At 38.3% G+C, this 144179-nt stretch overlaps 2 protein-coding genes across 7 annotated transcripts in view; one reads left to right on the top strand and one right to left on the bottom strand.

Annotated features, from left to right (window-relative positions):
- Positions 1–36562, top strand: part of LRBA (LPS responsive beige-like anchor protein) — a 368385-nt gene extending 331823 nt beyond the window's left edge. For both annotated transcript variants that reach the window (XM_058024236.1, XM_058024237.1), the window contains 7 exons: positions 959–1021; positions 4147–4302; positions 7725–7892; positions 23789–23890; positions 25097–25311; positions 32503–32654; positions 35019–36562. In XM_058024236.1, the coding sequence (XP_057880219.1) occupies positions 959–1021; positions 4147–4302; positions 7725–7892; positions 23789–23890; positions 25097–25311; positions 32503–32654; positions 35019–35109 (947 nt within the window). In that variant the 3' untranslated portion in view covers positions 35110–36562. The remainder of the gene's footprint in view (positions 1–958; positions 1022–4146; positions 4303–7724; positions 7893–23788; positions 23891–25096; positions 25312–32502; positions 32655–35018) is intronic.
- Positions 36563–41878: 5316 nt separating this feature from the next.
- DCLK2 (doublecortin like kinase 2) lies at positions 41879–121403 on the bottom strand. Of its 5 annotated transcripts, none has more exons than XM_058024148.1 (18): positions 120852–121402; positions 108071–108405; positions 77537–77639; positions 75132–75230; positions 73830–73877; positions 70251–70345; positions 63809–63881; positions 62741–62849; positions 59164–59221; positions 55904–56023; positions 54075–54221; positions 51768–51901; positions 50425–50502; positions 49189–49285; positions 47651–47731; positions 46772–46888; positions 45066–45078; positions 43170–43273 (listed from the first exon to the last, which is right to left on the bottom strand). In XM_058024148.1, the coding sequence occupies exons 1-18, from the start codon at positions 121264–121266 to the stop codon at positions 43257–43259; spliced, it is 2139 nt and encodes a 712-aa protein (XP_057880131.1). In that variant the 5' UTR covers positions 121267–121402; the 3' UTR covers positions 43170–43256. The 5 variants fall into 5 exon arrangements, 3 of the variants coding, with proteins under 3 accessions (XP_057880129.1, XP_057880130.1, XP_057880131.1); XR_009114445.1 differs by lacking the exon at positions 45066–45078 and adding an exon at positions 45899–45981 and having other exon boundaries at positions 43195–43273; positions 120852–121401; XM_058024146.1 differs by lacking the exon at positions 45066–45078 and having other exon boundaries at positions 41879–43273; positions 120852–121401.
- Between the last annotated feature and the right edge of the window lie 22776 nt (positions 121404–144179).

The raw sequence follows: 144179 nt of genomic DNA, 5'->3' as shown, positions 1-144179 counted from the left end.
ATTTGGTGGCTTTGCTGACATCTAATGGCACTGGTAGCCAGCAGGATGCTCTTTTTTGTCACATAGATTTCCTGTTTTCTTCTGTGTTGGTGTTTCATTGCAGTAGAACTTTGCATTTATTTATGAATCAGTTATTTAAGAAATCCTTGTATCGACACTGATTTTTATATTAAGCTGTGGATGGTAGGTAGAAAAATCATAAGTGTAAGTATTTAGCCATTATTTCTTGTTTCTCTTCCAAACAGACTGCTGGTTGGGGAGGTGGGGGGGAGGGTCAGGGGGATGGAGAGCAGTTGGTTTGTTTCTTTGTAGTGAAGCTGTGGAAAAAAAAAAGGTTTCTTTTTAGCCCTGCAGGAGAATTCAGTACATAAACATTTTACTGGTATGTCAGGTGCCCAGATGAAATGTGGGTTGGCAGAATTAATATATTAACTTCTATGCAAACTAGCAAATAGATGGGTTTTGGTGAAGGATGAGTCCTTAAATACTGGCTGACGATGAGATGACTATGAGATTTCCCTCTCTTTATCATAAACTGACTTTTTTAAAAAAAATGTCCTTTGTGCTTCAGTTGTCCAAAGCAGTCCTTTAAAAAGTGAAGAGGAAAATAGTATTTGCTACAGTCAGCAGATGGTTGTCACATTTTGTTTTCAGTCCTCTTTACCACTTAATTTTGTTTTGTTGCGACAGGAGAGGTTGCCAGTAAAGCATCTGCTAGAGCTTATGGCTCAGGACCAGAGCTGCTGCTGATGGCATACATTCAGAATAGCCCTAATCTAAAATAAATGTTTAATAAGCAGCCTGCAAAAGCACCTGGATTTTTTTGTTTTTCATTCAATTGATGCAGAGGAATCTTGAATGGTTAAAAAAAAGGGCGTAGCTTTGATTTATAAAATATATGTGGCTTCATGTATTAAAAAAAATGCAAAGTTTTAAAATCTTCTTTCCTGAATTCCAGCTCATCAAGGTGCTGTACAAGACCAGCCTTACCAGCTGCCAGTGGAAATCGATCCTCTCATAGGTCTGTCACTTCCTTCTCTCTTTGCGATTCATTAAGCTCTGTATGGTGGCCCTGAAGTGTAGATTACGGTTGTTTTTCACTTGCTGGTTGCTGGGAATGGAATTTTCCTGATAAACCATTTGCATGCAAATTGGAATGCAATGAGCTGTGGCTATGCTGGTATTTCATCAACTCCCCCTTGTTGGTTTGCCTAATTTGAACAGGCCTAGGACGCGTGTCAGTGAAAATTAATATGGATGCTGTAATAATGTGTGATTGAGAATGTGCATGAAGTACTGTCAGGATAATATTGGATCTTTTCATCACTCAGACTTGTTGATGAGCAGGAGCGAGGCATGTTATGATGAATTGGTGCTCTGGTAATGTGATGGAGCTCCTTTGCTGAGGAAATTTTCATAATAACAGTGGGGTTCTTAACTGCACCGTGTTGTGAAAATAAAACCATAGTGCTAGGGTTCCATCATTAAAGGAGATCAATCCTTTCTTCATAGACCTGCTGTTCAGGCTGAGGGGATTAATGTGTAATTGCAAAGCAATTTCAAAGTTGAAATATATTGCCCACTCTGGTTTAGTGTTGAGATATTAGTATTCATTTTTCAAGGGTATTGCATCTTTTGATCAGCTTCACCAGTTAAATTTGTGTGTGTTTTTCTTTTATTAAAAAGGGGTGGACGAATGTCTCTCCTTTATTTAATGTCTCAGTGTAGTAGATGAAATTCATGACTTTTTATTATAGAGGTTTATCAGTTTGTATAGAGCTGATTTTTCAATTAGCAGGGTTAGAGTTTGGTCAGCTCTTTCATTACAGGCCCAACTTTGGGGAGTGCGTATTTGGAGTCTGTAGCATGGCAAATGGAACCTTAAAAATGATGAGAAAATAAAAACTCAAGGACCTAACACCAAAACACAAACTAGCTGTAGGATAGGAGCATAGGAGACAGGATTCTGTGCCCTCCCCCGATTTTGTTGGACTTTGAGCTTAGTTTAAAAACCAGCTGTTTCAGTGTGGTTTAATTGTAAAAGTGGTGTGGCCAATTAGAGCAGCATGGAAAAATCAGAGCAAAGATGAGCTTGCCTGGGTAGGTTAGAATGACAGGTCTGTCAGACAGAGAGAATTCACTTCAAAACCAATGTGCACATCCCAGTAGGAAGTGGGATATTTTTGTCTATAGATCCAGACTCTTCCTGTGCAGCCATTTTGTTGGGTAAGCTCTAGGATTAGGAACAGTGGGAGTGGGGACATATGAAACCATTTTATAGATCTGATAAAATTAAAGTGTTTTTCCCGAGTTTCTGAAATCAATCCTTATCTGAATAATGCAGTAGTTATTATGAGGCAGACATGTGCTGTAACTCTCCTTTCCTTCCTGAAACAGATTTTATCCAAAAAATGTTTGGAGCAGGAAATTTGGGCTCTGCTTTAAAATCTACTATCAAGTAGATCTTAGAAGTGCAAATAAATATTACAGCAAAAAACCCCAAATCACATTGTTACAGAGACCTTTAAAGTCAATGTTCACATTCTGAAGAATGGTTTAATATTGTCTTCTTACAATTGATCTCAAATCAGCCTTGTGATTACACTGGACATAGTTTAAAAGGTTTAAGGCTTTCTTTGTCATTGCTAAGTAGCATCATTGGGTGCAAGCAAGTAATTATGTAGGTAATATTAGAGGTTTTTAATTGTGGCTAGACACATTTACCTAGAAATGGCACCTAAGAGGACCACAAAATTACACTGTTATGGTTATAGCAGGAATCTTGTTGCTTAGTCGTAAGGAGGGATTCCTGCCCTCCTCATTTTTCTGGTGTACAGGAAGACATAAACCAGCAATGTCTGATATGACACAGACCCTAGACCTCTTTTTGAGGTGAAGTGTTTTGCAGGCATTATCCTCACTGAATTAGTTGATCTGCATGTCTTTTGAGGTTCCTTTGCTGCTATTTTGTCATACAGAACAGTTCACTGTGCTTTTGTAACGTGAGGCTGTTACTCTTTAAGTGGCCCCAAGATCAGTGAAGGCCACATTTGTGTTACCTGCAGAGAGCAAGTGGCAACACGTTGCTAAATTATTTGCTACCCATATGGACAAGGCATTATCAACATTTTAAATATAGCAAAAGCACAAATAAATGAAAGATTTGACACAGAGTAAATGGAATAATCCCAAGGCTTGGAAGGTAGCTGGTCTGTGAAAATGGAAAGGAGTCAAAGAACAAAGAGTGAAGAAGAGCACTGGACCAGGACAGAGGTAGGTCTGGAAGACCACCTGTATGGAAGTAATAGCGCTCCAAGCAGTTGGCAGACAAACCCAGGAGAAATTACTTGCCTGGGATGGAAATCAGGTTCCCTCAGGAGCAAAGCACACTGAAAGTTCTTCCTACAGTGTAGGATTTTCATGATACATGTGTGTGGGACCTATGTGTACCTATCTATCTTCACACCTTATTAATCCAAGGACAAGATATAATATGAATGTGTTCACTAATTGATTCCTGTCCATTTTATGCGTTCCTAATGCAAGAGTATCTCAGGAAATAAAACATTAAGTGATCAAAATAGGGCAAATATTTCTCCCAACCCTAAAGTTAATTGTGGAGATAAGCTGGTTAATTTTTCTGCCATGCTTAAAAAAATTTCAGCAATAGTGATGTTTACTGAATTTTTTTTTCCACAAATGGCACTGCTTGCAATGAAATGCAACTGATGTAAAATTTAAAATCATGATCCTTTGTGTGTTGCATTTGAACCACTATGTGGTTTGTATATTGTCTTATAATTACATTCCTTTGCTTTGTTTGTAATTTTTAATTTCTTATACTTCAAGAAGGAGGGAAGGAATCTTATTAACCATTGCCTGTGTTCAATCTTTCATTTATTTCTCAGCTGCATGTCTCTTAAAATGGGGATTTCTTCTATTTTAGAATATATACTCCAAGGAATTAGCATTGTTCCTAGAAGTGTGATGAGAATTTAAAGTAGAATTAGAAAGAAAATGTCCTTGCCACAAAAAAAAGTAACAGAAGTGAGGAATGTATTTGGTGTCAATGTAAGTTTCTAAATTGTACTTTTGTTCTGTGAAGGTGGATGTTAAAATGTCTTGGTCTGTATGTTTTCTGTTCAGCCAGCAATACAGGAATGCACAGGAGGCAGATCACTGACCTTTTAGACCAAAGCATTCAGGTGCATTCCCAGTGTTTTGTCATCACCTCTGACAATCGTTACATCTTGGTCTGTGGCTTCTGGGACAAGAGTTTCCGTGTTTACTCCACTGACTCAGGTAATGTATTTTTAAAATAGGGAAACAGACTAAAAGATTTTTTTGTGTTCATCATCAGCCTACTGTTTCAAATAAAGGAGGAGGGGTGGAGTGTGTATTTATTCCCCTAGTAATAATGCTTGTCTAATCTTTCCTTCCCTACTGCTGCCACGTATCGTGTGCTATCATTTTTGGGGAATGATAGCACATGTGAGAGAAGCTCTGGTTTAGAATGAGCTTTACACTTCAAGGTTACAGGGCAGGGATGCCTGCTTTTGCACTGTAGTTTTCACAGGTGAGAGTTTGTATGAAGCCTGGCATATCAGGAGAGTTAATTATTCCTGAAGTATTTACATGAATTTAGCTCTGGTTGGTTTTCAGCACCAGAAAACTGGGATTTTTTAGGAAATACAGGCAAGTACCATAGAATAAGAAGAGAAATTTTGAAATCTAGTGAAAGAATACTGTGAAAGCCTTTGAAAGCCATGCCATACTAGAATTGATTTGGAGCCACTGAATTCTTTTATATAGCATAAACTGATCGATATAATGGGCAGCAGTTAAATTAGTCTGTCAGCTGGAGTGTGTCCAAAGCATTGAAGTCCTGCATGTGTCGTGCTAAATAGAATCTTTCCATGTAAGAGTTACAGGAATTTAAAAGCCTTGGAACCCCAGGAAAAACTAGGTATGGTTTTTTTTCGTTTCATTATCTTACAATGGAAATAGCGACCTCACTGCAAGGTACTTCTTTGGGATTAATGACCCTGTGTGGTTAATGGGTGTGTGCCATCAAGCTTTCCAGTTGGTTATTAATCCCTAGGGAATATCCTGCATGTTTGTCATGGTTTCTTAAATATATTAGTTAACAGTGTTTTTCACACTTGGCAAACCAAAATGTGTGACAAAATAGACTGGTCTTTAATGAAAATCTTTTAAGACTTTAGATCTCATGGCATAGCTCTGTATTTCTGTCATTTTTACCATTTTAAAGCCTTACGTATAAAGGGGAAGTTCCATTTATGTAATATCCACTGCCCACAATTCATTATACAGACATCTTGTTAGACCCTTCTTAGGTTAATTTTCTCATTGATGAAAATAAATTTACATAGAACTGTGAATTTAAAGTGGATCTTCAGAAAGGATAGCTAGCAGTAATAAATATTCAGTGTATATGGTAGATTTATATGAATTGAGAAATAATTCTATTTTATCAAAGGATGTACTTTACACATATGGAAGGAACTTGCATGGTTTTGGTAGCCTTGCCCTGTATCAACCTGAACTACAAATAACTCTTTAAATTATTTCCTCTGTGTATGGCAGATTCACCAGGCACCTTGTTACTACCATAACTAATCAGGGTATTACCATTGTCAGAAAAGTTTCAGATTTATTTCTTCTATTTGTCAATATAGCAACTCTTGCTTAAATGAAGTGAATTCAGATGTAGTTTACTTTGCTTCAAATTGAAATGAGAATAAAGTAGGGAAATATTTTGGAATAAACAGAACATCAAGGGGAAAAGATGATGTGATCAGTAATGCATGAAGGCAAGTGATCACAAGTGTTGAATTCAATTACACTTTAGCACTTGCACAAAAAAAAGGAATAATTTTCCTATCAGATCTTTGGTTGGTTTGTTTGTTTGTTATTAATAGGAAATACTTTCAGCTTAAATCATGGGTTATCAGCAGAGCCAATATAGCAGGAGCACAATAAAACCTTCCTTCAGCAGTGGGAATGACTTCTAGACAGTGTTTTAGCTTCAGTACTGCAGACTTGAGTCTTATTTTTCTTTTAATTATTTGTAGCACAGCTGTCAAGTAAAACATTAACTAGAAAATTTGTTCTGTCAAAAAGGGATATCTGAGTGCAAATGAAAAAGTTTGAAATCACTGTGTAGAGGACAACTCATGTTAAAGGAAACAGGAAAGTTTGAGGAACTCTTATGAAATGAGTAATTTTTTTTTAGCAACATAAAATAGCAAAATCTTATTTTTCGTTTTGATGAAATTCATTGGATCTTAGGCTGTACAAAACAAAATAAAAATAACCAGGCAGAAATAACCTTGTAAAATGCTTGTTTTCTAGAACAGAACCTATAAAATTATAAATAATTGAAAAGGAGATCTCTATAACTCAGTGATGTTTATAGCATAAACTTGTGTTCTAGAAGTTTAAATTATCCCAGGTAATGTCAATACAACTGGAAAATATATCACATAATTATTTGGTCCCTGAGTTACTCATCCTTGCACTACAGGGTGGGTATGCACAGTAAGAGTGCAGCCAGGAGTTTGGCCTGTCCACTCAGAAATGGCTCATGTGGTTGCTCTTCATCTCACAATTGCCCTTGGAAGGTTAGAGCAGGCTTATTAGTTTTTTCAGTATTTGATTTTGAATCTGTTGTGCAGGTTTCCTTTAAATTGCATCTTCTTATTTTATTTTTTTCTTCATGTAGTAAAGTACATGTACTAAAGTACGTGAAGTACTTTTTTTGTAGAAATTCATATATATGTCATGGGTTTTTTCTGGTTTTTTTTCACTTTAATGAAATTATCTTTTTGATCTTGTTGTAAATTGAGCTGTAAAGTGTATTTTTGTTCTTTCCTGAGAACCACTCCCTTAAGTCTTTTATTGCCATTAATTGTTATTTAGTGGCTGGATACAAATGCTGGATACAAATTGTTATTTAGTGGCTGGATACAAATGATTTTGTACTGTTTAAAAAGAGGCTGTGAAGTGTTCCCTATTACCCATATTTAGGGATAGTTTTTAGTTCATGCAACAAACTATTTTATAAAAATGTGCTTAAGTCCCAACACTGATCAGTGTTACTTATTATTTTTAAATGCTTTTCAGAATATTTAATTTAATTTTTTAAAATTTATATTTAGAAATGCAGTAGTCTGTATTTCCTGTTTCTTTTTTGGCCTGTCTTGTCAATCCTTCCAAAGCCCATCTGTTTCTTCTTGTTCTTTAGTCAGCCCAAAGAACAAATGGTCATTTGGGTTGAGAAAGCCAGAGTCACACGTTGGAGGCATCACACTTCACAAAAGTGTGATTGGATGCAGGATTTCTCCTGGCCCCAGCTACTTGAAGGGGCTGAGTAGGTGCATGAGAAAAGTGTGTGTGTGTTCTTATCCTGCTTCTTCAAGAACTGCAATTGCTGAGCTTCAGCAAATCCAGTCAGACTTTTGAATAAAGTATAATATTGAGCAACTGAAAGTATTTTTTTGTATGGATTGTAAGGACTGCTGCACTTTTAATTAAGTTCCCACCAAATAAATAAAGAGAAAATAGTACTCCCCAGTACAGTTCTATTTTGAGCTTTTTTATTTTTTTGGACAAAGAAAATACTTCTAAAATACTTTATAACGTATTTAATTTGTATTAGAATAAGAGGGTAGTTTTTAAAGAATCAATTTGCTGTGTTCCAGGTAAACTGATGCAAGTAGTGTTTGGCCACTGGGATGTTGTGACCTGTCTGGCTCGTTCAGAGTCCTACATTGGAGGGAATTGTTACATCCTCTCAGGATCCCGGGATGCAACCTTGCTGCTCTGGTACTGGAATGGCAAAACCAACATCATCGGTGATAACCCAAGAGGTAAGAAAAAACAACAAAAAAAATGGTTTATAGGGAAGTTGTCTCAAAATGCCTTGAGCAAACACTTTACAGAGCAGAATTGTAGGTAGGGTGCTATGTGCCCAATCCTCACAATCACATAGGAGGCATTCTGATTGGTTGCAGTGCAAGAATATAACCAAACGAATAAGGCAGAATTTTTATTCAGTTTTAATCCTTCCCCACTCAAACTCACCTTGCACTTGCCAAAGTATTTATTCTCTTCCATCTTGCACCATTTCCCAGGAATTCCTGAATCCTGTCTTTCATTCATGACAATGCTCTCTTTTAACTCTATGAAAAACACTGAACCACTATGACTGTTCAACTCTGCATTATAAAGCAGGAAAGGTAGAAAGTGATCTTTACTGGTTTATGCCAGTCTCACTCCACACACACACACAAAAATAATTTCTGATCCCCAAAGCAAAGAAAAAGGGAGATATACAGTGGAAAAAAAGACTGGAGTAAGCCATTTTACAGGAGTGAGGAGCTTTCAGGACCTCTTGTGAGAGTTTATATATATAAATTTAGGGGCACTTCATAGCCAAACAGAAGTCCTGTTCAACAAAAAATAAAATGCGCTGAAGGGAAGGGGTAAGAAAAGGTTATTCTATCATATGAAGAGTATTTCTTAGGTATTCTTCCATTCATTTCAGGTCTTCTCTGACCCTGTTTAAATACTGGTAAAAACTGCTCTGAAGAGGGCAAAATGGACATCTGGAAAGCAAGAAATGGTATTAGATCTGTCATCTATTGCAGTTATAGTTGGCACACAGTTTTATATAATCAAAACAATACCTGACATCTTCCAAATCAGTCAGTTTGGTAAAGCTGTGTGTTCCATATTCAGTCTGTTACTCATCTGGAGTTATTTGAATTTGAAACACAGAGGTGGCTTGACTGAAAATTGCATCCTGTGAGTGACTTTGAAGAAGCACAACTAATTATTATCAGAACGAATATTTGAATTTAACTTGCAAATTATTTGATGTTGATTGTGAAAGCTATTCGAAAGTTGAAGGAGATTCACCTCAGTTCACACAGTTGCAGAATCTTGAGGCAGAGGATGTGTGAAAGCTATCCCTATTGTCCTTCCAAGCAGCCCTGTTCAAGAGATGGGAGGTTTTCTGAGAAGTGGCTAGCAGAGTTTTATGAGCATCTTTAAATAAATATGGCTTTGCTTGAGAGGGAGTGAATACTTCATACATATTTTGCAGTCTATCAATTTAAAGAAAATGCAAACTGTGTGTTATTTTTGCAGACCTTGAAAATTTAGAAACTCCAAAGAGTTTCTAGATTCCTAAGTTACCTTGAGAAGTTGTACTTGTCTCACACTTGCCAGGCTTGCCTGCTGTGTGAACGAGACCTTGAGGCTATAGGCTCCTTGATCACCCTAACAGATCATTTGCTGAGGTTCTGTACCTACTATTTGAATATCAAATATGTACATTTTGTTGCAATCCATTGACTGTCTTCTCTAATGCAGATTTCCAAGGTATTAGAATTTTGCACTTTTCAAAGGCAATGCCAGGCAATTCTAGCTGCTCTTTAAAATCACACTGTAGCTACCTGGTAAATCTCTGTGCTTGTACTTCTATTAGACTTGGACTTCTAGGGACTTGCAATGGCTCCTGTGTTTACCAACTGCCTTTATGTGAGGTTTTTTGTGATACAGCATGCCTGGAAACCTCTGCTGTCGATTGAGATCTTATGTCACTATACGTAGTCCTAGACATGGGTATAGACAGTTCCTGCTTCAAAGAGATGGTAATCTGGGGTGTTTAATTTTTCCCAGAAATAGCTGTCTGTAGGCTTCTCTGTTCAGTGAAATTTTTTTTTGAAAAGACAAATGAAAGGAGCTGTTTCTGCTTAGTTCTGATCGTGTCAGAAATGGAAAGTACCCGCAGATTTGTTGGGTTCTGAGCCCTGTTACTGCAGCTGTAACTTCCATCCATTTGCAGCATGTTGATATTTAACTGGTTTAATATCTTTCTGTATTTGAAGCTAATGATTCTTTTACTTCAAAATATAGTTTATTCATGCTTTCAATGAACACTATTCACTGAAATTTTGCATACTCTCAAAGTTGATATTTCTTCTCCATTTTTCCTCTATTTAATTATTTCTAATGTCCATCTTAAGATGACTTCACAACAGTGTGCATCTAATGGTATTTAACCAAATCATGTTGCCAGAGTAATTTCAAGAAAAAGTGATTTAAACCAGGGAGTGTTTCTTTCCTCTTCTCATAGTACCTATTGCTTTAATGTACATCAGCCAGCAGGCTGATATGATCCATCTCCTCTAAATTATATCCCATTAGGCACCCATTATTCCACCAGTTACATTTTATTTAGGTTTACTTGTCTGATTTCTTTACTTTCAGAGAACTGAGCTCTGGTTCCTTGGCTCTGTATATTCATGTTTTAGAATGATACTTAAGTTGGCAAGCCAGGTGGGCTATGACACACATGATAAATAAGTGGCTTGATATTCTTTAGCAAGGACAATTCTCGAGCTAACTTGACTTTGAAAAAGTCAAGTTTGAAAATATTTTTGAAAAAGATTTCTGGTTTTGGTTTAACAAAAGAAAAAGGTTAACAAAATACTAATTATTTATGTAATTTAGCTTTTAACTTTGAGGCTGACTTTTAAAAGAAATTACAGCTATGGAGTCTCACTATCTTATTTAGTTTCTCTCCAATACCTCTCAAATGCACTGATGAATGTAAACCAAATCTGACAAATTGAGGTTTCAGAGATATGAAATTTCTATACATGGGACACATCTGCTGGAAACTATTTTATTCTTCACAAAACAGCTTGATTACATTTAGGTTAAATCTTTTTTTTCATTCTCAAATTAAAACCTGAAATGCAAAAAATATTTCATTATGCTCTTTGATCAAATGTAAAGTTTTTCTCTTTCTAAATTAATTGGTTTTGAAAACGTAAACGTATGGCACTACTTCACTTTGGAGCACAGGCCTTTTTCTGATGCAAAAATGTTTCTGGGGACAATTTCTGACCAAGCCTTGGAATAATTCAGAGCAGGGCTGAGGACCGGAAGCAGTTGTATCCTTTGGAATAGCCTTGAGCTGTTTTGCTTTCACATTAACCAGCATAATTTACTGTGGAGATGTAAAGTCACTTTGCATAGTGCAAAAGGGGGTTGCCCTTTCCTCTCCTTGGCGTGTGGCTGCCTTGGGGGAGGTAGGAGGGAGAGGATATGGCCTTCCCCTCGGTACTCCTTGGAGCCCATGTGTGATCTGTGGCACACTAAGTTGGCTCCTGCATATTTAGAGGCTCCGAGGCACCACTTGGGGATGTGACATTATGCACAAGGACTTGTGTGCTAGAATGTGTGTAGATTCCTGGGAGAGGGCTGTGGAAAGATGCTGTGTTTTGTCCTTGGCCAGCCTAAGGAGGTGGAGGGGAGGGAAGAAGTGGGGGGTGGGAGGAGGGATTGTGTGATGGCTGGAGAAAAGAGATGAGAGAATTCATTTGCATACAAATGGTGAGCATCACTTTCAGATCCCACTTTCTCTTTGAAGCTCAAGTGGCAACTCCTGATGTTTGGACATTTCCTAGGTTGGGGGATTGAATTTTCCTTTGTAATCACAGAACCATAGGAAACAGGGCGGGCAGGAGCTTTGGTCACCTGATCTGTTCTCTTTTCCAGATGAAGGCTTAACTATACCAAAATCAATCTCCACTGATTTGTCCAATCTTCCCTTAGAAACTACAGCAAATACATTCTGGGGCCTTAGAAGCCCTGTCCTCAGAAGTCTTTTCCCAGTGTTCAGCCTAGTATCCAGTTCTTTTTGCAGCAGTTGCATTCTATCATCTTTTATCTATTTTTCCTTTGTGTAGAGAACAATTATTTCCTTCTTGCAGCTACTTCCAGTTATTTGGATTGCCATGACCTACAATTCTTTGCCTCCAACTTGAATAACTCAATTCTTTGTTTTTTGCCTTAAGTCATGTTTTTCCAGACCTCTACTTTTTTTTGTGTGTTCCTCTCTTCAGTTGACTGTCTTCCTCAAAGTAGACCCAGGAATGCAGCTGAAGCCTTTCCAGTAATAAGTAGAAAACAACCTGTTTTACAGACCAGGACTTTTCACATCCCCAGGGAATATCTGTTTCTTTCAAAACACCATGACATTGTCAGTTCTTTTATGGGCATGAGCTAGTATGAATTTCAGTGCTTTCTGAAGAATCTATTCACTTGTGTCTCCTTCTCTTTGTAATTTAGCTGTAGAATCTCATTTTTAAACTTTCTGAAGTGTATTCTTTTTCAGACTGTGTCTCCAATTTGTCAAGCTTACTTTGAATTCTCATCCTGTCCTGCAGCAGCCTTGCAGCAACTCGTATCTGCAAATATACTTTGCAGTCTTATTCTATTAAATTGGTCATTAAAGCAAATGTTAGCTAGTACACAGTTCAGGAATGCCCATCAATACGTTTACCATTTTGACAATGAATAGCTTTCAGAATATAGCTTTCCAATATATAATGGTATCTTCTGAATGTGTGCTTCCCTGTTTTCCTTAAGAAATTGCTGACATGGAACAGCACTGGAGTTCTTACTGAAGTAAAAATATGTGATGTCTCCCTGAACACGTCCTGTTACTTTGCCATTGCAAGGAAAAAATAGCTTTGACATGATTTGTTTAGAACAAATCCAAATCAGCTGTTACACATCTCCTTGTTTTCTTGTAGGAAATTGTGTGTGTATATATAAAAATGTAAATGTTCTGCCAGTGTTTTTCTCTTTGTTAGGATTAAGCAGACTACTCTCTAGTTTTTCTTTTTCCTGCTTCTTAAACAAAACAATACTTTTTTTAGTCTTGCAGAACCCCACCCAATATCCCTGAAACAATTGTTATAACTCTGGGATTATTCATTGTCACAGTATTCTCATCTCACTATTATCAGGCCAATTGAGTACCAAACACTTATCTCATTCTCTAGTTGGGACAACAGTTTTCACTGCTGGTTTTACTTGGGTTTGCTGTCTGACTGCAGCCGACGTTTTCTTGAAGTACTTTGTGCGGCATCATCTACTAGTATTGCCTGCCCTAATAACAAACCAACTTCTTAGAAAACTTGGCATATTTTCATGGTTTTAGAATGTTATTTTTGATGTCCTTGTTAGTTACATCTCATCTATGTGTGGCTCTCTGGGGTTTGTCTCTTTGCTCATACCTTGTTGCTTACACTGTTTCAGAAATAACCTCATTTATTTTGATCTTTCTGCCTGACTTTCCTGTGTCAAAGTCACTGGAGAACTCTGAGTTGTGCCAGCTGGGATCTTGCCTGTCTTATCCCTGTACTGCATTCGCTTCTTATCTTTTCCTTTGTTTTCTGTGGGCTTAACTGCCCATGAGATCGTACATAAGGATATTCTGTACTTATTGAAACCTGTTTTCCCAAAATACTTCTGGAATTATCTTGTCCTTGATCTCTTCCTTATAAAGTGTATTGAACATTCTCATATCTTTGCCACTTCCCTGTAAATTCCTTTCAGCAAGGTGGTTTTGTTATTTGTTTTTCTGTATTGGTTATAATAATATCTAGGAGGCCATCTCTAGCTGTTATATATTAAAAATTGTCACCAAATCTTTTTCTACACACATACTTGTGTTTTTCCTATACCAACACATGATTTTGTAGTTGGAATATCCTATTTTCTCCAGTTTTCTTTAATAATCCTTCACCTACATGGAGGTAGAGTCAGTCATGAATGTCAGTGGGTGCAAATCTGTGTCTTCAAGGTTTTGGGTTTTTCAGTGTAGCTATTTTGTTTGGGTTTACTTTCTTGAAGGGGAGGTTTATGGTGGTGAATTTGTCTTAGTATTGTTTATGCTTCTAAAATGGTTTGTACTTAAAAATTGGTAGGCATTTCTATAGCCCAGTTAAAGTGTTTTTCTGATATTTTTGACTTTATTAATGGAATATGAAAATATGGTTCCATTGCTTTCAAGTATCTAGGAATGTGTTCACAATTAGGTTTTAGTTTTCATATTTTGAAAAAAACAAAATATTTTTAATTAGAAATTTTATTTGCTAAAGAAATTAAGGCTCAACGGATAAAAATCTTCAGTGCTATGAAATGTACAGTCCGTGTGTAACAGTATCACTACTGCTAATAGTAATGGGCTCTCTTCTGAGTTATTGCATTGATCTTCCACACATATGTGAATAAAACAAATTATATTACCTCTTTTATGTTAGCCCATAAAACTAGAAAATGTTACTCTCTGTATGTATCACATTTGCATCACGAGGACTATGGGGGTGCTTTCGTTGCATAGCTTCATATTTTTTAGAGGGTACTATATTCAGGTATTCTGAAGGGTGGGAAATAAATGGGTTTAGTGGTGGAGCTGCTTAGCAGGACTCACGTGAATGTAAGTGCCTGATTTCATATTTAAAAATACAATTACTTCATTTAACTAAGGTTTAATTGGGAAGATTCACTGAACAGTTTTGCTATTGAAAATGTGTAGAATGTCTCCCTTAGATGCAAATTTTTTAAATGGATAATTTTTTCAATTTATAAAATACAAAATCTCCCAAAGGATTCAAAATTGATCACATTGCTTGTCTTGCTGAAAAACAGTCTTGTTCCTATCCAAGCTAATTTTAAAAGAAACTGCATTTTTGTTTGGCTTTTATTTAGCTAGAATTCCTAAATAAATATTTGAATACCTGCAAGACTTTTATCAATTTACATTATTATTATTAAATATATATAATATATATAAAATATATAATATATAATAAAGATATATAAATACATAAAAATATATAATATAATAATTATATATAATATATTAAATATATACTATAACATATAATATAATATATAATATTAAATATAGTATATGAATTATATATATTATTAAATATATATAGTATATATAATAGTGTATGTATGATAAAATAATTATTAACATTAAAGCTATGATCTTGAAACTAAAGAAATCATTATTTTTAATTGTATTGGTAATTATATTATAAGTTGAAATATCTGTATTTCATCAACTGCTGCAGACATTTTTCAGTTGGAAAATTAAAACTTTTTTTTATGAGTGCTTCATAATTAATTATTAAAGTGGACAATGCAAGCAATTGAAATTTTGAAATTATACCTGAGGAGCATCTTTGTGTTGGTTGATGAAAGAATAATGTTATGGGTTATAATTTCTTTGGACTCAGACACTGTAATCCTGTAAAGTTGAATTCTGTGAGGATTTGCATAGATGCTTCTCTCCGCATGCAGTGAACATTCACACTGATTTCAAGCAGGTCCTGTGTCTGCTGTTAACTCAGTAGCCAAAGAACTCGTCTTTGCCTTCTTCCCTCTTCCTCATCTTGAATTAACCAATGTCTTGGTTGCTAGCTCTGCATGATCTGGACTTCTATTTTCAAAATTTGTTCCAAAACCAATGGTAGTAGAGAAGATGAGGGTCCACATTTCCATAGATTGTTTGTAGTATAAATATTAATTTAGAATTCTAATCATTATTTTTAAAAAATTGAAAGTAATATCCTTAATAGCAGCTTCTCTTAAAAAAATGAATTGGGAAGTAGCTGTAAAAAGCTTACCTGTTAGTGTTTCCTTTTTCATTTATCGTGCTAAGTAGCAGGAGTATCAAAATGTCCATAAATTGTTAATCAGGCTAGTTAATAATGGAAATTCTCCTATTAACTGTTACTTTCTGTCTACCAGAATAGCTAAAAATTTTCAGAGACTCAAAATACTAAAATATGTTTGAAATTTCTGCAGCTACAAATGCGATACTGAAGTCAGCCTGGTAGGAAAATAGTGTTGCTCCAGCATCGAGTTTTAGGACAGTCTGCACATGCTCCTTTAGGTGCTCAATAGCACTTTTATTTTTTTACCCATGCACACATTTTATACATTATTGTGTGACCCTTTCTTAAAAAAAAATAACCAGTAAATAATTCAGTGTTAGTATAACATTGTTTTGCTACAGATGTAACAAATATTCTTTGTTTCTCAAAAATGGCAGGACACGACAATGTTGTGTGTATAGCTAGAGTCCTTGAGCACCATCTGCTGGCATTCAGTTGAAGCTGATCTCAGGAATGGATTCCAAACACCATATAGTAAAAAATTAAAAATACCTATTCACATTTTTGAAGGCAAAAAAAATTCATTTGTAGTATAATTTCTTAGCCTTTTTGTTGAGATTATAATGAGAAAATACAATGTGAATTTAAGTTCAACATACGAACTGAAATAGAAATAGGTCCAGGAGTATTTTGTTAAGTGGGACCATAAAAAGAAATTGATTACATTTTTCTTTTTATTTTAAAGGGCTTTAAGAAGCATAGTGTTACATTTTTCTGTGTGTGTTACAAGTACAATTCAGTACAAAGTATATCATAGAGAAGATAGATGAAGCTTGGAAAAAGTATCCGTAGCATGTTTTTGAAAGGTGTAGCAACGACTAAATATTCTTTTACCTAACATTTATTGCATTAGTCAACGCTAGCCTTGAAAGCCTCATGAAAGCTTAGTGGACAGAACCCCTGATGCTGTAAATGGTCCCACAGTTCCCTGTAGCTTCACAAGTTACAAGGACTGGTGCAATCTGCATGAATCTAGAACAGAGCCTTAAATTCTGCAGCCGCAAAAGGTCACTGTCCTTTCTTCTTTCAGCTGTAACACATTGATACCTCAAAGAGTTTGAGGCCTCATTGAACCTCATTGTATGGAGGCCTCCAGGTACCCTGTAAATCACATAGAAATGATGGTTCTACCTTCCACATATTTAACTGGAAAAGAGATGAGGAATAACAGGTGGATGAATTCTGGTATATCTGGAAATCTGCAATGCTGGCACACAAGCCAGATAATTTTGTATTTATATAATAATAAAAGTTGTGTCACAGATACCTATGGGGACAAGGTCTTCATTGAGAAGAGCTTCAACAGACAGTTTGGAAAGCAGTTAAAAAGCCATAGTGGCTTGGTACTGATAAGCATGTAAATTTGTGTGCCATAAAGATTTGTTTTGGCTAAAAGTATATCCTACAGTATTAGGTGTAACATTTCTATCATCCTTGTTTTCAGTTAGCTAAGAGATTGCGTGTCAGGACTTGTCAATCAGTAATTCAAAGAAGCATTGTAGAGCAGGTTTTGAGGCAACCAAGGATGTGTGTATTTTGAGACTGGAAACACAGAAGGAGTTTGGATGCTGCTCTTTTGTCAGTATCCAGCTTCAGGTGTTATTAAAATGGGATGCATGGAATTTCCAGCAGGATAAAGATGTTTAGTACTGCTTGATGCAACACAGACCTTTGAGTTCCAGGAAGAACAATGCTCTATTTATGACTTGTAACTAATAGTTGATGTGGTAAAAGGAATTACATTCAGATGGTAAATGAATACAACCTTAATGTGCACCATATACAGAGTTGTGGGATGATGTACTAATGCATCGCATTTATTTACCTTGGTTGGTTGCTGAGAAAAATCACCATTCAGTTTAAAGTCTATACCATGTAAGACAGAACAGAGTAGTGCAGAAGATATAATTTATAGTCTAGAATTAAATCACAGCATAAATGTTATAAAAAACTATTTGATCAATACAAGAATCCTGACTTTGGTGAGAAATTATTTTAAAGTGTTTCTGGATCAAAATTCTAGTAGTAGCACTAGTACCATGGGGATACTGGAGTTATGGCCTGCTTCATTGAAAAAGTATGTGGTTTAAAGAGTTACTTGTAAAAAGACAGCTAACTTATGTATTCTCTGAACTTGGTGTATGCCACCAGCACTCCCAGTTAGATTGGTAAGTAAAGGTGGTAAACATCTCTGTAGTACAATATCCTGCTGGTGGTAGTATTGGTTTGAAATTACCTTTATAAAAGTAATCTAATAGCTCAAGCGCAGACTTTAGAATAAATTATTTTGATGTATTTTAATAGGGGGAAGTAAAAAGAACATAAAAATGTGCCAAACTAAGTGAAAGTATCGTGGGAAACCTCTCATCTCAGATTATATTTTGCCCAGGTTATGAAATACTGTATAGGTTTTAACTAGATGTAGTTATCTTGGTTTATCTTAAAACAATTTCTCAGTAGCTGCTGTTTCTGACTGAAGTAGTTGTTTGCTTGGGTTTTTTTCCTGTTTAGGTTTATTGTGTTTTTTTCTTGAACTCACTAGGTAATGGTACTATAAACCAAAAGACAGAAATATGAAGAAAATAATTTTTTTTTTTAGTATAAACAAAAAAAGTCCCTTCATAAGTCTGTTTTAGAACATTATTAGATAAAAATGACAGTGTTCTAAAACTTCAAAGCTGCCACTTAAGTAACAGTTTATGAAGTCAGGATGGTGCAAATATTAAAATATCAGTGTACTCTGACCCCAAGTATTCACCTGCAGATACTTTCCAGGGGCTTCAAAAAGGCCTGGGTTCAGTGGGAGGGATCCTGCTGAATGACTTCCAGGACTTGCTGCAGATCAATCCCCACTTATGGAGAACTTGTTCCAGAAAGTTTTGTGTTGCACATGGTGTAGGAATTAAGAGACTGGGGATTATTGACTTTTGAAGTCTGAATTGTAATACCCAGTTTATGAAGGCCTGTTAGATCTTCTTTCTTATTCTGTTTGTTTTGGAAGCATAGTTTTTGTGACACAGCATGTATGAAAAATCTCTCATTAATACTGATTAAATGTTGGTCACTTGTTGCACTGAGTGACACTGAGCTAAGTATAGTAAGCCCTCCTGGGTTATATTTACTGAAGCAAATCCTACAAGATAAATCTAATGTATTTTTTCCTTACTGAACAAAATATAGCATCTCCTGTGCTTTGCATGATTAGATTTGCTTCAGGATAGAATGATACATTGTTCAAAGATGTTGTTCCTTTTTCAGAAAATACAGGGTTGAAGTGTTTTTTTTATAAAACCAAAAGTTGCATCTTGGCATAAGGTTGTACTTTTTGTGGTAAAATAAGTCTGAACAGATGGGAAATAGTTCGAAGGAATTAAGAGGAAATGCTGATGGAGTGTCACATGAAGAATCAGACAACAATGAAGTTTCTATATAATATGAAAATATTATATTGTTATATAAAAATTCTTATTTACAAAGAAAAGATCATTCAAACTGAAACTTTAGGAATATTTCAACGATTTTGTGTGGTATCACTTGAGTAAGATCTCTCATCCATCAGGTAATTTTCTGTGCCAGTGAAATGGGGTTCTAATCATTTTGCCAATTATGTGATCTATAAATAATGTTAATGCACAGACTTTATATAATATTTGACAGTTATCACTTCAATGCAATAAAGTCTGAAACCTGCTATATAACCAACATAGGACTTTAGCAGCAAATTAGTTTTCTTTATTTACCTATATTTTGCTGAGAGCATTTTTGTCCAGACATCCTACATTCTGTACATACCTCTGTACTTCCCATGTTTATTTCAAACCTTTTATTGTTTTCTTTATTTTTTAAATCATAAAAAGCATCTCCCAAATTGGGAAAATTTAAAAAATTATTTTAGAAGGTCTTTCTTACACGTATAGTTTGGTTTGGTTGATGTATCATTCTAAGAAGGCACTCAATCACTTTTGCAAGAAATAGGTAAAAAGACAGATTAACTGGTGCTTCATTTGATTTGGATTTTGTATTGGCATAAAATTGCATAATTAATTTGCCATTTAAAAGTGCTCCACAACCTCTGAAATTAGAGAATAATTTAGAAATGGCCGTGACATAATAATTAACTGTCTTCTCAGTATAAAACATAAAAAGGAGCACAGTCAAGTATTTTATATTTTAATGTGTTGCATAACATTATCTCACCCATACATAATAGGAAGAGTATCTTGTATTTAATAGTGCAGATTTTTAGCTTATCTCTCTTTTGGTTTCTTTTTAGGAAGGTATTTTTCTTCAAATGAGTTTTTGTGTTTGGCTCAGCTTTTACATCTTAGTGATGAAAATAAAGAAAGCAGCCATTTCAGGAATTTGCTGATGGATTTAAAATGTCAGGATCCTGCTTTGTATTGTAACATCACCAAAGCTAAAAAAAAAAAATAGCAGAGAGAGACCCAGTAACACAAACCAATTTCTTGTTCTCTCCACTAAGGCTTTTCTTCTTCTGGATGTCATTAAACTGGAAGAAAGTTTTGACTTTGCCATAATCCCACTGTTCCTTTTTAAACATAGTTTCCAAAAGCCTAACATTTTTTCACTGATATATCACTACAGGCTGACATGATATCACATGCTCTTCTTTTATCTTCTGAAGCTTGAATTTCATGATTTAAAATGTACTTTAGTAACTTAAGTAAGAGTGATATTTTATGTTATTTTCTATGGGAAAACAGCTTTGCAGAAATTATTTATTGGAATGTAGGTGAGTTCTTTTGAAATAATTTGAATGGTTGCTGCAAAGGTAAAGTATTCTGTCCATTACTGGAAAGTAACTTTATGTGTGCCTCCTGTTACTTAAATAAATCATTGATGGCATTTGTAGCAATGTGAATGTGGCATTAAGAATGTTACAGAATTCAGCTCCAAGCAGCGATCCAGGGATGGGATAGTCTGAGGATATCACTATATCCTACACTGAAAAAGCACATCTGTAAAACTATTGTGTTCTGGTTATTAGTGCTAGGATTTGAACTATCTTTAATTTCATTTGACTTGTTCATCTTCCTTAAGGATCTCCATAAAGATTCTCTGAGTGTTCTTTTCAGCCCTTACTTAGGGTTTGCATCAGTGGTCGTAAACCTGCTTAGCGGACAAAGACTCTCTTCCCTTTGAAGTCACTTCCCTAGCTTTTCAAAAGGGTCTGTGAGTCTGTTCTCCTAAAACAATTTAGAGAAGTTTGAAGTGGTGCCCCTTAAACCAGCAACAAAATAAAATTTTCTCTTTGCATTATTGAAAACCATGACAATCTTTTGAACCAATAACAGTTTAAAAGCTTTTAAAGAAATCTGTTCTGCTCTATGACCAGCTTTTAAGTTGACCCCATTATTTGGGAAATCAGGCTTGGAAACCCCTAAAGACTTGACATTCTTATCAAAGGAGTCAGCCTGACTTTTCACAGGACTCTTCTTTTACAGTATCTATTCAAATCTTGAGTTCTTTAAAGATAATACTTAGTTTTCTTCTTTTTTTTTTTTTTTTTGTTCATTTGTGTTGGGTGTATTTTTGTGGGGTTTTTTGTTTATTTTGTTTTAGTGTAATTTAGTATAATAAATATAATTTAGGAAACAATTTCATACAATCTATGAAACACTGATCCTTCCACTTGTAGATTTATACTCTGTTATGTTTGAAGTCAAGTCCAAATTCTGAAAAGACTGTGAGTGTTACTTAGGCAATTTTATTTTTTGTGAACTGTGATAAATATATATGCTCAGTTTCTACTTCTTGATTTAAGAGTCTTATCTCCTACATTTAATGGATGTAGTTGCTGACAGCCTTATGCAGATAAAACCCAAAATAATGTAGTTGCTGTATGCAAGAAGTTTACTCTCATGATTTTGTGTATCTGCAAGTCCTAATAATTCATCCAGGCATTGCTTCTCATAAGTGCTTCTAACTCCAGCATCTTACATTCATTACCTCCTGCAATGTTATGTATTTAAAACTTCTCTGATTTCAAAAGTTTCATTAATGTGAACTGTATAATTAAAATAATTCCTTGCTGATCTATGTGAGTGTGTGTTAATTCAATTTCTGAAAGCAGAAGAAAGCAATAAAACCAGAATTCTAAAATTTTGCTAGTATAGGCAGCTCATTAAAAGAAAACAAACTAACAACACCTTTAAACGCACGAAGTTGGCACATTTTAGGGCTTGGTAGTGACAAGGAGAAAGAATTGGGTCAGCAACATTAAATTGTTACTGGATAGTATGATTGTTATAGCTGCTGTTACATTTTCCCCTAAAACTGCAGGTTTGTGGCTTGGCTATATAGAGCTCATTTCTGAATCTTCTGAGGTGCCCAGCCCATGTTTGGTGGGGCAAGGTTCAATAGAGCAGTTTGCTCTGAAAGGTTTGTGAGCAAAATTCACAGGATCAGCCACCTGAGAAGTACCTAGAGGTCATTAAATCCACCCTTATGCTTCTAATTTGTTGAGAGTTTTTTTTTTTTTTTTCCTTTGCTCCTGAACTGTCTGCCATACTTCCTGGGCTTGGGTCTGTTTTTTCAAACATTATATGAAACAAAAGTGACAGCTTCTAATGACTGTTACTTAAGAGATTAGAACGATTCAGCAAATTGCTCTAAAGCATGTTCACATTGAAAGTGCTGGCAACATACCTGCCTGCGTGTGTACATGCATGCACACACATATATAGTGTCTGTGGCCATATCTAAGAAGAAATAGATTTATTTACTTTTCAAGATTTTGTATTGCTGATACAAATTGTAATAGCAACGGCAGAATAAATCAAATTTTGAAAGGTCAAAATTCTTGATTTGAGGTGTTGTCAGAGATTATGACCTTTACTTAAAAACCACTGGAATGTGGCAGCTGCACAGATGTTTTGGGAGATTTTTTGGTTTTAGTAAAAATATTTATGCAAGCCCCGATCTTACATCTCTTTTGCAGAGAAGTCTCTCATGGAGAGTCTGAGAAACTATCCCTTTAAATACAGCTCCATGATCTCTAATAACACTCAGTACCAGTATTGCTGGTGCTGCTCTACATGGACAGATTAATGACATTATGCTGGGTTTATCTTTTTGAATTTACAACCCCAAATGTAATTTGATTGATGCTAACTGAGTAACTAATGGAATCAATTGGTCCCACTATTACTCTGTGTCTTTGTAAAACCATCTCCTCTTTTTCAAGTGAAAAAAGAGGTTGATTTTACCACTGCTTTACTGCTTTGTTGGTGTCTCACATATCATCATTCATTGTGAAGCGAAATTATTCCCTGCTGCTTAAAAACTCATCTAAACCTTCTGAAAACTACATGACAGCATTGCCCAAGAAACATCCTTTGGAGTTTAAATGCTTTGTAGAATGCTATGAACGAGCTAATTGTATGGTAATACAAAAATAACTTTGTGATTTTTTTAAATGCCAGCACTTTTGAAGAGGACAGTGAATAACCTATGAGCAAAGATATAAAACTATTTAAAGAGCTTTATAGCATTTGCTTACCCTTTCTCTGCCTTGACCTGGAGAATAATGTTTTTTCCTTTAAATGTGCCAGTCGTACAATTCTTCTTTTTTATTGTATCCATGTATGTTTGATTACAAAGAGAAGTACAAAACCCCCACAGTTCCTGTAGTAGGGAAATGTCTAATAGGAGCACTAATGTTGGCTTTGAGTGGGACTTCTTTACAAATTCATCAGAAATTCATCCTGCCTGTCATCCAAAGAACTGCCTGCCTATCAAAGACCTAGGCTTCATACTGTGGTTTCAGCACTGTTATTAGGTTAAAATAAAATCAGTCACTGGAAGTTTTCCTTCATCTTTGGGCACTTTAGGTGTCTTCTCTTGATAGCTACTCTAGTGATACTTGCATTTACTAATGCCTGTTGTAGGAAAGGGTAGTAATTGACTTAAGTCTCTCCCCCCAGAAAATATAAATTAGAGGGGGAGAGAGAGGGAGGGAAAACCAACTTTGGTTGGTTTTACTGCACACCTGACTTTCAGTAAATATGCAGGTAGAGTGCTGCTGCTGTACTACACAGGTAGGGGTAGAACACTCGCATATGCAAACAGGAGCGTTGATGTGATTTGTAAGCAACATAAACATAAAGAGAGCAAGGAAACAGAAGGTTCTTCAGTGATTTTATGAATAGATTGTAACCAAGATTGCTTTTATTGTTTTTTCACTGAAGGTGATTTTGCAACTCCTCGAGCTGTTCTGACAGGACACGACTATGAGATCACCTGTGCTGCCATTTGTGCTGAGCTTGGTCTTGTAATAAGTGGTTCAAAAGGTAAGGTAGCTCTTATCATTTATTTCTGTTTGTGAAGCTATAGTCCTAATGCCAAGAGGAATATAGTTTCAGGTGATAGAATTTATAAAGTTTATGGTGATTTTATTTCTAAATTTTGTTTAGTTGCTGTGGAATTTGAAACCTCTTTTTAAACACGTTGAAACTGAGGATTGTTCAGATGTTTATAAGAAGAGAAAACCACATCAGTTTTCCTCCTGATTGCTATTTCTGTTTGTTTATCCAGTGTGCAATTGCATATAGCATAGCTGGATACAGCCTTTGAAGGCCAGGATGGTGAAGAGTGGCTGTAATGGATAACTTCTCAAAAAGGGGAAGCAAAAATTAATTTTGAGAGAAAGAGAATGTATTGGTCTGTTTGTTTGATGAAGGGTGTGTATAAACTACTGGTAATTCTGTTCAGGCTCTTTCAGCTTGTCTGCAGAACCTCTAATATGCTCCATTTGTATTCTCAAAGACCTGCTTTTAGCAGGCAAATTATAAAGAGTGATGTTGATTCTGTGGATATTCTGTATCATTTTCTTTTTTGCTTAATGATATGATTTTTAAATTAAATTCACAATTAGTTTTAAACTGTAAATTTCTTGGAATTAGTATCTTTCTACTTTAGTGTTTCTAAAATAGCTACCCAGAGACACTTCTTCAGAGTTAGGTATATTCATGGTCTGTACCTGTGGGCCTTTCTGCATTATGCATGTGAACTCTTGTGTGCAAAGCAGGTATTTGTCAGAATGTGTTGAAAAAGCAAATATTTAGTGGGTTGTGTACGGCTTACAATCTTAATATGAAAACATACACTTTAGAATACCTACATATGTAAATTCATTACTCTTACTCTGTGTGTCTGTGTTTTGATAATCTCCTTTCAATGTTTAGTATGTTTAATTGTTCAAAATTAAATAATCTCAAAATTAACTCTCAAAATTAACTACTACCTGCTTTAAAAGAAAATCCACAGAAGGCAATCTAGGTACTTATACCTTAATGTAAAGCTTTCAAGGGATAAGCTGTTTATCTTAGTGTCTGGTACCCTTAAAGTCACAGGCAATTCACCTAAACATGGTAACAACCATTATAAAGTAATATAATAGTGATTATTTAATTAGAATTCGTTACTTGATTTTTGAAAATGATGTCTTTAATTGAGCATATGAATCAGTAACCTGAGATCCTATTCTGTCTCACCAGAAGGACCATGTCTCATACATTCTATGAATGGAGATCTACTGAGGACATTAGAAGGTCCTGAAAAATTACAGGCTCCCGAAAGCTGCCTGAGACCAAAACTCATTCAAGCTTCCAGAGAAGGCCACTGTGTCATATATTATGAAAATGGTCTCTTCTGTGTGTTCAGTGTGAATGGGAGGCTGCAGGCCACGATGGAAACGGATGACAAGATAAGGGTGAGTGTCCTCAAGTGTGTGCTACCTGCCAGCTGCATGGGGAAAAGCTGTCAATGCTGGAGTTGGGTGGATACATGGCCAGACCATGAATATCTGGTACCAGACCATAGCATAGCAGCATTCTGAAAAAAATTAAGGGAACCATGTACTCTTAATAACATTAGGAAGTGTATTTTACAGTTTTAGCTGTAAAATAACTCTGTTCGTAAAGTAAGGAAAAGAATACTGTGTAAGCATTTCCTTGAGCTGGAGAATACAAATATTACAAATTGCTGACCAAGAGAGGCTGTGCTGCATCTTTGCATTTCAGTCTGAAGGCAGGAGGTTGGTGACATGCTATTTTGGATGTTAGTTTTCCCTTTCTTTTGGCATCTCTGACTGCATTCCAGCATGTGTTGTCCTGAGCTCCAGGAAGTTTATAGGGATATGTCTATGCTTCAGCTCTTTTAGCCCTTTGGCATTTGTGAAGTGGGCAGCAGAGTTCCACATCTTTAGCTGCAGGAGACCTGGAGCAAGTCCAAAACTATGCAGGAGGCATTTTAAGCCTATGGCTTTATAAAAATTATTTTATAATACAAAATGGAGGTCTCTTGACAGTTCCTGTGTAATAGTACCTATGAAACAGAGCAGAAGCTGCCAGCTGTACTAGAGTACCACACCTCCAAGCTGATTTTTGTAATCTGATGGAAGATCCTGGAAACTCAGCTGCTGGGATTTCCAATGTTCTCTTGAGTTGAAAACTCTAAAAATTTTTCCTTTATTTGGATTACACATGTCAGGAAGAAAATCCCTCTCTGCCATCATGTTTGTTTCACAGAATTATTGGCATTCTTTCAGCTGTTGTGCAAAGTTGTGAGCACTTCTTTCCATGCTAAAGATAGAAGAATGTGTTAATGTATTTTAAAGAGTTTTGATCTTCCTTATTTTTACTTAATAGTTTGTATGGAACTGCTTCATTAGCACTGAAGGTTGTGGTACAGTTCAGTAAATTTCACTTAAAAATCTTTAAAAACTCCTATAATGTACTATGCTCTGCTAATCCAGTATCCCTATGTCATCCATTCAGAAGGTCAGCTATGCTGGTGGTGGAATATACAGAAATAACTCTCTGTGTAGGTCCCTTTTCCATAGTGAGAGTGCAGTCTAGTGGGATTAGGGGCATTTGACTTCTGTGTTTTGTGGCAGCCACAGGTGCAGGTTTGAGGCTGGGGAAGTGAAGTAAAAATGTATATATTTCTGTTCCCAGACATTTTTTCCAAATTAATGTAGATTTTTGCATCAATTCCCTGAAATTGTACCTTTGGCCATCCTTGTACAAACACTTCTGAGATTTTCAGCCTGCCCTTCATCCCAGAGTTCTTTCCATAAAGCAAGACCATATCCCAGTGTTTTCTCTTTTTACATGAATAATGTTGATAATCTGTCACTTTCAGTTGAGATTATGTTGTCAGCTAGGCCAGCAAATCTGTAAAATATCTCGAAATCCCTTGTCGGCTAAAACAATTTCTGTAGTGTTTCAGTCAGTACCCACAGCTTTAGGAATGTTGCTGGAAGCAATTGAAGTTCTGCTCTCTGTAGGCCAGAATTATGTTTGTAGAGGGGTTTGGGGTTTATTTTGTTTTGTTTTGTTTTCTTTCCGTCCCAGTGGTCCGAGCTGAGCTTTACGCTTAAACAACCTACAGCGTCTCTGCCAGTGCTCCTGCACTACATCATCGCTGAAGGAGAGTGGCAACTGCATGATTAAAGTGGGGCATTTAAAATGAATAGCACCTACCCATGGGCTGTGCTGACAAACTCTCCTCATTGCCTTTTGCTTGGGGAGGATAGAAAAGGGAATGAAAGAGGTCATAAGTGTGGAATTTGTAATATAACAGCTTCGGTTTTCCTGTGTCATTATGGGCCGGTATTTCAGGATGTTATTGGTAAAACTAGCAGTTTTCAATAGTGATGCTGGGATAAACATTCTCATTTTCTTTCTTGTATTCCTGTGCTAGAAAACTGCCATAAAAAATTCAGAACCTCTGGGGAAATTCAGGGTCTAATCAATGCCTTCCACCTGTTTTTGTTTTAAATACTGTATTGCTCAGTGAAGCTTAGGCATATCACAGTACATCTACCATGTAGTGTTTAGATATCTTAATGAATACCTTTAACTCTAAATAGTCTGCTTGTTCTGAGAGGTAAAGTTATTTTATCCTAAACAAAGACTGTATGCTGTTTCACCCAGAGGAACCAATTTATTTTCCTTTCCTGAGTCTGTTTTGAAATGTGGAAGTACCCACAAGACTCCTGCTGCTGTAAGCCAGGGCTGTCACAGTGTCAGCTCTGCCTTTTTACAAAGCACTGCCTTTCAAAAACCTGAAACGTTAAAAGGGATTTGTGCAAAGTTTTGAGACTTTCCAGGGAAATACAAGTCAGAAATGCAGCTTTTAGAACATTGCTGAAATTGTGCACTTTGGGGATTATTTGAGAGTCTGGATCTCGTGTTGTGAGAAAGATTAGTTGCAGGGTTGTTTCAGTTTCATACCTAGCAGAATTGCAGATAAACTACGCTGGGGAAAAGCAGAACAGTAAGATTGATTCATGTCACCTTCCATACCAGCTGGAGTATTTGGAAGTAAAAGCATCCTTTCGTTTGTTAAATCTTGAAGGGCGTATCATGAAACTGAAATGTTGACAGGGTCACCTTTTTCTTCCATTCATTCCTTCATCCCTTCATTCATTCATTCCTTCATCCCTTCATATATATATAGGCAAGTGACTGAGAAATTTATTTATAAAAAATAAAAATTAAATAAATCAACATCTTGTCTTCATGACAAGCCAATGACGTAGTAAATTTGCATAGGTATTAGTAAGGGTTCAGAGCTTGTACTTTATTTAATCAAAAGATCACAAAACCTACTGCATGTTGCAGGTAGTGGAAGAGTTAAAGATTAATGGCTTTAATTTGCCTTTTAATATAGCATTTCTTCAGTAAAAGCTTCAAGTATAAAATTCAAGTGAACCATGACCATAAGGTTAATGGATTTTCATCAGCTGAATTTTATAAGTGTAGCAAATAATTATTTGTCACGGTCTTCACTGCAATTTGGAAATACCCTTAGGAGGCTGCTATTGTTATAGAGAAGAAAACTACCCCATATTGATTTTTGCTTCTAATGAATAATCTGTTTAATACTTTTGTGGTTAGTTAGATCTTGTGATCATCCACTCAGTGCATGCATGTTCTGGATTATTTTCAGTCTTACCAGTTTATTTTCTGCCCCTTTCTTACTCTACTCCTGTAAGACAGTCGCTAAATTAGAGTTTTCAAGCTCCTTGTGCCTGTGCTTTCAAGGTGCTTAGCACATTTCTGATATCAACAGTCACAGAAGCAATTAATGGTTGGAACATTTATTTTTGGGGGGGAGAGGAAGAAGCTTCAACTCCAAATACTCAATTCCAATCTTTGTTAGTGTTCTGTTTTCCATACTTAGCTGTGATTAGAAAAACTCTACAAGTTCTGCTTTATTGTGTCTAAATCTACATGTATGTCTTCTCATATTAGTTCAAAACACGGCTGGAGTAGGTTTATCATCTTTTCTTTTTGGCTCAGAGTTACATTTTGTTTAGAGTATATGTTTGTGTTTCAATTACACTCCTTTTAAAGTTATTGTATGAAATAAAATTCCAGCAATGTGATCCATTCTGACTCCTTGGGAGTTGTTGCAGTAAACACTCAAAATTTATAACATAATATAGGAGCTCTATCTTAATCTAAGTGTCGCACGTCGTATAATTCTTACAGGATGTATTTGGCATTGCAGTAATAGAGTGCAGCAATACAAAAAATACAGATGTGCAGTATGTCTGACTTCAGTTACTGCTGCTCACAAAGCAATATCTTACACACACTGTATATTTTGGCTTCTAGGCCTGTCAGCAGTCTGTATAAACACTTCAGTGTTGCATGAATGCAACATCTTTGTGTTTTAGTTTCTCTGAAGTTTTTGTGGTGCGTGTGCTGTAAATTCTGTGTGTTAAGAAAAGTCCCAAACTGCTTTTCCCTGAGCTATGTAAAAAGTTTTGCATATTTGCAAACCTGTATAAGCAGAGACTGCAAATGCCAAAATAATTACAGATTTCAGTAGAGAGATGTTTGCAAAATCCTGGCTTCAGTTCTTTCTACTGTTTCCTAAATTTAAATCTCTGAGCTGGAATTTTGCTTGTAGACTATTATCTTGAGGCAATGTCCTTGCCTTGACAACGTTTTAATAAAAAAGAATAATTTTGTTTGTGGAGAGTGTGTTTATGGAATTTATAAGCCACTACTGTGAACATCCTCCATTCTTACATCATTCTCTTGAGAAGCTGGGCCAGCTGAAATTTATCACAAATTAATCCTGATGTGAAGGGTGTGTAGTGCATTGAAAGGCTGCCCAAATTTAGCTGATTCACAAACCTTAGGTTAAATACATTTGTAGATAATGCTTGGTATCTGTATTCTGTACTGAACATATGTAGACCATGGATGCAGTTTTTCCCTGCAACCAATCCTCCCTCACAATGAGGTGCAAAAAGATCCATGGCAAGAAATGTGATGGTTGTGATCCTGGGCAAATAAAAGAAAGAACTGATAAGGAAGCAGAGGAGAAGGAGGAGGAGAATGGAGCGCAGGCTGTTTCTGTGCTGAGTATTGTGGACAAATCTAAAAGCAGAGAGCAGAGAAGGAAAAACAGAAGTCAAGCTGGGGAGCAAAAATCAGAAAGAGAGTGGACAAGAGGCATCTGAAAACAGGAAAAGAGCATAGGAAAACACTTGGGCTTACTTGGCATTATGATAATAATGGTCCAATATGTAGTTTCAAGGGTCTTGATCTTGCTGATGACTCATGCTGATGTCATTCCACATGACAGAATCTGTTCAACTTTCTGGTTTTGTTTCTTTGGAAAATGGTGCAGACCTTTCAGTTTTTCCTGGACAGTTGGAGGATGAGGCTATGAAATCAGGGCCTGGTATCCTCTACTGCTTACATTTCTTTTCTGCACAACAGCAGGGCAGGAGCCTCCTTTCAGATGAAGTTTTTATCCTCAAGGTTTCTGTAGTAGTAATTACTGAGACCCATATGGAAAAATGCTCACATGCTGTGAGAAAAGTCAGTCATGGAGTCTTCCAAGGGTTGGTGTTGGGAACCAGCTTCATTCAATGCTTTTTGAGGTGGGGAATGCTGAAAGTTTACAGAGTGATGAAGGCAATGCCTGAGATGAATGGAGAACTCTTATTCAGGAAACTCCACAATATGAGAATGTGGTGTATTCACTGAAACTGGTAGGATCATCTCCAAACATGGAATAAACATGTAATACTGTAATTACCTGCAATTACTTCTGCCAATTTCTTTCTCCCCTCAGAAGGCATCAGCAGGTGTAAGAGCCATAGTGAGGGATGTGGGACTCCAGGGGCTCTCCAAAATGCAGTTTATTGCATCTGAGATGTTACAGCAGTCCAGGGTTGTGGGTGACAGAGCTGTGCCTACAGCTGTCAGCTCTAGCTGCAGGCAGGTCTGGAGACCATTTAATTTTGCTTACAATGCATTATATACTTTTCTTTGCTGAGCATCTTAATACAGTAGAACCAGTCTATACCTTAACTATTACCTATAGCCTATCATAAATGCTATAATTACCATATTCATGTTACTATTCTCCAATCACTAAAAGTTAGTACATTACAGTTTAAACTAGAACAGTTTTCTTGCAGTGGAAAATTCTGAGACTTTTTTTCTACTTGCAACATTGGCAGACTTGTTTGCCTGTGCTATCTTTCTGCTTGGTAAAACCATTTTCTTGTTTGGGGTGGGTTTATCCTTTCCTCAAAGTCATGAAAACCCCTTCTAACTAACATACCCTTTGCCTTCTTAGTTATCCAGTAAGACTGGCTCAGCAATTCTTTTCTGTATCAAAACTTGCTTCCATCTCTATTTCATTCTCAGGTTTTGCATTCAAAAATCTTCCTGCCAAGCATACCTATCTGTGAGACTTCCTTATCAAACTTTAATCCTTCCCAACAAGCAGGCTCAAAAAAGATTAAGAAAATTCATGGGCAGCATTTCCATAAATAGACACTAGAGGGAACAGGAACTTTCTGATATTCCTAATCCAGTGATTTTGGATGCTGTGGTGCATGGGGGGCAAGGGCTGCATGCTGACCAGGCTGACAGCATTTCCTGCTGCCATTTTTGGAGATAGACCTTTGGGCTAGATGGGTCATGATCTCTCACCCCATAAATTAGCACTTGCTCTAATAAAATTTCAAGTTCAATTCTCTTAAGACCCATTTTGGCCTATTTACACTGGGAAAATCTTTCTTTTAAGAAAGATTTCTCCTGAGTCCTCTCCATTTAATATCTGGTAGTATCATCTGGTATAGTCTTCAGGTAAAGAAGGAAAATTATTCTTCTGGGTATTCAGTATGTGTCTTGATTTTTTTCCCCCAATAGCACACAAGAAATACTAAAATAATTGAAGAATGCTGTTTGAAGAAGTCTTGACTCTGAAAACCAATGATATCCCATCTTCATGATCTGGTTCCCAAATAAAGATTTCATATACAGATTTGCCATCAGTCCCCATGATGCATACAAAACAGGGTATATGCCATTGAATTTTTCACAGGCAGTTTCAGGATGGATGATAAAAGGGAGTCTATCTTAAGAGAGATGGACCATTATTTTATTAATCCAGTGCAGGAATCTAAAAGTGCAGGTTTCAATTAATTTTAGTGATTTGTATAACAGTTCAGTTCCTGTCAACATTCAGCTTCTGCTAGGCTGGTATTAAAGACCCTTGGGGGGATATCAGGTGCTATATTTTAATGCCAGTGCTGCTGCATCTTGTAAATCTAGCTACTTAGAAGAGTAAATTTCTTTAGCTGACCTCATATTGGATCTTTGGAACATGGAATAAATCACAGGTCAGGTGAGACTTAACTAGTGACGTCTAATGTGTAGGAGATTTGTGTATAAGAGCATTAATTCTCTTGCTGGGTAAAATAACATAACAATAATGTTGCTTTCCAAAAGCTTGTGTTGACATCAAAGTCTCCCTGGACATTCAGCTATCAATATGAAACCTTTTATTGAAAGGAAAAGTGGGGAAGTGAGAGCCACACATACATTTATGTGACAAATGTCCCTGTGCTTTCCCCCAGGCCATTCAGCTGAGTCGGGATGGACAGTATCTGCTCACAGGTGGGGACAACGGCGTTGTCATGGTCTGGCAGGTGTGGGACCTCAAGCGGCTCTTTGCTTACCCAGGCTGCGATGCTGGGATCCGATCCATGGCCCTGTCCTATGACCAAAGGTGAGACCAACTCTGGGCTGGACTGGAGTGTTGGGGAGTACATATTTACAATTCAATTGCATTTTTGTTGTTTTTCTAATTGGGATTTTCTGTGGGTTATAGATCCTTGAGAATTCTGTGCTGGCAAAAGTTTTTTTTTTAACATGTTATATTTAGGGCAGATAATCTTTTTCAGGATTTCAGCTCTTTGGGTAGTGAAGAGAGATAGATCCAAGAAATCTTTCTTTTGGCAGACTTCAAGACAGGCTGAGTTATTGGTTTGCACCAATGTACAGTGTGGATCACAGGGAGGTGGAAGGTTACATGTGTGCTTTCATCTCTCTTCTTTCCCTTACAACACAAATCACATTCCCAATTCCAGACTTTCGTGTTAAAAATAGAACAGTTGGAATAGGTGCACAAGAAGGTTCCCTCCACACATCCATATATTTGCCAAAGCAAAGTGTCATTCTCAGTTCTAGAACAGTTATTTTATCCACATGCAGCATGACCCTTTTTAAACAATCCTCCTGCTGAAGGTGACCAGTCAGAATTTTTTCTGCAGTTTCACATTGCACTTTCCAATGCAGCTGTACTTGACAATGCTTCAGTGCTTTTATCACAAAAATATTGTTTGTTTATAAGATGGATATTTCCCATTTCATCTGTACATTTCATCTGTACACCTTAAGCTTTCAGGCTATGATTTTATGTGCTGTGCTGTATTTACTAAATGGTGTTTCTGTGTACTTTTCAAGCATATTTGTCTCCTAAATCCCTTACGGATGTCTACATTATGCAGTAAAGCATGTGGCTGAGGCTCTTAGCCTTCCACTTACTGAAATCCACATTGAATGTTTTAAAAATTTTTATCTGTGTTTCTAAAACTTACACAAAATGAACTTTAAAAAATCCAAACCAGTAAAATGTGTGAATTTCAATGAAACACTGAACAGCTTCTTGAGAAGCATAATTAGAGAATATTGACATTTTGGATAAAGTGGTTTTCCATTAAAAAGAAGCCCTTGCTGTTCAATGTATTACATTGTTAAATGTAATCAAAAACTGTTGAATTTTAGACCTTGTAAATTTTGCATTTAGAGAATCTTTAATTAATGGCATGTTAATGAACTGAAATTTAATATGGACATAGAGAAATTTATCCCTGGCCTCAAGTTAAGAAATTATGCACTGTGGGTTGGAAGACAAGGAAGAGATTTACTCAGAGTATTTTACTGAGTAATTACTGATTAATTACAGGTAATTGCTCAGAGTTATTTAGAAGACATTTTAATGTAATAGAAAAACAATCAAAATTGTACTGTTGACATGAAATAGGTGATCTTACCGAAATGCAATGTTTGGATGATCTCACACTTAATCTTTGTTTTGAAGAAAAGATTTGCAGCCTTTTACTCTGAATTTTTTAATTCTAAGGCTTTATTCCCCCCAAATGCCAGGATTTTATACATCCTTATAGTTCTGATTTTTGTCATACTTTAATGAGACTGTAGAGAAAATGATTCAGAGACTGATTGTGTGCTGTGTCAGGGTCATGGCTTTTCAAACACATCTCAGTGATCTCCAGTCGCAGGCCAAGGGTAAGGAATTCAGAAAGAGTGTCTCAGTGGGAAAGCCCAGGGATTGCTTTCAGGGATTGCTTTCAAAACAATCAAAGACTTCAGTTTTTGTGATGGTGTTCACAGGGATCTTAGGATGAGGGAAGAGACGAGGATCTCACTCCATGTTTCATAAGGCTTGATTTATTATTTTATGATATATATTATATTAAAGCTATACTGAAAGAATAGAAGAAAGGATTTCATCAGAAGGCTGGCTAAGAATAGCAAAAGAAAGAATGATAGCAAAAGCTTCTGTCTTGGACAGAGAGTCCGGGCCAGCTGACTGTGACTGGCCATTAATCAGAAACAACTGCATGAGACCAATCACAGATCCACCTATTCCATTCCACAGCAGCAGATAATCATTGTTTACATTTTGTTCCTGAGGCCTCTCAGCTTCTCAGGAGAAAAAATCCTAAAGAAAGGATTTTTCATGAAATGTGTCTGTGACAAGGTTTAGTATTTCCAACTGAAGGCTTGTGCCCACACCCATTTCCTTCATGCAGACATGCTTAAACTGGGGGAGTTGAAACTGAAATGGACACTCCTCCTGGCCTTCCTTCCCTTTGCTGCTACACCAAGGCTTCATACCCTCTCCAATACCCCCCCTAAAACCCGCCAAGAGGTAATCCTGGGGAATCCCAAGTGGCCTTGCAGGACAGGAATGCTGGTGAGCAGTTCTGTTGTCCAGCTCTCAGGTGTAGCTCTGGCCTGACCACATGGACATTGTGTGTTTTCTGACCGGTGAATCTGCTTCCCTCAGGTGTATAATGACTGGAATGGCGTCCGGGAGCATCGTGGTTTTTTACAATGATTTCAATCGCTGGCACCACGAGTACCAAACCAGGTACTGACCATCCCAGAGGCCGGGACAAGCACTGACAGGAGCAGCTGTGGCCAGGGGGGCTGCACACAGCACTGCCTCCCTCGGGGTCGAGCCACCGCACGGCTCCTTAGAAATACTTCTCTTACATCTGAATGTAACTTAAATTTGCTGGAAGAAGCAACCTATTTTTTAAAGTTAATTGCTATTTTTGTAGACCTTGCTTGACTTTTTTGGGGGAAGGGCAAAGAAGCAGAAAACCAGCTGCTGGGTTCTGTAGTTTAAAAAAAATCTATATTTTTAGTCACAATGAGAAGTCTATTTTGATCCCTGTATGTAAACAAAACCTAAAGTAAACATGGTTAAAACTCACATTCTAGCTATATTATGAAGAAAAAAATGTTCCATCTGAAGCTTTATCTATAACCTTGAGGAAAATATGATTTTAACATAACAGAAATTCATTATGGTGTTGGGGGAATTTTAATCTGTGCTATCTGTACCACACTTTGTCTTGTACTTTTCCAAATGATTGTACTACATCAGCACTGAAGTTTCTGGGAATCAAGGGGTAATATTTAAATTATGGTTAATGTAATTTTAAACTTTGCAAATCATTTCCATCAATGTTACTCTTCAAGCATGTTTCTAGGCCTAGACAATTAGTTCTTTTTTAGTTGTATGTTTAGTGCAGTTACGAGAGAAATCAGCAACGGAGTTTGTGTTACATCAAGTGTGAATCCTTCTTAGTTTCTACCTGGCATCTCCTTCAAAGCACACCAAAATGTGGATTGTTCCTACAAATCAGAAAGGCTCGTTTGAAGGCTTCAAACCAGAAGCCCACAGAGGCAGGTGTTTTTTAGCAGGGGCAAGTTCCAAAGCACATTGCTGCTGCTTGACTGTGAGAGCAGGGAGGCAGCAGGAGCTTGCTGGTGCACAGCCCCTGTACAGCAGCAGAAGCACAACATTTGCTTTTCTTTCTTCTTTTTTTACTTTTTCTTTCTTTTTTGTCAGAATGTGGCCCTGCAATACTGTAGCACATGTCATATTCCTTTTCTGCCTATAGCAACAATGTCTTTCGTATTTTGCTACCACCAAATCCAGTCTGATCCTGCCTAGTCATATTAAATTACCTCTTTCTTTTAGGAAATGAAAAATAATTTATACTAAGGAACAATAAGTTATTTTGGTGTTGCACAAATCTACTTTTCTACAAGATTGCTGTGCAGAACTCTGTGAAAATATTTGTGAAAAGAACTGTTATTGTTTTGTAAGTCTGTATTGCATAAAATCTCCTTTGTATGTTGTGATCTCTGAGTTGAAATTTACATTCCATATCTGTATTGATACATACATTTCTCTAGCTGCCTACTAGAGCAGTTCTTGGTTTTTCTAAGCATTTAACTACTCTCTCTTTCAGTAAAGATTTGGAATGAGAAAATTCAGTTTGAGTGAATAAATTAAATAAAATTACATTTGTAATTGAGACCTTCAGTGGAGTACTGGGTTATTACTTGTGATTCAGGATATGTTCCTAACAGAGGAAAGGGGTGTATTTAATGTACTTTTGGTGTGTATGAAATGGTGTTTTCTATGTTTTCTGATGTATCAGTAGTTACATTTTCATGTTTTGTGTAGCACAAGGATGATGTGATAAGGCAAAGGCTGTAGGGGGTTGTGTCTGTGGGATGTGCCTAGTCTACTGAGCTCTGTGTACTGAATATTTTTTATGCAAAACTTGTATCTCACATTTCCTGAAGTTCAACAACATTCACAGAGTTTGTATCAGCATAGTTTGAGGGGAAATTGTAATGGTCTTGGACTTAAATTTGAGTTTGTCTTAAGCCAGGGGTGGTTTTTCCTAGGTGGAGGGAAAGCAAACAAGAAAAAGGTGTATTTTGCCAAACGGAAATCCTGAAAGTCTTCTTTTTATGAAGAAACAATTATTGATAGAAATAATAGCTCCTGATCTTGGAGCCAAAATATTTCATGGGGAGTTGATTTGGTAGGTTGCTTGTTTTAGAAAGGGCTCTACTGGATCAGGAAATGCTTTCCCAAACTGGAAGCACAGCTGTACCTGTGTGTGCTGTCCTGGTTGCACCTAACCCTCCTTGGGAAGCAGCAGCAGCTGCTGCAGTGTGGAGTTTTGCCTTTGGAGTGCTGCAGCCTTTCTGTGGGAAAGGACATCTTCACCTTCTCCTCCGTGAGCAGGCCTGCAAAGACACCTCTGTTCTGCACATCTCGGGTGAGTAGGACATCCCCTCCTTCCACAGGTGAACCCACAGGCCTTGGACACCACCCTGGGGCCCAGGTGTGCACTTGGGATCTCAGCTTTGGCTGAAGTAGTCCCCCCTCATGCTGTTTGTGATGAGATGGAAAACGGGGTTAAATTCCCAGCTACTCAGGTACTTGTTACTCTCTTCAGAGCAGCACCTGTGTCACATGGATCACCTGAGAGCTGTCAGCAGGTGCCAGCAGCAGGGCCTCACTTGGCTGGTGTTGGCAGAATGTTCCTCAAGAGAGGGACAGACCTCTCTCCCCCAATGTATTTATGCAGAACATTTTTTATGTGACAGTCTGGCCTTTCTTTTGCCCTGGTGAGTTCAAACAGAGCTGCTGCCAGCTGTGGTTATGGGCAGTGCTCTGCAGCAGTGCTGCTTGGTTGGGATGTGCAGTACTTGGCAAATGTAGCTTGAAATCCCTTGTATTTTCTATCAGTGAATTGCTGATGGAAATGCTGTAGGATTTGGCAAGAGAAGATGGGGTGGTCAGAGTGGGGGTTTCTCGGAAGGAAGTTTGTGTTGTGGTGCTACTGCAGGCAGAGGTAAATGAATGCTCAGACTTGAGAATATTTCTGCAGTTCTTGGCTGTGTTGTGCAGCTGTGTGTGTATCTGTTATTGTTTCTTGCCCTGACATCCTCTTGGTAGTCCCTCACTTCTCTGCAGCACTTTGTTCCTGTTCAACATCCCAAAGAGCTGATCTGATACCAAGGTAATGGGAAGTGAATTTTACTGCAGCTTTAGTCAGGACATGATTGGTTTTAGTTGTATTGAATAAGAATGGCCTAGGTAAGCTGACTATCTAAATTGTAGTTTTTCCACTCTATGTCCTAAATTTCATATTCATAGAGATTTCAGTGTGCTTGTGGTATGGCATACTTCTTTTTTCTTTCTCCCAGGATAATTCCAGGGGAATTACAGATCACTATATTGTTTTTAAGAAATTGGGTTTATCCTCATTAAATAGAACCAGAGATGGGCCATTCTGAGAGTGATGCTCTAAAGCAGTGAGACCTCTTCTATACAGGGTTAAGATGTTTGTGTAACACTTGAAATGAGTTGCTTGCATGGATTTACCATATTTCATCATTAGATTTCATAATTTCATCATTAGATGAAATTTCATCATCATTAGGTGAAATCCAAAATAGTTTACTTTTGCAGAACCAACCTAAGATCTTCAGTAAACTGATGCAGTTAATGATGCATCACAATGTAAAGCTGCTCTTTAAAAGCTCTGGACAAAAAAAAAGGTAAGAAATGGTTTTAAATTTTGCTTATATGTACTGAAATTCAACTATGTTTAACCTAAAGCTCCTCAATTCAGATACAACCATTGTTATGAAGTAAAAATGATTGAAATAATAAATTCTAACTTGTATGTGTACTTTCAGTTGAGATTTATTATCGAGAGGCATATTGTTAGAAAAGGAATGTAAAAAAATTCACAACTATTTATATATTGTAGGAAATACAGCTACATTTGTTTTTTGGAAATTAATTGAGGTAATAGTGGAAAGTGTAGTCTTGAAACCAAAGGGATGCGTGTATGTAGTAAAATCTGAAATTGCACACAACTTTGCCATTGGATCAGACATTGTGGTGTGTGCTTTGCAAATGATGTTGCATTGTGTGGGAATAGACAAAAAAGGGTTCCCAAAAATCTGGTACTTGCTGTTTGCTAAATGGACAAGATTTGAGAAATTTTTTTTTTTTTCCTTCAAGTTATTCTAGTATTTTTCTTGTTGCTGTGTCAGCTCTGAGCTGCAAAATGTTGTAGGCACAGCTCAGTCTGGTTGTGTGGTGACTTTGGTGCTATGAGCAATAGCAATGTCCAATAACAGAAATTACTTTGTACCTTGCTCTCTCCCACTTTGCCTTGCTTATTCTGTGTGCAAGGGATGCTTTTTTCAAGCCTCTGTAGCTACAAAAACCAAAATCTGACCATTTGAAACAAAACAAGTAGTGTAATTCAAACAGTGTGTAAACATTCAACATTTAAATGCTCTAGATGTCAGTATCTCCTGTTAATTGGCAATTATATCACCTATTATACTGGGGAGGAGGGAACAGTTTTTGGTACTTCTTTGAAACCTGCACTTTGCATGGTTCACACTCTTGGCTTCCTGTTTCCAAAGGAAACAAAAGCACTTAAAAGTCAAATTCTCTTTGAAAAAAAAAAACAAAAACCAAAAACAAGAAGAGAAGCAACACCTTCCTAGTGGGTACTTGCATGGCTGCTTGCACCTACCACTTCCTGCCCTGGAATTTTTTTTTTCATAATGCTAATTTAGTTTAAAAAGAGAACAAAAATCCTGCTAGAGTGAATTCCCCTGACAGAAAAGCTCAACTAAATACCTACTTCTGTGCTTTAGACATTGAAGCTGACTGCAAGTAGGAGGGTTTGATTTGCTTGTCTTTTTTGTCATCTTAAAACCATCAGTTTTACTTAACAAGCATTTTGGGTCGGTTGCTAGATTTGTGCTTTTCTGCTGTTTCCAATTGGATGTAACTTGTTTGGATGTAACTTGAAAGAAAGAAGGAATAAATGCAAAATATAGTTTCTCATTTAAAAACTGGCAAAACCAAAGATGATTGATAGATAAATACATATATTTATGTAAAAGTGAAAGAATCAGTATCAGTATAGCTATCAAGCTATAATAATTAGACCAGTGACCACTGGGAAGAAGAAAGGTGTGAAAACCAGGGTTAAATTACTGACCCATAAATATTCTTGACAATTAGCTACTAAGAGTCAATACTTGATAAAACTAACACCATAAAACAGCATCTTCATTAATGTATTTTGAGAATTATTTTAAATTTTTTTTTTATTCCAGAAGGGGGTAATTGTCTGCAAGGGTAAATATTGATGGGAATCAATCAGTGGAAGTAGTGTTGGGCTGATTTATGGCAGGAGAGGATTCAGTCCTGGGACTTTAAATCTAGAAATGCAGGAATGGCTCATTGGACTTTTGTGAACAACTACTCACTTTCAAAGGACCTAGAAAGATTAGGATATTTAAAAATATTTTTTTAATAATTATTTTTTTTAAATGTAGGCATGGTAGCGGTAGAGCTGTCACTATGGAGTGTTTGCAACAGTTCTTTCTAAAAAATGTGTAACTTACTTTCAATTTCTATAATTGTTTCTTTCCCTTTATAACAGGAAAAAAAATTGTGAGCCAGAACTATTTTTGCTTTCTTCCAGCAGCAACTGGTGGTTCTCCAGCAAGAGAAGGACTAAATGAAAGTGCAGCAGGTAAGAAACCAAATGTGATACTTGGGGACCTTCATTAAGTGTTTTAGTGTTAAGCAACACATCTTTATTTTATTTTTATGTTAAAGTGTGGTATCTCCTGCACCTATGCACAGACTGAACTTATGTGGAAGTATTTTAAGGCATGGAGTAGTGCTATATTGTTGCTAAGGTTACGCAAAGAGTTGGGGACTTTCCCAGCTATCCTGTTTTTGTCTGAGTGTTTGCCATATGATTATATTTTCCAGCTGTCATCACTATTTTTAAATAGGCATTTTGGAACCTGCCTCTGCTCTGTGAATCAAAATACTTGTCTAAGACTGTTTAGATGTTGATCAGTCATGAAGTTAAGGACATGAATTCAGGGTATGTCTCTTTACTTTCTTCTTCCATGAGGCAAGGTAGTAATTTAGAACTGGCAGCTGTTGACCAGGCAAGCGATGATCCCTTCTGTTATAGATGCAGAATTATTTGTGCAACACAACTCATTGGAAATCCTTGCCAATCCATGGCAGTCTTTTTTCTTCATAGCTGAATCCATCCTCTTGGGAAAAACAGAACTTAACCCAGCTTTCATTATTTGCTTGTTGCTCCCTCTCTGCTGATCACTCTGTTCTGCTCTTTTGGAGGCTCCCTGTCTTTGCTGGGGGGCTGGTTAGCCTGCTCCACCTGAAATTCCACATCCTTTCTTTGGCTGAGTCTGAGACTTGTTGCAGAAATCACCAACCACACAGGCAGCCAGCTACGGAGTCTCACCAGAATCTGAATCAGGAGTTTCTCTTCTGATTAAGGTTGGAGTGATAGCTTCATCTTTTTGCACTGTACCAAAAACCAAATTATTTTACAGAAAGGCTATTCCCATACTCTTCAAGTATGTTAATTTACTTCAGGGAACCCACAACGAAGTTAATTAGCAAGGATTGGTTGTAGCCCAACCGTTTTATCACAGTTTAAGACATGCCATGCCTTCCTACCTTTAATAGCATTTTCTTACCAGGATGTTGCACATCTTTTAGCTGCCATGGCCTTAAGTTATCACTTGGCACTTTCTGATCTTTAAGTGCTCTTCAAAAGGTAAAACAACCATGTTTAATCATGGCTTTCATAGGAAGCAATGAATTTTAAAATAATGAAGTTTATGGGAATCCCTCAAATTAATTCTATTAAATTGTTTTGGTAGGCATCTAATTGTTCAGTCTCTCCAGGGAGAATAAGACAAGTGTCACTGACAAAATAACTGAGCTCTCAAAGAAAGGAATGACTTTTTGTGTTCTGTTTTTTTTAATGAAGAAAGTTTATTGCAGGTCTTTCTTTTACAATTCTAGTAGAAAGTATAGCTAAGAGAAAAAATGAACTATGACCAATTTATAAGAACGAGCAAAGGAAAAGGATTAAGCTGAATACATACTCTATTGAACTAAGCATTATGGTAAAGAGAAAACCTCACCTATTTTGTGACTGCAGGTTAAAGAGAGCTGCTTCCCAATGCTGCTTTCCAGTGCCTGCACCAGGCGAATAGGGGGATAGCACTGACAAACCTCTGATGGCTATTGATGCCAGCTCCTCTATCAGCATGTCCTAGAATCAGGAGCTGCTCAGCTCATCATAGCTTGGATAACATGCAGCAGGCTTTCCCTTCACAGGCCCAAAGTAATTTTATTTTATTTTATTTTATTTTTATCTAACAGGTAGTCCGACCCTGGAGAAAGGTGTGGATGGGACACTTGTGGTTAGGATAGAAAATGGCAAAGCAAAAAGGCTTCCTTCACTCCAGTCTTTGTAACAAATAAATGTCCACTGCTCATGTTTACATCCCAAGTTACTTTATTTAAATTCATATTATCTAAACACTACCCTGCCTGCAAGTCAGATAACAAACTTGATGGAAAACAACCATCCTTCCCTTTCTATCTTCAAATGTTTGTCTCATGATATTTTACAGTTAGTCCACTAAAAAATTCTTTGTGAAAATTTGCCTCTTCAAGTTTAGTAGAAACTTGGCTAAAAATAGAGGCATTGGAATAGAAGGCAAATAGAAATTTTCTTCCCTTGTCTGCCTCTCCCACTTTTCTGAAAATTCCCATCAGAAGAACAGAACGGGGCCTGCTGGTGGACATGAGGCCAGGTAACTGTTCCCCACCTCACTGCTCATATAAAAATATGGTTAGCTACACCGTAAGTTAGTCTATCTAGAGCCCAAGGCTGTGTGAAATGGAGTTAATTATTGACACAGAGAACTTAAAAAACCACCTAACATTCCTGGAGTCTTTCCCCTACTGCTCTTCCCAAGATGTGGTTCGTTCACCCCCTGCGAGAGAGAGGCTCAGACCTGGCTGGGGCTTGCTATGAGAGGTGCTCACAAACTGAAAACAGTCACGGGAAATGAAGAAAAGTGTGGCCAGAGTGCGGGGAGCTTCGGGTGGGTTTGCTTTCCCCAGTCCTACGCAGCAGGCTGATCCCCAGCGAGCTCGGGAGGAGGCGGCGTGGGGGACCCGGGCGGCTCAGGAGCAGCAGGGAGGAGGGGCTCGGACCCAGCCGCACGAGGAGCAGCAGCTGCAGCAGCAATTGCAGAAATGTTCTCCACTCCAGCTCTGCCAGAGTCCTGACAGCGCTTGCTGCAGAAAATCTGACTCTCTTTATCTAGAGCTGTGTTCTACAAACAAACAAAACAAACCCAAGGCAAAACATGAAACAACACTTAAATACAGCCCTGTCTTAAGGGTTAAAACAATCTACAAGACATGAACTGCATGCAATACAGCCAGGATAAAAAAGGAGAAATAACATTAGAAATCTTTTATATAATGAATTGTGTGTTTTTTGTGATGCTGACTTTAGGAAAGGTAAGGAAAACTTATTTTCCAGATGTATGCTTGCCATGATGTTGCAGGTTTAAAATTTTTGTCTTGCAAGTCTGATGTGGAAAAAAAGATGGCACGAGTGGTTGTGATAGAGAAGGAACCTGTCACAGTAACTATTAGCAAAATTTATGTACCTGTGTTTTTGCAGACACAAGGAATCAGGTGATGCTTACTGAGAACTCAGTGCTACAATTCTGGAACAAACCACACGGTACAGAAGGGGAGCCCTTGGGGAAGGTGACAGAACATTTTTTTCTTTTTTCAAGCAAAGGGACTGCTTTTCTGCTTAGTGGTGAGAGTAGGAAAATTACCTCTCATGGTTGCAAAAATGCATAATTTCTGAATTGTGTACTTAAAAATGAGTTCACAGGAGAAGGGAGCAACAGGTTGGAATGAAAACTGAGAATTCCGTAGTGAATAGGTCAATTATCTGGAGCATGTGGTACATCTGCTGAAGATAACAATTTCCATACCCTCAAAGATATGTGCTAATTGTAAAGGTCAGATGCTTTCCCTTTTCTTCAAAAATTTATTATTTTGATTGGACTTGCTTTACTAATGTGAAAATTTATGTGGTTTTAGTTGGGTTTGACTAATATGCTATTCAATGAAGTATTTAAGACTGAAATAATTTTCTGAGACCAGTCAAATTTAGCAGGGTTCATTTTTTTTCAGATGTGTTTATTGTATCAAAGTCATCAAGGACAGCAGATACAAGGTACTTACCCTCTTCTTTTTTGTTGTTGTTGTTATGTTGGGTTTTTTTAACTCAAGTTACATCACTACATCCCTGCATTGCGAGGTACAAGGAGAAAATTCCATAGTCCACAATTGAGTTTCTGCTACTGACAATCAACACTGCAAAGGGAGCATGCAAGGAAAGGAGCAGCTGAATTGGATCTGAGTTTTGAGATTAGTGATGGTCTAAAGGAATTTTATCATTATCAAGACACCATTGCATTGCCTTTTTTCTTGCTGGAAAAAGTTGTAAATAGGGGTTTCTGCTATTTCAGTGGCAGGCAAAGTTATATAAAAGGGGAAGGACATGCTTTCAGTTCATGCTGACAGTGATTTTCTCCTGTGCTGTCCTCATAGCAGCAATATAGTTCTATGTAATGCAGTTTAGGGTTTTCTTTTCAATTTTACTGTTGCTAAGCAAGAATGTTTTTTATTTATCTAGGACTGATTATCACTTGTCTGTCTCTAAATGAAGTTCAATTTTAAATAGAAACAATGTTTAGTTCTTTGCTTCTGTCTTCAAAAGGGTCTCATCTTTTTCTAGCTGTTTTTAGATACAATATGGATATAGACATGCAGAAAGTGACTGCCAGGAGAATAAACCAAGACATGTCTGAGGAAGTAAAAAAATTGTTGTATTGGTGTTTGCTCAGCCTATTTCAGATATGCATCACTCAAGACAGAACTATTTTTTCCTAAGTGTTTAAAAGATATTCCTTTGCTGGTTTGGTGTGGCTGTACAGCTTTTTCCACTTCAGACTGGCTTAGTTATTTCTCCTTCCTTGTTACCAATGGAGACCATGTACTTTTTGTGCAGCAGAACAAAGCATCGCCGTTAGTACGTACCATTGCCTTGGACCTACTCAGAGGGAAGCAATGCAGGCATTGGGAAAGGAGGAAAAAAGGAAGAAAGCAAGGGACAGAAACTAGACTTACTTTAAGCAGAACTAACACAATTGCAACAAATTTAGATTTACAGAACATTTCTTAATTGACAAAAAAAAAAAAATCAGTAATGAATTAAGAGCAACATGCTTTTGGGGGCAGCAGGAGCCTTCTGTGCAAGGACACTGAACTGGGGATGTGCAGTTTTACTTATCTGCCACAGGATGGGATTATCTGCATGGGCCAGGTGACAGTGTGGGAATGAAGTGATGCTAAAGGGGCTCCAGTGAATGTGCAGGTGGACTGAGAGAGCAATGCACTGCAATACACAGTGAGAGTTACAAAGTGTGCTTGTCTGAAGCTGAATGTTGGTAAGCAATGAGTGCTGGAGCAAGTGAAGAACTTCTGAACACAAAGGTAACTAAATTTCAATGCTCAAGGTAAACCAGGGCAAGAATAACAAATTGGGGGCTTAATCCTCATTAGATCACAGTGTTTTGAGCAAGATTTTACTTTTCCTTTCAGCTTTAACTGGGAGCTGCATTCAGCAATTAATAATTATGCATTTACATCCTTCCATACCTGTTAGAAGGAAATAAAGCAGGAAAAGGTAAAATGAGGTGAACTTTCCTGGCTGAAGGAGTGTCAGTAGCTAACAGAAAAAACTCACACCAATAGGAAGCCAAAGCTAGGCTGTGTCAGAGATCTGAGACAGGCTTAAGTGGCATGCAAGTTGGAGAGGGGCTGAGAGTTAGAATTAAAATTGCTCTTATTACATATAGTGCATTTTATACCAGTTTTCAGCTTCAGGCTTATCCATAGTCTCAACAGTATAAAGAATGAAGCTCTGAAGTCCCTCTCAAACTGTCAAGTCAAACTGTCAAATGAAATGTAGACAAGAACATGAACCTGAAATCCATTTCCTGACTTACTTTTATGTTATCATTTTTCCTATATTTAAATTGTTTGCCTATTTAACTCACATAAATGTATTTGCAAAGACAGAGATGTAGGCAGAAACATTTTATTTAAATTTTACTGGTTCTTAGATGATTAAAAAAATTATTCCTGTTAACATAAGAGGTCTGGCCTTTGAAATAATACTAATGGGAGGGTGAGGGTGGAAGTCCCTGTTATGTTACCATGGATGGTTTTACTTTCTTTAAGTTACTGAAAATACATTTTGTGTGCAGTGTCCATCCTTCCATCAGACAAGGCTGGGCCCTGGTAAGATCATGAAGAAAGGAAGTTTCTGGAATGGAGCCTGGTTTCCTGGCACAGGTAGTGTTGAACAACACTATGCTCAAGATGAAGCAATACTTGGTCAGGCACAGAGGTAGACCCTAGTTAACTAGGTGGGCAGTATGATAAAAAAACTCTTGCTTTTTAAAATGAAATATTTGAAATTGTTAATGAACTTCATTTTAACATACACCTACTTAGTGTTCATTGAAAGCTCATTTTTATCTCTTGGGCAGCACACTGTGATAGACTTGGTTGCTCTCAAGAAATGATGAGACAATCCACATTATACATCAATAAAGACTAGAATTAGAGACTCTTCCAATTTTGGGTTTGCTATTCTTGCACCACATGTGCTCATAGAGCACTGTCAGGAAAATATGCAGAGTATACTATCAATGTATAGAAATGTTCATTTCTCTTACCATGATGACAGAAACCCCAGCAGATGTGTTATTTTGCTTGGGTAGGGTGTTATTAAAGTGCTGCTTCAGTTTACCTGTTACTTCAGCTTGCATATTATTCTCCTGGGAAGCATCATCCTGCATAAGAAAGAACACAATATTCAAGATAGGGAAAAACCAAAAAGTTTTTTATCATCAGGTGCTTTCTGCTTTTTAATGAACAGTGAATATTCAGACAGGCAGTCCAAAAGTGAACACACTCTGCTACATGAGAGACAATTCCAGAGGAAAGGAACAGAGCAATCATTCACTGCTTTATGAATGAACTTCTATTTCTTAAAATGATATGTGACATTTCCAGTGCATTGATTTGTCCCATAATTATAAGCTGCAGGTTTGATTCAAGCAAGTTAAAAATAACATACTTGAAATAATATGGAAAAGCATATTTTTCACTTGGATTTCTTTCAAATCACCACTTTAAATGGCCCATCATGTCCTAAGTCTGGAGGTGTTATCAAGTATTATAAATACACTTGAGAGGAGCTGTTATCCATTGATACACTTGTTAATAGTTGTTTTCTCTTGTGTCAGGGAACTCCACAGATTGTATTCAGTCCCTCTTTTAGAACACGTCTGAAAATAAGCATTGACTGGCTCCATGTAAACCTAGTACTTATTAATAATTAATTGATTTTAAATCAATAAGCAATGCACTCTGGTGTTCCCCTTTGCTGCTGCCTGAGAAGATGAAGGACCTGGCAGGCATCAGCTTGGTGTCTGTGGTAAATTAGGTGTTATATTTGCTAATTGTACTGCTGCTTCTGAACAGTGCAGGTTAATGGTTAGATTTACAGGTTTAATGTCAAATTAGAGACAAGGGAAATGTGATTTACTCACTGACACCCAGGGATGGCTTAGGATCTGTGCTGCTGTGTACCGGGCTTCAGCATTCACATGTAGCATCAGGCTGATTAACTCCTTCATGGAAAAAGAAAAAAAGAGAGTTTGAAGGGCATGGGAAAGGATATTAAAACTGAAAATAATGTTGCACCAAGTTCTTCTCAGTGCAATGTTCTTGATACCTGGATGGGAAAAAACCAACCCCAGCTGATACCAGTGTGACTTAAGTGGAACTTAAATTTGCCCTTTAGGATTAAGAGTCTGCAAGGTGGTGTGTTTGATATCAGCTTCTTAACTGTACTCATGTTTCACTGAGTCTATTGAAAACAAATGAAAAAGAAATGTTAAAAAAAATCAGCTCTAATGTTCCACTTTGTTCTCTGTATATTCATGAACATGATTAGAACAAAAACAAACCTGGGAGACATGAGATGCTCTCTGGGCAGTGCACATGCACTCAGTAATATTACATAAAAAACATTACATAAAAAACCACAAATCAGAGACAAGAATCTGCACCTGAAAGTCAAGAAACTGATGAAATTATTTGAAAACGTTCTCTTCTGTGTTGCTGCAGAAGAATAGAAGATATTGAGCTAAGTCCTTCCCTCAAAAACCCTTTAAAGCCTCCAAATTATCATCTTCATATTTTCATCAAGATTATTTCAAGATTATTTCAAAGGCGCTATCCATTGATTCAGTTTTGGAAATGGTTTGTTCAAGCAGATGATAACACACCTTACTGAGAGCTTTCCCAACCAGCCAAGTTCTTTAGTCTGTGGAAGTTTGAAGTGAGACATCACCTTGAATACCAAGATTGTTTGTTCAGAATGCATGTCTGGAAATCTGTGAGATGACTGGGACTTGGGAAATGTTGGTAAATGGATAAATACCCATAGGGAAATGCAGAAAAAGTCAGAAAAAAAATTAACTTCTCATTGGCCAGATAAAAAACCACCTCCACTTGTTACCGAGTCCTCAAATATTATTTAGAGCACTTCAGTGAGTTAACCTAAGAGAAATGGGGCTTACAACTTGAATCTTTGTCCTACAGACACAATCAATTTAAACAAAACTGCAGTGATCACAGAAGAACTGCTGGCAGTGGCAATTAGCCATGGCTGCGCCTCTTGAAAAGCTCTCATAAATAAATGCCTCAAGTAAAAACAGGAAAAAATGCCTACTGCAACCAATCCACAGAGCAATAATTTCCCTTTTTTAAAGAGTGGCAAGAGGGAAAAATTCAGGGACACATTTATTTTACATCTGAAGCACTGAACCTGCTGTAAAGTGCATCATGAAGTGAGCTGGGCAGTGTGTGACATTCCCTGAATGCAGCTGGCTTTCTGCTACCCTTGCTCAGGCAGCCTGAAGCACCTGAGCTTTCATCAAGCACTGCTCAGCTAAACCCACTGAAAAGGCACAGCTGGGCACTGGGCTGCTCTGCATCTTCCAGGCTGCCTTCCCAGCTGAGCACAGGCTGCTGCACAGGGCTTGTCAGAAATGTTCTTTCAGGTGGGAAAAAATATCAGTACCTTTGCTGAATCGGTGATGTTATCCCAGTAGGGAGAGGGAAATTCCAGCTTCCCCACAAGGATCTGATCAAAGAGGTCTTCCTGAAGGTTGTTTTCACTGTAAAACAGCAGTAACAAAAAACATGAGAGGAAAAGCTAATTTGTCATGGGGATTTTAACTTGATTTGGGGATGGAACAGAAATTATGTTAATAACTACTAGAAATACATAATTTAGAAGTTTATACAGTGATAGCTCTTCTGAGCCAATACATTGAGGTAACTTTTCCACTGGAATAGGGGCTGCATAGTTAACACACATTTATCAATCTCACTCATGACCTGGTTCTACTAGCATGATATGGACATTCTCTGTGCCTTCCCTCAAAACTCTAACCAAAGAATACATTTTCTTGCACAATGTATCTTTCAAAACACATTTTCAGCTTTAAACGTGAAATAACAACATGAAAACCCCAAATACGTGAACTAATATTTTTCCCCATCAACAATATATATATAAAATAAATTTATAAAAAATAAATACATATAATATATATTTTAAAAATATATAAAATATATATGTAAAATGTATTGTTTGCAAGATATTTTCGTTCAGTGAGGTGTTTTAGTTAAACCTCTTTTGTTAAGTATCTTGCTGTAAAAATGAACAAGCAGGCCCTGCATTAGTAATTGATATGTTAAGAGCAGAATTCCCTGTTAAAATGTGCCAATTCCTTCTCATTCTCTGGCAATAAAAAAAAAAAAAAAAAAAAAAAAAAAAAAAAAAAAAAAAAAAAAAGGAAAAGGAAAAGCGCCCATTTGATTTTCAGTAGAAAAACCCCACGGCTGGTTTGACACTTCCCAAAAGGCCGAGCAGGGTTCAAAAGGCGGGATGAACACATTTTCCCCTCTCCTTTCCGACGGCAGAGGGCAGCGCACACCCGCGGATGGAGGAGCCGGGATCCGCATGGAGACAAAAGGAAAAGCGGCTCTGCCCTCGCACACCCCCAGCACTAAAACCACCCCCAGCACTAAAACACCTGCCCCCGGTAGGAAAACATATCTCAAAAATTGATCCCAAACCTAAAATGAAAGACAAGTGAAAACCACTCAAAGAAATGAACAATCCGTGAGGAAAACACATCATTCTGATCCACCTTTTTTCCTCCCACAAGGATGCCTCCTTCAGGGAGAAAGGTCAGACTGGCTCTGAAAGAATTTGATTGCTTTTGCTGTTTTTCCCTTTGGCACTCACCTGCGAAAAGGTGGAAATCCACATAACAGGATGTAAGTGATCACACCTGCAGCCCAAATATCCACCTTTAAGCCATACCTGAGAAAATAAGTCTGTGTTACTTGTGCTGAATTGACAACGGCAACAAAAAAAGTCATTCCAATCAAAAATAAATGATGCTGACAGGATTACGTGAGAATCTGTTCTGAATTACTTGCTGCTGCTAAGGTGATGTATTTTGTGCCTGAGCATCTTTTTCTTCACACCTTTAAGAAACCATGATTCTATGATTTTTTTTTCCACCTCAGGGCTCTCCGGGACCTTCTGAATATACTCAAAGCCAAGCCAGTATCCAGGTTTCCCCATCCAGAGCCACTAATGGTTAAAGACAAGGATGTGCTTTCTCAGTCCCCACAGTGAAGCAACTCTCTCAAAGGTTATCATGTGTTGCTAAGCAACAAGACACACCAATTCTCCAGCCTCTCCAGCGAGCAACATGGGCAAGAAGAGCTGCACTTTTCTTTCAAAGCACAGAAATTAAAACACTGCAGGTCAAAAAGAGGCCTTTTCTCCTATTCAGTGGATTCAGTTTGTCAAACCCTCAGGCACGCAGACGAGGCGCCCTCTGACACTGGAGCTGACTGCAGCTGTGAAATGTTTCTCAGTGCAACAAATGCACTGAACAAGGAGTGAAACAGCACAAACAAAACCTCACTCCATCAGCAAATTCAGAGTGGTCACGGCTATGGCAAAAGCATGGAATGGAGATTTCGTAGGTCTAAAAGGAGAGAGGATTTGTGATAATCTGCCATTGGTGAAAATTTATCATTTTACAAAATTTATTTCTGTATTTATGCAATGACCTGTTAAATACTGAATAATGGAGTTGATCAATTGTTATCAAACAGGATGTGTCACCCAAAAGGGTCACTTGAATCAACATAATCTAATTAGAACTGTCCTGAGAACAGGTTTAGACTAGGTGAGCTCTGCAGCCTCTTCCAGTATAAATGATTCCATTTCTAATGCAAACATTATGCTTTGCCTGTCTGTTCTTCCCCAAACAGCTGCCAGGGGTGGTACAGTGGGCTCTGGATGCTGAGGTGAGGCAGGGAGCACAAACAAATGGACTCCACTGCACCAGAGCTGTCCCTGGGAAGGTGTGAGAGGAGGCAAAGGCAAATTCTGGGAGCAGGCAGAGCAAGGACACTGGTGCCTCTTGGAGGAACTGGGAGTGATGCCCTTGGGTGGTTTCGTTATAAAACAATAGAGGGACAGCCTGTTGGAGCATTTGGATCTTACAAGATCCTACAACCTGCTAAAAGAGTGGTTAGCAGGCCTGTGTGGTAGGCAGCCATGCTCACCCTGTCTCTGCAATGATTTCTGGAGCCACATAGGTGGGTGTCCCACACACCGTGTACAAAGGGCCTTCCACCACCGTCGCCAGTCCAAAGTCTCCAAGCTTCAAAGACTTGGTTCCATCTGAATATTCACACACCTAAAATCAGAGAAATTAACACAGAATGAGGAGGAGAACATCTGCATTTTTATATCCTCTAATTTCTTTGGGAAAACATCATCACCATACCAAGAAGATGGGAAAAAGAGGTAATTTCCACAGCCCTGTAAGGCAAGAAGAGAATAAAAAATTATATTCCCATTGATTGCAGCTGGAGCAAATTTTCAGTGGAGCTGTCTGCCAGCTATGTAGGTCAGACCATGACACAGCCTTGAGCAACTAGAGGTGGAAAAGAAAACTCAGTCCTTGAATGTTAAGAAGTTTTCAATATATTCAGGAGAATATAATACTCTATTTTCATTTGACTGGGACCTAGAGTTTAAAATGGGACTGGCATCTACAATCAGATTTGTTTAACATCTTGTTATCTTAGCATAAACCTAGCCAACATTCTGGGCAATTTCATCAGCAAATGTCTTCCCTGTGCTTGGTCTGGGCAAATTCAGTTTGGGCTTCGGTGCAGACCCAACTGCACCTTACCAAAAGGCCAATGAACAATCTAGCACTGAGTCATTTTATTGATGAAAGAAGCTGAATTTAGTTAAAAAGAAAAGTGCTATACAACAGGCAGGAATAAACCAAACCAGACCAACACAAAGGAAACATCCCCCTAATAAATTCATCTCAGTTTCGCTCCTATAGTTAAATGTTTATATTAACCAAATTTCAAAGGCATCTAGAATGGAGGACCCCAGGATCTCCTGAATGGCTGAATTTATTTGCCTTCCTCAAACATCTGAGCACTGCAATACCTTTCTTCATTCCCCTGTGTAATTCATATCAGTAATGGAAACACTTGTTCTCCTTTATATAACACCTTCATACCAGCTATGACTCTTAGGGTTTGCATTTTTTAAATGCATGACTAGCAAAGGGAATGTAATTCCCATCCAGACGGGCTGGATGACCCTGTGCAAAAAAAACGAACTATGTGCAATTACAGGTAGCAGTTGATGGGAATTATTTGCATTTATATTCAATACCAGGATGTTATCTCAATATTCTCCTGCTGTCAATCACAGTGAGTAAGATTTGCATCTGTTGAGTAATCTCTTTAGGCTTTCTAGGCAGAAAGGGCATTGGTGCCTATTTATAACTGATTCAATCTCTAATGAGAGCTTAAAATTTCTTTGGACTGTCTGTGTTTGGAGATACACTAATAGTATGTGAGACTTCTACCTTCATTTTCTCTCTCAAGTGCCATGTTGCCGTGGCTACATTTTCCAGGAGAAGCTTCCCCCCATGCTTCTTTTTGCTAAACAATCTAATTTATTTGAGGGTTGATTTAAATTGCTAAACACTGTCAGTGGAATTACTGGGGAAAGAATTGACTATTAATTAGGAAATATTTTCAGCTTGTAGCCCTGTCCTTGTTACAGTTCAAAATCCAGTCTGGGATAAGCTCTGACTCCTACTCTCAGTTTGAACTCATTAAACAAGACTGACAAACACCACAAAAGACTTTTAAGAAATGTCTCAAGCAGGGGAGATTATGGCCCTGCTTGTGCAGTGTGTGACACTTAATATCCAATATGTAATGCTCAAGTGTAACCTCTGTGGGTAAGTGAGACAGCACACACTGATCCCATTCTGTGGACAGGGGAATAAAAAAGCAGACTTCATGGTAATTCTTGTCAGCACAGTTATTTTATGTCTCTGCTGAAAACAAAAGTTGCCTAAGGAAAAGAATAAATGAATGTAAAGGGTTAATTCCCAGCCAGAATTCTGGTAAAGCATCAGAAAGATGATCCTACAATGACAATGAAAGGAAAAAACCACTGGCTTCAGCTGGTAGCCATAGGATTGTTGAAGAAATGAAGAAATGCTCTCAGCCCACCTTTCTCCCACTTGCAAACCGATAAATAATTCATTGGCATAGCTTTAAAATTCACTGTTTTGTGAGACAATACTCCTGCTTCTCCAAAAGGCAGCCAATCAAATTGTAAATATAGATAGGTCTAAGGACAGGTTTGAGCACAGCTCTCCTGCATTACAGTGATTGCTATCTCATGGCAAAAGATTTATTTCATACATACTTATTCTAAATTAATAAGCCTGCTGTTCTCTGCTGTGCTCCTTGACATTTCTACACAAGCATTTGCATTAATGAGAACAAAGTAAGAGAAAATACTGGAAAATAACTGGGACATACCAGAAGATTTTCTGGTTTGATGTCTCTGTGCACAATGTTGAGGCCATGCAGGTATTTGAGAGCACTGGCTAAATTGTAGACCATGGCACTCCCATCTCTCTCTGTGTATTTTGTAGATGAAGTGATGGCATCAAATAGGTCTCCTCCCTATGGAGAGGAAAAAGATCATTGTTTAAAATATAATTAGGATGATATTTGGTTAAAAAAACCCCAAACCCTAAACATGTAAAATCTTCCCTCCAAAACACATGCCCAAATTCCTGTTAAACAGCAAAAAAAAAAAAAAAAAGAAAAAAAAGTTTTGCAGAAAAATTATCTTGTCACCAAGATACTAGACTGGGACTTTGGTCATCTGCATTAAATTCTTAACTGTTCTCCAGGCTTCTAGTGTCTGAGCTTGGGTAAATCACAGATTTTTTTTCTATTGATCTTCCTACCTTTGATCACTCATTTATATTACCTACAGGTACAGGCATACAGCATCCCTTTTCTTCATCTTATCAGTATATTCAACATATTGAAAAACAGCCCTGATTTTGAGTAAAGCCTAAAATAAATTAGCCCCATAATAATAATAAAAAAAAAACAAAACTGAGAATAATTCAGCAAATTCAAATTTCTGCAGATATTGCAAGAAATACCACATTAATATAGCTGAAGAGGAAAAAAAAGATAAACACATTTCAACATAAATGCATCCACTGATTGAAATACATCAAAATGCAGAACCTCCAGGTGATTTCTGAATGTGTCAGGCTCTGTTTATGGATGCCCTATTCCTCTGGGAATACACAGCAACGTGTGAGTGAGTTACTGATGGGGCATTTTCAGTCATTACAACAAATGTCATGTGGGTGTCTCCATGATGGTTTCCCTGGATACCTCTGTAGGAGTGATCTGTCTGAGCTGTGGGTGGCATTCCGAGCATTTCAATGCACACCAAAGAGAAGCAGCAATTCAGGGAATATAGGCCAAAATGGTGGGGAATTAAAACATAAAAAAATACTCTCTTGAAACCCCAAAAAGCCTATAGGGTATTAAAATAGCTTCTAGAAAGGAGGAAAGATGAGTGGGCTACAGAAATTATGTATTCAACAACTACACACTTTAAAGGTTTCCCAGTCTGGCAACCATTCTAGAGTCCTGAATGTAACAGTGCCTCAGTCAGAAATAAAAAGTGTTCCTCAAAAAATGAGCAGTGCTCCTACTGCTGTTGCTGTATGTTATTTGTATCTGACATGCCAATCAGGCTGATGTGCAGTGTGGCTGTGCATGCACAGAACTCAGACAAGAGAATGCATGAGCAGAACCTGATGCTATTGGTGTATTTGGCTCACAAGGTGACAGCAAAAAGAATATTTGTGTTTTCTCCATACATGTATGAAAGCAGCATCTCAAGCAAAATGGGTGAGACCTTTTGAGTTTTGATTTTCCAGGATGAAAATTGCTAATCTATTTGTCTTATCTATTAAGATAAATTCATTAGAGAGTTCATTTCTTTAATTCAATTTAGTAACTAATGAGAATAGTGAAATTTGTTAGTAAATCCATACTACTCTCATCCCTGTATATTGTAGGCATGATATAAAGCCCACTATCCACTGCAAAATTACCTCAAATCTGTGTTAATAGTCAAATTACAACTGAAGAGAGAGAAATCCCATTCATATAATTGTGTGACAGGTGCATTTTTATGATTTAAAAATGCAGGTTGCCACTGAAACCTATTTGATTATGTCGCCCAATTTCTTAGCGTTCCCAGATACTGCTCAGATTTCACAGCAACACAGAGAATTCAAAGAAGACAAACAAAGGCCCCTGAGCCTCACCTTGACCAGCTCCATCACCAGGTAGAGCTCTGAGGGGGTGTCCATCTCCTCTATGAGCATGATGATGTTGGGGTGCTTCACTCGGCGCAGAATCGACACTTCATTTTCAATCAGGTGCTCCTGTTCAGAAGAGGATGGAAGTTTATCTGGAACATGGATTTGCCAATTCACTTTTCCTTTCATCAGCCAACCACTTGATCAGTGAGCATCCTTTTTGCTGATTAATTTATATAGCAGATAGTTATTTTCAGTTGCTGGATCTTAACTTGTATTTCATCACTGACCACATTTAATTTAAAATACACTTCAAAACTGGGCATCTCCAAAAATGACCCCAGAACGTGACAGCAATTCAGGAAGTGCAGGTTAAGTTCTTATGTGGGTATTATGAGGTGAAATTAAGTTCAGAACCTTTCTACCCCCCAGCTGGATCACTGGAAGCTGTCACCCCTCATCAACAGTTAACATGGTCTTGATCCTCTCCAGCCTTCACCTCTCATTTGGTGGAGGTTACTCAAGGACAGATTACCTAGGATTTGGATCCAAGGACCTTATTTTTTTTAAAAGTTGTGGAGTATATTAAAGAAAAAAAATATTCTAAGTGCTTTGGTTATGGATTTTGGTTCATTTCATATGCTTGCTCATATTTACAATCTGCAAAATGTGTAGTAGCTCAGTTAAATTGTTGTGACTCCAACAGCTTAACAGCACACAGACTGAGTTCAATTTCCCCTTCCCTGTGCTTCTGAGGAAGTAATGGCTTTTGAGAACAAATTAGTTTCAAATGCCTTGTTCTCTAGAACATTTTAACACTGGAGAGCAAAAAAAAATTAGGTGTCCTTTCCACGTGAAGAATTATTTTAGTTTTCTTTTATAAATGTTGGAATATGGATATTGTATTTAGGTTCTTTGCAAAATAAGAAAAAATGCTTGCACAGACAGGAGTATCCTTCCACCCTGGCAGGGAACAAATCATGTCACTGGACTGGGAATTTATCCATGTTGAATGCACTGATAAGGAGCATGCACTTCATGCATTTGTGAGCAGAGCATCAGGAGGAGATGTGATCCACTGTGCATAGGCAGTGCCTGGAGACCTTACACCACTTCACCTTCTTTTTCTGGGGTTATTTACGGGTGCATTGTGCTTTTGCCAAAGCTCTCTGTGGCTGCACAGCTCAGAAACCACATGCCAGGTGTGCACCTCGATTGGTGAGAGAGCAGTGCGGCACACACGGCTTACACACCACACCTTTGGCATTCACTCTGAAAGAGCAGCAATTGTCACTCTGAGCAAACATATGCCTGCTCCAAGCAAAGTGCTCTGGAGAGAAAACAAAACAGACAAACAGGAAGCAATTCTGTTAAACACAATGCTGAACCTCATCACCAGACACACGTGAACAGCCACGGCACACTAAGCCTCAGGGATGGAAGCCTGGAAGTTCAAAACTAACATTAAGAGTCCAAACAAAAACTAAAATATTATTATAGCTTTCTCAACCTAAAGAACAGGGAACATATTAAATTTATTACACCCATTAATTACTACTAATGGAACAATGGCTTTATCTGTGCTTTCTTGACTAAACTGCTCAGGCATAATTAAAATTTAAAATAAACAGTATTTTTTTTAAAGGCTCCAGAATATTATTTAAAAAACTGTCCTCAAAAAATGTTGACTAATATGTAGCTAGATATTTTCAACCACTCCACTGTTTGCTATGTTTTGCCATGGAAAAAATAGTAATTCCAAAACTCATGATGGTGTTGTCCTGGATAGCGCAATATATGCTTCAGTCTACATTAATATGATTTATTTACAGAGACATTATTGTGCAATGACCATTTAAGCCACTTGTGGAAAACAGTCAATTGGATTCAAATTTCTGAACATCCAAGATCAAAGAACAGTGAGCAACACTTATATCATCCAAATTTGGGCTGGATGGGTGCTTTTAAGGCAGGGCTGTGGAACTGAGTGAGGAAGGAATAAGCTGCAGCAAAACTTAATTATTTCCTTTCTTGGAATTCTTCCAGGATGATTCTGCCACTGGCCTAAGAGGTATAAATACCTTCCAACAGTCTCTAGCTCTACAGATATAGGTCCTTTCAAAATGGGCAGCTGTGCGTCCATAGGGTTGATTTCTCTTTTTATAGATGTTTTAAAGCAAGGAGAATGATAAATAGAAAATTCCTCTCAACTCCACTGTTTAAAATAGAATATCTATCTCCAGACCATTCCAATTTATGATACCTAAGCAGCTGACTCAGACAAGTAATAAAAACCATCTAAAGTTGCAAGCTGTTCACATCATCCAAAAATTTTGTTTGCAGCGGAACGCAGTGGGTCAACCTTTCCACAGCTAAAGAAATTGCAACATTTTAATCTCAGAAAGGCAATCCTAGCACTTTTTCTTCTGGCTGCACATTTTTATGATTCCTTTCTAAATTTTCTAAATAAACCTGGAGAATATGAGGTAAAATGAAACCCTCATCTCCTAGCATCTAAAACATGGTTTAAAATCTGCACAGATAAAATGTTCCTGTTTAAGGACCTCTCCTAATAAAAGTCATCACAGCATCACACAGCTCCTTACCACACAAGGAGGGAAGGCAGTTTTTCTTCCTTTTAAAAAATGGTGTATTTTTTATACTTATATTCAATAAGTATGAAGGGAAAGAAGAGGTCTGACACTCTCAGATATTTGCTTGCATTATATGAGATACTGTTCTCCTGAAGAGACAATTTTTGATTTTTCTGTTTTAAGTTTGAATTAAAAGAAAGTTTTCAGAACACAGGAGATCTTTGTTAAAACAGAAAGGTAGCACTACATAAACAGAAAGAAAAGGTTGTGAAAAATTTTTTCAAATCCATGTTCTGCTTATAAAAGGAACATGTTGAGCTATACAGAGAGAAAAAGAAGAGGCAGAGTGGGATGGGAATTGCATAAATAAACATATAGCTGGGAATTTCCTCTCTCATATTTTACGCATCAAAATAGTCCAATAAATTTTGGGTACATATTAGCTTTTTTTTTTTTGCCAGCCCGATAAAATAGGCAACAATTAGTTTGTTTTTTCTCTATTATGTAGTAGACAAACAGTCACTGCTTTTATTATTTGGTTCCTGGATACATTATCATCTTGTTAAAGAGATACTCTGAAAATAGTCAGCAAACCCAAACACACCCACCATTTATGACTAATGAGCAGCTGCTGGTGCTGCTTCTGTACACATGCAAATGGTTGTACTCTACCTTCCCACAGCACTTGGCCTTGTCTATGATCTTCAGAGCAAACTCCTTCCCTGTGGATCTAAGCAAGAAAAACACGACAGCCAATAATTAGAAAAATTGTGGCATTTTCTGTAAATACACCATCATAAAAACATGCTGGGGCCCATGGAGGCTGCTGGCAGGAAATCCACAGAGCAGACCTGGGTTGGTTTTGTTTCCTCAGCAGCATTTGTGCCTGCTGTTTCCCTGACTACCACAACCCAGCTCCCTTGGTGTGCGAATGCCAGGATTCAGCTGCAATTTCTCCTTTGTGACCTGGCACAACTCTGTCACTCCTTTAAGGCAACATGCAAAATTTGCCTTCAGCCTTCCCCTTAGCTTTGTTCGACTGGTAGGCTTTGAAGGTAAAATCATACATGTGTGAAGATTGATACCCTAATAAAAAAATTCGATAGGATTCAACAGAGCTAAAATGCCATAGTCCATTACAGATAGTCTAAAATCCTGTAGAATTTATTGGGCACTGATTTTGAGCTTTTGTATAGCAAATTTTTTTTAAAAAACTATTTTGTGGAATTCTGCAGCAGTCATCTAAAGTCCCATGACATTTAACAGGGTGGGTCATATACAAAGTAAAAAAGGATTACTGTTTGCAGCAAACACTCTCACAGAAAGGAGCTCTTGTTTGTCTTTCATCCCTTTAAGCAATAAAAATCTCCATTTCTCCAGATGAGGGAAAATGAGTGAAAAAAAAAGCAACACAATTTAATCTTAAAAAAAAAGATGAAATTATTACTTATATTACTGATGAATTAAATATAATAAGAAATTGCTGTAAGACCAAGTTTGCTGCTATTTTGTACTGTGCCAGTGCCTACAGACTCCAGTGTGCTGATGCACACCTCTAGAAAACAGGAGACAGTAACAAAAGCAAAAGGCATCCAGGGTGGTTTTCACTGCATTTGGCATTAGATATAGCTGGTCACAATCAGCACCTTACAGAAAAAGGAGCTGAATTAACACCTAACTTTCCATTTATGCATTATTGAAAAACTGCAGGCGAGAATCCCTGCCCTGGAAGTGCAGCTGTATCTGCGAGGTTGTCATAGTTACAACCTGATCTGGTCTTTAGATAGCAGCCCTTATCTAAATGGAGTCTGTGAAATGCCACCCTCTGATGTTACAGACCCAGAGGAAGATCTGCTACAAGCACAGCGTGGAAATCACAATCACAATTTGTACTTTACACCTGAAATCAGAAATCCTGGGAACAACTGATCAGCAACATTCACCTGGGAACCTTCCCGACCCATGCTGAGAGCAGGAGAAGTTAACATTCACAAAGCCAATTCACCCAACAAATTCAAATCCCTCTTGCAAACACCCTCTAGTGCAGCACCCATGGAATAAAGGTGGATATAACCCCCACAGTTTGTGTGCTGACATCCCTGCACATCCTGCACCAGCACTGTCTGACAGGTTTCAGGGATTCTTCTCGAGCTGTCAGTGCCCATCTGTTGACTCACGTCTTTATATACAGACACACAGGCACAAAAGAGACCATCTTATTCTTTGCTTGTTCTTTTTGTAGAACATCCCAGCTGGTAGCTGTGTAATAGGATCCTGGCTCCATAGCTAAGGCTTCTTAGTATCACAAATTATGTATAATTAATAGAAATTAAAAGAGAAGCATTTACAGTTGGCATTTCCTCTTTCATCATTGTTATTACCAATTGTTTTTCTATACTTATTTTACATAAAATTAATTTAATAATGTTGCACTAAAATTTGATCACATGCAAAAACTAGATATTGAAGTGGAATTGTGCCTTTTTAAAATTTTTATCATTGGAGGGTTGTTTTTCTAGTCCACTTTCCTCATTCTAAAAAGCACAGATGACATTCAGAGACTTAGCAGCCCTTGTCCCATTTCCAGTGGGATTTAAGTGGTTTCCAAAAATGCACAGCTTATATTTCTGATAATAAATACGTTATCTTGTGCTTTTAACCTGCTATCTTTCATGAATACCCCTGGGTGTGGATAAGGACAGTGGAAAACAAAGGAGATGGTGTAGGGGGTGTCTGGGATCACCTGGTTGGGATGTAAGCACTGATGAGTTACCCTGTGGGTAATGATAAGAGATTACTGGATCAATAGCCCTTGCTCCTGTGGGAGATTTCAATTTTCCCAAACATTAAGTGGCAGAGAACCAGCTTGGCCGAGCAGGGAGCTCCCCGTGGTGCTCGAGAGGACCTTTGGAAGCAAGGTGGGGCTTTCAGAGCTGTGGCTGGTGCTTGCAGGGAGAGGAGAGGAAAGGCCAAAGGCCCATTAGGGCTGGAACTGGCCAATGTTGAGTCACTTAAGCCTTCCTTAAGTGTGTCAATAGCAAAGGGAGCTGGAAAGAAAACACTGGAACAGTGCTGAAGACTGTCACCTGACTAACATTAAGATAAGGCAAAGGCATGGAATGCTTTTTTTGTTTGCCTCAGTCTTTAGTGCCACTGATAGAAGCTGGGCTGCCCAGACTCCTGAGCCTGAGGACCACAAGGGTGGGAGCAGTGACCTTCCATTTGCTGACACTGAATTTCCAAGGGCATGACAGAAGACCCAGGGAACTGCAGACCTGTTAGTCTAACCTCAGTTCTGGAATGAGATGTTTCCATTCCAAATTATTTTTCTTTCAATTTAACTAAAACCAGCAGGTGAGGATCAAAAAATAGAATTTTTCTCTAACATTCATGTTTTTCACAGTCATTTGCTGAGTTTTCCCAGTATTTGCATACAAATTGGAGATTCCTCATAATATTTCAGAAACTGAGATAATTCTCAGGTTGATGAAAATAGCAGAAGGTGGTTTTAAAAAAGATACACTGAGAAAGTGACAGTCAGATCATCTGTTATGTTTGCACTGGCAGCAAATGTGACACAAGGCTTGCAGAGGAGGAGCAGCAGCACTGCACAGGTCTGTGAAGGTGTCCTGCCTACCCCACAGGGAATCAGGCACAAGGACATTTCAGGCATGTTGGAGGGTTCATTTGAAGTGTCTGGCTCCCCACACCACCAAACACAAGGAGCAAGCCCAGGGGAGGCACCAGCACAGGCTGATGGCCAACAACTGCGTGTCTTTGGGAGTGCTCTACCCACAGAATGCTGAAAGCTGTGAAAAACCACGTCACAGCAGGCACTGGGGACACCACAGCAGCAGAACTGCTGAGGCAGAAGGGTGGGGGGGGTCTCTCACACTCTGTTTAGGTGCCACACAGAATTTCCTGTCATCCACAACCATCTGTGGTGTGAGAGACTTCTTGAAGGGCTGTGGGGTTTCCTGAGGAGGCACTAAGAGAAGGTGATGGCTCCTTTATTTTGTGGGATGAAAAGCCATGGTTCTCTGCTGCTCTCGTACCCCTTTGCCAGAAGAAAACACAGGGAGCTCTGCATGTTTTGCTATGCCTATTTCTCCTGAAGTGTGTGCATATTTTTGCAACTGCTCTTTGCTTTCATCTCATCACATTAGTCTAGGAAATTATGTTAATTATGTTATGCACAGGGCTTTATCCAGTGAAAGAAGCAGCAGGACTGAACAGTTTCCTTGCTCACCGTTCCACACACTCCTTTACAACAGCGAAATTGCCATCACCAATCACCTTCCCCACTTTATACTTCTCAAGAATGGTAGATGACCCTGAGAACTTGTTTCCATTCAAGCCTGTAAAAAAATAGAGAAGTCAATAATGCAAGCTGAAGAGAAGTGTCAGCAGGATGCAATATATTCCCAATGGGCTCCACAGACAAAAAACAGTCACAAATACAAAACAAAACTTAAAAGTAAGCTGTTTTCTCTGTTGCAATTCCCTTGGTTTTATCTCAAGTGTAAAGAAGAACAAGATGAACCCAAATATATTTGACCTTTGAACACACAAATAAGCCTCTTGCTATGTTTTTGTATAGGCACATTCTAAAAGTAATGAATGCCGTTAGAAGTTCTTAATGTGCAATTTTCTGACCTCAAATTACTTTTTTGACTTCTTTTTTTTTGCAAACTCAAAGCAAAAATGCAAATAAGATACAAGCTACAATGCATATAAAAGACTCAAAAAGTTTTATCTGCTGAATTCCTTCAAGTTCTTATAGGTACTCCTAAAACATTCAAAATGCAAGTTATTTTGATAGCACTTATTTCAATATTTTTAAAATGAAAACCATTACTCCAACATGGAATTTAAAAATAATTTAAAATAATTTACTTTTCTGTAAAGAAATGAGGAATAAAAGGTTTAATTTAGCTAAGGTCAGTTGATTTGCCAGTGGTTCCACCTGAAGCACAATGAGCTCTTTTGAGGAGGGTTCCCCTTTCAATCCAGCCACAAACACATTTCTAGTGATAAAGCAGGGTCATGTTCAAAATCAGCCAAATTCCTGACAGCCACTATTGAAGAGCAACGTCCAGCAATGTGCTACCAATGGAAAAAAAAATTAACATTTATCTCCTAACTTTACTGCCTTGATGCACGAATTGGGCTAAAACTTTTCCAAGGTGAATCAACAGGGTAACAAACCTCTCCAAACAGAAAATGATTAGGAGTCATCAGAAACCAGCAGTGCTAATGCAAGTGTCACCCACAGCCAAATTCTGGCAAGGACTGGCAGCAGCTTTGGGCACCCTACCTTCGGGACTCTGGCAGCGGAGGGACTCAGGAACACCATTCACATTGGAAGAGGATCCACCATGTGGGGAGATCTGTGGAAGTACACATGAACTTCTAATTTCTGATGGTAACCATAAGGAAGAGCCATACAAAAATCCAGCAAAATTGAAAAAAACCCAGTAAAAACACTTATACAGATTCAGTTTACTTTTCTACTCCCATCTTATTTTCACTCTTGTTGTCTCAAAGTTCATCAGCATTGTCACTTGTACCAATTTAAGATTCAGCCACAATATTTCTATTTAGATAAGCAGTTGAACAGATTTCAGTAAATAGCAAAGTCCTTTCAGCAACACCTGCAGTTTTGGCCTAAGTAGCCAGGTACATCCATGATAATCAGATTTATTTAGCCATCTATCAGGCTATATTTTAGGCTATTATAGATGTGAAGATTTTGACACCTACAAACATTTCAATTTAGATGTATCAGATATGTATCCAGACATAGATCCAGTTTTAGTAACTGTGACACTGTAAATAAACAAATATCTATATAATTTTCAAGCATGACAGCTGAATAAAATTGATTTTCCTGCACTAACAGCTTAATTGATGCTGGATTTGAATCTTCATGATTCTACTTTAAGTCACCCTGTCATACTGCCCAGGGATGTAAATGATGCTAAGTTTTTATTTTGAAAAGGGGTGGAGGCATAGGAATGAATGCCATAAATAGTAAAATATTATAGTAAAATATACTGGATGTGTTCTGTGCACCATTTTTATAAGCTCTCCTATTACAGTTATGCATAGGGATGCTGCATGAAATGAAAATAAAGTTTAGATCATTCCCTCTCCTTTATGTAACATTTCTTGCTGTTCTGTGAAGTTCCAGACCTTGTTTTCTTCATGGGCCATTATGGTGGTTTTCAGCACTCACCACAGGAAGGATTAAAATTCTTCTCTGCCTTAAGCTCAGTGTCTGTTGAAATGGCTTTTCGAGACACCGGGAATGCAAATGCAGCATTTTGCCTTTTAGCTGACATTGTCTGCTTACACTGCTGAATATTTTAAATCATTAACACTATTGTCAGGGAAAGCACTGAACTGACAGATAGGGATATTGTCTAAAGGCTCATGAAATGCTAATGAATGCTTAAGTTTCTAGTGGCAGCTGAGCTGCCAAATCAGCTAAAGGTACAGTAACTAGAAGCTGTACAACTTAATTTTGCAGAGCCCCCAAAACAACAAAATTTACCAATGTTTGGCACAGAAGTAGCACCAAACAGCAAGCAGGCAGCTACTACTCTGCTCCTTGCTAATAACTTAAACCCAGCTTAAGTTAAGGCTGCTGTCTTTCTGAGTTATCTGTCTATTTAACAGGGATTAGGAACAAGGACATTTGGGTTAAATGACATTTGTACAAAATCATGAGTCAGTCTCTTAACCAGTCAGCCACATTTTCTTCAAGCATGAAGCAGAGATAGCAGAACAGGCCATGGCCAAGTATTAGTCATCAGTCTAAAATATTAGCACTCTATTTTGGGTTTCCAGTGAGTGACAATACATGGGAACATCTAGCCCACATCTCCAACTTCCTTCAGTCTTGTAATCAGGGCAGAGCATGACTGGGCACATTCCTTCTTACCACAAGAAGGAAGCAAACATTAACAGGAAAAAAAGCTAAAATGAATACAAAAATAAAATAACATTAATGATGCCATTGTGGCTGAGGTGTTCGATGAGAATCTGAAATGGCAGGTTTAACCCTAGCTCTGCCACAACTCCACAGCTGGTGGGATTTTATTTTTTAAGGATCCAGAGATCCTTATAAATAAACCCATATTCTCTTGCAGTAGAATGGTACCTTGGCTGGCAAACTTCTGCACTCAGGATTAAGAGTGCCCATGACACGAATGTTTGTGGAAACATTTCGGGATTATTTATTTTCATATTGAAAGAAATGCCTAACTCCTTGGCAGCTACATGGGATGGTGGTGAACCTAACTGTGGAGCATCAGTATTTTAGTGGAACTGTGGATTAATTTTGCAGAAGTATTCCCTGAAATCTGGGGAAACTTTGGTTATGTCACTGTAATTCATCCTGAATGGCTTTAGTAAGAAGGAACTAAAAGATATTCTGAAAATAAATAAAATGCTATTTATAAAATCAGTATTTCATAGAGATATTGTATTTACTATTATAATGCTTAATAGTAACATAATGTGTAAGACAGAAACTTAGCATTTTTTTTTGATCCTTACACATGAATTGTAAATTCACCAAATGCATATCTTAAAGAATCCTCCTATGAACTGCTGTGGCCCCTGTGTCACTAGGCTGGATAATCACATGTAAATCATCTTTACATATAACTACACACAAAGCACATGTGTACAACTCAAAAACCTTGATGAAGATAGGCACTAATCCTTCAAATCACTTAAGCACATGTTTAACTTTAAGTACATTAACATCCTCATTGAAGTAAAAGGAACTACTCAATTGCTGAAAGTTAAGCAAGTACTTAAGTTATTTGTTGGATCAGGTTCTAATGCCCTTTCACTTTGGTTGTGTGGTCCATCAATTGCAAAAGTAACACCCAAACAAATTCAAACACAAAGCTATTTAGCATAGTTCTGAGTCTACACAAGGCTTCAACTGTAAAGCCTCTTTATTTGGATGATTTTATTTTCTTTTTAAAAATATTGCAACATTTTGTGGTCCTTAATTTGAAGAGGGGACAATAAGGCAATCCAAGTAAGCATAAGGAAGTTATGACACCATATTGTATTTCCAGGGTCCCCCATGGCAGGCAGAAATGATTAACCTGACTCCATGTTCACAGAAGGCTAATTTATTACATTATTCTACTATATCATATTAAAGAATACTATACTATACTAAAGATTACAGAAAGGATACTTACTAAATGCTAAAACGATAATAATAAAAAGTCCTGACTCTTTCCAGAGTCCCAACACAGCTTGGCCCTGATTGGCCAAAGAGTCAAAACAACTCACAGCAGAATCCAATGAAACCATCTCCAAACACATTCCACAGAGCACAACACAGGAGAAGCAAATGAGATAAGAATTGTTTTCCTTTTTCTCAGAGGCTTCTCAGCTTCCCAGGAGAAAAACCCTCGTCAAAGGGATTTTTCCAGAGAATGTGAATGCTACACCACCACTTTCCAAAGTTACACCAATTTCCAAATTTAATTTAATCTCTGGGTGTTTTTTATGGTACAATGTCTGCAGAACAACAGATGTACTGGAAGAGCTAAGAGTCAAATCACATGTAACAGCTTCGGATGGAAATGTACACTTAGAACCAAAGCAAAATGTCAAACCTTTCCACTGCCTACAGAACAGCAAAAGGACTGCTCTTGGTCAGCTGTCCTGTGACACCAAGTGCACCATTACCATTTTTATTAACCCATGCACCAGATTTTATCTCCATTGGAATTCAAAATAAAAATAAGCAACTCAGCACATTTGATCAAAAGAGAGCACTGCTCAGAGTAGTTGTTTACTTCATGCCCATACTTGTTAACTGTTATATCTAAATTTTCACCTGGAAACAAAGCCTCTGCTAAGTGAAATGCTGAGTTACAGAGTAATTCTGGGCTGTTAAAAATAAACAGCTTGAATAAGACTATACAGGGTATTGAGTACATAGTATCCACATTTGTCACATACTGGAATAAAGGCTTTTATTTGGGTTCATGGGGAAATTCCATCATGTTTACTTATTATTAAGACATAGTTTAATTCCTGACTTCAATATAACCTCGGAGTCCACTATTTAAAACACTTCTGCAAGCCTGGGATGCTGGACTTACTGTACATACTGCACAATTAATAGCACAAGGGCACTCTGCTTGGAAGAGCTCGAAAGGAGAGAGAGACAGCCCTTCCCTTTAAAGATGAACTGCTCACAAGGAGTCTTTCCTGGGAGGAATTTTCTGTGCCTGAACATACCTCTCCTAACAAAAGAGTTGAGAAGCAGAAGGAATCCTTGGGGACTGAAGAGACTTCTCTTTAAAGGAATAGTGGCATTCAGAGAATATGATACAAGACTCAGTGTCTGAGACTGAGAAGAAATTCCTGTTGCAGTCAGTATTTCTGCAAGCTGGCTGCCTTGATGACTAGCACTATCACTTATACTCTACATTGATTGTCAAACTACAAAAAGCTTAGCAAGGTTCTAATCTATAGTAAAATACCTTACTCTGCTCTGGCTTTTCAAATAAAACAGCTTTTAAAGTGCAGTTCAAGTGCAGCTGCTCTGATGTTCTGCTCTTTACAGGAAACAGAAACATCAACCCTGATTTTTCCCCCTTTTTTATGCTGCCTCAAGCTTGTACAAAACCATTATTCAGTCCTGCTGTTTCAGCCTCTACAAAAACAAATATATATGATTTGTGCACAATAAATCACTCAAAATATTGAACTCCCAAAGACAGAAAACTCTAAATACACCTTATTCTGTCACTGAAGTAGTATTTATATCTAAATTTTCACTCAGCTGCAGTCATGGCACCTTCTTTATACAAGTGCAGGAAGCCAGACTGCCTGTCTGTGCAGCAGTGCAACAAGGAACTATTAAACAATAGGGAAAAGCAATGATCTCCAAATAATAAAATTGCTCCCTCTTCCCCCTTTTCTCTCATCAGAGTAACCAACAAAAACCCAATTTCACAAAAGGGTGTACGACTTTCTTAAAAGAATCTGGTTTTGGATAAAATTGTGCCTCGGTGTTACTGGTTTTATGCTTCCCCAGAACAGACCTTATTGGTTTTATGCTTCCCCAAAACAGACCTTACCTCTACAACATAATTGAGAAACAAGTGTGACTGAACAGCACACTTGATCCTTTTGGAATTCCCCTGATAACTTTCCCTGTCTTTTGTCTCAGGAGCACAGCTGGGACACTACTGCTAAACAGATGCATCCTAAAGGATAAAACTAGAGGTGCTCACTACCCCAGTAACACACCAGATCTGAGGGGCTTAGTTGGGTTTTGCTGTTCTCTTTGGTTGTATGGGAGTGAACAATTTGACACAAAAACCCATTAGTACCCAGCACCAATTAAATTCCAAATTGAAAACGTACAGCAGCCTACTTGAGTGAAAGTGATTGGGAAAGGAGACATGTCCTGTTTGGTGAGAATTGCTGGCTGCTATCAGAATTATCTCTGCCTTAATGGAGCTTTAATCAGTTAAAAGCAGACAGGGCAGCAGTGGAAAAAACCAAAGCAAATGATCTCGTTTCTAAACTTGTAATTTCATTAAAGAAAGACCAAAGAGCATTTGTTTAAATATAGTGCAGAGCAGCTGAGGGCCTCAGGCCCAGTGATTCTGGTGTCCTCTACTGTAAGCTCCATAGAGGAGCTGTCCAGACAGATTTTAAGACACACAGTTCTAATTGTCCATGTCAGAACTATTATTGCTCTTGAAAATTATTGAGCCAAACAGCTACCGATATAATTTAAAATTAATTTAGAAATTGAACAATTAAAAAATAAATTAAACAAATAAATTAAAATAATCAAAATCCTTTGTCAGAATTATCACAAGCAGTCTGGCAAAAACCAGTGCCAATACTCCTTGCAAAACAAGACTTGATAACAATTAGCATGTCAAAACCCAAATCTGAGCACTATTCAAATCACGTCCCTTAGCCAGACTCTTAACGGAGAAAACGGTTTTATACAGAATTATGCAGCCTCTTCACAAATGCTGTGCTCACCAATAGGAGCTATTACTTGATCAGAATAATCAGTGCAAACCATCCAGTCTGCTCCCAGAAAGGCTGCAATTTATGATTCCATAAGAAAATTCCCCTTGAAAGGACAGCTGCACAAATGCAGCAACGAGATGCTCCACTGTAGCCCAGAATGTTCCTTTTATTTCACTGAGCCAAAGGCACAGAGCAGGCTCCAAGAACTGCAAATGCAGCCAGTTCTGAAGTGGGAGTGGAGGAGAAATCTCTTGGTGCAGCACAGCAAAACCTGCCAGGCATCAGGCTGCTCCCAAAGGAAGCCCTCAAACCCTTTCTGGCAGGAGCCTGGACTGAGGGGTGAAACTGGCGCCAGGGAGAAATCAGTCTGCTTTAGATGAAACTTGGGCAATGCTACAGACTATAAGACAATACTACATTTCCATAGGCTGAAGGGATACAAACTGCTTGAAGGATTTCTGCAGTCCACAGAGCAATGGAAATTTTGGAGGACAAAGTGGCATATTCGAGCCAGCACCACACTCTGCCTTTCCTAAGCTGAGTGTTCAACCCCGACAAAACACAAAAATCTTACCTCAGATCTATTCTCCACATTAGCAAAAATCACACTTGCAAGGCTACCCTACAAAATTATGGGTTTTTATTTTTCCTTCAGCACCAGTGTCACACAGTCACAAAATAATGAGATTTAGGAGGTTTAATGGTTCTTCACTTACCTTGAGTCCACGAAAGCTGCCTGGGCTTGTTGGTGAAGAGCTGGAGGACTTTGTAGATTTTGGGGTGGATAACTGACTGCTTGGGGTTCCATTAACTGGCCAAAGCAATGAAAGTGAACAAATGAAAGAAAAGATGAATAAAAATCAAAAGTTATTACTGAACATAGACCAAAACAGAGTCCTCAGTATCTAGGAAGAAACATATATATTTACATGTCACAAAACTGCACCCTGAAAATTCATGTGGCTGGATATGGGATCAAGGAGACATGGAAATATTGCATTGTCATTCCAGAGATTAAAAAGACCCATTCTGTTCTTTGCCAGGGCAAGAGTTTTGGGCACAGAAACAAAGGGGGGGAAAAAAAGCCACAGCCTTTAAAAATTGCATAATAAATTGTGGTATCACACAATAAAATTTATGGAAAGAAAATGTTTCTGAGGATATTTGACCCTCCTTGTCAGTTTGGATCGAGGCCTTACTTTCTACGTAGAATGTTTCACAGAACTGGAGTTCTAGCAAGAAGAATTCACTGTTTTCATAACAGAAAACTTCAGCAGTAATTCAGAAAATGTTGATTTAGGGGGAAAAAAACTCAACAAGAGAAAAGCTAGTAGGTTGTTTTTGAACTTCAAGTAAGTACAAGTGTCTTTGAAAATATACAATATCCTCCCTCTTGTCTTAAAGAGTTCATTCATTTTAAGTCCAGATTTTTAGACAGGCCTCATACAACATTTGTTATCTCTCTGGTGTACTGAATATTACTTAGGTCAGTCCTTGTATTTTTCTGAAAAGGTCAAACTGACAAATTTCATTATGCAGAGAGAACAGTACACTGTCCATCAGACACAAATATGATGCAATGTTATATGATGAGACATCATTTCTTTTCAGCTGATCCTCATTTTTCATGGGGAAGGAAAACACTAGGCAGAAATTTAAGAGCTAAAAATGCTTCATAGCATGGTGATGAATTATTTTTCCAGAAAGAAAAGACAACCCTGGTAAACAGAAACTGAGCTTCAAATTAAATAACCTGCACAATTCCCTTACATATTCAGGTCTGTCATGGGTTATACATCACTTCTTAAACTACTGGATTTATTTTACAGGACCCAGCACACTAACATTATCTGAGTATGGGAGATTCCTTTCAAGGACTATTTTTACAGCCTGGGCAGCCCATCTGCCACTAGGCCAGGCTGACTGCACTGCAACTTCCACAAATCCCTGGTTTTCACCAACATCTCCTTCTCTGGTGTATGATATTAAGATATAATTAATTGATGGTTAGCTATTCTACAAGTCTATCTTGAAGTCTGATAACTTGGATTTATATTCCCAGTTCCGTTACAGGACCCAAGACCTTAGTATTTTCTTTAAAAAGGATTCAGTGTTTTTAGGATATTTTCATCTTGATTTTAACAATGTTTGCCTGTAAGAAAAATAGGTGATTTTAAGGTTCTTTTTTTGTTTTTTTGAGAAGATGAAAGCATCCAAGAATACACTACCCTCCTGTAGATGTTAACAATTTGTTCTGGATAACCAATACATCCTTGTTTTACAAGAAATTTGCAAGTATGACAATGGCAAGGGCTAGTGACTGCTATCGTACTGTTTTCTGCTTCTTGCATGATCAAAAATGAGATACTTCAGTAGAAATGTCTCAGAGTTTGCTTCCACGTGACAAACTAGTACCACAGGAGGAAAAATATTTTTTGTTTCTTGAAAGATTCTTTTATGCAGCTCACAGAAAAGTCACTTCTTCCCAGACACGACCACTGTAAGGCATCCTTGTCCAAGTCACTACCATCCTCCTTAAGCATTGGCAGAACCACTGAGTTGTTGCAGTGAAACTGGCTGATTTAACACAACGTGCTTCCCTCCCCAAACTGCCCAAGGAAGAGGAGCCCAGATTACACAGACAGCACTGCAGCTCTTTGCTAACATCTCAGCTATTCTTGGTGGAGAAGGGCGGTGCTCTGAGCCAGGGGTGTGACTAGATGACACCCAGAGGTGCCTTCCAACTTGTGTGCCTCTATAGAACACCCAGTTCGTTCTGCTGAGGATCCTGCTGGAAAGAGCTGCCTGCAGATTCCTCTGTGCCTGTGGAGAGCACTGCATGTGCCAAGCAACTGCAGAACGGGGAGAGCTGCAACTGGCCCTGTCCACATGTAAGGATTTTGCATCTATAGGGAGTCAGCCAACTGCTTCTGCTGGCTCTGGCTGGCTGCAATTAATTTTCTTCACACAGCTAGCACAGGGTTTGGATTTGTGCTGGGAAGTGCTGCTGATCCAGGGATGTTCCTGGGATTGCTGAGCATGCACAGCATTGAGGCCTTTCCTGCTCCTCATGAACTGAGAGGGGACACAGGTGGAAGAGCTGGCCCCAGTTAATCCAAGGAATATTGCAGACCATACAGCATGGTGCTCAGCAGTACAATGACAGGGAATGCTGGCAGAGGGGACACTGCTTGGGGACAAGTCAGCTGCTCATTCACATCACTTGTTGTTCTTGGGTTTTATTTCTCTCTCTTTGTTATTTTCACTGCAGCATCATTGTTGCTAACACTATTGTTACTGCAGTTAATAAACAACTCATATCTCAACTAATGAATTTTCTCACTTTCACCCTTCAAATTCACTTCCACAACTCAGGAAGTGCCATAAAATTCACCGCCTGTGTGGTGCTTAGTTGCTGGCTGAGGTTGAACCATGACACTACTATTTCAAACAGCAGAATTGTTTTATTCCCTCACTCAATAACCCAGCAATCTCTATTGGCACAAATGTGCTGCTATGGATTTGCTGGTTATTGCCTATGTATGCCAAACTTACTTTTTTAATCTATTTTCTAAGCATAAATTATTTTGATGTTTCTTTCCACATGCATACCAGTGAATACACAGGAAAAAAAACCCCAAACTTTTCAGTCATTCTGAAGTAGTGCATATTAGGCTATATGTTTGGCACACTGGAATGTTTAAAACTTTAAAATCTATTAATGACTTCTAAATTGTTTACCTCTAGTATGACCCAAAGACTCAATTTATTTGCTAATCATTTTGTATGTTACTTGTTTCACAAATGCTTTGACTTTGAACTGAAAGTTCAGCGATTCCTCAGTTTTTTTAGAATTTAGGCTGAAGTGATACAAGAAAAATAAGAAATTGCACATAAAATTGAAACATATGAGATGGTTTTGTACAGCTTTTTTTTCAGTAATTCTCACACCTGTCTTTTTGCTGACTGAAATTTCTATTTTAATATGCTTTAGAATAAACATAAAAATATATTGCTCCTTAGAATGCTCTCTACTTGTAGTCAAATTATACCTTTAAACATTTAACTTTGACACCATTAGTGGATGTCCAACAACTGAAAAGCATTATTTCACTGAAATTATCTACCTCAACAACTAACAACAAAAAAATCCAACACCCAATACACCTCTGTTTCATCCAATGCAAAATGTGTTTCAAGCTTGAGCACATTCACAAACACAGCACCAAAAACACAGGTAAATGGAGAGGGAGGAGACACACTAGTGATACACAGCCATAATAGTAATGGCTCACCTGGGGATTTTGCTGAAGAATGAGCACTGGAGTGGCCACCCCTCTTTACTGTACTCATATATTTGACACAAAGGAAAAAGACATTAAGGGAAGAAGTTATTAAACAGCTCTCAACATGCATGGAAGGAAGAAAGGTAAATAAAAGATAAGTAAAGACTACATGTAAAAAAAATAAAAATAAAGGCAAGTAAATAGAAGGATAAATACCACACACTTTTCAAATTAACCAAACCAAAGAGGGTCTAAGTAGAAATAAGTATGGGAATGACAGCACTGATATCTAAATACTTTGCATAAAATTCACTGCTGATAGATATTCTACATCTCATATCTCTGGAGGTAAAAGAATTGCATGAAATGTAGATCAGTTGCAAAACTTGCCCTTCACGATACATTTTTTTGCAATCCTCCTTTGAAGCTTTCTAGTTAAACATTCAACCTTTATAAACAGATTATTAATGTTCCACTTTGAAAAAACCCAACAATAAAATGACTTTAACCAGCACTAATTAAGCAAAACAAATGTGGAGATGAGAATATGGAACATGTCACAGTTTTGAATACACACAGAAGCTTACATTTATAGTTACATTCAAAAAAGAGCATCATATATTTACGTATTCAATAGTTTGATTTCAGGGGGAAAAGAAGTATTTAGAAATTAAATTCAGTGGTTAAAATTAAAAAAAAAAAAAGTTTCTCCCTTTATTTACACAAAATGGTTGGAACATATGGTGTTCAGCCAAACTGGTGGCAAAATCACAGTGTGAACACCTCTCTTTGAAATTACAAGAAGTACAGGAAGAAAAATTCTCTGTTAATGGGCAATCACAGTACAGTACATCTCCTAAAATTACTCGAACCAGCAAAGGCCTGTATTGTGATAGTATTTGGCTTATATAGGAGAAATCTTTCTAATTCAAAATTTAAGGGTATACTTGGGTTCAATGAACATGAATTTAACCACATCTATAACCCTGCAGTTATTAGTTTTCAGGAAAATCAAGTGCCATGCTGAAAACATATCCCAAGAGCACAATTAGCACAAATTACTCCAATGTTCATAAACTGAAATTACATGTGCCTGTAATTAAAAAATAGAAACCATGCTTCTTCCTTGGATTTAAAAAAATAAATCGCAAATTTCTTTTAGATTAGCATCAAATCTGCGAGAGGCAAAATGAAAAAAGGGGGTTTCCCCCCTCTTGTATTACAGACAGGGTCAACAGGTTTTTTCACCCCATTAGAAAAGAATTAATTTTTGTGTATTTGCTGTGTTCAGCTCTTTGCCAGCAGCAGTACCTGAGGCAGGGGATTTGCTCCGACGGGAAGGTGCTGGGCTTTTGGATGCAGCGTGCCTCACGGCAGCGGAGCGGGAGTACGACTTCATGACACGGCATTCTGCAAGGCAAGAAACTCTGTCAAGGGCTTTGCCAACAGCTCATGCTCAGGCTCCCTCCACACAGCATCCAGAAAATGACCAGCACCTTCTAAACATCTCTGCCCAGCTGAGTCAAACAGATTTGTAAGAGCATCTCACAACCCTAACCTACTCACCATAAAAACCCATTTGAGCTACGCAATGTGACATTCTGCAGACAATATTTCTTCATGTCTTGAGGCTGGATTATTGCTACAATTCAAGTTTGTACATATGCTGATGCCAAGGTTCTTGCTGTAATGGTACTTCCACACTGGGCAACTGCCCAGCCAGCACTATTTCCCTTCTTCTTCAAGAAACTGATGCTGTGACCAATTTTTGAACAGGTGAAAAATGCCTACTGTTTCCAGAAGGCTGAAACAACAGACTACTGTCATTTACCATCAGCTACATATCATTAAATAACCATCTCAATGGGAAAGGAATCATTGAGCACACATGCATTGCCATTTTGGTAATGCCATTTTAATCCCTATGGTTAGCATCGTTAGCAAATCACTCCCAATGGGATCATAAATTTCTCTCCTTATTTTGTCCCTGATGCCAATGCCATCATTAGGATGCCATGTCATCATAAAAAAATTAGGTTGAGCTGTATGCCCTGCCAGTCACGTATATAACCTGCTTTTATCCATAAAGACCCCTAGAGCCTTTAGAGGAAGCAAGGACCACCAAAGCTGAAGAGATAAAGGAAAGAAAGAGGAAAAGGCAAGGAAATTAGATCAATTAGTCTGTGCCTTGTGTAATGGGAAAAGCAAATTTACAGCTTTAAAATCTGCTAGGGAAATTAGGATTATAGCCAGACTGGGATTTGCATTGTGATTCAATACAACCATGCTCTTCCATTCCTTCATAAGAATAAAGTAATTTTTTAGCTGTTAACTATGTTAAAAACCACCTTTTTGGTCATCCCCACACTAACGGACTCAACATAACCAAGCAGTTCGGGAAAAGCAGCAGCCTAGCAAGAACAGCAGAATGGGAGGCAGTTGAATCCTCCATCCATCCAAATGTACAGCCAGTGGGCAGATATACATCTGTACTTTCTGCTGCAACTCAGCATTTTGTAATAAAATAATGACATGTGTAAAAATTACAGGAACAGAAGGTGCTGTTGTTTATATTTTAAAAAAATTTAAATCCTTCATTCACAACGTGAAGCTCTTCTGGAATAATCTGATTATTCTTGCCAGGGCAAGTTTTCTTTACAAGAAATTAATTTTTTTTTCATAAAAGAAAATCAGGGTGTTTGTACAGCTTAAACAATAAAGAAAGAAAAAAAACATGTCTAGTAGGGCCTGTAGTGATAGAACAAGAGGAGTGGTTTTAAAGTAAAAAACCTCTAGATTCAGGCTAAATATAGGGAAGTAATTTTTTATTGAGCAAGAGGTGAAACACTAGAATAGGGTGCCCAGAGAGGAGATAGATGTCTCACCCCAGGAAACATTCAATGGAACTCTGAGCAACCCGAACTTTATTTTTGAAGGTGTCCCTGGTCTTGCCAGGAGTTGGACTACATAGGCCCTTTAAAGGTCTTTTCCAGCTCAACCCATTCTACAGTTCCATGAACATGGAGGAAAAAGACCCAAGATCTTTAATATTTGATGTTTCAAGACAATTCCAAAACTCTCTGGTAGAGGACTGCCTCATCCTTGAACTTACATTACAAGTTTTTCATTACAGAAAAACAGCTTTCATAAGCAAGTTCAATTCATGATCTGCCCAAGGCAGACAGAAGGGCACAAAGTTCCAGATTATCTCATCTCCTTCCCTACCCAACATCCCCTATAACCTCAAAATATACACAAGGCCAACACTTGGTCTATAGCAGACAAGACTGGAGTGTGTGAATTGTCTGGCAGGGTCATTCAAGATGGGAAATGAGCATGGCTACATATGAGATTTTTTAAAAAAAAATCTCATGAAGAAAGCAGTATGGAAATTATCTTACAGTCGCAGATGCCAAAAATGAACATCATTAACAGATTTTAGATTCATTAGATCCATGACAGAACATTTTATAATTCAATTCTGCTTTCCATGTAACTTTAGGGACAGTGTCTCTTCCGGAGGAATTTGGATCAGGTTTGTTGGCACATTTTAACACCCTTACAGAACCCAGATGATGGTTTGAAAAAAACTTTTTCATCCATTGGAAAACACCCTCCCATGTATATTTTCCTGAATCACACCATTCTTGAGGGTTGAAGAGGGGAATGGGATGGAGCATTTCCTGGCTGAGTGGGTTCAGGATGTGCAGCCTTACCGCTGTGGTCCAGCACGAAGTCATCCTGAGCATAGCGGTACTTCTCCGGCCCGCACGCGATGAACACGTCGTCATCGCCAAAGAAGTCCTGCAGGCACGTTACCTGCACAGCAAAACAAACACATGCACTACTTTCAAAACTAAATCTTGAGTTAGACAGCAGCAATTAATAAGTTTGTCTTTACCTTCTCACAGTGATACCTTAACATTCATTTGTAATGACAAAGCACTCCAGTTCCTCAGCACGTCAGATCTCTAGCAGTGCAGGAAACACCAGGGCCAGGAATGTGAAATATGACTGCCCCTTACCTCCAAAAATTCTTACATTTAGCACCTGTATTTTTGCTTATAGTTACATAAGCATGCTGATGACTTCTACCTATAACTGCACACACATTGCTTTGACAGGAACATCTGAAAACACTATTCAAATATCAAAGATTCATGTATTAAGAATACATTAATTGCTTGTAGGAAGATCTGTTGAATTAAAGTGATTGCATCTGCAAATTGCTTTTTTTATGTTCTGAGGCATTTAATTTCCATGTTTTAATGTCCTGCTAAAATAAAATCATGAAGTAATTCTCCTTTTTATTAAAAGGTATTTCATATTCAAGAAAATAAAGAAATAGAGCCCTTCCATGCTCTTTGCAGTTGTCTGTTCTTAATTATATGGGTAATGATTCTACTTGGATAATGATGTTATCCAAGTAATGTATGTCAAGAAGGACTGGGATTTCAGAAAGAAAAGATGGTTTATACATTCTCTGAAAACACTAAACCAAATAACTTGAAAAAATCTCCATCCTCAGAAGTCAATAAAAATCACCTTATGAAGGAGCAAGTGTCTGCTTTCAAAACAGTTAAAACCAAAAAGCTACAACAAGAAATTCCACTCATTTTAATTCCCTTGCGAGGGAAACAAGTGTTTGCAGGAAGCAAGCTATTTTTTAAGATGTAAACGGATTAAAATTTTAATGTATAGTTGTTTCCCTTTTTTTTTTTTTTTAACATTGCATGCCCACATGAAATTTAGTAGTGGAAGTTAAAATCATTTGGTAAAGCCATGAAATCAAAGAAGTAATACAAAAATCTGCTTTTAGAGAAACCAGCCTCGTTCTTTCCCAGATACCTGTCAAGACCATTTGCCTGTTTCACCCACTGTGATCACAGCAAACACCAGCAGAAGTACAGGGAAGGCTCTCTGGTGCCCGCAGTATTCCAGAGCCGCTCGGAATGCCCCTGACCCCGAGCTCCCCGCAGGAACTCCGGCACAGGGCATTCCCCACCAGCACTGGGGTTGTCATGGCAGCTCCCCCAGGAGAGCAGCCAGATCCCCAGCCCAGAGCCACTCACAGCATCCAGCATTTGTGTCACTGTGTCACGCAGCCAAAGGGCCACAGCCAGCACCAAAACCCTTTCATTGCCCCCTTACTGATGCAGGGACAGTTTGCTCTCATTATGAGAGAGATTTTCAGCTCTGCCTGAAACTGCTGCTTTTAGTCAGCCAAAGAGGCACCAACAACTGGATTCAAAAGGCTGCACAAATTTAAGAGAAGTTTTGCCAACTTGGGATTTATTCCTCTCTGCTTAATAAACAAGAGGACTCATCATCATTTCCACAGATTTCTGGAAACCAGCTGCAAAGCCAACAGGAAAAGCTGTGAGAAACTTCCAGAACACATCACGCTCACCCAGAACACAGCAGCACTGGCAGGGCATGGGCAGAGATGTTCTGTGAGGTGCAAGCCCACACTCCAAGTCCCCAAAGCTGGGAGCCATCTCCACAAGCTCTGCCTGCCCATCACTGCTCCTGCTGCCCTTGCAGTGCTGTTTCGAGCAGGCTGGAGTTAAATGTTGTCGTTTAGAAGTGCCTAAAATGAATCTTTCTGTTCTGATTGTGAGCCTCACCTCACCCCTTAACCCATCCAGTCTAACAGCTGAACTGAGAGTAAAGGAGGAAGGAATGACAGATTTTATGTCAGAGTCTATGAAATACACAAGCAGCAGCATCCCTTTGTTGTCTGCAGAGCAGTTCTACAGAGTGAGGCTCAGATCTGTGCACAAAAGATGACAGGAGCACCCTTAGAAATGCTCTGGAAAATCCGCTGCAAACGGCTACTAGGTGTGGGAATGAATAAGGAATTCTAAAAAACGTGTAATTCCCACATATCCCTCCCCACATGTTCATGTACATGAGCTTCCCCAGGCAAAAATACTCAGGAGTAATCCTGAGTGCCAGTGATGAGATAAGCTGCTGAAGGTGAGACACAGCACCTGTATCTTGGAGTTCAGGCTGAGGGCAGCCTGTGCCTGCTCCCATGGGGTGCGCCTGAGCCTGTGATTCCCACCTGACAGTCACACACCAAGACACATTGCTGTAAAAGTATCCACCTTACTGTAAAAGTGTTAAATACAATTATAACTGAAAGCCAGATAAACACTGCTATGAGAAAGCTTTACTCAGATGCTTGCTATATTCCAACAGGGAATACTCAAAGTTTCCCTTCTCCCCACAAATATTTCAGAGTGGCTACACCTAAAATACACAAGAATGAGAAAAGTATTGAACAAGTGTATGCAGCTTAGAATAAAGACCTGCTAAAATTTTCCAATCCCAAATCACCCCACATTATTAGGTGAGGAAAGCATTTGCAAAATTAAATTCATGGAAATGCATTTTTATAAAAGCACAACCTAATAGTTATTTTTCTAGGCTTTCAATGTAATAAAGTCAAGTGAGGATTTCTCCAGGTGCAAACTGATGTTAAAATGAAGTCTTCATCTCCTACAGAATTAAAACAAATGTATACACAGCAAATAAAAGATTTTTGCTCAGTGCTCAAACAATTACTGAGTTGAAATTATTAACTTGTTTGCATGTAATTTTGAATGCTGCAAGTCCACCATGGTGTAACTCACAAATCACATAATTCCATTCCAAAGAATATCTGAACTTAGGTCAAAGGAGAAGGGGTTTTATTACTTTAATCAGGATGCAATCAGTTCAGAAATTTATAAGCAAAAAATCTTGAAAAGTTTGGTTTTTTTTAAGTTTCATTAGCTGTGGGATCTGTGCATATGAATAGGATGTCAGGTATTCCAGAAAGTTAGGGAACAAGATGTAGTTTATCAAACTAGTGTATGGTGCTTCTCTTTCCACTATCCATCCATAATCTTACCCACTCTTTGTCCCACTTAGTGCTAAAAGCACTTTTCTGTTGACTTTGCATGTTTCAATTAACATGTTTAAAATGTGTTAAACCCTATTTATTTCTAAATGCAACACTCTTTCCCAGACAAACATTGCCTGTGACCTGGTAACTACACTGCTATCCCTTTCATTAAAACAAGAACTGACTCACTCATGCTCCTCTGACAGCTCAAGGCTGCTCAGGTTGTCTTGCTGCACTGCTTTTCTTCAAAATACGTCTCTACACACAGCAGAGTGGAGAACGTGTGAGTGAGACTGCATTGGTTTCGTACTCAGTCCTTCCCTCAGAATCCTTTCACTGGCATTCTCTCCACAGCTTTCTGAGACCATGGGCAATCCACTCAGGGCATCCCTGCCTCTTGATGGGCTCAAAAAATACCCCAGCTCAAAGAATGAAATCTTGAGACACTGGGTGAAGTTTCTGACAAACACAAAGACCTCTCCTAGAGAGGCACATGTGACTAAATATGCACTATGTTACAGGAGTGTCAGATATAACAACAGCTTGTAAGACAAATACTGGTCAAAGCACTACCAAATCTACAGCTAAAGGCACAAAAAATGTGATTTTAATGCAGAAAAAACCCCACAAACATGGGGCATTGAAAAAGAAGGGAGAAAAACACATCTCTTTGAAAAATCATACTCCTGATCCACCGCTGTCTACTAGTGCAGTGCTTTAATGTCACATACACCCATCTTATTTACCTTCCACAATAGGCCTATGTTTCTGACAAACATTTAAAACCAAAGAAGTTTGCTCTTTTTAAAGAAATACTCCTTCAGTCAGGTCAAGCCAGTGGATTAGAACATACAAATTGTCATCCATATGGAAATCCCTTTCCCCTTATCACCACACATGCCTTGAAATGTGATTTACAGCAATCCCTACTTCCACTGCATCTAACAAACAGAAGATACATTCCCTCCAGAAAAAACATTAATAATGATCAACTGTTTATAAATAGAATTAAATACGTATTTATTGATTGTCCTTTATGATGAAGATACAATGGGCAAAAAAAGAAACAAATAGATGAAGGTTTATCCAGAAAATATTCTTCCTAGAATCTTCAGAAGAAAAATAATTTTTAAAGAAAGGGAAAAAAAAGAGAGAGAGAGAGAGAGAGAAAGAGTGTGTGGAGCCAAGGAGGTTTTATAAACACTTGAAAAATTCCTGGAAATTCAAATTCCCAGAAATCTGTAGCACTCAACAGAGTTCTGTGATCATATATCAATAGTCCCCAGCCAGAAGCTTGGTGGGTAAACTGTCTCTATTCCAGCTTCAACAAATGTGCTTCATTCTAAATGTAGAAGGAAGGGCTATAAAGACAAATAGTTTGGCTAAATTTACTATGTCTGATTCCATTGAAATAATCAGCTACAGAACTGCACAGTTTAAGCCTGAAGAGCCACACCCTGTGTCTGGGGAAAGCTTCTCTGGATGACAAATTCTCAGCACAGCTGAAAATGGATATAAAACATCAAACTTGAAAAAACACGAGACATTATACATATTTGTTTTAACAAAAGAAGAAATACTTGTATCTGCTGATTTCAAGAACACAGGATATGGTGTAAATATTTTTTAAAAGGAAGCACAGAACATACAAGGCAGAAAGAAAACAAGGAAATCTAGCATGCACAGCAACAGCTGGATTTGTGAATGTATTTTCAGCTCAGCAGCTGAGACAGGCATTTGAGGCTGAAATTCTTCAAGGACTACAGTGGTTTATTTTCCCCATGAATTGCTGAAAAAAAACGAGAACAATTTTTTAAACATCAGCATGACAAATCTAGATGCAACCTCCCTGCTACTGCCTTAATTGTGAGGAGTCTCCACATTTTTTGTAGGAAATGCTGCTCCTCTGACTGGGACAGATTATAACTGTGCTGCCCTGGCAGTTCTGCCCTTTGCATCAACTCTTCTTCTGAGTGAGCAAAAGTAAAATATTTGTCTACTTTACCAGTCAGGTCATATTTGCAATCAACATTTTTATTTCCTCTTTTGAAATACGTTTAGCACTGCCACTTCCTCTTCACTGCCATTCAGACTTATTAAAATTCTTGCAGTGTTTTGTGAAGCTGCCAGCCTTTCATTTCCAGGGTTTATGGTGCAAAATGCAAGGAAAGCATCCTGCACAAACAGGTCAGTTGTCTGTCTGCCATTTCAGCTCCATCACCAACAGGACCAGGCTTAACTTTCCAAAGGAAGTTTCCTGTGGGCAGCCTCAGGAACTCAAAAAGGAAGGTGAAAAGGGCATTCCCACCCTTCCCTACTGAGTACTGTGATTTTCACACAGGAGTTTTTACCTTGGAAATTCCCCTTGGTTCTGCTCTTTCTCAGAATAACCTGACCAAGGGAAATGGGGGATGTGTTTTACCAATATTCTCAATTAGTTACTAAGCCATCAGTGACCTTCATGACTACCCAAGAGGCACACAAGAAGTTCAGTACTAAATTATGGCAGCTATTTGCCCGGTTATCCTGAGTCATGTCTTGTGACATGTCTTCAGTGAGGAAATAGCCAGATGGGTAGCTTGAATACACCCAGGAAGGAGAAATACTGAGAAAAGTCAAACCAATGAGACCATGACATGCCCTTTTAAGAAATACTGCAATTGCCAGTATTCTTTCTTTAATTAACAACCTATTCACTTCACAGAAATGACAAGGTGTCAAAGGCAAGTATGCTAAGCAATTTGGGAGCAGGCAAAAAAGAGAAACTGTTCAAGGGCCAGCAGCCCACACTGTACACAAGCACAGCAACAAAACTCCCTGCTGCATCAGATCTGTAGTAAACCTGGAAAATCAGGTCAGACTTGTAGGATTCCTGCTGGTGTAATGAAGAAGCACTTGACACTTGCAAAAGCTTCTGTTCCTCACCAGCTTACGTGAGTCCCCTTTGACAGCTCTACTACAGAATCCCTCTGGGAATTCCCAACGTGCACAAAACTACACACACCAAGAGAAGGGTAGGCAAGCTGCTAACCTCTGACTTAAGGCTTGACAGAGCTCAAAAGCTGCAGAGACTGGCCAAATCTGCCCAAAACAGCTTTGGGGTAGGCTGGGGAGCCCTCAAGTCTGAGGACATAAAGCTGTGAGCTTGGTAAGACCCTAGACACCCACACCTTTCCTGCTGGCCATAGCCATGAGGACTGTGCAAGGCACCACAGTAACTTCCCCAACAGTCAACTCCCATGAGGTCATTAGCAGACAAGAAGGGACAAAAATCCCTCCTTTGTTCTCTGGAAATAATTGGAATTAGGTCAAATGGCTCTTAATTTCGGAGGCTCAAATGCACAACTATTTTGTCTGCAAAGGAAACATGAAATACGGTAACAGATTGGATCATGCTGAAAGAATACAAAAGTATCAACTCTGCTGCAAAATTTAAAATTCATTACTTGATCTTCTGTTACATGACTGTGCATCTTGACCAGCAAAATTGCCTCAGATATTAAAGAGCATGTTGAAGGTCCTTTTCCTCTAAAGATAATTTAAGTACTTCACTTGGTTTTTGGTGTACTCTTACTCTAAAATTCCTTTTAAACCCATGCCATAGGTTAATTTTAAACTTCACAGCAATCCCACTGCAGTCAATGAAATTATTCACATTCATGAAGCCATGCACAGCCACAGCTTGGGAAAGGTCTGAGGGCTTCCTCAGCTCTGCTGGACACTGCAATAAACTATGAAATGAATGCAATTTCTAGGTCAGAGCTTCCACAAGACATTGTCCAATTTACCACTTGAGGTTTGGCATCTTGCATCCTTTTGTTTTGTCCTTCAAGTTTAATAAATTCAGTAAGCTGTGAGAGAAAAACAAAGTTTTCTGTTTCTAACAATTTGTAAATGTTGAATTTGTCTGTCTTGGATAAAGGGAGCTCATTAACCTATTTAAGAAAACAGAAAAAAGGGGGGGGGAAATTGAAACAAAGACCAAAATGAGAGCAATTCTTCTAGGTCAGCTTCTTAAATGACTATTTAATCAGTGGCTGTGTCACATAATTACAGTCACCATTAGAAAATGAACCTCTTTCCACTGATATTCCATGGCAAGGAACAGCAGTGACAAAAGGAGAAGACAAGCCCTTTCCATCCCACAGGGAATCTAAGGAGTAAGAAAGGAAACAGAAATGTTAAATCTTTGCCTGCTGCCTGGTAAACAGAAAAAGTCTGGCAGAGAGCCCAGGAAACGCCTATTACAGTATGACAATGCAGAAATACTGAATAAACAGACTAGTCAGGTCACCACAACTCACACAGCCCCACAGCTGGTGGAACAGATGACAGAACAGAGCACATCTCACATTTTAGTTTTTAATCTCAATTTCAAAAAGATTTTTGCATAAATTTTTTTAACATCTCAAAAATTTAATTCTGAAAATGAACACGTGGAAATACAAGATTGCATTTGGGTGTGATTCAAACACATCATCCTCACTGCAATGGAAATGACAGAAAGAAAAATAAGCTGTAGGAATATGCATAAGTTAAAGTGATTTCCTACATGTATCTATTTCTTAAGGACTTCCAGTGCAGTAGGACTTCCTGGCAAGGTCTGCTCACCGGTTTTTCCAAAGGGCAAAATTGATCTGTCTGCAAAATGGCATTTCAAATATTCAAACTGAATTGCACTGATTATGTGCAGCTATTTAGATGTCAGAAAGTAACAGTTGAAATGGACTAAAATTCTGGAAATCTTGAATAATTTTGAATCACTCTGTACAACTCATCTGTCTCTGTAACACAAAACACCCCTGAACAACCCGTACATCAGCCTGATCCACTACTTCAACAAGAGTTGATAATTTCAGTACATTAAACAGTGAAATGTAATGCCATGCTTCTCAGTTTCATGAGTTATACAAAGAAACAAAAGCCTTACTAAACATGCAGTAAGTGGAAATTGGAAACAGAAAATTAGCAAGGGCAGCTTGTGATTGTGAACATAATCCAGTTTGTCTGAAGAGAAAAACAAACAAGAGGATTTCCTGATACAAGACAAGGATCTCTTTGCCCATAGGTGCATTAATCACAGCAGCTCACCAGTCAGCATTGCAGATTCTCTCCTTAAGTGGCATAACTGGGAACCCTAATACAGAGCCAAAAATAGCACCTGACTTCACACAGCTAACCTTCCATCCCACCAAGCAGCTAGGCTAAAAATAAAAGCTACTTGTTTTATGAGAGAACATTAAAAGGAAAAGGGCACATATAAGGACAGATATCTGGTTCACCCAATTTAATCAAGTCTTACTGATTTAATGACACCCTGTTCCACAATACAAATGCAGTTAAATTTTAAGTTTTACCATTTTTTTTTCCATAAAATCACCTATCCTGCACTATTATAGAAATCATGCCTTTGGCTAATCACCCTACTTGTAAAACATGGCATCCACATAATATGGAAAACTTTAAAAATCCCAAAATTGTATGGACAAATATTCTATGTACTTTCATTTTTTTTGGTTCTTTAGATCAGAAGAGTTTCTGTAGCATTAATCAATAACCTATTGCAATCCTAAGTTTCCAGTGTTTATGGGCAGACAGTTTCCTGGAGACATTACAGAAGATGCAGCTCTTTAGATGAGAACTATTTTTCCACAGACCACTAAGAAACCCAAACTCAGTTTGTGGCCAGTGCAGAAAGAAAAAAAGAAAAGGCATAAATCTGGAAACGTCCTTTGATGACAGGTACAAATAATTTTTCATGACTCTTTAAGCTTTAAATGAGAGATTTATAGTTTTACACTGGAACAGGTTGTCCAGGAGGACTGTGGGTGTCTTATCCCTGGAGAAAATTCAAGGTCAAGTTGGATGTGACTTTGAGCAACCTGATCTAGTTGAAGATATCCCTGCTTGTTGCAGAGGGGTTGGATTAGATGACATTTAAAGAGACATTCAATTGATAATTCTGTGATTCTATGTTTTTCCTATGGCTTGAATGTTCATGCAGGAGCTACTAAATTCAGTTTTATACTCAAATTCTATTAAAAATCAAATTAAGTAATTCTAAGGCACAAAATATTAGTTGACATGCATGATTCACTGAAATTTAATATTGTTATGTAGAGATATAAAAAATCCATTGTTCTCTTAGTTCCTGTGTCAAGGGTTTCATCTTGCAGTCATTCAAAGCTGTTTTTCATAGCACTGCAATGGGAGGGGAAAAAACTTTCAGTGCTGTATTAATTCAGGTCTCTCTCTCAGTCCTTTCCCCTTCACAGATACTACTTCACATAACAACAAACTTGATAAAGTCCATAGAGCTCCTCACAGATTGAAGGATGCTTTTCACATGTATTTTAAGTTTTGGTAATTTAATGTTATTTTAGCCCTTAAGACACTTCATTTATTTACTGTTCTATTTGTTTCATCATAACAACAACTGTACTTCTAACTAAATTCACAGTTCTATTTTTGTAATATTACCTTGCAATGCTAACAGCTTGCTAACCAGCACACACAGCTTTTAATGATACTTGATTCTTGAAGTATCCTCCTCAGTTAACTGCAAACACTGGAAGAAAATTCAGCTTATGGATGTTTTCTCTATGCACCATTTCAAACAATGACATTTCACAGATGAAAGGACTGAAATTCTGTGTAAAAATACATCCATATAAAGTGTGGAGGCATTTTGTGCTCAGCAATTTAACTTCCTTGCTTACTCTGCTTTGCCTGTCATGAATTATTGAGGTCTGTTGTACTTGCAGCTTTATGCAAAAACTGGAACAGCTATGCTGGGCTAGGGGCATCAAATAAGAAAAATGAGGATATAACTGATTAATAAAAGGATGAGAAGCTCAAAAATGTGAAAAAAAAATTAATGTACTACAGGAAATAGAAACTACTTTTTATCTTGCTTTCAAAAAACCAGTAGAATCTCATTAGCTCCCAACATCAACCAATATTACTTCCAAGTCTGCTGCTGCTTCTGAATTGCTTTAATAAGCTGATAAACAGATGTAAAACACATTTGAAGACATGGAAATGTGTTTGATTTCATGTTCAGACAGCAAATGTATTACAAATACACTTTAGGTACTGACAAAAGAACAGATGCATCAATACTGTCAGACCAGAAGAAAAGGTGTCTCCATGAGTTTCTCCTTAGAACAAAACCCAAAAAAGTGCTGCACATGCTTCTTCTTAATATCTGGAAATCTCAGTTCTTCCTTTTAACAAACTTCCACAATTTCAGGAAGAAGAGCAAAATGGATGCCCCACCCTAGATACACAGAACCAAACCCCTGCCCAATTCTCCAGATCATTTAAGAGCACAGATAAGAGGAGCTAAACCCCATTTATCAATCAGTTGGCTTCTGTGGCATCTGCTGAGGCTCATTTTAAAATCACACCACAATACTTTCATTGCTATACTGCTATTAGCAGACTGGAACTCAACTTTGGTGAGCTAGGCAGAGGATTTAGGTGACTCAGTACCTTTTATTTTCTGAGTTAAATGCTGACTCAGGATGGGTTTTTCTTTAGTTGAAGAGTGAGTAGATCAGAAGGCAAAGATGCTTAGAGGGCCATATTCAGCAATAGGCTGCTAAATATTAAAAGCCTCTAAAGTAGTCTGGATGACTCTTTCTGCTGAGCCAGAAGAGAAGAAATGCTGCTGAACACTGGAGGCATCTGGGTAGCATCACCATGTTCTATGGACCTCTGTATCAATCACATCAGAAGTGCTTTCAAAAGGCATGAGGAAGTTCATTTCATTTTGAAACTATTAGCTCAGAAATCATTAATTCTATCTGGAAATAAATTTTCAGAGACCAGGAACAAGACTTCATAGATTGTTACTGAAGATCCATTTCAAAACCTTTATTATTTTTTCTTTCTTTAAATAAGGTACTTTTAAGATATATTCCAGGTTTCCTCCTTCTGTAAGACACTGAACTATGAAGTATAGACTGGACCAAACACAATCATAAAACCATAACATCAGTAACAGTGAAGCTCAACACTGAAGATTTCAGCTCAACACTGAAGGCTCTGCTCAGAAAGCAATGCTGGCATCCTTAAAGAATTTTCACTTTCTTCCACTTTTATCTGGCATAACTTGAATCCATGCATTCTTCCAAACTCCTAGTGCTCACTGAAGAGCAAATATCCCTTGTATTTACACAGAATTATACATTTATTCCTTGTAATACAAACCTCTTTTGACTCATAAAGCCAACTTACATAATGGGAGGCCCAGTGCAAAATTTGGGTTGGTACAATATTGAGATTCTGGCCGACCAAACCTTTTCAGTGGTTTGGCAAAAGCTATTTTTTTCCAAGATTCCATTCAAGATAACTACTGCTAAACTGACAGTCTCCCAAGTTTCTGCTTTTACAATAATAAAGTCAGAGTTCACTAAATGTATTTTTTGTTTGAGGGCTGCTTTTTCAATTAACTCTTTTTCCTCTATCTAAAAAGGATTTTAGAAGCATTAATACATTACTAAAAGACATTTCAATACAGTAATAAATGGGAATTGGGGTATTTTTGTTAATTTCAGGGGGGTTTTCTTGTTAAATCACCAGTTCATGAAGCATTTCTTCATACTTTGTCTGCAGGATGCTAAACACCCCATGTATTAGACTTCATTACTTGCAGTGCATTGATTATATTTTTTCACAGACAGAAAACCAGCAAATGCAGCAGTCGGATCTCTTCCAAGTCACATCGTGTGCAAAGCTAGCTAGTCTATAAATTGGTGATCACCTATTTCTGGCTAAATAAACAAACACAAACAACAAGGAAAACCTCATCTGCCTCAAGCTAAAAACTAAGACCAGGCTATGGAAGTGGAAGCAAAAGTTATTCATGTGATTAATGAGAAAAAGTTATATTGCTATATCAGTAAGAGTAGTTATGAAACAGTTTTGTGCTACTGCTTCACCATTGTGTGGAGTTTTTTTCTGCTTAACTAGTTCTCTTTAACATCTTTATGTATCTATCAAATCTGTTTCCAATTTTGATGCAAGAGGAGTTTTCAGAAACATTACTTAAACTGCAAATATAGATAAAAATGCAAACTATGTTTCAGTTTACAACAAACTGGGAACAGATGAGGGCTGCAATGCTGCACAACTAGTGACAGGACTTCAGTGATACAGAGGCTGCTCCTTGTGTTCCCGACCCTAAGCTGGTCTGTGGCACCTAAGAACAGCAAATGCAGCCTCAGCAAGTGAACTGCATTGTTATTTTGCACAGAATTAGAAGCTACTGTAGCTGCAATGTTCTCTGGTAGCTTTAATTCTGTTTCCATCACAGCTCTCAACACATGGAATTAATCAAGGTCCAGCTCAGTGTGCCCAAATCCAAGCTGCAGTACTGATGCTTTTGCTTCATACTGCAATTTAAAGAGATTGTATCATTTCAAAATGGCTCAAAATGCACCTATGACTGGAGCTGATGGAAATACCCATGCAAGTAACTGGTGAATGTTTGGATTACAAGGTTTTTTCATCACCACCATCAGGATTAATTTGCAAAACACAAAAAAAAATTCCAAAGTCCTTCCTCATTTTCCTGAAAAGCAGTGTCCTCACCAAGACTAAGCACCCATCAGATCATGACATAAAGAACCTAAAGGGGTATTTAAATAGTTTTAAAATTTATTCTGTAATAAGAATACCCCATGCAGAAGGGAGGTCTGCAGCACAGCTCCTTCCACAGCCTGCACCTGGGTTAGCAGTGGCAGAGAAAGGCACATTGTGCACCACAGTCTGCTTGCAACAACACAACAAAAGGAATATGGGCAGCCCCTTGATAGCTCAAGAACATAAGTCCCTGCAGCCAGCAGCAGCTTCTCTTCAGCAGGTACTGAATCTGCTCACAACTACACAGGCTTTGAAGCAAACACTGCACGGGTTGTCCTTGTCACACATTTGTGACCACAAATAACAACACAGCAACATGGCATCAAACTAAATTCCTGTTTTCTGCAGTCAGGTCGAGATTTTGTTGGTTTCAGCTGCATAAAGTACACAATGTCTGGAGAAGCATCATAATTTAAGCACATACAGGGATTTTTCTTTTTTTTTTTTTTTTTTTTTTCCTTCCTGCTAACTTCCATTACACATATGGCTTAATACAAAGTTAGTTGTCTGATCCTGAAGAAACTGATTAAAAAAAAAATACAAACCCATTTTTACTAAGATTTTTAAGGTATTTTGTGTCAGAAACACCTGAATACTTGTCACTCTATTTCTCCTTAGACCACAAGAATCATACTCTCCAAAAGCAGAAAATGCTTCCATAGGTATGATTCCTGACATTCTCTCCAAATGCTGGAATATCACCAGCCTTGAGATAATGTAGAACCATAAAAGGCTAAAACAGGTTCTTAAAGATGCCAGAATATCACCTTTGAACCAGTTATAGTGAAAGATTCCCTTTGCCCTGCCTGCTCTTACAAATCAGGAGAATTTCTGTCCACACTGGAATCCCAGTTAGAATTTAACCATTCTTACACTTGTTTACAGCAGCATTAGCCTTAATCCATTTAGCCACCATTGCTAAAGCAGGAGTAATAGTTGTGTGACTCGTCCCTCATTACTGAGGTTATTGGTGTCCTTATTTCTACTCTCAAGGTCTAAGGCTTTTACAGATATTCCCCAGTGCTTAAAGAGCTTCCTAAGCAGCTTCTGGGAACATATGTTGTTTTTACTAGCTCTGGGTAGAGTTTCAGTGTGTGTGCCAAGCCGACCTCCTTGGGGCCCTGTCAGTGATCAACTGATTCACTGTTCAAAATTAGAACCCAAGCCCAGCTACTTTTGGCAGATTCACTCTGTGGGAGAACCTTGATTTTTGGTCTGTGCTCAGCACATCCAACCATAGTTATTAGATTTATTTTACTGTGACATTCTCTCCAGTGGTTTATTAAAAAGGACTGGCATTACAGAGCACTCTGTGCAGTGCCCTGAGGTGTGCTGGAAGACACCTGCCTGACTCGCAAAGACTTCCCAAACAACAATCTGTCTTAACAACTGCCTTAAAAAAAATACAGAAATAATTTCTGTTGCTACAAATAATCTATTTGATATTAGCAATAGCCTTTTTGAATTCAGTTGCAAGTGGAAAGTCTGAGGCATAATAAGCAATGTCACTCATTTACTCCCAAAATACAGTCATAATGCTGAAAGGTTTTCTAAAAAGCATATACTGAAACAATAGAATATTTTTCCTCCTTTTCCTGAGTCTCCCTAAAAAAAAATACTTCTAGTGGAGATGCAGACACCCAAGCAGGGAATTTTAAATTATCAGTGACTACTTTTCTATTCCTAATTAGTTTTTGGAAACCATCTGTTTTCTGTGAACACCATGTTGAAACTGCTGCTTAGAACACCATATGGAAAAGTTAACTGCAGCTCCAGGAATCTACGGCTCATCCTGCTTCTAAGTATTCTATAGAATTCTATGTTTCCCTGACAGGCTTTTCTTTTGTGGAAAGAAGGCTGTAACAGTAATTTTTGTTACAAAACTACTTACTAGTAAAAAGCAAACCCCAAAACCACAACAAACTGCAGTAATTTTTACACAAATGTTTACATTCAATAGATGACAGTCTGATAATGGTGCTTTAAAAAGAGGAAGGACTATTAATAAACACAGAGGAACTCAAGCATCGTGGAAGGACTGAATGCTGCTTTTTGCAGAGCTGCATTTATGTCTAAAACTCATTTTTATAATTCCTTTATTGCATCTAAGGTCTAGATCAAACAAAACAAGCAGCTCAGAGCTGTAAGTGAGCAATAGATTCTCTGGACTCACACTGAGTTTTCTCAACTCAGTATTTATCTGTATGGATATTCCTGAGAGCATCTGGAGAATGCTGTAAAAGATACGGCATGAAACGCCTGTAGTACAAAAATCAAGTTCATTCAAAGTTCCTAGTCCTCCTGGGAAGATTCTTTTCTCTGATTTGGTTGACTTATTTGTAATACTTAGGATAACTCTAAAACCAGCAGGCTTAACAAATGAAAACCACTTCCAAAACAACCCACAACAGAAGTGCAATCTCCCCCTACACACAGTTACTCATCATATGCTTCATGTTTAATTAAGTGCTGTCAACTCAAATTTAAGTTTACACACAGCCCCAAGGAATGTTCAAGTATTGCCCTGTGCCTCAGCAAGTTACTGCTGTGATAAGTCTGTGCAGGGAAGCAAAAAGCAGTAAGACTCAGCAAGAACAGAAAAGCACAAAAATTTAAGAGTATTGGGAGTTATGAAAATAGCACTATTTCAAACATACACATTTCACCTCTCTCCAAGCTCATATTAAATATGGCAGGAGCACAAGTTTAAAACATTTTTATAATGAGAAGGTATTCTATGTTTTTTAACAAGTGTAGAAGTTAAAAAGTAAATAATATTAATTTTTATATGCCTCATAGGCTATATGCAAATGTATCTACCCTCAGTCTGTCACTGTGCCACCCTCTTGGTGATGCACTTCAGGAGTTACTGCCATCCTCTGCCAACTCACATTTCCCAGTAAATAGTGACTTGTTTTCTCAAAATTGGCAAATTTTATTGATATTCTAAGAATAAAATATTCTAAAATTAAGATTTTTACTTCAGTTAAGTAGACTGAAGTAAAGGCCATATTTATTGTGTGTCATTGTAAACTCCTTATATCCAAATAAGTGCAGAAATCCCCTATGGGGATTTATTGTCTGCCACATGAAGTGGCAGATGCTGCATCAGCTTTTTCTAAAACTGTCTGGTGACATTCTTTTAAAGAAACACTGTAAAAGTGCATTTCATTTACTCCTTGATGGTGCCTCCAATCCCCACCATTCTAGGGAAGCACAATTGTTCATTCCTTACTACCATCAAGCTTGGGACAAATTGACCCGAAGTAAAACTTTATTTTAAATTCACTGAACTGAGTTCAATTAGGAAAAAAAAAATTCTTTTGAAAGAATTACCTTTCTGTGCAGTAAGATTATAATTACATAACATGACTGGCCAGAAGCATCAATATTCCATCAACTGAAACCCAAGAAGAGTTTTTCTCCAAGCTGCTTCTCTTGGTGAAAAATACTTACTCTTCCAATACAACACTTATTCTTCCAATACAATGTTTTAAATAAATTTTACTACAGTCACAGCCAGAAGTTCCCAGTAGCTTTCCAACAGATTTGCCATTAAAAGATTTTAAAATTACTCTATACTTTGCTACAACAACAAAGGAAACCCCAAACAATAACATCGATACCACTAGCGTACAAAATACACTTTTTACTACAATTCATTCCACATTGGAGGAAAGATTGCAAGAGAGGGAGGGGAAAACGTAAGTGAAAATTCTCAGTGAAAATTATTTATAAAAAGCTCATAGCATCACTGTGAATAAAGTCACACCACACCTATTATACTATAGAGAACATGCAGATATAGGTACATTGATGCAATTTTAGAATTTGTTTAATGTTACACTTACCTTTCGGTAGAAATAGTATATTATCAGTAGGAAAACCAAAAAGAATATACACCAAATATACCAAAAAAAAAAAAAAAAAAAAAAAAAAAAGAAAGAAAAAGCCTTGGACATTCAATTCTTTTAAGTGGGAAAGATGGCAAAGAGTGTTGAAGCAGGTAAGTTTATCCCTCAACTCAAAGGCAGAACTAACACCTTGCCCAGACACACATCCATTTAAATACCTTGCCTAGCACACACCAGCAGCCCAGATAGCAGGGGAAAAAGGGGAAAGGGGTATAAAAAAGCCTGTCATATTCAGACAGAAACCACATGGGGGATTTCCAAGGCTATCTTAATACTTCAATAATGACATAATAATGCTGCAATAGTGGAAGCAAAGCAACAAGACAAACGCAAATCAAATCCCATCACAGAGGTGATGGAAAAGGGTCACTAAATTAGAGGAAAGCAGATACCAAGTTTCTGCAAAAGAGGTGATGCACAGTAAGAAATTTGCAACCAGCAATTTTATTACCACTGTTTGGCAAATGAAGAGCTTGTCAAGTGCTCCATGCATATCCATGAACTAGTGAAAATATGCAGGTATTTTTTGAAAATTAATTTCTCAGAACCCTAATTCTGACCTAGCAATTTAATTTTTAAAATAATTGGAAATGTTCATAAGTTCACAAATCTGAAGAATAACCTAATACATCAAATTCTAAGAACTCTCAGCCAGATTTAACCAAAGAATATAGGCTAAGAGAATATTAGAAGTGAACAATCTGTTTCAAATATAATTTTTATTTTAAAAAATTCTGTTGTTTTGAGGATACAAATTCTGAAAACAATTTTATGTATTTAACAAAATACAAACTCTCAAACATATATATATATAGATGTATGTATATAGATGTATGCAGAGTAAAGAATGCTACATTTCTCACTGAAACCTGGTGATTCACTATTAGAATACAAGTTTGCAAATATTCTATTTCACAGAGAGCCTGCACTCTCTATTATAGCAAATGATAATTTAAAAAAGTAACTCTATAGAGTAAGACAAAGTTATAACTTGTTCCCTGTCATCTGGGGACAGTTTACACAAACATTCTACACAAAATTACAAAGTTATACAAAATATCTAAAATATCTACCCTTAGCTAAAAATAAGATTTTTTGAGTGTGCTAGTCAGACTGAAAATGACTCATGGTATGAAGGAATATGAATCATCTAAAACATTTTGAGACTAATTATATGTGAATATATAAAGCACTGAGAAATAAATGAGTTCAAAAAGAGCCTCTAACTTCAGACTCATCCCTAACAAAGTCAATTTACAAAAGAAATATTAATATTCATTCCGCATATCACACCTGAAAAGATTTTTTTAGTTCACTCCTCAGTTTTGAACGTCATTTAATCTTTTTTTTCCATCATGAAATGAGAAAGTGCTGTAATTCTTATCAGTCTACTAACATGGATTCACAGTGGGGTCTGCATGGGAAATCCCAGTTTTTCCCTCAATCCTTCCCCAACGTTTACAGCAGCAAATAATTTCTGTTCAGAGCAATGATAATTTTCACAATATATTGCCAGTAATCTATATAAACTTTCAATAGCATTGAAGAGAAGGAAGAAACAGGCACTACAATGTTGGGGAAAGGAAAAGATTCCATGTAAAATATAGCTCCATTTCCAACTATCAGCCAAACAAACTGGATGACCAGGAGTATTTTGCCTCTAATGCACATGCGAAGGCAAGAGAATTTCACCACTAAACTCAGCTATAGATGAAGCAAAAAGCAAACCCAAAAAAAGCACATGAAAATATTTGGAAGTACTTTCAGATACAAGCCAAAAACTTGAAAAGGGTGAAACACTGATGATTCATATTCAGAAGGAATACCCAGAGACCTATTCTCACAGCTTTTCCATAGTCCAGAAGAACATACCTCAGTGTGCATGGAGCATTTGTGTCCAACCACTGGAGAACAGCCACAGCAGGTATACATCTAATTTTTCTTTGTTTACCAGTTGACTTTTATAACTTATTTTGTGTAACCAGAAGAGTATGTACAAACAATTTTCTACACAACAGCAGTATTCTCCATAGGATATCAAGTTCCATTTCCTCTCCTCAGGGAGGCTCCAGGATAGGACTAAGTTCCATTTCCTCTCCTCAGGGAGCTCTTGGTAAAGAAACAATGCCCTCCACTGCCAGCCACCAAGTGAAGATCTGCTGACAGAGCTAATGCAATGAAAGCTGCTTTTATTGCTGAGTTAAGAATCCTTATTCAAGTAATATGGATAAACTGAAGTTTTCAATTTCAGGTAGGTGTTTAGAAACTTTTGGGTTTGCATCTGCCTCCTAAGAGATAAAGAAAGGAGGTTTAAGTGCTGTGATCTGGCCTTATAAATTCCATGTGACTAATCATATTTTAATAGCTTTAAAACTAGATGTGCTTTTTGCTTAAACATCAATCAGGCTGAGTTTTCAGGCATGCTGTTCCCCTATACTTAATAACTTTTGCTAGATATAAACTTTTGTTTATATCCAAATGCTCCATGTAAATCTTATTTCTTACAAAGGACTGTGACAGAGGCTTCAGAAAGCCTCAGATAAAAATAATATAAGGTCCTAAACTACCAGTCATTTTTAAAGGCACATAGTCTCTCACTACTTCTGATGATTTGATGACTTCCTGTTAATATGTTTTTGATTTGTACTGAAACAAAATATCTGGGAAGTCCTTTCCATGTCCATTACAGTAGGTGCGGTGTCATTCATACTTTATTGTGTAGACCTTAAATGAAGATGAAAAAATGAAGTTCCAGAATAGAAGCTCAAGGAATAGAAACTTAAATTTCCAACTAATTATTGTCAAAATATGTGAGCAAGCCATGAGAATTCCTTTGGAAATTGCAGACAAATGTCTATCCATAAGAAGTAATATCAAACATTTTCATTCCCCCACTAACTTTAGTACTGTTCTAAAATTTGAATATTCAGTGACATATAGATAGGAAGAAAAAGAAGTTATTGAGATAAGCTTCACAAATACATTTTTTTTTAAATCAAATGTTTGAGAAGTAGAAGATGGAAAAAGTAATGTGTAAAGTGTGCTGGAAGAAAACCAAATGTATTCACGTGCCAAACCCAATAAAATCTATAAAATAATTACTAGTTTCAAGAGTATTCAAAGGCCTCTCAGTCCCTAAAAACTTCTCAGAAAACAGCTTTGCACCTTGGACTGAAACTTTTCTCCTGGGCTTCTTGATGTTTTGTGACAGAAGACAATGACGAGGTTTTCACACATCCGATTACCAACGTCAGTCCAAAAGCAGAAGCAAATCCCTGCCAGGTAAAGGAAGATTAGTGCTTGAACCAGGAGTGTGCTCCCAAGGAGGTGACAGACTTCCAGAGCTGCAGGTAATAACACCTCTCTGATACTAAAACTCCAGGAAATTGTATTGTTTGCGTATGAAAGTGAAGGAGGAAAAATACAGAGCTTTGCAAATGAGATTTCATCATTTGTTCATTGTTCCCTTAGATTTTACAAGATTAGAATATCCATTTCACTGCATTTTTGCCTTAAGTAAAAATATAAAGGAATATATTCTATTTTGCATATATATATTAAACAAATGTTAAAAACATGCTCTAATACAACAGATTAGTGTGGAAGAACTATGGAATAGACCTTTCATGGGTATCTGCAGACAGATTTCCCTGCTTAATCCCCCAGGGTCCAGGGAAGTAGAAAGAATACTTTTCCCTTCAAGACAAAAATATCAGCCACAAAGGGAATAGCCAGAATAGTTGTTTTTAGAGATGGAGGGTTTTTTGAATCAGATGTTCAGGACACCAGGGTGTCCTCTTTGCAAATTAAACCAGAACACTTTCCAACTTCCAAGACTTCTCCAGACTTCTGCCTGTACAGCCACATGGGCACATTTTAAGTGTCTGCATTATTGGGTCCCTTGCAAAACACAGGGAGAATGCCTGTCTCTCACAGTTGCTCTTCTCTTCATCAACTTTATCTTGGTTAAATGAACCAGACCCTTGATTTCTTTAAAAGAGGAACAGCAGATTTTTACATGCAAGGAAACAGCACCTTCAGAAACAATTTACAAAGAGGATTTTGGCTCTTCTGGTACTCTCTGTAGCATAACCTTTTTTTTTTAGCTAACTGGCCTGTTTTCCAATAATTTTATCCATAAGACCCTAGGTACATGGTGAGTTGAAAGTAAGAGATAAGATGGGAAAAGCCAAGAAAAGCCAAATCTACTAGCCAAAAATTCAACTTCCCATTTAGCTTAGAAGTTATATTTATCCTTTCTTGCTTTCTTCTGAAATATTTTGTTTTCTTCAAGAAGCCTTTCATAAATACAGAGATGTTCTGCACCATGTATGAGTAAATAAAACACCAAATAAATATAAACAAAATAAATATTTAAGAATGTGGCATAGATTGCGTATTTGCACAACAGGAAAAAAAAGAAAAGATTGTTGGCTCAGTGAACAAGTGCTACAAGAACACTGACTTTTACTGCCTACACTGTAAACACTGAGTTATCACTCCCTCCTATGCAAAGCTTTCAATCTGCAAGCCATAAACAGGGTCACTGTTCCTTTTAAGTGCTGGGAAGCTCTTTGCTTTTAGGAACTGGCTTGTGTTGCTATGACTTTAATATTGCTTTTCCATCTGAGTCTTCAGGTTTCTCTGTTTAAAGGTTCACTGCAAATTAATCAGCGAGCAATATTTTAAACATTAAAGACAAATATTCCTTTCCTCTCTCCAACAAACTGTTTCATGTTTCCAGCCATTAATTTAGTAAGAAACAGAACATCGTTTTTCTTAGCAACTGGTACTAATATAAAAGTTCATATTTTAAGATTTGTCGTGCTTCAGTAAACTTAAGAAACACTAGCTGATTACAGCCAACCAAGAAGCAACTACAGATCCATCAACCTGACAACCCGAAGGCCAAAGCCTAAAACTAGAAATTCTGCTCATTATGAACAGGAACGAAGAAAATTCAGCATCGAAACCCTTTCATTCAGGGTTGGTAAACAGCTTTACACTGTAAGATGTAGCAAGATTCTTAAAGAAAATTTGCATGTTAAAATGTTATAATGTAAGAACTGTTTGCTGAAGGAACACAGGGTAATTTGATTACCGGAAAAAAAAATTCCAAGATCTCAAAGTAATGAGGAACCTGTGACACAAATCCTAATCTGGCATATGACAGCTGCAGAATAAATTCAAAAGATTTTTACCAGACTAATTATCTGTTAATGGGCAGGCTCAGCGGGACATAACAAATTCCCAAGGTTTAGTTTCCAAGCCATGTGACCCAATCTCTAGCATGGCAGATGGCAGACAATGGCTGCATACCGCTCTTTTATTCCAAGAGCTCCACACCCCATTTCTGCAACCCATCACTAAAATTATTGTAATCATACATCAACAAAGATACAACGCTACTGCTGGTGACACCACCACTTCTGCAGGGATTGTTTCCCACACTGTGCACCATGTCATTTTTATTAAGTGCTGTCAGCTCTCAGTGTGAGCGGACAAAAATTGAAATCCCAGTAGGATTTATCTTCTCTATAGATCCACAAAGACTTCAGCAAGTTGGATGTCACTTTTAGCAGGGGACACATGCTTGCTGTTAGCTAAAATATCAGCAAATTTTTCAATTGCCACGCTGTAATTTAAAAGTGCTGACTTCACACCACGTTCTGATTTTGTGTTCATTTTTAGAAATAATCTATTATTTTAACATCACATTTCACCAAGCTGCTAGTCCAATGGCAATGGGTATTACTGCTAACATCTCTAAACTGCACCTTGCTGGAAAAGATTAAATTCACACCCAGAGGACACCAGCCATCACACTCCAGGTAACATTAAGGCACAGCCCCACAGCCAGAATTGTGCATCCCTGTGGGAAGGAAAGAGATACGTCCTCTATTCTATCTCTACTGTATTCTGGGTTATTGATCTCCAGAAAGCAAGAATAGGACACAGGGGCTCCCCTGCTGTGACAAATTCTAAAGACCTTTGTTCCAGAGGGCCAAGTTTTCTAGGGCTAGACTGTGGCTGTTTCACATGGCATGACCTTTATTTTTTGCATATGCAACAAAGCTGAAGAGCTTCCTCAGCATTATTGCTCACTTCAAGTTTAACACACTCTTCTGAGACGACTCCCTAGATGTTCAATGCTCTGTTTCTTTTTCAATCCTTTTTCTGCAGCACCTTCAGCATCACAATTTTGCTGCTTTGAAACAAAATCCTTACAATTTTCCTTTTTATTTTTCTTAAAATTATAATTGTACTAGTAATGTGATCCTCTGGCAACTGTGAAAAAAATTGTAAATACTCTCCAGGCTAAATCATAAACCCCACATTATCTGCCTGTGTATTTTGCACCACGGCATGTAATGAAAATGCTTTGGAAAGTGTTCCATGATGAATATGTACAGAAAAGACTTCTGTACTTTCATATTTAGAGTATTTTTCAGATTGCTGCAACTATGACAGGGCAGGGTTAATTTCAGGTTGCTTTCAGACAAACACTTCCTTCCACATATAACTAGAGATAGGAATATTTCTATGTCCATGAGCAGAGGCCAAAATTATCTCCTCTGCTCGAGTTTGCTACTTCCTCCTTCCTTCTAGCAATAAACAGCCCTGGCTCCCAGCTCTGAGCACACCAATTGGAGGTCTGACCAAAATACCGTGTAGCAGTGTCCATGGATGAATTCATTTCCTGCCATACAGACTTCCTGAAGATTACAGCCGCTTTAATTCTTTTGTTCTCAGTAAGACTTGCAAGGTTTGTATCCCACACTGACTAGACACAGGCATCTGTCCAGAGCTGCCCTCTGAAACAATTCCAGCCTCCAGCACAAGCTCAGCTTCCCTTAAGTCACGTTTCACATCAAACATTAGAAGAGGTTTGCTAGCATTAGCATTACAGTTAAAATTTACTTTAACTGTAACCCCTGCTGGTTGAATTCTGTTGGTTGCAGGTGTGTACACATGCACACTTTAATATTAACAGATATTCTAATTGTCATTTTACCTTCAGCTTAACAGATCTTCCAAAGTGGTAGATCACTTTTAGTTACTGAAAACACTCAAACCAAATCAGTTTTCAGAAACCTTAGAGACTGCTGGACTCGAGTTATCTGCTGAAAACAGTAATAAAAAAATCATCTCTTCATTGTTCTTATTTTTACTGTGACTATCTACCTTCAAGTTCCACAGCATCTGATCTTTACTGTAAGCCTATTATTTCTTTTTCTATACATAGGGAAGACACGGAAGTAATTTTCTTTTGCTGCTAGGTTTTTTTTTTTTGTTTATCACCCCAAAAATCTTGTTGATTATATTTCTATCATCTCAGTGATCCCTTTTCCTTTAATCTTTCCTCATAGAACACGTTTCCTTAAATCTTTTTACTCCTTTCTGGATTTTCATAATAAAGCTGTCTCTAGCTGGCATCATTGCATTGAATAGGACAGAGCACCTGACACATATATCAGGAACAAGATGATTGACTGTAACTTCCACATGGATGTTGGCTTTTCCCTCCTGTGCACAACCAGTGACACCATGAATTCATCTCCACATCTTCAGCTGTGATCCTTTACCACTTCAGCCAGGACACGTGGCATTTCTATCTGCATTGTTAACAACCAGTGAGTGCAAGATTACTCAACCTGCTTTGTCCTAAGCTCTTTTTGCAGTTTGTCAAGATTCTAATCTTCTGTTGTCCAGGCTTCCTGTAGCTCATCTGTATTTATTAAGCACATCCTCCATCCCATCTTCCAGGTCATTTCCAGAGACTCGTGCAGACACACATTCATTGACCCCTACTCAATATGAAATTCCAGTTTGGCAGTGAGTCATCCATAACCACTGGGAACAGCAATATTCCAACAGTGCATTTGGTAAGTAGTGCATTTTTTCTGGACCATGCTTCCCTAGCTGACTGATGAGAAAAGACAGCATGAAAAAAACTTATTTCAGATACAAAGAAGTAGCCACTATTGTTTTCCTCCCCTCGTCTCTCTCCGCAGTCAAGTCATTGATTCATAACTATGTCTTGTTAAAAAGACCCCCAACAAACAACAAAAAAGCCCCCAAACCTTCCCAAAATCCCACCTCATGATCTCAATTGAAGCATCCTGTGTTCAGAGCTCAACCCAAACAGGCAGGCTCCCTGAAGAGACAGGTGCTGTGTCAGTGCCCTTCTGGTCTGTAACACACATAAAAGTGACTGTACAAACATGACTTTTTACCAAACTACAATTTTTTGACTTCCAGGTGGTACAGGTATTCTACTGCTACATATTTCCTCAAACAAAGGGAGATAATCCAGCCAACCACAAGAAAGTGATTCATATTACTGCTCCATCAATTTTTTGCCCTAAGAGTTAAGTTTGTTCAGCTCAGCCTTAGGGACCAGCATCATATCTAAGGAATATCAGCTGTAAGATCATTAGACTCATGCAGAACTCCTCTAAACTGCTTTTCAGGGTTTCCCTATGCCCTGGAAAGTAATCTTTAGCTCTTCCATGCTGGTTTTGTCTCAAGTTGATCCAGTGAATAATGGCTCTTGACATCTAGTATGAGTTTTCCTCCGCTCTACTGTGTGTATATTTTCTGATTTAAACTTCACAGGCCGCTTAGTTCCTACTCTCTTGAAAAATATCTCTTTTAGAAGTTCCATTCCTTTTCTTTAAAGACAATCTAAATATACTTTCTGGGTTCATTTCCACAAAATGCTTTACTATTTCTCACACGTTATTAATTTGCGGACTCCTGCCAGCTACAAAACCTCCAAACAAACAAACTCCAAACCAGCAATAAAAATGCCTCTTTCCACAAAATAGGCAGATTCACTTCTTTTTCATGTAGATATGAACCATGAATTCTGAAAAGCATTTCTATCCAACATATCTACTCTTTGCATAGTTCTATTGGCAATCATCTCCACAGTGTCAAATCCCCAATCACTCTGCTGCACCTTGGCAAATTGTAAATCCCTTTCTGTAAGCTGACTCTACCACTTGTGACCCTCAGACTTCAGGATGAATTCAGGGCCTAACATTGCTATTCAAAATCTTTAAGTTAGCTGAGGAAAGACTCCTTGCCCACAAATTCCCTCTGTGGGATCTGCAATGCAGAGAATCACTCTCTGCAGCTGCCACTGACATTCCACAGTAACAATATATAAGCCTTATAAAGAGTTGTGAGCTATGTGAGGGCTTAAGGATTTCTTCCCCTCATACTTGCAGAATAATGCAACATTTCAGCTTAAAATAATATTTTAAATTTCAGCAGAACTAGAACTGAAAAAAAATAAAGCTGGAGATTTCTCTTCTTGCAAAATTGCTTGTAGCAAAAATTCAAACCTGCGCCATTTCCAATACATTTGTACAGTGTCTGTATTAGGTTAAAGTCTGAGATGGAGGATAAACACTTGATTTACTTTGGTAGCTTTCAACTAGAAATTATGCCTGTTAACTCTGAAACAAGTTTCTATTACAGTTGTTTCTTAGCCTGCAATGAGACATCAGCGATGTAACAGCATAATTAAATGACAAAAACACAAAAAGGACACATCTAGAGCCTGGTTGCTTAAGGAACATCCTCTTTTAGTAGGAGAGAATTGAACTAAATGGAAATATTTGCCAAAAAGTACTTAACTGAAATAAAATTATTTTTTTAAAAAAATCATCTCATACAAGTAGGACTTTGCCAACAAAACAAAAAAACTAAGAAAAATGAAATTCATATGTTCTAAAACTTCTCTCAATACTAAACAGTAAGATCTCTACTGAGATTAAGATTGTAGCAAAAGTACTGTATTAATGGAAATTTGAGATCTGAATGACTAAAGCCTACCAAGAATATTGGGAAAATCTGTTACAATAATAAACAAAATCTCTCCTGCTCATCCCTTATTTTGCTTTCTGCCCTCTGTGATGGGTATGTTAAGAGCAAAGCAAATACAAAGTTTTCAAAAGCTATCTTCTCTATTAAGAGTTTTTGAGTCTGCCACTAGAGAATAAAAAAATCACTGGGAGGAGAGCACAATGAGTGATAAATACATCCACATGTAGTAACTGTTTTCTTCAATTACCAATTTACTTTTAATGAACACTTTATAAAAAAAAATTCATTACCAGAAAATTGGAGAACTTTTGGTTCCAGAGATAGCCCCCAATATACCCATCAAAAAAGACTTTCAAAATAAGGCTAATTTTTGGTGCATTCTCACTCTTTTGACAACAGAGTATAGAAAAGGTGTCTCATCCACCTTTTCAATCCTGTCATGGACATTAATCCATGAAACTGCAACACACTGCAGGCTTAAAAAGTGTGAAGATTTAGTTTTCTTTTGTGTGTTAAATAACACAAGCTTCAGAGTTGTGTATGGGTTTTTGTGAGCTTCTCACAGGGAATTTCTCCCCCCAACTTACCACACAGTCACCACCCCACACTTTACAATTACTGAAGCTCAAAGCTTGTTCAGCAAGAAAGAAATCCTCCATTCTCTTCATAGATAACAAAGGGTTAACTTCCCAACTGGAGAAGTTTCAGTCTGACTGTCCTTGCTTCACAGTAGGACAGTGACAGATTCCAGGAAAATGCAGCCAAGTAAGGAAAACACTTTGCTCAAGCAAATATATTAGGCAAACCTCAATGTCACAAGCACAAAGACTGGAACAGCAGAAGCCTGCACTGCAAAGTTAAAGCCCAGTTACTTGTACAGAAATATTTCTCTCACTTAAAAATCTTCTCAACAATCTTGGGACGTTAAAAAAAATTGGTTGCTCAATAGCTTAAAAGTTAGAATTAAGCCCAGCATCAGAACAATTTAAAAATAGATCTGTACTTCAGGATACAAAGCACTAATATGTTAAGTTACAGCATTCATTTTGAAACTGAAGATAACAGGAAACCTTGCAATATTATAAAATCTTACAATTAAAAACCAGACACTTGTCTGTTTTCACACAGAAAAATCAAGGAAAACATCCAACTCAGGTGTTATTTTCTGTTTTACTATTATCATCAAGATTTTGCAACAGTCAAGATTAATGAAGTCAGGAGAGCAAATAAAAACTCTTTTGAAAACATCCTTTCTCTTCCACTGGTCAGAAAGATCACTGGTTTTATCACCATTTCTTCCTACACATTAAATGGTTCTAATGGAATAAAAAAAAATCACACCATAAGTTAACAGAACAATGCATTCCCTAATCAAAGGATATAAGTTTTATACATGCATGTCTTAATCATCTGAATTTCACCCCCATTTTCATATTAAACAGAAAATACAACCTAAGCCTATTCACTCAGGAAAAAAAATAAAAGTATTTCCACAGAGACAAAAATATGAAGGAGCAAGGAAAAAAATTAGAACCATGAGAAACACAAGGGCTACATTTATAGGAACACAGCCATTTACAAAATGCCTTTTTTTTAATGGTTGCCTTTCAAGCTGTGCCAACACCACAACAAACATAAAAGATCTGCCTCCCTAGCAGATTTAGAAGAATAAGCAATTACTACATTAGAGAAAATAGACTCAGAAATTTCCACCAATTGGTAGCTGGCAGCAAAGCAACTCTTTATGTGCCAAACCCCAAAAAGCCCTTCGGCACCAACCTCTACATATACCGGCAGAGAACAAACAAATTTTAAAAAAACCCTACTGCCCCAAACTGGGGTCAGCCCTTCACTTTGGGGAAAGAGAAATAAACAAAAAAGAAAACGAAACAAGAACTCTCCATCCTCCTAGGTAAGTAGTAGAAGGCTTTTATTTTTTGCCAGGATGTTTGAAGTGACAGGTCTTCTCTTTGGGGCACTCCATCTCACAAGCTCCTAAAACACAGTTATACTGTGGTTGTGCAACAAAAGCTCCTTCCCAAAGTCTGTGGGAAAGCACAAGGCTTGTCTTCCTAATGGAAGGGAGGTCCCCACATTTACACACTGCTGCTGCTGGAACAGTTCACACAGAGAGGCAGCTGCATGCAGCAACTCTCTGCAGAATGCTCGCAGTCAGAATTAGGGATTTCTCAATCCCGCCTCAGAACACTCCTACAGCTGAAGCCCAAGTTCACTGACTGCCTTTACCACAGAAGGGGAGGAGGAGGTCCTGCAGAAAAAAAAAAATTTAAAAAAAATCCTATTTTGGAGCATTACCAATAATTGGTCATCCTCACCACAGACTGAAGACAGTCATCATCCACCATGGGTGATGGCCACATGCAAGCAATGTATATGATATTTAATAATAAAAGTAGTTAACTACTTTTATTGATCCCTGATGCACTATTGCATCCTCCATATCAGTGCAGATCAGTGGGTTTCTGCTGTTTTGACAATGCAAGAAGAGGTGAATGTGAACTGACAATCCTAGCTCTTGCAGTTTCCCTTACTGACTCCCTACTTGCTTGAGAGGACCAAAATCCTGAGACAGTGTCAGAACACTTCATGGGCTAAAGAGACTCATTACTGCATAATAAATATTTTATTATGCTATTTTATTACGAATTAAATTAAACATGACAAACACTGTTTGGATGTTCCTAGGAAGGATTCTCTGTTAAGAAGCAGCATTAACAAATCTCATTTAAAATCAAACCTATTAGAAGAACTAAGGAGCTGCCACATCATTGTGCTGCCACCAAACACTGAAAACCAAGAGTTTCAGTGAAGCCTTTGCCTTGCTACATTTTCATCAAAACACAGAAGTTATTCTTTTCACATATTTCCCTACAAAAAGTGTATCTAAGCACACAGAACATAACCAGAGACAGAGTTCATACTGAGGTAATCTAAGTGCACTTGTTCTGCGATACATCTGCTAGAAGCTTGTACCACAAAACAATGTTTTTTTGGCATTAAACATTATAAAAATAGTGAAAATAAAAATGCCAGATCTCTGAACACAACTGAAACTTTTACAACTACTTCATGCAGATGTACAGGTATGCAGGTGTATATAAGTACTTGTTGAATAGGCAAGGGTATCAATGTTTAGTCAACAATACAAGAGTCTGGGTACCTGATACCAATGTGATCTACTCTGCGCCTGTCTTGCTCTATTACTAAAGTCACAATTCTGTCAGAGTTCCACAGCAGTGTCAAATAAAAGTCTCAGGTATCAAAGTCCTGCTCTATGAAGGGCTGAGTCATTAATGTGACTGATCAACACCAAGCGTGCTCCTGACACTTTAAACTGGTGCAGCAGAACATCCTGTGGGCCACCCTTTGTATTTCTGTGCAAGAATACACACCTACCACATCATTAACCCTAGCTTTGTTTTTGCAGAGATAAAACTAAAAGCAAAAAAAAGCAAGCTGCAAAGATATGACCACCCTCCCAGAATGATTCATTTTAGATACAATTCTTGACCTCAGCTCATGTCAGTTACTACCTCTGGAAACAGCAATCTGTGGAAGTGCAATGGAAGGAGACATTGATACTTTTCTTATACCACTCAGCCACTACGTGGTAGTCTGAAAACACATAGATATCTTAACAAGTTCAAATGTTTCAAATAAACTGTATTACTCAATAAACAGTCACTTTTTTGAGCAATGCAAAAAGGCTGGCATAAAAAAAAATTTGTTTTACTTGAATGTAAAGATCCACTTATTTTACGCTATATACAATTCTAATTGTGTTGTGCGTATTAATATTTTAACAAAGCTTTTAAAAGTTGATTTTTTTAACTGTCATTATTCAGAAGCAGATCAAAGCATACACAGTAACAAGAATTAAACTTATGAAAAGTGAGCATCTCAGATTATTAGATGGCCACAGCAGTTTATTCTCCTACCTGCTTCCCATCCAGTGTACAAAGTCTCTTGACTACACCCGAGTCTAACTTAATGGCTTCGGTGATGTCATTCAAGACCTGCTCGAAGGAGTGAGCAGTCTTCTTGTTCAGCAGAATCCTCACAGCTTTCCGCGGCTTTACCCCACTCCTAATAACAGTCACCAGTTTGGGTTTAATGAAGTCTTTGCTCTCCTTCACCTCGCTCCTCGAGGATGTCAGAGACGTCAAGGAGCGGCTGGAGCCAGTCCTTATGTTCACGCACCAGTTCGGGTTGACGTTCTTGGTGTAATCAACCTTGCGGTACGGCTCATTGGACGCACACACATAGCTCTCACCTGAAAAGAAGAGGACATGTTCACAGTTGAAGGGGGTTTGCAGCTACTTTGTCAACTTAAAAACTAGAAAAACCAAAAAAGACAAATATTTTGGGAGTGATTTTCCTGTATTTTGGCAAGGGGGACAGTAAATTATCAGGTTTCCACCCAAACAACACTCTCAGAGTGCTTTCAACAGGTTTCAAAAGACTCCTGGTATAAAAAATAGTGGGTGATGAGGAGGTTCAAGGTATTTCACATGTCTTTTGGATTGAGTCATTTTGTAAGTGCTTAAATTACTTGAGCTCAACACAACATTAAGAGCTTTCTCCTACAGCAAATTCCAGGTCCTCTCCTATATATCCTTCAACCATGTATCTCAAGATATGTACACCCATGTCTGTGCTTACTTTACAACAGCAAGTTTTAACAGAATAAATTTAAGCACCTCAAGACCCCTTACCCTGGAAAGGCACTTTAATCTACCAGGAGTTACTGCCTTTCTAGCAAGGACACATATTTGAAATGCATCCACATTGATATTTTTTAGACCAATGAACACCTCCTGAGGCCACAAATGAGTATTTGAGAGTATGGGAGCATAACAATACCTCTACACTTTCCCATTTTTAATTTCATTCCTAACTCAAAGCTGGTTTGCAGGGATTTTTTGGTTTTGGTTTGGGGTCTTTTTGCTCTTTTTTGTTTTGGGTGGTTTTCTTGGTTGTGTGGTTTTTTGGGTATTTTTTTGTTTTGGTGGTTTTTGTTGGTTTGCTTGTTTGTTTTGTTTGGGGTTTTATGTTCCTGTCTTTGTTTTGTTTTTAAGGAAAAAAAAGAGGAGGACTACTTGCAGCTTGTGACAACACTTTTGACACCTGACAGCAATATGCAAGATGTAATCCATGACAAGGACATCTTTAACTCTGGGTTATTTGTGTAACCCACATCCCTGAGGTGTCACAAAATGACATCCCAAGACATTCCTGAAAGGGCAGAGTATTGCCAGAAGGATAAATGGTAAAGCATTCAGAACTGACAGAATACACCATTGCTCCAGACAGGAGAGCAACCTATATCTTAGAAAGCTTAATCTGTTCTAAAATTAAAGCTACACAGTCAACGTCACTGGTGGAAGAAACCAAACTCACTTCTAACATGCACAGCAAGAGGAGCAAAGAGTAAAACATGCATCTAGAGGACAGAACTGTAAGAGTTACAAAATGTATGCCTACATTTAGATACATTTAGAAAACTTTTAAACAACACTTTTGCATTCTGAACTCCAGTTTGGAGAGCTGATTTATCTTAGAATTTGGAGAGCTTCTTCTAAAAGCAAGATACTAAACTACTTTCAAAGTCCTGAAGAATTACTGTGAGCTGAAAATTTCCTTGTTTCTTTTCCAATACTAATTACACTGCTTTGTAATTTATCTTCTATTTAGACCTTCTTGAAAGTCTACTTGCTGTATTTGAAGGAACACAGATTATAACTAAGCCAAGTCAACAATGATTTTGTTTGGAAAATTCTGGCAGCCAGTTCTGCCTCCACAAACACTACTGGAGACTGTATTCCACTCAGGTACTGGGAAACTGGGGTGAAGTTCTGTGGATGCCACTGCCTTTCCTGTACTCTTTCTCTTCACTCCTCATTGCTCCTCCTCATATTCACAGATCAAGTGGTGCAAAAACCAAACTGATGCAGATAAAACTAGACTCCTCCTCCTTCCTCCAAAAAATTAGCTAAGAGGAAGGAGGTGTTTTCAGCACACAAACTCCTTGACAAAGGGCTGCATGCTGCACATTAGCACCAACTTACAGGTAGGAAGAAAAGAACCCCAAACTTCACAGAGCTTTGTAAGGACTGTAGTGTCTAGAAGCTTATGCTGCCCCAGAACTACATGCTACATTGTAAGAAATCTCTAAGCAATCTGGTCTTATCAAACCTGAGCAAGATATTGGATGAGATGACTTCAGAAAGTCCCTTTCAGACTAAGAGGTCCTATGATTTTAAGGGTGTGCACAGCTCTCTTCCAACAGTCGTTTTTATCATCTATCCTGTTATCGCAAAACATTCCAAGATATTCAAGTTTTGTGGCAGCAGCTCAGCTACAATAGAAAGCAAAGGTTTCCCCTTGCACAGCCTCTAACACTAGATTCAAAGGACTGTGCTTGTTGTCTGGACAGTTGCCCAGTAAGTCTGTCTCCAAACCCAGAGCTGCCAAAGGAGAGGCACCTCAAGAAGCTGGCAGTGGTCACACTCAGTGGAACAGAAGAGGCAAAATCAGAAGGGTAAAACAAAACTCATGGATTGAGATAGAGACAGTTTAATAGGGAAAGCAAAAGCCACAGGGGCAAGCCAAGATAAACAAGGAACTCGTTCACCACTTCTCAAGGTTCAGCCTCCTCCAGGAAAGCCAGGCTCCATCATGGTAATGGTGGCTTGGGAAGCCACATGCTTAACTCTGAACTTTCCTCCTCTTCTTCCTTCTTTCCCCAGATTTATAAACTGAGGGTGATGTCATATGGTCTGGAATATCACTTGGGCCAGTTGGGGTCAGCTGTCCCAGCTGTGTCACCTCCCAGTGTCATTTCCCCCAGCCCACTCACTGGTGGGATGGTGTGAGCAGCCAAAAAGGCCTTGGCTCTGTGCAAGCCCTGCTCAGCAGGAACAAAAACATCCCCCTGTTATCAACACTGATTCAAAAACAAATACAAAACATAGCCCACACCAGCTACCATGAACAAAATTAACTCTATCCCAGCCAAAGCTCTGGGGACCATCTCTCCAGCTTTTGTGCAAAAGAGCTTTAAATAAATTCTACAAAGTACCTCAAAATTCACCATCATTGAGAATGCTCAAAATTATCCTTTCTGACTCAAAACCAATGTACTTCCTAGACCATTAAAAAAAAAAAAAAAAAAAAAAAAAAAAAAAAAAAAAAAAAAACAAGCAAAAAACCCCCCCAAAATGCACAAAAATAAGATAATTCAAAGTTAAATCTCGGCTGAAATTTAAATTAACAAAGTTTAAAAAAAAATAAATAAAAATTAAAGCTACTCAGAAACAGTCTCAAACTTGAAGTGAATTAATTGTTTTACATAAAGTAAAGGTAGAGGACAAAAGGCCCCTTTGCTTAAGGATTTATCATAGCAAAGTTTCAACAGGCAGGCTGGCTTTGTCTTTTACAGACTCATAATCATAACTAGAGCATCTCCTTTGTACTATCATGGAATGTGATCTATTATCTGTCACAGCTGTACTACAGTACCCTATAGGGCAGCAGAAATTGTACTTCTACAAAATTTTCAGTCAATATTAATCCAAAAGGATCTATGTTTCTTTAAAATAGCAGTGTAAGACTGTCTCCTACTACTTCCCTTGCTTGATGCATGAATAAAACAATTGCTTGATTATCTCAGTGTTGTGATGCAGATTTCTTCTTGCAACTTCTTTTCCTTTAAGCAGAGGCCACAGTAACAAATGTCAAGAAGTGCTTTCAAGTTCAAACAATGTAATAACTTAAAAGAAAGAATTTCAATTTATTTGTTTCAGCTGCATTTAGCCAAGCCTGAAGTTGAAGCACAAACTATTTTACCTTAGAAAAAAAAAGATAAAATCTGCCAAAATGAATTGAAAATTTCCTATAGTTGGCAGATACAGGAAAGTATAATTACTTGAGAATATAGTATATTACAGATTGTTTAGTAAGTGCTTTAAAGTCCATGCCTGCTTTTATATACCAGACATATAAATAAAGTTAAGTAACACAAGTTTTGCATGGAAAACAGATTTTACTACTACACCTGCGAGGCAGGCACATATGGCAAGACCAGAGCAAGGGCTGCAAGTGAGAAAACACATGCACTGAGTGATTTTCTTGTTTCATGATTTAAAGGATAAAGTTTGGAAATTATTACTTAAATCTCTAATTATTTTACCTCAGCCAGGACTTCACCCATGGTTTCTAAGTTCTATTTAAATACAAAAAACCCAAGAAGCAGTATCATTAGGAAGCCAATTGCTTCTCTCTGGATAAAGAATGGTTTTCTAGGAATGAGTTAACCATTTATTTGTTTGACATAGGTATACAATTCAATACTTACCAGATGAAAATATGTAAGGAAAAAAATGTCAGGAGTAACTTAAATCACACTTATAAAGTTAACTCCAGGAAACTTTCCTACAGAATGGTGTGTTTAAAAAGCACACCTGAGAAAACACCATCACTTGACAAGCAAGCATTAAAAAGGTGTGCTATTGTTTAAGTTATTGTAGTTATCCTCCAAAGTAAACAATGCCTTTATGTACATCAGTTTGGAAGAAATATCATGTCATTTGTAGAAGTATTATCTGCTTTTTACATTAATTTTTTTGTAGGTAAGAACCTGAAAATATATATATACCATATATATACACCATATTTGCTCACAGCTTTTATGTATGACCTGATTTTAAATCTGTTTGGGATTAATTCAAGTACACACTTCTGATAATCTCCACAATCTTTCAGAAAACTAATATATGTAAAATATAACACACAATACTTGATTTTTGAGAGTCTAGAAGGGTTGAACCAATCAAATTGCTTTTAAACATTGTTGAAACAAACAGATAAAATATAGTTAAAAATCACAAACATAAATAAATTTGAAAGTCAGTTTCACTGACTGTCTCGAATGAGATTTTCCATGGGAATAACCTAAATGCATATCATCCCAAATAAAAAGGAAGTATTTTATGAGACAAGCAGCATTTTGATCAGGCTGTAGCTTTTTTCTTTTTGCATCTACCAGCCCACGAAAGCTGACACATTTCCAAAACCAGGCATAAACAATAATTCAAATATTTAAACTGTTGACTTTGATATGGTCAATTTTATGGTTTGAAGGTCCACTTTCCATTTATACTCTTGAAAGACTTTAAAGGTAAGCATACCAGCTTCAATTAGCACAGAGTAATAGCAATTACATTATGGAAAGTAAATACCATGTCTCCAGCTCACAACATTGGCATTACCATGAATCAGGTTCCCCAGGTTTCAGACCAGAGCATGAGTTTAGTCTCTAATATTACACTGATATTTGCAGGTAAAGAAGCACAATAAAGAGTAATGCAGCAGGAAGATCTATTTAGCAATGTTTTCTTTTTTTTCCTTTGGATGCAGAAAATAATGCAACACTTCCAGACGCAGGTGACATCTGGGACTCGAGCCCAGCCAAACTCTTCCACAGCAGAAAGCTCAACCAGGCTGCAGAGCAGTTTTGGCAGAAGTCTGAAACCTCCTTATAAGTTCACAGCATAATTTCAACAGAGTGTATGTACAATCCATCCCATGATTCAGGACAGCACCCAGAGCAAGCTAAAGGTGCCAGCTCTTCCATGAAGAAATCCTGCTACCATCAAAAACTCCTCAATTTGGGCACAGGCTTGCTTAAAAAGAGAAACATCTCCTGATATTTTGGGTCACAATATAATCAGCAAATGGCATAAGTCTACTTCTGGTTTTCCAAGTCTTATTAACAGTAGAAAATCAGTTAGAAAACATGGAACAGTACCTATTGACAAGGAAACACTACCTGCCTCTCAATAATTTAGCTGCAGTGAATTAATAACCACATGCACTATCATGAAACAAGGTGGTTTAAGAACAATGTAAAAGGATTCCAGCATCAGACAGCCACCAGTCTAAACACAACTTGCCATTCCCTCAGAGGAGGAAAATACAGATGATAAACACAGAAAATGGAAAAAGAGAAAACAAGACTACATTGGTCAGTCTGACTTTCAAATAGCCATAGGTCATCAGCTACCTAAATACTGGTTTGCTTTCTTAGAAACTCATCCACAAAGTTTTTTATTTGTCATCTATTTCTTCAACACCAATCCTCAGGAATGTGCCTAGCTCACCTTTCAAGATAAAAATGCATGGATTAAGGAGAATAGAATGTACACCTAGTAGATGAGGGGAAGGCTGTGGATGTCTGTCCAGGGTCTATCTAGACTTCAGTAAAGTGTTTGACACCATCTGCCACAGCATCCTCCTAGAAAAACTGAGTGCTTGCAGCTTGGGTGGGTGGAGTCTTCAATAGGTAAAAATCTGCCTGGATGGCTGGGCCCAGAGTGCTGTGGTGAATGGAGATAAATCCTTTGGGCAGTTGGTCACCAGTGGTGTCCCCAGGGCTCCACCTGGGGCTGGTCCTGTTTAACATCTTTGTGGATGGTCTGGACATGGGGATCAAGTGCACCCTCAGTAATTGTGCAGAAGACACTGAGCTGATGTGCTCAGGGGATGGAAGGCTCTGCTGGAGACCTGGACAGACTCCATCAGTGGGCTGAGGACACAGCTGCAGGAAGCTCAAGAAGGTGAAGTGTCAGGTTCTGTGCCTGAGCCATGCAGTGATACAGGCTGGGTGAGGAATGGCTGGGGACAGAAAGGGACACCTGGGGTGCTGGCTGACAGCAGCTGAACCTGAGCCAGTGTGCCCATGTGGCCAAGAGGGCTGATGGCACCCTGGCCTGGGTCAGCCAGCAGGACAGAGAAGTGGCTGTTCCTGCACTGGGCCCTGGTGAGGCCACACCTCGAGCGCTGTGTCCAGTTCTGGGCCTCTCACTTAAAAAGGACATTGAGGAGCTGCAGAGTGTCCAGAGAAGAGAAACAAGGCTCAGGAAGGGTCTGTAAAACATGTCTTAGGGGAATGGCTGAGGGAGCTGGGTTTGTTTAGTCAGGACAAGAGTAGGCTCAGGCCTCATGGCTGTCTACAACTCCCTGAAAGAGGGCTGGATGGAGGTAGGGTCAGTCTCCTCTGCCATGCCCACGGTAAGAGGAATAGAGGAAATGGTCTTAAACTGAGACAGGAGAAATTCAGATGAGATATTAGAAAAAAAAAAATCTTCTCACTATTAGGGTGATCAGGCACTGGAATAGGTTCCTCAAGCAGGTGGGGCAGTCACCATCCTGAAGGTGTTTAAGAGGCATTTGGATCTGGTGATAAGGTTAAATGGTTTAGGGGTTACAGTGGCAGTGCTGGGTGGATGGTTGGACTGGAAGATGTCAAAAGTCTCTTTCAACCCTGATTATTTTATACCTCTATATGAACTATTCTAAATTCAGCCATGCAATATTAGATACTAACAAAAAAAGTAGGATGCATCCTGCCCTTTTGCATCACAAGTGTGATACGTGCAGTTTTGAGGGAACAAAGCTGCCTCACCATTTGGGGTTCTTCACAGCACAAGTTTTGTGAGCCAAACCTCACTGCTAAGCATTTAACAAATAGCCTAGAAATATCCAGACCTTTTGTCCTTAACAAATAGAAACTACTAAAGAAATATTTACAGATATTTACTTTTCCCTAGCGCTAGGTTAGAAACCAACTGTTTCTAACCTAATGCATGTCACATATGCACATGTTGCAAACAATAAAAGGAATTAATTAAGTGTGCAACACTCAAAAATCCTAAGTAGGGATATTTGAAACAAAAGTATCTGAATAAGATTTTCTGGCTTGCTTTTTGCAAGAGTAATAAGCACTGTCTCCTGAAAGTCACATAAAGGATCACGTTTTAAATGGCATTCTGCATAACAGAGAACAGTACAGCTGACAGGTAAAAACATCCCTAAGGAAGGAAAACAGTTTCCATATTTTTGAGGCTGTGTTCCCCTGTGAATCCCATAGGACAGGGCAGGTATCTACACAGATTTCACCTATTCACCTTATGTTCCTCGGCTTCTTTGGGTGCAACTCTTTAGCTTCAAAGCCACCAAAAGCTGCTTATTTAGCACAGCAAGGTAGTTATTAAGGCTACTGACCTTCTTTCTAACTTTAGGAAACTCACCAGGGTACCCTTTCCGTGTTCTGTAACACAAAGCCAAGCAGATTTCCGGAACAGCGTATTTACAGCATATGTGACTGATCTAAAAATAAAATAACCCCTTTTATGAAGGACTGGGATATTTCAATTTCTCTTTCCTTCCTTACTCTGAGCAACTTCCCTCTTCATCAGTTTCATACAATTCACTTACATATCACCTTTAATAACCCTGTATAAGTCATGATCTTTCCTCATCCACAGCACTCAGAATTCCCCATGCAGTTTTTAAAACCTGGGATGACTGGGATTTTAGCAGATGACTGCTATTAGTTCTCTTTTGATTTGATTTAGACATTAAGATGTGTAGATTACTTCCTACAGGTTTTCACAGAACAGCTGAGATTGGAAGAGACCTCTGGAAGTTCAGCCCCCTGCTCAGGCAGGGTAAAAGCTCTCGGAAGACAGTCAATGCCAGCTGGTATCAAACACACCTGACACCATGTGCCTTCTTCACAGAAACTAAAAAACTCTTTTCAGGGGAACTAGAATGTCCCCATCCATGAAACTAGGAGAGAGATGGTGATGGAACTGTTTTATTTTACTTGGATGGAAGTGAACTAAGAATTACTTCTGCATTTCACATCCACACCCCATCGCTCCAGAACTGTGTCAGTACAGTGATTTGAACACGTATTTGGAAGAATATGCTCTCAGTGTTTTTTAATCCTTCTTTCATCCTCCTTTTTTACCCTTATTTGTTCAACTTATTACATTTGCGTCTTGTTTTTTAAAGTGCTTCAGCTTCTGGCTCTAGCACAGGAGGGTAATCATACCTTTTGAAATGAGCAAAAATACGAACTGCCTAATTAATTGGTGCTACCATCTGCTTGCCCTGACAAGAGAAAAGATATTCTTGACCTAATACAACAGCGCACATCAACCAAAGTCACAGGCACTTCATGCAGGATTAAAATGTAATATGCAGTAACAACTATGGTCTAAGGCAGAAAAAACTTGGATTGTTCAACGCCTCATTTCAAAACACATTCTCTAACTCTGTGTTAATGAGGCAGAGCTCTGTAAATCAGATATCGCCCTGTGCTACGTGTCCTGGCCGTGCATAAGGACTGTCCTGCCTCAAAACTTCCCACCTCCTGCCCAAGGACTTCCCTCCAGATGCCTGTTGATTGTGTGCACAACCATGCAGACAAAACTCTTGACATTTTATAAAGGACTGTATTAATTACGCACTGTTGTTGAACGAACAAAGACTCTCAGCCATTTTTCTAGGGAACTAGGATTTCTATTAGATGCAAAACAAACGGAACTTCTCTTTCCAGGAATAAATTCTACAGTTGCTTTCATCTCCCAAAATCCAACAATACCTCCCAGCTTTGCAGCAGACCTGTACAGTCGGGATTCTCCATGTCCTTCATTAACAAGGCAATGAAAACAAAGAGACAGAGCACAACCAACACCCACATAAAACACATAGCTCAGGACTAAAGAGCTGCACAGCTCTATTACCATGGCATCACGCTTTAGGAAGCCTATATTTTCAAGGGAAACTGAAGGAAATAGACAAACACTTAAATAGCTAACTCTGGTAGAAAATAAAAAATAATCTACCTTTTAATATTTTATATTGAAGGGTAAGTATAAAATTACACGTGAAATGGTGTATTCTAAAATAAAAAGTAGTGTTATGTCTGAGAGTAAAGCTGTAAGAAAGAACACCATAAGAAAGCATAACAGTCCCAGCCCCCACCTCCTCTCTGGATCTGACTGCTCAAACAGATCTGAAGCAGACAATGAAATTCCTCCCATTTTAAGAAAACAGTGAAAACTGTCAAACTCATAATGTTTCCTAATCTACAGGGGCTGAGAATATAATTTATATTTGCCTTAGGCTGGTCCAGCAGAGCATGCTTTTTTGATTGTCATATCCAGTTAAGAAAAGCAATATGCTTCATAAAATGGAGCTTCTATTTTTGACTAATAAACATGATCTGGTGCAATTTTTAACTGGCTCAACCCAGAACAGCAATATTTCATATCCTCAGTATGTCCATGCACCAGCTCTTTTTCTCTTAAAATGACAAGCAATAAAACAGATTGCCAAATAGAGCCAAACTCAAAAAAAACCTCAACATTTATCAGTGACTCAGCTCAGTATGATGCAGAATTTGATGTTGCCAGCTTTCATATCCCAGATAGATAAACAGCAAATAAGCCTTAAAGAGCTTGCCCTGTACTGGGACACGTCACTGTCCAAGAGCTACACACACATAGGCAGGAGCTGAGGGAGGTTTAATGCAGATCTTGCTGGCTTGGCAAGGTTTGCAGAGCACTCACCTTCTGCTCACTGCAGAGATCTACCACTACTGAACCTGAACTGCTGTGACTCCATGTCCCAGTTCAGGAGCACTGGGAAGGTGCCAAGAGAGCAGCGAGCTCGGTATTGCATCACGCAGCCATGGCCCGTCTGGTGCTCAGCCTGCGGCTGGCACACACCACAGCACCTCAGTTTTATTTTCCTTTCTGAAAACATTGAAATACAGCAAAATACCACTCAAAACTACTTCTGGTGCTTCTGCAGTTCAAGCTTTGGGTCAACACCAATGTTGGAGCATTTACTCAAGAGCAGAAATTCAAGCTTGCTGTGCTGTAACCATGAGAAATAAAGAACATGAACCCAAATCAAATCTCTTCCAGCACCTCAAGAACAAAACAGCTGGCAAAAACCACAAATCATTTCAAGGAATGACAGATTCACTACTTGTTGGCTGTCCTTTCCTTCCTCTACATACTTTTCTTTCTCTGTGTGATTAGTCTTACACTGGTGAAGTTTTTAGCATGCTTACTGGAGAACATACTAATCCAATTATGGCGCTATAGGATTTTCTTAATATTCCTGAGAGTTGTATTGGATAGATGACTAAGTCTTTGGGATTCTTTTTTTTCCCCCTTTTACTTCATTGAGAAAGCATGGAAGTGGCATTTTGACTGTGACATTTATTTTGCTTTATTCTTCCAGTAAAGAGCCACATCAAAGGTTACAGTTTCAATGAGTATTTGAAGAGACAAATAGTAAGTTTTGCTTTCAATTATTAATTTACAGTTGCAAGAGTATATATGGCTGTCCAGCAAGCAATTCTGTCTTTGTTTTAAGTCATAAAAGTCTAATATCATTCCTGCTGCAACATTTCAAAAGTCACCCCATGTTATTGCTAGTTTCATCTCCTTTTACTTCTGTGACCACTTCAGCATATCATATTTTTTTAAGGTGTCTCTAAATTACCCACCAAATCGTGACAGTTTTTTTACTTACTTCATTTCTTTTATCACCACAGGGTCAGTATTTCACTCTACAACCACTTCATACTTCAGTTGTCAGTGTAAAACAGCCTTATAGTAGATCATGTAAGTCCTCAGCACTATGGCACTATCAGGAAGTGCCCTTCCATGCACATCTTTTTTGAGGGAGACCCATTTGGCACAGCAAATTCTGCAGCCCCCCCTTTCTCTTCCATGTTGTGAAGCAGCTGGTCCCTAACTCCCAATGTCCTTACTGGTGGATTAGATAAAGGTCTTCAGGTTCCCTTTCTCATCCAGTTCTGCAGGTGTGATTCAGCACTGCTTTGAAAAGGAAAGCTTCCAAACCAAAGCTCAAAGGACAGGCAGCTGAAAGCCTAGGATGCAGGAGGCATTGGGAGGCCTACAAAAAATCCCAGTTCTTCATTAATGCAAACCAGCTACTCCTGGCACACAGGGTGACAGCGTGGAAGACTGTGGTGGGAGCTGATGTATTGAAAACAACCATCAAATGCAAATTCATTACAAACCTCTCAGCATGCACCTGGGCATTTGGGAAGGAGGCAATGCTGAGCTCAAACTGTATTTTAAGACATCAGGTAAAAAGACTGGGGAATTCTGCTCCTCATTCCAATAATTATCACTCCCCACAAACAAGGGGCATATATGTCATTCACAAAACAATATTTCTGGTCCCATTTTGAGACAGTCAAGCGCTGCTCTGTTCAGATTTGCAAGGTCTACATAACCTCAGCAGCTAAGTCCCATTATGAAAAGCTACTTAGGAACAACTCTGAAATACATCTGATTCCATAACATGCTTTTGAAAGTCAGGCAAGGTAGATAATTCCCTCTGTTAATATGGGCTCTGATCACACTGAAACTAGGGCATTACACCTGTTAGTTTTAATAAATGGTAGGATATAGATACCCTTTTTTTCACAGCACTGGGGCTCCTTCTGTGAAGCCACTGTGAGACAACAATGACACTTGGAGAATTACAGCATTTCCCTCTATTACAAATGGAAGGTAACCAAAAACTTCACAGTTCTTGCAGATGAAAAGAGCACCTGCTGCTTAACTACCATTGGAGTCAAGCCCGGTGCATGCAGATGGCAGCGCTGAAGGTGATGGGAGAAGTGAATGGTCCACACTGGGAAAACGAGGCCCCACCGCCCTCCACAACCCCCCTACTTGCCCTTGCCCTCACGGGTTCTGCGGCCGCCAGTTGTCACAAGGCGACCTCTCCGCTTTGATCCGGGAAGGGACTGGGAAGCTCACCCCAGGGAGTGCCCACAACCCACCACCAGCTCCAGCCGGACCTTGGCACCGTCCTCACCTTCCACCAGCTCGTCCAGGCTGGTGAGCTTCTTGCTGCCATCGATGGTGTAGATGGTGCGGACGCCCTGGGGCAGGTTCACGTTGTCCGACAGGGAGCGGGTGAGCTCCACCAGGAGGGCGTCGAAGGAGCGGAAGCGGTCGGGGGAGATGGCGTACACCAAGCCCTTGAAGTACCTGTCCCCGTTGCGGTAGAAGCGGGCTTTGCGCGCCTTCTTCTCGGAGCTGAGGGCCTGCAGGGTGCGGGTGCGGTAGAGGCTGCAGTGCGCGCTGTGCGCCGGGCTGGGCACCAGCCCATTGCCCCGCGGCCCCGCGCCGCCGCCGGACCCGGAGCCTCCGCGCCGCGGCCCGGAGCGCTGCTGCCGCTTGTCCCGCTCCTCGAAGTGCTCCAGCTCGATGCTCCGGCTGCTCGCCATGGGGAGCCGCCTGCCCGCCCTCCCAGCTCCGCCACGGGAGGGCTGCTACGCCCGCCCGCCGCGCTCGCAAGGGCTCGGGCCGCCTAGAAGAGCATCGCGCCCGGCCGCTGTGGCCGGGAGGGCTGCGGCTGAGCGCGGCGCCCGACCTGCCCGGCCAGCGCAGCCCTGGCCCCGCCGCTGCCCGCTGCGGCGCACAAAAGCATCCCTCACGGCCGAGCGCGACGCCTCCCGGCTACGGGCGCTGCCGGGGGCCGGGCGAGAGGCTCGCAGGAGCCCCGCGGCCGCGCCCCCGCGCCGTGCCCATGCGGGCTCGCACAATGCGCGGGTCCCCGCTCAGCCCCTTCCCCGCCGGCTCCGCCGGGCAGCAGCAGCGGCGGCGGCGGGCCCGCAGCGCCAATTCCCGCAGCGGGGGCAGCAGCACCGCCACTGGCGCGGGGAGCGGGCAGCGTCCGGCTCCCGGCGGGGAAGCAGCCGCAGCGGATCCGGCGGGAGCGGCGCTGGCGGCCCGGCCGTGGAGCGCAGCGGAGCCCGAGCGGGAGCGGGCGGGGCTCGGCCGGGCAGGGCGGGAGCGGGGGCGGCGCCAGCTCGGAGCGCGTCCGGCGGGGGCGGGAGCGCCGTGGGAAGGGTGGGAGCGGCGGGAGCGGGGAGCGGGAAGGGGCTCTTGTAGGAAAGGGGAATTTGGAGGCGCAGTTGTCCTACAGGGTAGTGCTGCCCTTCTGGTGGTCCTCCAAGGGCCGCCCGCCCCTCAGGCGCACCCGCGGAGCTGCCCGCCAGCCCTCTCCCAGCTTTACGTGGGTCAGTCACTGCGTTAAAACGCTAAAATGCTCCTTCTGTACGGCCCTCAGCCCAAAATACATCCCAGGGGACAGGAGACTGTGCATCCCTGTCATTTATTGGTGGAACTACTTTAAAGGGCATGTAGCGATAGGACATGGGGTAATGGATTCAAAGTGAGAGTAGGTGATGGATGGATGGATGGATGGATGGATGGATGGATGGATGGATGGATAGATAGATAGATAGATAGATAGATAGATAGATAGATAGATAGATAGATAGATAGATAGATAGATAGATAGAATGAATATTGGGACTAAATTCTTCCATAAGATGATGGTGAGGCACAAGGCTGCCCGGAGAAGCTGTGGCTGCCCCATCCCTGGAAATGTTCCAGGCCTGTTGGAACGGGGCTTTGAGCAAACAGGTTCAGTGAAAGGCATCCTTTCCCATGGCAGAGGGCGTGGAACTAGATCATCGTTGAGGTCCCTTCCAACCCAAACCATTCTGTGATTCTATGATTTTCCTTGTGCATTTGCCACCATCTCTCCCTAAGGAGTCAAATAAAGCCATTCACAGAGCCTAAACCCCCTAAATGTGCTGCAACCCATGTTCCATGGCTTCCCCAGGCATCTTCTCAGTGCTCTTGGGGTTGCTCAAGTCAAATTCCCTTTTCATAGAAATGGCCAACAAATGCACTGAAATGGATGCAATTTCAACTACTTTACAACTTATTCTCAACCATTACACAACATATTTTCTTTCTTGGCACAACGAGAATTTAAATAATTGTAAAAGCTTTTATAAGTACATACATGTTTTCTGGTTTTTTTACATCTCTTGCATAAAAAAAGAGATGTTGCACTTGCAACGTTGCAAGTTGCAGTTTTGTTATGTCATTACAGGTATGCTCTTCTGTCCAATATTCTTTGCCACATTTCTGGTGGATTTATTATTTTTCTCTTTTTATGTTTTGAAATACCAATAAAATCAAGCACTTTCTCACCATTATTACAAAGCAGATTAGACATTATCTAGCTATGATATTCTGAAGACGATACATAGAAAACATCAGTGAAACTCACTCTTCATTGAAGCACCAACTTCCGTGGTGCCTGAAAACCCCCACAAGCAAAAAGAAGAGATAAACCATGGACCTAGATTATCTCCTCTGGTGGTAAAATCAACAAAAAGACTGAATGAGAGGGAATTCTGTTACAGTCAGGGCATGAATTCACTTGCTAAGATTAGACTTGCAGGTCTTGCCTAGGAACCAGGACCAAGAAGTCACAAAACAGTATGGAACAACTTTTTAGATTGGCTTTGATATATAGTTTCTAATCTTGATTACAGGCAATGTTACACAGACAAAATTCAAACTCATGTGTGTAACTTTGCTCCAAAGTGGATGGGTCTCAGCTACAAAGTTTTATTTTTTCCCAAATGGTTCCACACTGCATGGCCGTGTCTGGCCTTTACAGAACAAGTCACATTTTAAGTTCAAACCTCAGCAGATGGTCATTTGGACTAACCTTTTTCCATTTGCTCAGAAGCAGGTCACAAAAGCCCAGGGAAGTTTAATTCCCTCCTCATACATACCTTTTGTCTCTCTGAGCTGCTAACTATTGCCACAGGACACTCCTCAGCTGTGTGCAGAGGACTCATGCAGACTAAGATGCAAATACACAAAGACACCTACATATATATATATATACATGTATATATATATATATATAAAAATATATATATATACACACACACGTATATATATAAATTTAATCTATTGGCTGTGTCTTTGTTTGAATACAGCTTGGAGAATCTGGTGCCAGGGTTAGCATTTTGCCAGTTTCAAGGTGTTTTGCTGGGTGGTAGGATATGTCATGTGTGGGACTTGCTCTGACTTCTGAAATCTTTAGCTAGAGATGGGTGGAGGGAAAGGATTTTTATGCAACCTCCTGTAAAGTAAAGCTAAAAGGGAATTCTCCAGCTTTCACCAGAAAAATTATCTGTCCTCCTCAAAGGGAATTCGTGCTACAGAGAACTTTTGATGTCTGTAGAGCAACTATGTTTTGTAGAGTATATAAACATGAAATTGACTTCTGATCTGTAAAACTAAACTATTTCTATATTAAGAGGCTATTTACAGAGAGGTTGGGATTAGATCTGTATGTGTAACTGCGGAGGAAATTCAACATGGTCCTACAACTTGTGCTGGTTTTGGTTTTGTTTTTTTTTTTTTGTCCTCCTCAGATGCTATGGATATTTTTAGTAAGATCTGCAAGCCCCTGTTGCACAGTGCTTCCATTGGTGTGCGTGCTTTGCCTTTTCTTTGCCACGTTGTTTCCCCTACAGAGTTCTCTGTAGCCAAACAGATGTTTTAAAAGACTTTACAAGATCAGGGCAATTTATTATAACCCCAAAATAACCCCATATGCATCCAAAGGGCATTTGTTGTTAGGGTTTAGAAAATTAATGTGATTAATGTGCAGTCCTGAATGGACCTGACCTATGAAATCTCATTGTCTTTCTCCAAAATGGGGTTGACAAATTAGCGGTTCACTTTACAACAAGCAAGGCTACATGTATAAATGATACCTTGCTTATTAACCTAAATCTCCAGACACTGTTAAAATGTGATTATCATTCATTCTTGTGATATTCTTACCCTGTAAATATACATTTCCTGTTTGAATAGAAAAGAGCTTGCTGTTTGCATGTCCAGATAACTAATCAGTTCTCTCACCTGACTTTGTTTTTCTCTTTTCTTTTTTATTGTGCTAGGCATAATGAATTCTTGGTTAAAATCTCATCTTGTATCTAGAAGATACAAGATCTTGCTCCTATGTGGTTTTGTAGATTGATGGGTTGTTTTAAAACAAGCAAGCCCTGTGAGAAGTTTCTAAAAGGAAACTAAGAAAAGTTTACCATCATACACAATGTCTTTTTTTTCCTTCTGTTACTTGAACTCTCTACCATCCTGGTTGTAATCAGGGACATCCAAGTTACTCAGAACATTTAATAGAATTGATAGGTGAGAATCAGTTCAGAATTAGAGTTTGCAGTGGGTGGTATTAGGAAAAAAGTATGTATCTGCCTTTACATTTAGCCCATTGATTTCACCTTGAACATAATAATACATAATGTTACTAAAGAAGGAAAAAAAAATCATAAACTTGGGGTCTGTTTACTGAAGATTTTATTTACAGAAAATATTGTTTGAATAATTCAGTAAGGAAATGTTTACTTGTAGCATCAAGAATACCAAATTTGAGTATTTTAGCAATTAGATTACTATCTGAAATTATTTGTTTTCACCCCAAGAACATTAAAATGCTTTAAAAATATTCATACAATAAAATAAAACCAAAAGTTTAAGCAACTTGACCGAGTAGCAGAGAAATATATCAATGTAGGTGGAATAAGGAAGATGTTCAGTCCTCAGTGAGCCAGCTGTGCCCAGGTGGCCGACAAGGGCAATGGCATCCTGGCCTGTATCAGCAAGTGTGGCCAGAAGGAGCAGGGCAGTGATCATGCTTGGTACTGCTGAGCCTGCACCCCAGATCCTGTGTCCAGCTCTGGACCCCCCACTACAGGAAAGACGTTGAGGTGCTGGACCCTGTCCAGAGAAAAGCAGAGGAGCTGAGGAAGGGTCTGGAGCACAAGTCCTGAGAGTGGCAGCTGAGGGAGCTGGGGGTGTTCAGCCTGGAGAAAAGGAGGTTCAGGGGAGATCTCTCTATACCCCTGAAAGGGAGTTATAGCCAAGTGAGGGTCAGTCCTTCTCCCAAGTAAACAGGGATGGGACAACAGGAAATGGGCTCAGTTGCACTAGAAAAGGTTTATACTAGATATCAGGAAAAAAATTCTTCACTGAAAGAGTAGTCTAGCTTTGGAAGAGGCTTCCCAGGGAAATGGTGGAATCACCATCCCTTTAGGTACTTAAAAGATGTGTAAATGTGGCACTTGGGGACATGGTTTCATGATGGACTTGGCAGGGCTGGGTCAGCAGTTGGACAAGATAATTCTAAGGATCATTTCCAATTAAAACAATTTTATGGTTTCATAATCTCATTATGAAGCTCTTTTTACATTAACACTTCTTGATGAATGGGAATGTGAGCATGAGTGTTGTTGGATATTGAATTATCTCCATACAACTTAATGGATCATAGGGAAATGACTGAGTCCAAGATCTGTGATAAGTCTGTGTGAGCATTTATCAGGCCTCAGAATTATTCACTGGTTTTGATAAATTAGATGAAAATGCCATAGAAGATCATTTACTTTTTTAAATTACTTTGTACAATTCCCAAAGGACACCTTTGTCTTTAAATTTGTCTTTAAGAATATTTCTGTACATCTATTTAAGATTTTTGAAAGCAGTAAAGAACCATATGAATAAAAGCCATATAAAACCAATGTTGAACCTGAAACAAAAAAATGTGGAGAAGAAAAGATCCTCGCATTATATTTTATTGCAATTTGCTGTACCAAAGAAGACTTGAATGTATCAAAACCCTTCCCAGCAAGGTTCTGGGAAAGGACCCATAAAGCCTCCTTATGGCTGGGATTTCATGTCAGCCAGTAGCTGCTCAGATGAGGGTTTTTTTGTCTTCATATCCAGTATATTTTTCTCCCAGATTAGCATATTTCTGCAGAATATCTCTAGCACTTTGCTAATATTCAACAGAGACATTCTGTCCCATTCTCCTGTCCCTGATGTAGGAATGCATGAGGGAATGGGATGCTACCCGTACCCAGAGCAGCATGAATGAAGTTGTAAAATGTTCTCCAAATAGATAAATACATCATGCAAGCCTAGTTTTAATGGTGTAGTAAACATCATGGAAGAGCTAGGATACCCTCCCAACAGATTCCTTCTGAAGTCAACTGAGATCTCAGCCCTTCTGCACTCCATTAAAATTCAGCTCCTGGTTATAACTGGTTCTTCAGTGACATGAGGTAATGATCCTCACCCACTCAAGTTAGATCAGAGATGATCACCCCATTAAATAAATTGAGTATGGTTTTTTGTGACATAAATAAATGCCTAACTCCATGTGCCCATACTGGTGGATTACATAAAGGTCTCCAAGTTCTTCTGTCATTAAATTCTCCAGGCATGATTCAGCATTTATTTGAAAAGGAAAGTTTCCAAATCAAAGTTCAAAGGATGCACAGCTGAAAGCCTAAAAAGGAGGAGGCATCAGAACACCTACACATTGTATGTCTTTGCTAATGAATCTGCATTGCAAGATATTTGCGAACTCCCTTTTCTCCCAACAGTTCAAGGCTGTCATATTGACTTCTATGACTCATTTAGGCTTTGCATATGGCCATTTTTATCTATCAAATACCTCTGTAACTGAACAAAAATAGCTTAAAATTTAGATAATTTGAAGAGAAGAAAGGCATGATTTACAGACAAAGAAATCTTTTACTCATCTATTTTCTTGTAGCATATTTAGAAAGAAGTCATTAAGGTTTTAAAAACATCTCTATTACCTTTTTTTTTGCTACTAACCCCATCATCATTTTTGTAGAAGCATTAATAATTTTAATTCCATTTGTTGCTGTTTCATTACAATACATCAAATTTCTATATTTTCAATAGAAACGTCTGTGTGAATAGTTGCTGTAATTCTGGTTGGACAAACCATGATCCAGGATTAAATGGATCATTTAATCTGTTGTTTTACTTTAAAAGTATGATTATTCATATGGTTTTAAAATTAGGAGAAATGTGGGATCTTGAAAAAACCCTTAAGAACTATGTTATTTCAGATGTTAAATAACTTATAAGGACAATATTCCAATAAATCTTTCAATAGTTATTTTGTCAATAGTTATTTTAGTGAACTACCAATCTAATTAAAAATGAAAAATTAATGTGTTTTCTGAGACAGCTACTTCAGCAAAGATATCTAAGGTAAACTGATGCCTCAAACCTGATGTCAACTAGAGATGAAAACAGTGTAGCAATACCTATTCTGAAGCAAGTGAACTACTAAAGGAAAAAATACAATTTTATAATATGATGGTTACTGAAGCAAAGCACAGAATTCTCTCATCTACACTCCTATTCCTTGATGGCTTTTTTCTCACCCACCTGGGGCTGCTGCCTTTATTTGAATCTGATATTTGCAAATTGGAATCTGGCAATTTTCTTGGTAGAATAATAACCATCACCTCCAAAAATGTCATGGACCAGGAAGTTATTATTGCATATTTAGGTTACTTTGAGAACAAACCCATTGTATAGTGTAGCTATATACCAAGAGCATCAGCAGGCAATAGAACAACTGCAGAGAATGAAATGAATAATAATTTTCCCCCTTGCTTTCTTCCATGTCACAGTTGACTTCACTGGCTTCAGGGGCCTTTTCATCCAAGGAATGATTTTTTGTAAAACGGGAGGAGAATGTACAAATGACTTCTATTGATAACATGGCCAAGATGCAAGAAAAGGTGAGGTACCACATTGAATCAGAGCAGTTGGTACAGCTGTCAGCAAAAGGACAGATTTTCAAGCCCACAAACCTCTTTCACACCCAAAAAGCAGCAATATATTAGCACCATTTAAAGCCAATGTTGCTCTAAGAAAAATTACTTGAACAATCAATTAATGTTAATCAAAGTCAAGATCAGAGTGGCATATTTGCAAGAGAAAAGCAGCAGATTTAGAAGCCTTGTGATGCAGAGAGTAAAATAGGTGATTTTGGTCTGTGGGAGGTAGAGGCAGAACAAGGAACTGCCTTGAAGAAGAACACTGGGTGTAAAAGAGACCTTCTGACTTTACATTGGATTCTGTGAATTCCAATACCTGGAAGAAATAGGAATTTTAGTCCTTAGGTTTACCTTCTGGCTGGACCCTACAAATCCCTTGAGGATTTTGAAAATCATAATTAATGCAGTATAGAATAGTGATGCTTTACAGAAATACCTTGAAGATTGGAGAAGTGGAATGACTAGTAGAAGTAAAGGTATAAAGTCATATATATATAAGGATTTTTTCTACTCCAACATGGAGTAGAAACTCGCCACTGGGAAACAGAAGAAAGGAAGGGGGGGGGGATGTACTGTTGATCAGTTTTGGCCAAGCTGCAAGAACAGTAAATGCAGCCTTTCACTTTCTTCTTCATCTGAAGATGAGCAGATGTGGTATTTAATTAAAAAATAGTGCAGGGAGACTTTCAGAATAAAATATTGCTGGATATAACTTAAATTCTTTTAAAGAATAATCAAATTTTATTTATGTAAGAGTAAGCAAGCTTTTATTTCTGGTCTGTTGATATGTTTAGGGTGAGCATGGCATTGTCTGTGGATGCATATCTTACTTTCAAAGCCTTTATATGTGGGCCTTATCCTTGTTGCTGCTTGGCTGTGGAAGTCCTCAGCCATAGGATATTCCTGGTGATAGACTTCATAAAGTGTCAGAGCCTCAACTTGTTTTGTACTGTACAAATACAGTGATGGTGATGATCAGGAAGGGTTGCAGAAATTGCTGATGACAATTTTCTAACATTAATTAAAGATCTGTCACCTAGCCAGCCACTGAGGAAGACTGAGTTGTATCCCCTTAGAGTGTTCTCACTCTTTGTGTGCTAATATATGCTCTGTGCACATCACTAGAGACTGATTTCAGCTGAGTGCTCTAATAACTTGTTTTAGAGAAAGGTGTTTTTCCGGAGGTGAGATATCAAGCCCAATCCTGGCCTTCCAGGCTTATGTGACTTCTCTAGTAATTATGGTGTGATTATTTGCATGTTTGTTGTCAGATTTACTGGAGAGTGGTATGCTGCTGTTTTGTCCTAATTACCAGCAAAGGTTTTAGTTAACTTCAGCAGAATTATTCTGTCTGTTCATCGGCACAGTACAAAATGAAGTTGAGTCAATAAGGTCAGATCCTGTACAGGAAAGAGAAAGCAGCCACTTGGCTTTCATGTGATGAGAGTGTTGCTTTAGTTTTTAAAAGGAAGTCAGATGCAGTGCTGTGAAAATCCTTAATCTTCTCCTGTTCTTTCTCTATCAGTCATACTTTAGTTGGTATGTTTTTGTACTCTTTGTATCTCTGACAAGAAATCTATACATTTGACTTCTTGCTGCCAGCAAAGCCATTTGCATTAGGAGCAGAATGATGTCTCTCAACTACTACAGCCAGCATGGTCGAAGTTGTGTGGGAACTTTGCCAGATTGAACTTTTGGCCTTAATAAAATAATGGAATGCTGCTTTGGGGCTTAATTTTTGGCAGTAACATTGTGAATATCACATTTCTTTTCTTCAGATGACTTAGATTGAGAATATTACTGCCTTATGACTTCTTATTTTAATGTTTCCTTTAAGACTGCTGATCCTGACAGGTCTGGAAAGACAAAAATAATCTGATTCATCAATAAATAAGGAAACCATGAGAAGTAAATGGAAGAAATCTTGGTGAGCTTCTCCGATCCTGGTACTGTGTATGGGCTTGAAAGTGAACAGTTTGCTGCAAAACCAGTCATGCTTCTTCCAGACAGAGTAGCAGTGTGTGTTGCTTTGTAAAGAGCTGGAAATAATATAGAATTAAAGCATTTGCATAGAGATTGTCAAGTGCAGCCAACTCTTATTCTTGAGAAAGCAGAACCTTAAGCAAAATAATTTCAAGGTCAGTTGTGACTCAATTAAGAATAATTTTTATTTAGACTTCTAGCTGAGAGGCAGAGGAGATGAGGGGAGCACAGATGAAGGGGCACAGAAGCTGATTGCTGACAAAAGAACAACTATGGCTACAGGCACAAAGTAACCTTGGGCTGCTCCAGAGTCCCCAGTACATTTGCTGAGCCTGAATTTGGAACAAAAGTAATAATTTTGAACCTTTTTTTTTTCCCTTGAAGGAAATTCAGATGCTAGAGTTTAATTGGAAATGAAGTCTTCTTGGAGAACTTAAGGTATTTCCATTATGAACTTCCTCAAACCTCAGCAATGGGAGATTTTAAATGCAGTATAAACTTTTGGTTCTTTGGAAGTAAGGAGAAGCAAACCTTTCCCAGAGTACTCAGTCTTAGCTCTTGGTTCTTTCCATAACCACTTAATCCATTGGATTAAGTGCCATGAGAACACTGAAAGGACTTAGTGCTGAACCCAGAGAGGTTACATTCCCAAGAATTTGTCTGGAAGGGGTGTGCCTGCAAATGGTAATTCATCAACTGATAAACCTGACCCGTGTGTTTGCAGAACAGGAACATAAATACTGCTGACAAACACAAGAGTCCCAATAAAGTGTCCTGAGAAGGCTTTTCCCCTTACCATTAGATGTTTGGGTTCATTTTTTCCCCTCGCCAGAATTAGAAAGTTCCTTAGTCGCTCCTCTATTTTTCTCCTGCCATATACAGAAAAAAGCCTGAATGACTGAAGCCCAGGGAAAATAAAAACCATTCACAGCTACTCAGCTACAAACACAGAGGTGTCTTTTTCCCTCAGTGATGTAAGACACCAGATCTAGACTATTGTGTAGGAGTCGGGGTGAATTCTAATGGTGAGAAAAATCTATGGAAAAATCTTTCCAGGAACAACTTCTCTGTTCTAGTAGAGATCTTTTAGGAAACATGATAGCTCTTACTGGTCTTTATAAAAAATGAAAGTTTTATCTCCATATATTTTTATATCTACACACACACACATATAGTGTCAGTGTGTGTTCTGCTTTATGGAACAGCCACTGTAACACCTGGAAACGAGTAGTTAGCCAGAGCAGATAACAGGGAATTAGGCTGTTAATCTGCTTAACAAGGACATATGCCAAAGGAGTTTAAATTGTGCTAGTTTGCAGTTCTATTCTTATGTAAGAGGCATTAAAATTTAGCAAGATGTGCAGGGGTAAAAAAGAATATAAGGCTATAGTTCATTCAAAGTCTAAATGCAAGTGCAGCAACTGTCCCATTTCAGCATTTTGCCCATTAATAGACAGGCTTGTGGTCCAATATGAGCTGGGTTTACACCAGCTGGGATGGTATAGACTTGATTGATGTGCAAAGCTACATTTTTCAGCAGATATTCCATCTGTTCTCTTGTCTGATCCTCTACTGGCAAATTAGTCATGAGAGTCTGCTGTTATCATTCTATGGAAATATTTCTAGTTTGATTTTCTAAAATTTTAATTCTATTTTAGTTGGGCAGTTGTGTCTCCCACTGACACTTTTGTTTTGAATGGCAAGAAAACAACTTTGCTGTGAGCACGGCGGAACTTTTGCCACCCTGCTGCTCATTTACTCTGGGGCAGGTAACTCTCACAGAGACTTGGTGACCTCTGAAATTGCAGGTCAGTATTCTTTAGCCTGAGAGCATCAATTATTGCATGTTGTGGAAATGTTGTGGATTAAACAAGGAGAATAGAGAGAGGATTAATATTTAGTTCGGGAAACATTTCTTACCTGAAAACCTTAAGAGATAAAAGATCATAATATTGGTTTTATTTTGGGCTTTTTGTTTGTTTTGGGTTTTTTTGTTTGTTTGTCTGTTTTGGTTGTTTTAACTTGGTTTGATTTTTTTTTTTAATTTAATCCTTCCTCCCCTCTAGAAGATTTTCAAGCGTAGGGAGAAAAGGTGGCACCAACTTTGCAACATCTGTTTTTATAGATGACACATGGGTTAAATACTGCTCAGCCAGTTACTGGATGGTGGTGGTTTTGTCAGAATCTGAGGAAAAACCATCTTCTGAGAGTCGTGTTTGTAATCAGGGGAAGACTGGTTGTACCGGTATCGGGTTTGGTCAGATTACTCTGCCATCTTGTGGGTAACTCGAGGATGTGGAGGATTTTTTATTATTTACTCTAGAAATACAAGTTTTATATGTAGGTTAATATTTGCAGGAGGGAAATTTGATATTGTTATAAGAGAGGATCAAAGGTGAAAAGAACACAATTTCCAAATGTATCAGGTTCTTTGAGCTAATTGCATGTTTGTATCCTATTATGCAGCTTAGTTAATTCTCCCTTTTTCATCTCTTTTCTTAAATTAAGGAATGCATTTGCTACCTGTGGCATTGAACAGCAATAAAAAGGCAAATTTAAATCATATTTTCTGGAGTACACTTCTTTGTCTATTAGGAAAACAAAATCAACAAACACCCCCCAGGAAAATAGAAGAAACAAACAAACAAACCATCTCCTGCTTTTTTGTCTTATATATTCCTGTCCAACTCTTCTTCAATCCCCTGCTGTGTTGAGCTGTTTCACAGCAAATTATTGGACATTTCTTTACTGAGAGCTAGGAAGGGCTGCAAGAAGAGCTTATACATAAAACCACAGAATTTTGTAGCTCACAAATTGGGTCTATCTTGTTGTATCTCAGTCTATATGCTGTTATCTACTGAAAATGAATAGGTGATTTGAGTTGTGTACATTTCTGATGGTAAAAAACATAAAATAAAGGCATGGGAAAAGGCTTCTTGATGTTGTAGACATCAACACAGCTCATTAAACTAGATGAATCAAGACCCATCTCTTTGTGCAATTTAGAAAAATAACATTTGGAAGGCACTGGGTGAATTCTTGTTGCTTTATTGGTATTGCACTAGTGTGCAGGCTCTAGCTGAGAGTAATGAGTTTTAAGAAGTGATATCCAAACATATCATAAAATCATAGAGCAGTTTGGGTTGGAAGGGGCTTTAAAGGTCATCCAGCCACCCAATCCAACTCCCTCTGCGATAAGCAGGGACATCTTCAACTAGATTGAATGTGTGTGTGTGTGTGTGTGTACATACATACATAAATATGAAACAATTTCTAGTACCCAAAGAGTTTACCTTTTAAGTGGGCCGGGAAGAAGAAGGGAAGAAGAAAGGATATTTTATCTTAATTTTAAAACAGGGGATAAGTACAGCACTATTGTGGTGAGTCTGCTAGACCTTGAACTGAACTTGTCTTTCCTTTTCCCCAGACCCCTTGCATCTTTACACTTTTATGTATTGTGAATTATTTACAATGGCAGCAGATCAAGGGGAATATAATACTGGTTAAGGGTAACAAAGCAGCTCTAAAATCCAGTTTAAAGAAAAAAATCCCAAATCTTTCTACCTTTCTCTGAAGCTAGAAAACAAGCAGACTCACCCTTACAGGCTACTGCTCCTCAGGATGCTTTTATGCTTTTTCTCTGATGAAAAACAGAGGGAAAATAAGTATTAAAAAAAATAAAGCTGCACAAAGGATGTTCATAGTTTCTTTTGAAGGAGGCCCTAGAGGCTGTGACACAAGATAGCTGCTTCTCCTAAGGAGCCAGAGTTATTTGCTGGAGAAATATCCCTGTGTGCTTTGTTCCTCTTCTCAAAGGAAACAGAGCTTATGTTTGGTTCTTATTAGAAAATAGAGAAGTTCTGATAGGTTCTGTCAGTTTTATCTCTGCTGCTTAAAGCTGACCCTTCCCCAGGTGTCTTTGTCTCTGAAAAAAGTTAATTTTCCTGTCAGCTCTTCAGCTCCCTCTGTTCCCTACCTGAGGTACTATCTGTGGTATTCCGTTTGCTGGTGAATTAATCAACTACAGCAGACTCTGAACTGTGTCATTGGAGTAGTTTTATGGGTTTTCTTTTCTTGATTTTTATGGGGGAAAAGCTTTTTGTAGAAGGGAAGACTGTAAGTGATATTACCTGTTTAATAAAGTGAACCCAGGTTCAAAAGGTTGTACATTAAAAGACGTGTAATTGATTTTTAGCTGTAAATGGGGAAATATTTCACAGATCCCAGACTTCTTATTAATCTCATCAGAAGTGAGTTTTGTGATTTGCTGTTGTGGTTAAATAGTTTGTTGGTCTTCTAAGAGAAAACAAAACTGGAAAAAAACAAGTAGTAGTGAAATAGAAGGTTAAAAATAAACAAAGAACTAAAAGAGCTAGAAAATCACTCTCTGCTTCTTGGGTAACAGTACTGTAATTGATATGCAAAAATGAGAATTTACATTAAATTTTCTGAAAATTAGTTTGAAAGAAAGTTAAAGTTAAAATAACTGGAATAACTTCTAAGAGGTTGTAGTGGCAAAGTTTTAAAAATCTCTTACAAACTTTGCAGAGAAAGCAAAGGAAAGGAACAGGACAAGAATTTTGAAGCTTGAACATGGTCAGCAAAACCCCAGGCATCAGACAAATCAGAAGACATGTTGCCCTTGCTAAAAGGCAAATGAGATAATTATGAAAACATAGCTACATCAACAAAAGCCAGAGGATTTGCAAAGTAACTGCTCAGAGTCATTGTGAAGAAAAAAAGTCATAATTTTGCAGAGCTGGAGTAAAATCCACTTACTCAGAGCAATGTGATATCAAAAAAGATACTCGTACCAGCCACCTGGTGTACTGTATTGCAAAATATTAGCTGAATTAAAAGTAACTTTATTTTTGAATTTATATAATTCTTCTGGTCATCTAACAAGATATTAAGCTCTTTTTCAGCTCTTTTGGTTCAGATCCCTACTACAAGGTCATCTGCCTCTTTGCCTTAAATTATATCCATTCTATCCTGCTTCTCAGCTTATATTTTCTATGCTCTCAAATACTTTTCCCAGGGTAGAGAAACCAAACTGTTTTGACAGAATGCTGACAGACCTCCAAACAAAATTGCAGCATGAGAGAAATCTCACCCTTCCAGTGCTAGTGGAGAAACTCTGAGTTCTTTAATGAATTTTAAAACAAAGATTTGTGATCTTTATTGCTGCACATACCTTGTTCTTTACAAATAAGATACCCTTATTTACATTTGGGTGCTTAATATTAATTGAGAACAGCTGGGTGTTCTGTGCTGCAGAGAAAGATGATGAGCTATGTGCTAGCACTTAATTAAAACTTGTAATGATACTCAATTGTCATTCTACAGATACTATGATTCTTGAATGCCAAGAAGTGGATTTTGCTATTTAAAACTCTGTGTCCTGCTAGGTTCCTGATTAAGCACAGGCTCTGTGCAGAGCCTACCAATATGTTCAAACCCCCAATACGTATCTGGGGTTTGAAGTCTGCAGAGTGATTTGTATGTTCAGGCTGCAAAGTTGAAAGATGCAAAGGAAGCAAGAATCATGGAGCAACCACTAGATTGGAAGAGATGTCTGGAGGTCATTTTGTTCAACCTCCCATTCAAAGCAAAACCAGCTTCAAAGTTAGATCCAACTTTGTCAAGATCATGCAGCAGAGAATTATACAGACAGAATTAGAGTTCCGACATTTCTTTGATGTAAAGCTGTTAAACAAGCCACCAGAATCTGTTTCACATACTCCATCTGTGAAGCAGAGATAATTCTTGCATAAATACCCCCAAAGTATTTTGATCTGTCTGGGTAAAATAAGAGCTTGAGACAGGAGCAGTTCCCTTCAGTCCTAGGGTAAAACGATTTTTTTTTTCTCCTTTTCTTGAAGATGTGGAGGAAGTATAAAAGAAAAGTTGCATTTCCTGTCAGTATCAATGAGGATTACAAGTACTAGCAATATCCTCTCCATTGAGTAAATAGGTCAGATTCATATTTTTTTGCTATTTAGAGTTTGAATTGCCCATTTTGCTGTTCAGCCACTTAGGGGAGATGCTGCATTTGTGACTGCAAAAGTTCTGAAAGCTTCTATTTTTGTCCAACTATTCACATCAGGGAGGATAGAAATACAATCCTATAACATTATTTATATGAACTGAAACAAAAGGTCATGTTCTAACTGTGTTGGCTTTAGTCTTCCCCCTGAACACTGATGAATAAATAAGGAGACTTGAACTGCACATGTTAGTGACAATGGTTAAGTCCAAGCAAGAATCCCCGTGCTGAAAGCACAGTTGCATGTACTGACTGGGCAAAAGGTTACAGTTCTCTGGCTTTTTTACTGGTAACACTAGGTTTAAGTCCTCTACATGTAGCAATTACTTCTCAAAATGCTCACTGAAAGCCTTCTTGTTTTACCTGCCTTCAGGCCTGTTCAAAGGTGAAGAAATACACAGGATGTGATTTGACTAAGATCATGTCAGTCAATGACAAGAAGAGGAAAGTATTGTTATTCCCTCTGCCTGCTAACCTTTATTTCAGCCTTGTAGTGGAGGTTGGCAGAGCAAGGCCAGGGCAGGCAGATAAACTGGTACAGAATATGGGGGCTAGGTATGAAATACAGGGATCCAGGCTGATGGGTGGGATTTTGAATAGCAGAGTTAGGGCAAGGGATGACAGAAGGATTGATGAAGAAACACCTTTAATATCTGCTACTCACCTCTTTAGTTTCCTTAGCAACACTTTAGCCATGATTTGGCCATTAAAAACTTGAGTTCTGAAAAGTAGTTTAAATTTTCTTTGAGGATTTTTCAGTTTTTCCCTCCCCCCTCTGAACTCTTTGTCTTCTGCCTTTTTATTTTGTTCTTTCTGGTATTTGCAATATTTCCTAATTTATTTTCTTCTGGCAGTTTTAATTGCTATGCTGTTTTACTTCCTTGCCAAGTCAGTAATGGCAAGAATATGTCACATTTGTCGGGAATAAGTCAGGTTTGTGCTTCCTATAAATAGGAAAATATTTAAGTGTAGATGTAATGCTTGCATTTACTGATATACTTCCTCACCTCTATTAATACAAGCTTTTAAAACATTCTTTATTTGTTTTTATTTATTGACTTTTAAAAGATGAAACGCTTACCTCCTGCAGAAGAAATAGTTTTGTTCCATTATTTGCCCCATAATTGGAGCTGAATTTACCGACATTAATCACAAGAAAATTTTTGTATTTGTTAAAATGGTACCAGAATTGCCTTTCTTTTCTCTCATAGTTTAATATTTCTTAAGGCATGCACGTCTTGAAAAAGAAATATTTTGAAGTAGTCTCTCTGAAGTCCAGAAGTTTTTAGGTAATGTTTGAAAGTTCTCTCTTACCTTCAGTCAGAGCAATGCATTACATACCTCTACCACTTGATGACTTGCCAGTTCTGTGCTCTACTTGCCTCACAGACAGCACGTTTTTATAAAGCAATGCAATACCTCAGACATTTGATGTGCCTCATTAATTTCTGCAGCCTCCTCATTTATTAGAAGTCCTTCGTTATCTCCAGTTTTATTCTTTTCATGATTTGTTATAACCCATCCAATTTTCTCTTAACTGATTTGACTGCTCTAATTCATTCTGCATTTTGGCTGCCCTTCTCTTTGCTGCAATAACACACTCAGTGTATTTATATTCTCTTGCCTGCATCACCCAGTTTGCTTTTAGTTTTAGAGTCACTATTAGTCCCTGGTTACTTCCTATTCCTTGTATTCTTTTACATATTTTTTTTCTGTATAGCTGATTACATCCCTGCTTCAAAAGGAGTTTTCACAAAAGGTTCCATTTCATTTTTGTTGAACTTGAATGAGAAATTGCAGAAATGACAATTTTTAAACAGGTAAATGGGAGTCTGAATATTTAGCAGTCTGAATATGGGTTGCTCTGGTCAGTCTAAATGGGGGTTACTACAGACTCTGGTCTATGTTAAAACTCCAATGAAACAGAAAGACAGTGGCAATTGACTGTCTAGTTGTGATGTTGCTGGTCTATTAGTCATGGCTCTGTATTCTTTTTTCCTTGAAATGCTTTTCACTGTATTTGCCATTTCTAATGACATCTTGATGCTTCCTTTTATACCAGGTGTTAAGTTAGGTGAGTTCTACACTGCCTGATATTGAGTAGCTTTAATATTTTATGCTGCTGGAATGTGAGGGGTGTTACCAGAGCAGATGGACAGCTACTCTCCTGCAAATGCTCCTCCCAAGTGAAAACAAAAGATCAAGAATCTGCTGCAGTCCTTCCATGTGCTTTGTAACTTAGGAGAGCTGCTTAAACTCCACCTGGAGTTTAATAAAAGCTCTTCAGACCAAGACCTCCTGCCTATGGGGAAAATTAATTTTCTTTTGGATGAACTGTCAATACTGTGCTAACCACTGCTAACTTGTCCCTAGTTAATCATAACAAAATTAGCAGGAGTCATGGGCTGACATCTACTGAATTTACAGAGGAGCTGTTTATCATCAGGTGCCCATTGCTTGGCCTCTGTCAACAGAAACCTGTTGCATTTGCCTCTGCTAGTTCACCCATAGTGCTGTGATCAAGGAAGCAGAGATTATGTATTTCTTTTTCTGTAGGCAAAGTCTAATGACTGTCTGAAAGATCTTGGTTTGTTTATGCTGTTCAATTTAGTTTTCAAACCGAGCAGATCAGACATTAACATTCTATCAGCCAGTGCTAAGGTAAAGCAAGTCAGGATTGGATGACGACAGGGGAAGTGTGATAAATATTATATATTAAAATTCAAAATCTGTCAGTGCTAGGATTATATGAAATGTGGTGGAAGGGGCTAAATTATTGCAAAACTGCAAATTGAGGGACTATCCCAAAGACATGAACCGACAACTCAGGAAATCCTCTCCTAGAAAGCTGGGGGGATTGGATAGCAGAAGGGGCACCTCTAATGCAGTATTTTGTGGAAATACAGAAAACACTGAGATCATTGTGAAGGTCTCATACATAGCATTGATGTTTGCACTTGGATAGCATTGTGAACCATTCTGCAAGATTTGTTTTGACATCTGTCTTCCTTTTTGCTTCCTGAGAATACTGTGTTCAATGGAAAAGGAAAAAAACCTCTTGGATGCAGAGTTTAGGGAACTGACAACAAATGGCAACATGAAAGGTGTGATAATTTTTTTCCCCCAAGTAATGAATTTCTTGTGTGTTTGAAGAATGAAATAAATTCTATACAAATTAGCAGAAGATAAAAAAAAAGTTTCTCTTTGACTCTAGCCAAATAAATATGTTGAAAACCAACCTTTCTTTTGGTCCATTTCACAAAACTCCCAATTAAATGGGACACTGTCAGGACCAATTTACTGTTTTAAAGGAAGGTAGTTTAGCATCTCTGCCCTGTGAAAAGTCAGTTTCCTCTTTCTTTATTGGTTCCTGAATTTTGAAGGCATGGTTAGTTAGAAAAGTACCTGCCAAATGCTGAACCCTTAAGTTAGGCACCAAAGTGTGATTAGTCTGGATTGTGTGATCCATCATCTCTGTGATGACTTCCCTTTATTATCATCTGTGAATCATAAAAAATACTGAATATTGAATATTCATGCTATAAAAAAGCCAATTGACTTGAATCAAGGTGGAAGCAATGTCACAACACAATTAATTCTATTTCCTATACCATTTATAGGAACAGATATTACGTGGTTGTTAGTAACTAAGATACAATTTTCTATAATTCTTTATACAGTTATTCATTAAAATCCCTGCAGGAAATTCCTTCAAACTGTAATATTATATAAATAGACTGGGTTAATACAAATGCTATTTGAATTTCTGTGAACAATGCTGTAATTTAAAATACATTCATGCAGTTTCTATATTCTCAATCAAACTAGTTTAATTTAATCCAGTTCCTAACTTATGTATTATGCAAATCAATGTTCTTCCATGAGTATTTTTGCTCTGTGAGTGGAAACATTACCTTAGACATGCTTCTAAAATTGACTTTAACTGCCCATTTAACCAAAATTTAACCCAATTCAACTAGCCCAATTTAGCTGTGGTCAAGATTCCAATGAACATTGGAAACGTTGATGGTTTTGTTTGCATTGCACCTGCTGTGGACAGGATAAAAACTTTGTTCAGCTGGCCCTCTTGGTATAGGAGAAGCACTCCTTCATGTAAGAGTTAAAAGGGTGAAGCAAACAAAATGAAAAGTCCCTAAAAAGAAATTGTTGCTAATGTAGATCCTAGGCATTTCATAGGAGATTGAAGCAAAGGTTACTTTGACAATCTGAAAAAGTTGGTGAAATACAGGTAAGAGTGAGTGAACTCTTGTTTAGGTAGTGTTGAACCCCACTTATGTAATATAAACTATCTCTGAGAAATGCCTCTGTATCAGACAGTGGCAGATACATTATCAGGTTTTAGAAGGACTTTGGATAAGGTGTGGGAAATTGCTGACTGGTGAGTCTGATGTCTCTGGAGGGAGAAGGAAGCCATAGATAAATAAAATGTACTCAGGAAGAGCTTCTGTAGCTCCTGCAGGAAACAGACACGTCTCAAGATGCTGCTGTAGTTCTCTGAAGGAATCACTGTTGTGTGTTTGACAAAGGTGATCTAATTGAGGTTGACTTTAGAAGGTCTTCCAAATCCCTCCAAAATACTTAGAGAAGCCAAAATGCCATAGGATAAAAGGAAAGGTCTTCGCATATATTAGTAACAGTGGAAAAATCAGGAAACAGAAGGTAGGAACAAATGTTCAGTTTTCTCAGTGTAGGAATTTCACCTGGCAAATTCCAGTGAGATCTGCATCAAGACCCATTTTACTCAGTGTAATCAGTCTAGGAAACAGAGTAGAGAGGGAGGTGGCAACATTTGCTCATGGCATTAAGTAAAAGAGAAAACTTTCTGCAGTGAAGCAAGGTCTTGAGACAGGGAGTGATAAAATGACTGATTAAATTCACTGTAGAGAATGGTACAGCAACAGAGATGAAGAAAATGATTCTCAGCTTTATATATGTGATGAAGGGTTTTGAATTGGCTGTTACCAGGCAGGAGAGTGTAGTTGTGAGTATTTTAATGACAATGTAATGTAAGTGCAGTGCTCTGTGATGATTATAAAAAAAAAAAAAAAAAAAAAGAAGGTAGGTGTTGGGAATGATAAATATGGAGAACAAAACAAATATCCTACTTTTTCTGATCTCAGAAGCTGATACCACAAAGAGGAACAAGGAAGATTGAAGTCAGCAGATGACTTCCACATGAGAAGTGATGACTCTAAAATCAAAACTAATGACTCTAAAATCTCTGGGAGTCTGCTGATGGGGATTGAAATAGGATTTATTAAATGATGAGCAACAGTGAGAGAAGAGATAGGCTCCAAGTGATCATTGTCTTTTCTGCACTGTGGAATAAAAGCACCAAAATGAACTTCAGGATGCTCAAAACAAAGTAGCAGAATCCAGTGTGTTCACACAGTGTACATCTGAACTGTGGAGTTTGCTGCCAAAGGATATCGTGCATGACAAAAGGTTTGTGCAGGTTCAAAATCAGGACTTTTAGCTGAGGAAGTTAGCTCCCCAAGTCACAGACCATTGGAAGATGGGGAAATACTGGGATACATCACAGCATGTTTGTTCTGCCCTTGTGCACTTTTCCCTAAGCCTCGAGTAGGCTGCTGTTTCTGGAGAGACTAAATGGACTATTTTTATGTTCTGAGATACTGAAGATTGCAGAGTAATTTTTGTAAGCTGTTAATTTGTGTTTGTACAGTATATAACTAGCTAGAACCTAAGCAAGCCCTTCTGTGTAAACTAGCATTTGGTGACATTAAGAGAGAGAAACACACAGATGCTATATTGTGGGACATGGACAAACAAGAACACGACACAATAACGTACAGAAGACGTGTCAGAATGGTGAGGCTGGGACTTACACTTGAATTCATCACTGCTCAACAAGGCCTTGTTCTCAGTTACAGCACCTCACTTCTATCATCAGGGAATTGCCTGAGCTAAAATTAAATTCAAAGGTGTTAATGCCAGAGACAAAGGAAAATTTTTGTCTCCTGTCCTTTGGTAAAACTATGTAATTGTGTTGCCAGTATTTCTATTATATGTGACAGCATCTTTAAGCATTATGGTTTTCTGAATGGGACACATGGGACCTGCTGGTGATCAGAGCTGGGGAGCAGAAAATTAGTAAGAAACCTGCTCCTGTATTATAACTCATAGAACAACAGAACAGAAATTACACCTAATCCCTGCAAACACCTAGATTGTCTAGAAGATGTGCAGGCTTTGATATTTCTGTCTGATACAAACCTGCAAACATTTCTTCCAGATGTGGAAACAATTTCTTCTACAGAGAGGATAACAGTTTGACCTTTTTGGAGAAGATTGTTTTACTGTGGAATTGATATGGTATTAGCCATAATATTGACAACATTGCACTATAGTGCTTTCAATATCGTGGGTGTGAAAATTGTCTTAGATAGCAGGGGGTTTTTAAACTCTACACATAGGACAAAACTGGCTGAAGCTGCCCTAGGTGATAATGGAAGCAGCTACTTGCAGCGTTTTGTTCTGTCAGTTTTCCTGTTCTGGGCAGGTAGCATGACAGACAACTCACCCTATTAAAAGTGCCTTTCCCCCCCCCCCCCACTTTTTTTATACCCTGGGAATCGTAAATGTTACTTTGAGAGGACTTGGATAGCTGTTTTTTCTTTCCCTGCATGACTGTTTGTTTCCCCTGGGAAATACTCACTCCTTCCCTTAGGTGTCACTGTTTATCGTTGCTAGGCTCGCACAGGCTCCACAGGCATTCAGAGTTTGGCTGAATGGTGGTTTTGCTCCATCCCTCAGGAGTCTTGGCAAGTGTAATGTGTGTAGCCTGCTCTGCCAGTCTGTGCTGCCTCACATACTTGTCTCCCTCCTACATCAGAGAATAGCAGTGACAGCCTGTGTAAGGCTGTTACCAGAGATCTATATTAGTGCAATGTTATAAAAGATACCTTGCCAGTAATTTCTCATGTGGGATATGTCTTAAAATGGGCTTGATGGTTGTATGTACTTATTTTCTTTAAAAAAGGGCGATGTTGCTAGTAAGCATGAAATTTCGCAGAAATCTAATCTGTGAGCCCTTTAATTTTTTTTTAAATTTAGTTTTGCTTCAGAAAGATGTTGATTCTGGCAAATTTTTCCCTTTCTAGGTCAACTAGTTTTTCATATCATAATTTTATTTAAAAAATTAAATCAGTGTTTATGTGTACAAATGATGGGGAAAAAATATTGCTGTCAACACTTGCCATTTACCCAAGAATTAATTCTTATCTCAAACCATCTATCTGATGGCTTGGGTCATTATACTGACTTTTAACCAAGCACTTTAATTTCTTCCTGCTTCATGCAACTGTAGCATACAACTTCAAAACTTGTAAAATTGCCAGGGAGAGCTATTTCACCTGCCATCATCTATTCCTAGAATGAATATCTAACACTGTTACACGCAGGACCTTGAGATATTTAGTTACATTCACTAGATCTCCCTCATTACCACTGAAACTGGGACTCCTTTGCAAAATCCTCACTCTGTGTGCAACAAAGGAGGCAAGCTGAGCCTAACACCACCTCCTCAGGAGACTGCTTGCTTTGGTAGACAGGAGTTTTA

The sequence above is a fragment of the Melospiza georgiana genome, chromosome 5 (assembly GCF_028018845.1).
Source record: "Melospiza georgiana isolate bMelGeo1 chromosome 5, bMelGeo1.pri, whole genome shotgun sequence".
Classification (NCBI taxonomy): domain Eukaryota; kingdom Metazoa; phylum Chordata; class Aves; order Passeriformes; family Passerellidae; genus Melospiza; species Melospiza georgiana.
The sequence above is the reverse complement of the archived record's forward strand: the minus strand, read 5'-3'. Positions and strand labels throughout refer to the sequence as shown.

Excerpts from the sequence above, each read along its gene's own strand:
- DCLK2 (XM_058024146.1), bottom strand. The coding sequence starts at position 121,266 with ATGGCGAGCAGCCGGAGCATCGAGCTGGAGCACTTCGAGGAGCGGGAC. Across the intron at positions 62,850-63,808 it reads CCGCTGCCAGAGTCCCGAAG|GCTTGAATGGAAACAAGTTC; the intron begins GTAGGGTGCCCA and ends ATTTTTTTACAG. Across the intron at positions 49,286-50,424 it reads GGATTTCCACCTTTTCGCAG|TGAAAACAACCTTCAGGAAG; the intron begins GTGAGTGCCAAA and ends GCTGTTTTACAG.